General features: G+C 27.4%; 4 protein-coding genes across 9 annotated transcripts in view; 2 read left to right on the top strand and 2 right to left on the bottom strand.

Annotated features, from left to right (window-relative positions):
* LOC100168913 (rho guanine nucleotide exchange factor 18) overlaps window positions 1–36,191 on the top strand; it is a 44,619-nt gene extending 8,428 nt beyond the window's left edge. For 2 of the 5 annotated variants that reach the window (XM_029491537.1, XM_029491539.1), the window contains 18 exons: window positions 2,059–2,109; window positions 3,961–4,007; window positions 4,479–4,570; window positions 4,630–4,734; window positions 4,801–5,118; window positions 5,187–5,345; window positions 5,410–5,564; window positions 7,841–7,997; window positions 8,085–8,370; window positions 9,931–10,115; window positions 10,180–10,342; window positions 10,471–10,580; window positions 10,680–10,873; window positions 33,658–33,901; window positions 34,096–34,368; window positions 34,439–34,678; window positions 35,208–35,495; window positions 35,692–36,191. In XM_029491537.1, the coding sequence (XP_029347397.1) occupies window positions 2,059–2,109; window positions 3,961–4,007; window positions 4,479–4,570; window positions 4,630–4,734; window positions 4,801–5,118; window positions 5,187–5,345; window positions 5,410–5,564; window positions 7,841–7,997; window positions 8,085–8,370; window positions 9,931–10,115; window positions 10,180–10,342; window positions 10,471–10,580; window positions 10,680–10,873; window positions 33,658–33,901; window positions 34,096–34,368; window positions 34,439–34,678; window positions 35,208–35,495; window positions 35,692–36,078 (3,454 nt within the window). In that variant the 3' untranslated portion in view covers window positions 36,079–36,191. Of the gene's footprint in view, window positions 1–2,058; window positions 2,110–3,960; window positions 4,008–4,478; window positions 4,571–4,629; window positions 4,735–4,800; window positions 5,119–5,186; window positions 5,346–5,409; window positions 5,565–7,840; window positions 7,998–8,084; window positions 8,371–9,930; window positions 10,116–10,179; window positions 10,343–10,470; window positions 10,581–10,679; window positions 10,874–11,468; window positions 11,716–11,909; window positions 12,213–12,282; window positions 12,574–13,331; window positions 14,962–33,657; window positions 33,902–34,095; window positions 34,369–34,438; window positions 34,679–35,207; window positions 35,496–35,691 lie in introns of those variants that run through there. The other 3 variants (XM_016804186.2, XM_029491536.1, XM_029491538.1) reach the window with 3 other exon arrangements.
* On the top strand, window positions 24,632–30,414 carry LOC115034465 (rho guanine nucleotide exchange factor 28-like). The gene is made up of 13 exons (XM_029491540.1): window positions 24,632–24,768; window positions 24,827–25,004; window positions 25,068–25,228; window positions 25,919–26,074; window positions 26,179–26,357; window positions 26,420–26,493; window positions 26,602–26,690; window positions 28,373–28,419; window positions 29,209–29,300; window positions 29,360–29,464; window positions 29,531–29,848; window positions 29,917–30,075; window positions 30,140–30,414. Exons 1-13 carry the CDS (start codon window positions 24,647–24,649, stop codon window positions 30,296–30,298), a joined length of 1,839 nt encoding a protein of 612 aa, XP_029347400.1. The 5' UTR covers window positions 24,632–24,646; the 3' UTR covers window positions 30,299–30,414.
* Window positions 36,192–39,314: 3,123 nt separating the features above from the next.
* On the bottom strand, window positions 39,315–51,583 carry LOC100164131 (acetyl-coenzyme A transporter 1). 2 transcript variants are annotated; one of them, XM_008184620.3, is made up of 10 exons: window positions 51,186–51,583; window positions 46,495–46,802; window positions 45,973–46,099; window positions 45,717–45,873; window positions 45,236–45,390; window positions 44,087–44,274; window positions 43,725–43,912; window positions 42,298–42,421; window positions 42,017–42,235; window positions 39,315–39,855 (listed from the first exon to the last, which is right to left on the bottom strand). In XM_008184620.3, exons 1-10 carry the CDS (start codon window positions 51,241–51,243, stop codon window positions 39,661–39,663), a joined length of 1,719 nt encoding a protein of 572 aa, XP_008182842.1. In that variant the 5' UTR covers window positions 51,244–51,583; the 3' UTR covers window positions 39,315–39,660. The 2 variants fall into 2 exon arrangements, with proteins under 2 accessions (XP_008182842.1, XP_001943560.2); XM_001943525.5 differs by having other exon boundaries at window positions 46,495–46,894; window positions 51,186–51,581.
* Window positions 51,584–55,408: 3,825 nt separating this feature from the next.
* On the bottom strand, window positions 55,409–141,231 carry LOC100572013. The gene is made up of 4 exons (XM_003244299.4): window positions 140,426–141,231; window positions 117,476–117,629; window positions 85,173–85,312; window positions 55,409–61,726 (listed from the first exon to the last, which is right to left on the bottom strand). The coding sequence occupies exons 1-4, from the start codon at window positions 140,656–140,658 to the stop codon at window positions 61,327–61,329; spliced, it is 927 nt and encodes a 308-aa protein (XP_003244347.1). The 5' UTR covers window positions 140,659–141,231; the 3' UTR covers window positions 55,409–61,326.
* Window positions 141,232–144,179: the final 2,948 nt, after the last annotated feature.

Below are 144,179 nucleotides of genomic sequence, written 5' to 3'. Positions count from 1 at the left end.
TGTATAAAATGTTGTATACTTTATAGTATATTTAGATGTGTGTTTTGTATTCTTAAAATCTAAATGCTTTGAAGTGCATCCAAGAAAATTTTTTATTTGTTTTTTAGAATTAATCATTTTATTTTTCTCAAACATATTGATTTGATGCTAATTGTTTATATAATTTCTAATCTGTAATTTGTTATTAATTAATTATATTACTTTTAATTTATAATTAGCACAATAATCATACAACTAGTTAATTATTAATATCAATGAATTGTACAGACAAATGATAAATTAAATTAAAGTTTTCTTTAACTTATAAAATTAATTAATAATAATTATGTACCTATGTGTTAAAACTTTCAACATCTGACAATTTTACAGTGATTAAAAAAACACAATAATTACAACATATTTCAATTCATCATCCTACCATAGTTATTGTATTTTATTTATAGTATTTAAAAAAAAAAGTAATCATAAGAAAAAACCTTTTATGCATGTTATTTTAGCAACTGCTTTGTGTTGATCATATGTCTGGAATTTGTACATACAAACTTAAAATAAATAACAATTAAATTCTGAAAAAGATTTTGAGCTATGTAAATATAAGTCAAAGCACCAGTAAATAATTTTATGCTATTATAATTAACCGCCATTTTCTCTAAAAATAATTCTAAAACTTATTTTTAATTGATGGATTTGAGTAATGTAATCATATTTATTTGTAAATAATAATTATGATTAATTATTAATTTTAATTTATCATAAATCAATCAGAAAATTCTATCTATTTACAGAAATTGGATATTCGTTCTGCTTTTTTTGTGGTTACATGGTAGCATATAGGGTGTCTCGTGGGGATATACAGTGTGTAACGCAAAGAACTGACCAAAAGAAAAAAAATTTATGCTACTTAAACTTATGACAAAAATTGATAAAATTATAGGATTAGTAAATAGTTTTAGAAATATTCTCATGTTAGCAAATTTCCAAAAATAATATTTTTAAAAAAGTTATTGTGTTCCAAATTAATTTAATTAAAAGAATACTGATATTTAAAAAAATTCTAAAAAATAAACTACTTGATTTAGATAAATGTTTTTACCATCCAAATAGTTCTTATAATCAGATTCGCAAATTGGCTATTTTGAATTTATTCAAAAAAATTTTTCATTTTTGGTATTAAAAAATAAAAATTATTTTTTTTTTTATTACACGTGTAGCGCAAGTGGCTATAAATTATGTATCAAAAAAAAAATTTAAAAATATTGATTAAAACAAAAGTTATTCCAAAAGTCAGTTCTATCTGTTACACCCTGTATACATTAGTCGTAATGTGGGACTAGCCGCCCAGACAAAACCAGTATTTTGCTGTTTCACCTATAAACAAAAAAAATCATGAGATTGATTACAATAAAATGTCGTAAGGTTAAAATTTTCAAAAAATTAAACTATAAAACGGCTATCTCAATTTGTTTCAAAAAAAAAATATATATATATTTTAACTTTTTTTACCAAAAAATGTAATTAAATTAAAAAGTAAAATATATGTAGTCCTTGTCTTTGTGAGTCTAATAAAAAATACAGATTTATGATAGTTGTATTATCTCAGGAGGTATCTTATATGGGTAAATCCTCATGGGACACCGTATTATAAAGTATATTTGTAAAAATGATTCATTTAATAAGGTTAATGAAATATAATGCAGATCATATTATATGATATGATAATTATTTAACATAGTATAGAGAAATCCATTTAAGATTTTCTTAATTAAAATCCATTACCCTTTTAAATTTGTCTAATGTACTTAATACTTATTAATTGTTAGAAATAATAACTATTATATTTCATTTGTTTGTGCACTAACTTGCATATAATTTTTGCGTTTTTACATAATATGGTAAATAATTAAGTTTTATACATATTAACATTTATTTTAGTAGTATTTATCGTAACCTGTATAATCTGTGTGTATGTTACTCATCCTTTTCATATGGAATTTTAAATTTTCTATAAAATAAAATTTGTGTATATTTTTAACTAATTTGAATTGTATTTAATTTTAGCCATCCAGAAGATAAAGATGATGCTCATAGTCATTCACAAGATGGTGTAGTGTAAGTAAATAAAATAATTTATCTCATAGATGTTAAATATAGACCTACATTTTGAATATAAAATAATTTATAGGTATCAAATATCCTATGTTGAAAGTTATTTACCAACAAAACGTATACTCATCAATGTTAGGGATACTATGCTAGTGCAGCAAGAGAACACGCCGCGACCCAACAAAAATTTTTTCCACTGCGTATCCCCACACGACATTCCACCATAGAAGAACTTGTCTTAATGGCAGGATGTCTCGTGGGGATGTGCAGAGTGGTGTATTCTCTTACTGGACCGAGTATAGATAATGTATAATTAATTATATTTTACATGATAATCAATTACATTATATTAAAAAAATATATGAACAAAAGATACTTAACATTCAATAATGTAATAACTAGAGCTGGGATTTTAATGTCCGATTTTAATTGTGAAAAATGAACTTAAAAAAATGAAAAAAAGACTTAAAAAACTCAAAAAATAAATTTAAAAAATGTCTTTAAAATTTAAAAAAATTACTTTACATGTACTTAAATGTTTTATTTTACTTTAAGTCAGCGTGTTCAGATTTTCAAATAGAAATGCTCTTCTGTTGTCCGCTAATAAGTTTTTGTAGATAGGAAAGCTTTCTACATCTACTGAAGTTATAGGTGAGTATTTAAAGTACGTCAGATCACTCGCTGTAAGATTACCCAGAAATTAATTTTGTGTACCTTCTTGTCTGTTTAAAATATCAGATATATTGGAAATAATTTTGAATCCTTCATTTTTATTTAAAACCGTAGTAAGCTTTTGATAAACAATTTTTCCAATTGAACTGTAGATAAGAAATAGGTCATTTGGGTTTTCATATAATGTTAGCATATAAATATTTTATATTATAAATCTATAATCTATAATCTTTAATTTTAAATTCAAAAACATCAAAAATGACCTAAAAACTAAAAAAATCCAAAAAATGTAAAAAAATGCAAAATAAACTTTCTTATTCTCATTCAAAAGTACATAAAACAAATTTGTGACAAGACGAGCAGCGCACAGTAAGCATTGGAAAACAATGCAAAGTGCATCGAAATCCCAGCCCTAGAAATAACTTATGAAACTTTCATGTACTTAATTTTATATATTATAATATAATTATATATATAACATAAATTGTATTATATAGATTTACAGTTCTGCTGCTTTGACCTGTTGTTGGTTTCAATGTTAGTTAGTGTTTCGCTAACATTAAACATATTAGGAACCAGTTTTAAACATAATAATAAACAATAGGTATTAAATTTTGAAACTATATGAAACCTTTTATCCAAATAATATTATAACCAAATAACTAAAAAAAAAAGTTAAACATTTATTTCTAGGTATGATAGCTGATCACAGTCCACTATATACTTATTATGTTGGCGCTTCACAATACTAATTGTCTAACCATATTATAACTTGTAATTACCTGTTATAATTTTTATAAATTTAACAGATTTTGTTTTATTATATTATAACACTTAAAAGAAGTATTGTATAATCATTTTTTGTTTTTTTATCATCAAGAATTTGTTTTAATTTCTTAAATAGAAAATTTGAATGATATTGACCTCAAGTCATCTAATTTGTATGGCATATAACTAGAAAAACACTTAGCTTTGTTGCATTATACTAAAGTTCATCTAATAAAATACAGGGACATGAAACATCTATGAAATGTGCAACATTAGCACAAGATTATGTAGCACATTATAGCGATACCTACAACGTACTAATGAATACTCCTATATAATATTATATATTTAATATTTTTGTAATAATGTGAATTCCTTATATATTTCTATTACTAAACAATTTTTGTTTTTTATCAGGTATTCGGATGAAGTTTCCTTGGTCCAATTTGAATTTTTAAATGAAAGTAAGCACTTATTAAAATGTACAATAACTTAATAATAATATTTATACGCTATGCCAATAACATACAAATTAAAACAAAATACCAGCAATAATAGGGATTAAAATGTTCAATTATACATACTGGATACCAGTAATCAACTTCAGTAAATATACATATACTTAAACTGAATACACTTATTTTTTTTTTCTCAGAACTTAGTAATATCATCAAAAAAATATTGATGAAAACCTAAATTCTGAATTTGGTAGTCAGCACCCAGTATTTGTTAGGGTATTGACTTACACATTAGGCAATTAATCTGGCTCTATCTTCAGAAATGTGGCGATTAACTGCCTGGTGTGTAGGCGACTTAAATACCAATTTTAAATACCAAAATAAAAGTTAAGAACTCAAAATCCAAATTCAATTATTCTGGAACCCTACTTAATAATTTGTAATTTTTGATATTTTTATTTGTTTTTTGTTGGAAAGATCATATAACAGCTCACGATTTAGAAACTGATCCTGCATTGGGACTACACGAAGAACAACCTGATTCATGGACACCAACTGTTACCAAAGATGTAATTAAACATTTAATAGAATTTTTTTCAATAGTAATATTTATGAATTTGCCTTATAGATTTTGAAAAGATTGAAAGATAAAGAAATAAAACGTCAGGAACATATTTATGAATTTGTGTTAACTGAAAAACATCATTGCCTTACTTTGAGAGTCATGCAGAAAGTAATTTTATATATAGATTAATCCATTGTAATATGTGTCAATATTAAATCAATCAATATGTTATAGGTATTTGTTGATGGTTTACAAAAACATTTTCAACTCGGCGATAAAGTTTATCGCATGTTCCCTAGATTAGCTGAACTTACCGAAATTCACATTGGATTTTTGAAAAGTCTGAAAGAAAAACAATGTTCAGCCGCTATCAATAATAATGGAATTGTAGATTCCATCGCAGATTTACTATTAGATCAATTTTCAAACATAAATGCTCAACGTTTAAAAAGCTCTTATGGAGAATTCTGCTCAAGACATAGGGATGCATTGGATGTTTATAAAGTTTTAGAAAAAGATCCAGCATTTTTTAATTTTATCAAGCACTGTCAGGTTAGTGAATATAAAAATTGCATGATTATGATAACTGACAGTCTACAGATTGATTATATTTGTTATAGGCCAATCCTTTGTTGAAAAAAAAAGGTATTCCTGAGTGTGTATTGTTTGTAACTCAAAGACTAACTAAGTATCCATTACTCATTGAACCTCTTATAAAAACTTCAAAAGAAAACAAAATCGAATGTGAAAAACTTACTAGGGCATTAAAAATGGTTAAAGTAAGTTAAATGTTTATATAGATATTAGTTAAATTAATTGATTTCATAAACGGTATAAATCTAGGATATATTGGTGGAAGTAGACTCTCAGGTAGCTGAAAAAGAAAAAGAAGATAGAAAACTTGAAATATATAATCGGATGGAAGCCAAGTCTTTTACTAATTTTAGAGGACGTAAATTTAAGAAATCCGATTTACTGTCTGAGAATAGAAGACTGAGGTGAGTCATGTTGCAAAATATTTTTATTACGTTATGATAAACTAGGGAAACATTTTCATGAAAATTCTTAATTTTACTGAATGATTAAACCACATTATTTTTATAATATTTTAAATATCATGAATCCAATTTTATTTATCAATAAATACATTTCTAATCGAATACGTAAGATATTATATTTTCATTGTCATTTTTATAAAGAAAATATTTTCTATTAAATTAAATTTTATGTTGTGTTACTAACACAGAATGGAATGAACAATATACTAGTTATACCATGGTGGGTAATTAACTCATAAAATGATTTTCAAATAGTTTCTTACATAACCTAGATAGATCATAATTTAATTACAGAGCAATTAAAGAGACAATATTCTCCTATTTTTACACAAAAAAAAAGATGGTGATCACGCATAATATCCAATTTTGTATAAATTTGAACTTGAAATGCACATAAAAAAAAATTGTGAATAGCTATAGAAAAAAAACCTAAAAAAATTAGAAACTGAAAATGTCGTTAACAGTTCAAAACAAATCAAAATATTTTGAAAACACTAAAATTTTCTATACAGGATGAGTGTATAGAAAATGTGAATATAAACAACCACTAACAATGTCATGTATATACAGTCATTTGTTACACTAAAAATCAAAATTGATTTTGTCAAAATTAAAAATTTTAGGTAAAAATTTCCATTTTTCCTCAGTTTTTGTTGTTTTTCCCGGCACTTTTGGAAACTATTGGGAATTTTAAATGTTGACCTCCCAAATGCACCAACTACATTTACTTTTCCATCAAACAAGATACTGTTGAAGAAAATCGAATCAGTTTTACTGTTCCAAATGGTGGTGACACACACAACAATAAAAAAAAAAATTACATAATTGTAAAATCAATACATTCATCGCTCTGATCAGAATCTAAAATTAAGCAGGCATCATAATGTTTATAAAATTGGTCTTCAGTTAATTGTTTTAGATTAGTGCAATAGAAATATTAATAATTATAACCTATTCACAATAAGGACCTGCACAGTTATACTATTTATCAATGGTTGTGCGTACTTGTTGCCTTCCAAAATATACGAATTGCCTCCCATATAGAATTAAGTAGTGGTACATAATTATCACTAAGAAATTCCACATAAATTGATGAATTTTTAAAATTAACATAATAATATTATATTATGTATTAAATCAAACATTTTGTTGTATAATTAAAATTAAAAATTATATTTTAACATTTCTATTATAATATTGTACTTAGAACGTTTTTGAATGTAAAAAGGTCTGATTTGCATTATATAATATTATCATGACACAAAAGAATATATAATATAATATCTTAATGTTTAGTCATATAGATATAATCGTACCAAATATAAAATATAACAAAAGTCATAAATTATGACTTTGAAATAACAAGCTTATTTTGATATGTCATGATGTTTAAAAATTTTTCGAACAACCTATATATTAAGCTATTGTATAGCTTTTATCGCGGGCCTGGCGTGGTGACTGAAAAAACATTTTTCGTAACGAAAAAGCGTGACCGTAAGATGTTATTATTATTTTCGTTATTTACAGTCTAACCAGTTGCTAAGCAAAAAAGTCTCAAATAAAATATTTCCGTACGGTGTTTATCTACCATTATCAACAAAAAAAACTTGAATTAATATCATAAAAAATAAATAAAGTCATAATTACATGATACATAGCTACAAAATTGCTATTCAATAGCTTTACTGCGGCAGTCCCCGAGTGCCTCAGACTTTTTTTATTAACTAACTATTAGGAGGCAACTAGTACTAGACCCTTTTAGCTTACGATAAAATTTAGGGTACGTCAGTTTGACTTCAGGAGGCAGCTAGGGTACGCCCCTGAGTACAAGTCATCTGCTATTTTTTTTAACATGGATCGAGTATTATTATTATATATACATGGGTTAATAAAAAACTAAGTTCTTTGTTAGTTTTTTCAAGTGTAATAGTATTTTCACATTTTATTGAATAAATATTATCATGTACCTACCTACTATAAATACATATTATTATAATTTTAGATATTAAATCTTTTAAATCATTGTATTGAAATGGAGAGCATTTGTTAAGTAATTAATATTAACAAAATTGTGTATAAATTCAAATACCTATATAGGAAAAAATAAACTTAAATAATAAACCCCGAAAATGTTTGTTCATTATAATGTTTTTGTTATATAAGTGTTAAGTAAATATATATAGTATACATGTTATTAAATGAATATATTTTCTTAGATTTGAAGGGACAGCGTGGCTTATGCAACGTCATGCAAAAACACAAATGGTGATGGTTAATGTTATTGTTATGACTGATGTGTTGTTTTTTATACTTGAAAATAATCACAAGTATACTTTTTTTATGCCTGAAAGCAATAAAGAAAAAGAAAATAAAGTAATTTTTTTAATTAATAAGTAAAAAATAAATATAATACGTCATGTTGTTATTTTTAGTTAAATAATTTTTTATTTTTTTTAATAGGTTTTAAAACCAGTTGCTGGTGTAGTATCGTTGCAAAAACTCTTAGTAAGAGAAAAAGCTGGTACTGATACTAAAGGTATTTATTTAATATCTTCTAATCCAGCAGAACCAGAAATGTTTGAACTCAAAGTGCATAAACCTAAAGACAAACAAGTATGGATACAATCTATTCGTTCAGCTGTGAATGAATGTCCTGAAGAAGAAGACAATGGATATGTAACCTTCAGTTTTGAAGAAAGACAAAGGCAATTAGAAACTAAGAAAAATAATATAAGAGAAATTGTTGGTACGTATCATCTTATTATTGAATATAGTAATGTCTCCTCTCAACCTGTCGTTTTGTATTATGCTTGGGGGTACCAATTTTTTTTAAACTAGCTAATATTTCCAAATTAATATTTTGGTATACTTTTTTAGATTCATGTTTTAAATTATCTGTTTGCTTAGTATTTTTAATTGATGAAAGTGATTTTTCTAAGTTTATTAAGAGATTTTTTTTGTTACTGGGCCACGTCTCCAGTTTCAACAGTATTGGTTGAATTTATTTTCTAATCCTAACTGTGAGTCTGGTTCACCAATATTCTTTTCATAGATTTCTGGTTTTTATTTAAATCTAATAATAACTTGTAAAGAAAAAATTAAGATATTATATTATATATTCTTTTGTGTAATGATAATATATAATGCAAATTTATCTTCAGTATGAAGAAGTCCACCTCTAAAAGTTTTTTAGTCGATCCCTTAATTGTACAAGTGTAGATGATTTTTCACAATGTATGTTACAACATTTAAAAAAACCTATTACTGATTTATTATTAATTCAAATTTTTTTTTCTACTGGTGTTAGCGTATTAAATTTTTCTTTACTTAATCATTTGACTACATATAATGTGCAATGCATACATTGTTTAACTTCCTTAGCCGATAAAGGTATCTTTCTAAATTTTGAATTTTCAAAAAAATCTCCCAAATTATTCTCCTTGAATTGTCATAAAATGCTTATTAAATCTATTGCATTTATTTCTGAATTAAAGTATTAATCTATTTGATTTTGTTACTTTAGCAGTCTGATATTTGATTAGCATATTGCTTAATATAAAATTTAACATACATTAAGAATTATTAGGCCAATAGTTTCACATAAGATTTGCATGACACCTAACAATAACATCACGACACAAGAGTTGTACCTTAGAATCAAAATTTTTTATTGAAGAGACAATATTATTTCCAAAAAAAAAAACAGAACTCCAGGGATGGGCGCCTCCACCTGTCGCTTCGTATGTTCCTTGGGTGTCGATCTTTTTATATTTACGAGGTCTCAGGGACTTGACCTCAGAGTGTGATATTATTACTAATGATCAGGGTTACCTTATGTGAAGCAAAATATTCAACATAATTATATATATATATATATATATATATATATGTATCTGTTATTATTAATACAACAACATATTATTTCAATCTTATAATATAAACGAGAGGTACCGATCAGACCATAGTGTGTTGTGGGTGCTTATATCTGATGTCAGTTAAGCTGGTCGTCCGTGGGTCCTCTTCAGGTCTCTGTCACCCATCAACTTCCACTATCAACCCTTGACTCTCAACTATTGACTGCCAGGAGTCCCAGACTGTTATTAACACAATGCATGTTAAACCCTAGTCAGCTTAATATATATTGCGCGACCACATTTGCCATTATTAACACTCAGCATATTAGCTTGAAATGTAGGGAGTAATGTATGATGTTGATGACGACAATTGTTACAATATTTATATTACATTTTAGAGTTATATAGTGTTTTATTCATTTTTTATTAATTTCTGTGTATAATTTGCATAGGAGTTTTGAGACAAAAAGATGTGGAACAAGCTCTGATTTTAGAAGAAAAAATGGGCTTACAGCTAAAGCTATTAGCATCCGCTGGAGTAGAAAGCTTACCAATTGAAACTCCATCATATTGTCATTTGGTTACAGAGCATCAAGATTCGGAAAAGATACGAAAAGAAGTTATGAATGCTATACAGGTAAATTAAATATTATTTGTATTGTTATCTACGTTTTCTTAAAATGTTTTATTTATGTTTTCAGAAAGTCAATGAACTTGCTTGTTCATTGTATGCTTCCGGTACAAATTTGTCTCGTAGTGCAAGTTCTGTAGGTGAACATCAAAGTGTAACATATGTTTCACCTACATTACCTAAAAGAGCTGAAACATTTGGTGGATTTGATAATTCATTATCATCACCAAAAAGTAATTACAGGCATAACGTACTCACTCATAAATAAATTATTTAATAAATTATTATTTATTAGGTTTAGAATATAAAGTTTATTTTCTTAATTAACTTACATTTATTTATTATATACATTTATATTTAGATGCTTTAAGAAAATTACCAAAAGTTGTGGACGGTAATGAAAATAGTGTGGAATCTGGCAATTCTAGTCCAATAGGTACTCCAAGTTCCACTCGTAAAGATTCCAAATTGGTAAATATAGATCTAAAATCAGAATATTGATTGTCTTAATTCAAATTTATTTTAAAAATATTATCAATAATATGTATTTATTTCTTTATATTAATATAGAGGGATGGAAATCTTACTTGGAAAGAAAATTGTAGTACAAGCTCATCTCAAAGTGCTACTACAATACAATCATCCAGCGAGTTCCCAACATTATTAGCACTAGGAAAAGAACAACAAGCTACGGCAATGGAATTAACACATCATATTTATACTTTATCTTCCATTATTTCACAACAAATGACTAATATTGATAGGTAAATATAATGTTGTTTATAATTATTTCGGCCATATATCCAAAACCAGATTACCTGTTTTATGCCTGAGCTGAATTTATGTAATGCATTTTTATTTGTGGTATTTGAAGCTTAGCCCAACTAATTCATAAAAATTACTTTTAATTATAAATAATTAAATAATGATTAAATTAAATTAGATTACAATTATACATAATAATGTATGACAAAAATAAAAAACTACAATAGGTTATAAAAATAACCTATATAAAAACAAACCATGTTTTTTTACGAGATTATTCACAATATCCTTTGAAAATGAAACTTCTCCAATTAGTATACATTTAGACAATAGCCCATAGTAATGTTAAAATCAGTATAGTATACTAGTATATAATATATATTTTTCAATGTTGAAATTCCTCTAAATTTGATTTTATATCAATGGGTACCTCAATTATTATTATTTTTATTGTTTATTGTTTATTAACCCTTCTCCAGTGGTTATAATGACTTAAATGTTAAATTAAATGTATTGATGTTATGTGATATAAAAGGTGATAGTAGAATGTAGTAGGTTTATCAAAAATAATTGGTGGAATAAAATTTTTTATAGTCTTCAAGCTGAATTAGCTGCTTACAAGTCTCAGAATCTTATGGAAGACCCAGCTGTAAACAGTTCAAATATGAATTCTAGTGCCTTGTTAAAAGATAAAAGACCAGTTTATAGACATAATCATCAATTAGAGGAACTACGCAATCTACAAGACAAGTTTACACATGAGAAAGAGTCTTGGATAAGAGAACGTGACTCTGAAATTAAGGATTGGGAAGAAAAAAGAGAACAGTTGCTCAGATTACAGGTTAGTTTTACAATTTAAAATGGCAATTATTAGAATGTGTGTACACAGTTTAATTAACAATGATCTGTAACATTACTTTTTAAAATTGAAGGTATTTAATTATTAAATCTAAAATGCAATATTATACATTAGGTAGTTGATTTCCTGAAATTTGAATAGTATTAATATTCAATTATAATTTCAATTGTTTTTAGGAACAAGTACGATTAGAACAAATTGATGTAACTCAGCAACGAGAGCAGCTTTACCTTAAATTGCAAATGTTAACCAATCAAGGTATTATTGTGTCACCTAATATGCAGCCGCCACCTGTGTCACCAAATCAACAAACACAAAATCAATCTCCCTCTGAAGGAGTAGCTCAACCGTTGGCTCATTCAGAATCTGTGCGTAGCAAAAGAACCGATTCTATGAAATGGAAACAGCATACTCCACCTTCAGCCGCTTCCACATCTACATTACCCATTAATCTGATTAGTGCTACAAACCAACAAAAGGTAGGAATATATTTACAATGAAAAATTAGTTAAAATTCTCATATGATTTATTTTTTATAAATTTGTTTAGGTAGCTTCCAAAGTTCAAATAAAACAGAAATTACCGTTTAAATTAGCTAATAAATTGGGTAACAATAATGCAAGTTCTACATCTGACACCTTACCCAATACCATAACTTCACCTACTTCCCAATCAGCATATGCTTTTCAACAGCTTTTACCATTAAAGTTGCGTGAGAGTGCCAAAAACCCAATAAACCCTGTTCAAGGGAGTTCTGTTGAATTATTATCACCATCAAATCAACAAGGTCCTAGTCATTCACGTACAGGATCTAGTCCGGCAATGATGCAAAGTGCTCAGGTATTTAGAATATATTTGCAGAAGAATATGATACATATTATATAAATTATGATTAAAAGGCTCTACTTTATATAATGTCAATTTGTCATTGGCATTAGTAAATTTAACATTTATTTTTACACAAATATCATAAAATCATAAATGTTGACAAAAGTATTAAGTTAAGATGGAGGATGTCATACTCATCTGTGTTGGCTCCGTCATTTAAACTACATACCAAATTTACATTTAGCAGATCCCATTTTATGTTGTTAGTTTTACTATTAGAGTGAATTGACCTATTATCAAACTTCAAGATAAGAAAATTATCCATATTTGTACATTGGTTTTTACATATATTTAAATTTTTTAAGCGAGAAATGTGTGTGTAAATTATTGCAATTTAAATATGCTCATAATGTGTTTGAATATTAATATTTTAAATATCAAAGGTAACTGATTCTGCTCGAAGACTAAAGCTAAAGCTCTAACACAAATTTGTTATGTTTAACTTTTGTAAGCCAGATAAACACAAGCGAGTATGACATTATCTTAAAGTACAAAAAGAAATCTGTAGTCGCGTAGATAATTCAAATAAATAATAAAAATGTTAAATTAAGCAATGATTTTTATTTAATTATACAATAGTAGATTAAGTGTTGAAATGTTGTTTTTTAATTTTAAATTTGAATACTAGAGTTTCTTAATGGAGTTACTTAATAATATTATTGTAGTAACCTTGTGTCTATTACATTTATTTTTTCATTTTAAATGTTTAGATAATAGAAGGAAAACAATCGGGCAACAAAGCTGGCAGAACAAATACCTATCCGAAATTGCCTGAAAAATTTCGTATTCGTAGCCCAGAGTCAAAACAATCCAAAACACAGAATACCGAAAACAGTGGCAGCATCAATAACACCAATGCTACCTCCACCACCGAAGAAGAAGTGATATTCTTCTAATTGTAATATTTTTCTACATCTTAAACATTTTCATTACTAGTGGATCTCTTTGTTTATATTGAATAGGACAAACTACTATGGACATTCTTAGACAATAATTTTATTAATACTATATAACATTCTCCAGATATTATATATTTCCCATTCCACTATTTAACTTATAAGTTTTTTAGAATCATAAAACGTCTTTCAAATTAACATAATGGTATTAAATATTAGTAGAATTCAAATTCCCAATGGTTTTTTTATATTATATACATAGCATATATATTTTTGTCATTGGTGTTCAGTTGTTAAATTATGTCTTTCCTATTACATTTGTTTTTTTTTCCAAAATGTTTATCCATTTCTTTCATTGTGATTTTTTTTTCTAAAATTATTTATTTCATTTATTGTAGTTATCTATTTTAAATCCTTAAATTTAAGGCTAGTGGTAATGTTCGAGCTTTAACATGTGTTATTTTTTTTATACATTTTGTTTTATATTTCTACTTCTATTTATATACTATTATTATTATTATTATTATTATTTTTATTATTACTATTATAATATTTTTTTTTTTGGGGGGAAAGTCCTTTGAGGTGGCCTAAGCAATAATTGATGACTAAGACTTTCAAATTTCGCCTATATGTTGCCTAACATAACTAGGGCTGTGATGCACCTTTATTTTGTGGTTAAATTTATATAGTATTTTTTTATTAAAAATATTTCATTAGCAATAATCAGTGATAACAGTTACTTGAGTGATGACAAACAACTACAATGTAACAGACAAATACTATCTTAACTTGTAGGTTTTTTTAATTTTGCTAAGTTTTGCATGTTTTATCATCACTTAAGATACTGTTTTGTACTAACCATGTGTCTTATATGCAATACTTATTTTTAAATGTGATTAATTATAAAAATATTGTTTTGATAACTTTTATATAATAATTATTTTAATATTATATCACATATTATGGTTCAAAAAGATATGTAGGAACTTAAATTTATATGACTTGTTTTGTAAATATCGCCAAATCTTCAGGCTTATTTGAACCATTCTTAGTAAAAAAATATTTTTTATTTTTATCCTTTTTTTAACCATAATTTTGTGGATGACACCAGTGCACGGTTAATATTATTATTTTTAACCGGTTTTATTTACCTTTTACTGTGTTTAAATCATGTTAAGCTAGTTTCACAGTATTATATAACTTGTATGACCAAAACTACGTTTTTTTTTTTGTTACTCCTAGATTTTTGAATCTTTTTATTGTTATTATTATTACAAATATTTTTTATTTTTGTAATAATACCTATATCAATCTTCTTGGTTTATTAATAGTTATTTTTAATAAGGTTTGACAAGCTCATTGTATTTTGTATGATGATACCTACCTTATATATTTATAATAATATATTGTTATCATCATTATTATTATTATTATTATTATTATTGTATTGTATTACAGGTTATAATTTATTATATATTTGTATAATACATTATACACTCATATTTATAAATGAATATAAAATAAACATATATTGAACTTTTAATTTTGTTGTTGATATTTTGATATTGTGTCATTGAGTTTTGTTTTTATGTTCATTAAAATCAAATATGATTCATAAAAAAGCTCTTGGTGTAAGTAATAAGTTGATTATAAGTGTTAATATAATATAAGCTAACAATAATACAAAACTTTGGTAAATCCTGCGAAACTATATTTTAGGTTACGTATAATACAATATAGGTATATTACGTGAATTAAATACAATCAGGATTATGTGGTACACGCATCCTTCAATGCACTTAAATATTTGGTATATTTCTGATCTACCCGGCATCCCCTTTTTTGTAAATTTTTTTTTGTTTTAAAGTAGATAAACATGCTGAAAACGATGGTGAGTCAGAATAAGGCGGTGAGACTTTGTTTTAAAATTATGGCTACTTAAAGTCCGAGATTCACCCAAGGTGGTCTTACATAAAAAGTCGAGCGATGTTTTTGATTTTTATTGTCCGAGAGAGTGACCGCGCCACGCCGCGGCCGGGTACACCTACCAATATGAAAATTTAATTAGTTATAAGTTATAACTTTAAAACTAAGTCCCACCACCAAATTCTGACTTCACCATCGTTTTCACCATGCTTAACTGCATAGATAGATACGTTAAAACAATAAATATTGCGAAAAGAGTGGTGTCTAGACGTCCGGTAAAACAAAAAAGTTCCGGATATTCACTATTAGGTACTGGTTTTTACCGACTTGCGCCGGTTACACTCCCTAAACCGTTTTTGAAGTAAAACTTATTTACAGAATTTACACAAAATCTGCATCATCCCGGTCGACATCACATTTCTTCCTAAAATAACTGGTTTCGACTACAACCCTAAAAATGTTTGCATAATTCATTCGTCGCGTATGATCGGTACCGACGCCACATGCTTTGGGTTGATATCGTTTACGTTTTTTGGTCGGGTAATTGAACATTTGAAATATCATGTGCTTCTGAGCTACTCGGGGTTTCTACTATGTACTGCAAGACTTTCCCCTCCCACTGACATCACTGTAAAGCGTCTTGAGTACCTACGTGACTGACGCCAAAATTTTAGATTGACCTCGCCGAGAGTGAAGTTTTCCTTCATCCGCACGTACACTGCCACTCTGGCCACCAGGGGCGTGCTCACGGTGGGGAGGAGGTGAACCCCATGACCCCCCCCCACCCCATTGACCGTATTATTTTATTTTTTTATTATAAAACAAATAATGCATCTTTATAATGTACTTGTCGAATTATATTATCATAAAATTTCCCAATTCGTATTTTATCGTTAAATGCTTCCAACTTCGAATAGGTATGTACATTGCCCCGCAGTTGCCGATACTTTTAATATACTTTTAATAGGTACTCGAAATATAAATTTGTTTTTTAGGCTTTCAGTGTTTATTTTCTGGAACTTATTCAGAAAACTGATGAACTTGTTGAATTTTACCTCGATACTGATAAGCTAACAGTTAAAAGCTTAAAGCTGAACTACATAATATATGGTATACCAAACTTAATAAGCATGTAAAATATCCAAAAAATTGTTTAGAAGCGTTGAGACAGTGTGATAAAGAAATATTTCCCAATAAACATTTTCTATTAAAAATACTATGCTGCACTTAACCTGTTTCAACATCCACCCCCGAGAGAACTTTTTCTTGTCTCAAAAGATTGAAATCTTATCTACGAAACACAATGACTGAGATATTTGCTGGATATTAAAATAAAAATTTATATCAATTTTTTTAACATTTTTTTGGTTTTAGACTCGACTTAATGGCTTAGCTAGTTAGCTATGTTAGCTGTTCATAAAGAAATTCCACTAACAGCCTAAGAAGTTTTAAATGAATTGGGCAAAAAATCAAGAAAACTAAATTTTGTTCTTTAATTTTTGAATGTATATTGTATATTAGTATAATAGTTTCTATATTAGCAATATAATATTTAAATCTATAAATAATTGAATTTGTTGTTGATTAAACAAAAAAAAAATGGTCGTTAGGTAAAAGACTAGCTCCTTCAATTTTACTTGGAACCCCCCATACTACCTACCTTGGTAGTTTAATTTAATTAAAACAATTAGGTAGGTACCCACCGCTAATTACATTTTTACTTTTCCAATTTATAAAAGTTTCAAATGATCCTTATTCCTTGTTTGTTATCACTTATCGAGGATAGGTATATCATCGTATCGCGGTTATTATAGTATCGCCGGTTCGTATCGCCAACACACGGACCTTACAATTAAAACAATATATTTTATCGCCAGTCCACCAGTCGACCGCCCACCGTAGTCACTAGTCACTAATCAGAAATTTTTATATTTTGTAACATAACTATCATATACAATTAATAATGAACCCATATTATATTGTTTACAGACGATTGTACCATAATCATAATTATGTAGTAGGTAACTATAGTATAGGTACACGTAAATAATTAATAAATAAGACCATAGTTGATTCCCTAAACTTTATAAAGATAAAAATATGATTTTTTGAATATAGTCACAATTTACTAATGTCTTTTATTTTAATGATGTGATGTTGTTGTATACCTACAAGTAAATTTAATGCCAGTTTAAAATGTTATTATGTAGAATTACTTACGATTACTCGTTAAAATACATTTTTAATGATATTTTTTGTGAAAAATATGCATAGGGAAAAACAAAAAAATATAAAAAAAATGGTAATTTTACGCGAAACCAATTTTTGAAAAAACTAATAACTGTTATTAGACACTTGAAATTTTCTATAAATTCGTGAATTCGTCTAACACAGTAATACCTATATAATTATATAACTATTAATATAAGCATTATATTATACATTGCATATACAATATAACCATTATAATTTATAATTTTATTTTTAATGAAAATATAGAACAATTAATATATTATGAATGTAATGATAATACAAACCAATAATTGTGGCTCGACATGGTGGTACGCAAGTACGCGATGTGATTGAGAGCAAGCACCATCCGCTGTCACTAGATCCCAGATGGGTGACCTACCAGGTTCTTACTCTTAGTGGACAAAACCTTAACAAACATATTATCTACACCAGTCACCAACCATATACTTTATATTTTATGATATTTATGGATATTTTACAGAATATAAAATAATCAATGAATAAATCATAGGTTTTTTTTTAAATTTTTTTATTGGTAAAAATTGGTTTTTATTCCGGCAACTATGAATATTATAGCTGTATATAATTTGCTAAAAAAATGATTACCTACAATATTTTCTAAAAATTTAGAAAAACGTCTTTAAAAATAGAAAAAAAATATATATATATATATATGACAAAAATAATTAAAAACTTAACGCAGGAGAAGATATATAATTATATAGAAACCGGATTCGTTTCTAGATCCTTTTTTATTTATATTATTTTAGTCGTTTTGTCAAAACTCAAAATGCTCGAAAGTTATTTTAAATTTTAACTATACATACTAATGTTTGTGCATAAATGCAGTATACGTATACTTTGTGATATTTGAACTAATTTTATTAGAAAGTGAAGTGTAATTTACTAATTTTCGTATTTAACGGATACATTTGGATATTTTGACCGATTACCAGGTACCTAGTCCATATGGTTACGACACTTTCAACTGAGCTCACATGAAAAATAATTATTCACGGTTCTCTACAGAGGGTAATGGTAAATTTCCAAAGGTATATCATACAAAAATTCATAGGCGGAACTACGGCCTGGGCCAACTGGGCCATGGCCCAGGCTAATTGGTTCCGTGTTAATGTATACATTTGCTAAGAATCTATTGTTTTAAATGTAATAAAAAAATTAGATATAAATGTAAAAGAAAATTGAGAAATTAACTGTACGTAATAAATAGAATAGTTCAAATGTTAAAAATATATTTAGTAGTATTACAGCTGGTCATCAAATCATTTTCAAAAGTTTTTAAATTATTGATATTTATTTTTAGAAAATGTCACTGCGAGTCTCGCCGTATTATTTTCATTGTTCATACGTTCAGTACCTACGGGTTTTATCTTTTTTTTTTTATTATCGTTTATCGAATAATCCAAATATAGACATTATAAGGTTATTAGTTTAAATAGTTTAATATTTTTTGTTTATTTGACGACCATACCTACTGGTGAACGGACTGAGGATACAGATGCATGGTTAGCAAAATGGACAAGTAAGTTATTAATTTTATATTTATTTTAAGTGTTAAATTTAATTAATTGTATACTAAAGCATTACTAGATGTAAGATCTAGGTATTTATTATCTAGCAGGCCCTATTTTTATGTGCACCAACTCGCTTATTGCATACAGACTAACAGCAGTTAAGCCTTTTAAGAACTACAATCATTTTATAGTAAAAACCATTTTAATTATTTTATTTTTAGTGTTATTGATAATAAAACAGTACAATATATGTAACATAAATGTAAAATGTAACATTATTATTCATTATTTATTACTTATTAATTTTGCACAGTTGTTCACAATTAAATTACTAGTTCTATTATATGTATTATATTACTAACAAAAAAAAAAAAAATATTTCAAGTTTTTTAATACATATTTTGCTAAAAAAAAAAAATCATAAATATTAACATATTTTGACTTTTATTACATAAAAATCCGCGCCTTAGTTATAAAATTGTATAAACTAATATTGATTCTAATCTTGTCCATATTACAATATAAAACGATTTTATAAATTGTTTAATAATATACAGAATTGTCTAGGACAGGCATAAAATATTCTAAAATCTATATATTGGTTGGTTTTTAGAAATATTATCCGAAAAAGTCCAAACAAGGAATCAGTAAATTCCAATTTAAAAACTGTTGAAGTTCAAAATACCACAGCAATTGCATTGCCTTCTGATCATTTGAAATCCGAAAATTTGAAGTTGCAAACATCTTTCATTGAACATAATGACCCAGCTTTACCATTACCATCTGTTCGTTTAGAAAGACACTCAAAATTACTCAAAGGGCCCTGCCAAGTCCACTTATCTCTTTATCCAAGAGTAAAATTCGAGGATCGATTTCGTTATTTTCAAAAATCATGGTACGAAACTTTTAAATGGTTAGAATACAGTGAAAGTATAAACGAAGCATTTTGTTTTTGTTGTCGAGCATTCTCTTCGAATAATATAATTAAAAAAGGTCATATCGATCAATCGTTTATAAAGAAAGGTTTTACTAATTGGAAAGGTGCCACTGAAGCTTTTAGACTACACGAGAAGTCACAATGTCATATTGATAGTGTGATGTCGTGGGAACATTTAAAAAAAGGAATTCCCATTGATGTTAAGTTGGATAAACAAAAAGAAATCACATTAGCAGCTCGTGAAAAAATACGTTTAGAAAACCGGGATATCATCAAACGTTTAATTGATGTTATAATTATATTAACCAAAAGCGGAAGTTCATTCAGAGGACATCTTGAGCATGAAGATAGTGTGAATAAAGGACTATTTTTAGAAATCGTAGATCTACTCAAACGATACGATCCTATTATAAAAAATCATTTAGAACATGGGCCTAAGAACGCACAATATTTGAGTGGAAAGATTCAAAATGAATTAATAGCCTCAGTTCATAATGTGATGTTTCAAGAAATATGCAAGAGGTTAAATGGTCAACAGATTGCAGTTATGGCTGATGAGACCAGTGACTGTGGTCACATTGAGCAAATGGCAATCGTAGTAAGATATTTTGATGATGTAGAAAATAAACCTATCGAATTATTCATCTCTCTGGAGCGTCTAGAAACTACTGATGCACAATCCATTTTTAATGTTTTAAACACAATAGTCCATAAGTTAAAACTCGATTGGCTCTCTGTTTCTTCCGTTTGTTTCGACGGCGCAGCCGCAATGGCAGGTCATATTTCTGGAGTTCAGTCCCGATGTAAAGAAAAAAACTCTAAAATATTATACGTACACTGTTTTGCTCATTGCTTAAACCTTGTACTTGTAGATTCTTGCATTTCGCGTAAAGAGAATAGTATGATTTTTTATTTTTTTTGGAACAGTTCAAATAATATACAATTTTATTGAAGGCAGTCCATCTCGACACGCGGTTTTTGAAAAAATTCAAAAAAGTGTTTGTGTAAAATTAAAGACTTTAAAATTCCTTTCAACAACTAGATGGGCTTGTAGGGCAGAAGCTGTAACAGCAGTTCGAGACAACTTCTCGGTTATAATTCAGACAATTAATGAAATAAATTATTCAACTAAGCAACCAGAAATAAAAGCTAAAGGAAAGGGTATTATTTCCCAATGCTTAAATTTTAATTTTATCATCTGTCTCGAACTGATGCATCCTATTCTACAGTTGATTGTAAAAGTTAGTAGAGTACTTCAAGATCCCGGATTAAGTATTTTGACAGCTTTGGAAGAGATTAAGTGTCTTCGTTTGGCAATAGAAAATATGCGTTCCGATAGTTTATTTTATGATGATATTTATGATCAAAGTCAGCACATTTGTGAAGAACATGGCGTAAACATACCATCAGTCAGACCTAGAAAACTGCCTACACGTAGAGATGAAAATTGGAAAAATCAGTTTGTATTTGAGACCAAGAAAGAGGAAATCCGAGTTTCTACAATGTATCCATTGATTGATTCGTTAGTACAAGGAATTGACGAACGTTTTAATCAAGAAAGCACTTCAATCATTACTGGTGTGGGGAAAATGTTAAAATTTGAATTGAGCAAAGATGACATTAATTTATTGACAAATCATTTTGATTTATCAAAGGACGAATTTGTAAGTGAAATACATCTTTTGAAGGCACGAAACAAAGATGATATTCTTACTAATAAAGACTGTGCATTTTGGTTAAAATGGTTACGAGAAAATGGTATTGAGACCATTTTTTTTCAGCATAGAAAAGTATTAAAAGGTTTCTCTGTCATACCAGTCACAAGTGCTTCGTGTGAAAGAGCTTTTTCGAAGCTAACACATATTAAAACTAAGCTACGGACGACAATGGCTCAAGGGCGATTGGAAAATTTAATGCTTCCATATATTGAACAAACCATGGCAAAAAATGTCGACATTAATGATGTGATCGAAGAATTTAAAAGAATGGTCCCATATGAACGTCGTTTAGCTTTATAAGTCTTAACTTTAAGATACAATTTTAAATATTATTAGTATCTGTATTTCACATGTAACATTTTAGTTTATATTATAACTTATAAGTGATACAATTTTAGATTTATAACATCAATAATTACCTATGTTATACAGTTGTATTGTAATAAAAAAAAACATTAATGTTCCATATATCACTCTCCACCTTTATTTCTTTTGAGTATGATAGGTGAAAAATGACTCTCATGAGTGGCCCAGTCTAATTAAAATGTCTAGTTCCGCCTATGCAAAAATTGCTGGACGGTAGACCCATTGAGATCCGTTTATATTCATGAGATCCGTTCGGTCGGGAGTTCGCCGTCCGGCAAAATCGTGTAGTCTGTTCAGAGTCAGACCCTTACAATTCCATAATTCATACGTATGTCACGCCCCCTCTGGAGACCGTGTTCAAGGCCACGATCGGCCGATTTCCACCTAAGTCATACCCAAGTCATGAGTCATACCCCTGTCATGGTGTCATGGGTAGGTACCTATACAAGAACTCGATCAGCTGACCGAGTGTCGCTTCCATATTGTACTAGGGCTTGTTCTGTGGAAATACTATGTCCATTTTGTTCGTTATCGTTTAAATTTTTTCCTCTTTTTTTCTTTTTCATACGCCTCGAAAGACTAGCCTTTTATTCCGGGCAACATTTGTTGTTGCTGTTGCAGTGCCTTTTTTTTTTTTTTGTAAGAATACTACGATTGCAAGTATTGAGAATTTTTGTATGCTGCGATCTACGCTGGTTTTTCTCATTCTATTGTCTGGTAACTATGGTTCGGCAACTCTAACTTGTATAATATTGTCTTTATATTTGTACTATTAGTTTAGAATTGTCATTTTACCAGCATTGTGATTGAACTTGGTTTCCCTGTTGACTGCCTAGCTGTAACGGCTCTGTGATTTGTTTGTATTGTGTGTGCTCACATGTCTATGTAATTGTTTGAACTGCAGTTCATACAATTAAATTTATTATATTATATTATTATTATTGAGGCCGAGTGAGGCAATGACCATTTATTATATTTGCCTTATTATATTGTATTATCTATTATTTATAAATTATATGCCAACCAGGCAGTTGACATTATTATTATTGTTCAAAGTACCGTTATTAAATAGGTACATTTATTTAAAATTTGTCACGTAAAAATTGATTTAGTAGGTATATACATTATTTAATTAATATCATGGATATTACAATACAAAATTCTGAAATTTTATATTGAGCTGATAATATGTTACAGAATATGATTGCAGAAAATTATATGACATAATAATATTATTAATGGTATAGGCACTAAATAGAAAGAGTATAATCTACCTTTTTTAAAAAAAAAAATAAAAAAATAATTGTGAACTGTTTTTAAATAACAAATATATTTAATATATAACTATAAATAATGAAGGATACAGTAATAATTGTCACAGTTAGTTATAACGAAAATTGTTTTTCGTCCATACTTCATTGATATTTGGTAAAATTCTATTCAAATAGGTAATAACTCAGATATACTTTGATAGGTATAGTAGGTACATATATCTAACTTAGTCGTAGAATGGACAAGTTAATTTATGAATTAGATTTTAATTATATATTCCATATATTTATGTATTCCGACACTGTTTTGTTTATTAAGATCTTTATGTACTGCTTATTTGATTTTAAAATTGCTCTCATTCTACACTTAAACTTACGTTATACTGACATTAATATATTTTGTTTATATAATTAAGTTAATACAAAGACCTGAAATGGAACATTTTGAAAGGGGTGAACTGGACGATAGTGAAGAAGACACAGTAATAGATTATTCTCAGATGAATACAGCAACAATCGATGTAAATAGTATTGATTCAACCGATTTTCTGTTGAGAACAATGCCAAGCACTACTCTAGTTCCTGCAATCAGCGTAACACCTCATTTAGCTGCTGGAAAAAATTATCCAGTCCTTGGTTATTATTTTTAAATTATATGATCATTCAAAATTAAACTTATTTTATTCAAATTTATTGATTTTTACAGAGGAAAATATACAACAACTACATGAAATACACGAGGCCATACAACAAATGCGTGATTCTGCCACGTTAGGATTGACACATGTAATTTAAATTAAAACATTTTGACTTTTACGTTCAAATGTATTAGTATTATAGTAATATTATCTTTTTTAATGTTATAGATGATACAGTTTTGTGGAATAAACAACTCATTAAGTTCTTCATGCCCTTCTTTAAGTAAACCTCTTTGTCAGTCTGAATTAGATTCTTCCAATCTCAACTCTTCTCCTACACATACCGATTTATCATCGACATTTGGCTCAATTAGAAGACACAAAACTGGATATATTAAATGTAGAATGTTTATAAATTATTATTTTATTAATGTCCTTTAATTTAATATATTTTTGTTTAAAAAAACTCTTTCAACTGGTTTAATATGGCTAAACATTCTGCAGATTCTAAAGAAAATGAAATTATTCGGAGAAGAAGTTGGGCAGCCATAGATGATTTAACAAAGAACCATATGCATAGCTTAAGAATTGAAAAACGACAACAAAGGTATTAATGAAGTAATAATCTAATTATTTTTTCACTACCATTAATATATCTTTTTTAGTGCAAGCTTAAGTAGTATGGAATCTGAGACAGAAGATCCATTTTCAAATAGCACAGCAAATTTATTAACTACTGACAGTACGTCATTTCGTTGCCACAAGTCAAATAAAAATGTTGGTCTAATAAGTCGCAGGTTTAGTGAAACTTCTACACACTCACTTAATGAGACTGACTATCAGGTATGAAATAAAAATGTAATAATGTGTTTTGTTATAAACTAATTGTATCATTACGTATAACAGAATGGTTTAAACAAAATAATCACCAAACGAGCTGTGGAAACTAGTTTATTACAAGCCAGACTTCCTTTACAAAAATCCGTTTCCAAACCATCAATTATGGGTACAGGTGACATTTTAAACAAAGAGGATGATTCAAATAATGGTGTCAATAGTATTCCAATGTAAGTTTTTTAAATTATTTGTGTTTATTTATTAATTTTTTTATTTCATGTTTTTATTTTATTTTAAATGTCCATATTAGATAATTTCCATACCTTGAAACCCCATTATTTCCTACAAGAATGCCATTTAAAAGAAGGTTGGTAGGTACTCAAATTTTCAGGTATACGAGAATCTCAAATGTAATTAGACTATTTTGAGTATTCAATTTTAAAACTCGAGTAGACTTAAAAAAATTAATGCTAGAATTGACTCGTTAAAAAAAATTAAGACTCAATGAAACTATTTTTTTAGGTAATTTCAGTCATTTTTATTTTATTATACAATTTGATAAGATAAAAAATATGAATGTAAAAATTTAAAGTTTATAAACAGCGATACTTGACTTAACAGTTCACCAAGTTATCTTCATTTTTTTTTTTATTTTTAATCTAGTCAAAATCAATAATTTATTCTATTGTATTTAATACTTTGTTCATGCATTGTAAATATTAAAAACAAATCTAACATCTTGGTTTGAAATACTTATGAATAATGATTATCGAGTATTATTTAAAAAGTTATAACTTGTAAGAGTTAACACTATTGGTTTAAATTATTAATAATATATTAATAATTGTGTTATAATTATTTTATCACAGATTGCACATAGATCGCTTTATTTGATTATTACTGTTTTATTTTAATTTAAGTAAATTCAAACATCCTACTCAACACGGAGGCTTTCATATTGGTACAGAAGACAGTGAGACTGAAGAAGAATCATTGGATGTAGATAGTACAATGAAACGTTGTTATACTACTCCTTCATCTAATAACACAAATATACCTTACAATTTGTTTTCTGAGTGAGCTTAAAAATAACAAAATTATTTGCACTGCACATTTATTCATTTATCTTAGTTAATTACATAAAAAAATATTTATAATGATGCTTAATTGTTTTTTTTAGTATGTCTGAAGATCAAAATGCAAAAAGAAGAAAAAGAGGAAGTTTATTTTTTAGAAAGAAAAAAGATAAATCAAAGAAAATTCTTCATTCCTGGATGTCTCCACCATACAGCAACTTTGAACAGTCATGTGATTGGTGTGCAAAACCTTTAGAAAATAAACCAGCTTTATCATGTAAAAGTATGAATGTGTTATAATTATTTAAAACCTAAGTTTAATTCTAATTTTTAATTAATTTCTAGGTTGTTTGGTTACGGTTCACCAAAATTCATGTAAAGATCAAGTTTCTGAATGTGTTAAACAAAAATATGGAGAGGTCGGTATTTTCTTAAGAATAATATTGATTTTAATGGACAGGAGCATAATTTAAATTTATATTTATTTTTACTATACTTACATTTTAATAACTTAATAATTTTGTTAGTGTAATTTGAGACATTCATCATCCTCATTCCACCAAAGATTTTATGGGAAACGCCAAAATAATGCTAATCAGTCTTCGTTGCCAAACAGGTAAATGCATTATGAATTAATTTAATTTTAAAGATAACATTATAATTATCAACATTAAAATGCTGTTTCTCTCTAAAAATAATATAATATAATTTTAATAATAAAATAAAAAATGAATAGCATAGTGATAGAATACCATTAAGCATGTTATATATTTAAATAATAAATGTTGAATTATTTCAATTACCTATTGAAAGCGTTATTATTAATTTTTTTATTATTGAGTTACTATTGTTTTAAAATTCTTTCACTACTTTTGACGTACTATTATGTCACGTGTAAACATAACATTCCCTTGTAATGGACATATTATCTTAGAATAGATTATACATTTTCAACACTTAGGGCCGACCGTACAATGTCCGGTAAATTTTCTGTTAACTTTAAACGGACATTGTAAGAACGGCCCTTCTAGTAATTAACTGTTAATTTTTCTAAAAATAATTCTAAAACTTATTTTCGATTGATGGATTGGAGTGATTCCATGGTCATCATTCATCAATTATGATACTTACATGTTCTTCATCATATACCTATATTATAATATACATAAACATATCAATTAAATTATATAGATTCATTTCAAGTCAGTTGTGAGCAGCGCTCGAATTGGGATAAATTAAGTTGTGGAGCTTAATCTAATGATTTAAAAACTGTGTTCCAAGGTCGCAATTATTCAATACAGACCATACAAAAAATAGTAGGGGTATGCAAAAAAAAAATAAAAATGGTAGGGGAGCTCTGTTCCCCATGCACCCCCCCCCCCCAATTCGAGCACTGGTTGTGAGTTGATCTACCCCACACAGGGCATTCATATTCAGCCACGGTGAAACATAGAGCTAGTGCAGAGATTCTCACTGTTTCGGGATGAGCTCTCCACTTAGAGCTAATCAATTTTCACAATATAGTGTTTCTAGCGCATATTTTCTGTAGATGAAATGTCCGGCACCTGGAGAGATCGGATGATTGTTCGTAAAGATGTTAAAAAGGATTGGGGCTAGAATACTGCCTTGTGGAAGCCCATTTTTTTGCCTTCTCCATCTACTTTTCTTGCTTTCTAGTGTCACATAAAATCTTCTCTGTATTGGAGTAGCACTTTTATTTTTTGCATAAACCCTTTGTCTTTAGTAAGGTTGTAGATTTTATCTATTAAAATCCTATGGCTGACCGTATCATAGTCTGCTGTCAGGTTAGGTAGGGATATTATTCTTTTCAGAACATTTTTCAATAAACTGGGTCATGACTCATATTTAGTATCTGTCCTGTGCACGATTTACCTTTCCTGAAGCCTGCTTGCTCTTGTATCAATTTTTTGTCAATGTCTCCTATGCCATTGTGAATCATTCATTCAAAGGCTTTATATAAGTGACATAGATGTGATACCAACTGGAAGTTTTCGGGACTTGTTGGATCTTTATCTGGTTTTAATAGGGCCATTATGTTGACTTTTCTCCACATTTTGGGTAGTTTGTAGGTAGATCTGATTTCATTAAATATCTCTAGTATCCAATGTTTGGTCTTAGGATGTGCCGCTGGCAGCATTAACACAATATTCTGTGGTAAATTATAGAGATACCTACGACATACTAATAAATACTCTTATATATCATATATTTAATAATTTGGTAATAATGTAAATTCCTTATATACTTTTATTTTTAAAAAATTTTTGTTTTTATTAGGTACACGGATGAAGTTTCCTTGGTCCAATTTGAATTTTTGAAAGAAAGTAAGCACCTATAATAATAGTGGTTAAGCCCAATATCCTAAACCTGTATTTTAAAAAAATCCGAATTAAAATATTCACATATAATTTCTGGATTCCAAAAATCAATTTCAATAGCAAATAAAAAATACGCTTATTTTTTTTCTGAGAACTTATTAATATTTTTTGATCATTAAATTATTCTGATGATAAGGCAAAATAGAAATTGTACCTAATCTATATTTCATTCGCTAATCATTTATATTATAAATTATTTATTGACACTGAATATGTTAGAAAAAATTTTGATTTCCAAGGAAAATAAAAATTGAATAAATTTTATGCACCAACCATTTGTATAATAAATTATTTTATGTGAGATGGAGATGAATGAATTAACCAATTCAATCTACCATTTGCTTTATAAACACTCAATACCTAAATTACAAATCTGGTTAGTTAGCACCTGAAGTATTTGTAAGTAATAAATTACTTACACGTTAGGCGATTAACTGGACGCGTCCCCATATTCTAAAATGTGACTATTAATTGGGTGTGAGCTACTTAAATACTTTAATTTATTTATTTATATTATTTATTTTGTATTGCATGGATGTCAAACACACTAATAAACTATTCAATTTCTAACTGTAACAAATAATAGAATAATAAAAAAAACAAAACAAAAACAGAACATATCGTTCTGTAATACTCTAATAAAAATTGAGAATTTAAAATCCAAATTTAGTTATTCTGGAACCCTACTTAATAATTTGTAATTTTTGATATTTTTATTTGTTTTTTGTTGAAAAGATCATATAACAGCTCACGACTTAGAAACTGATCCTGCATTGGGACTACACGAAGAACAACCTGATTCATGGACACCTACTGTTACCAATGAAGTAATTAAACATTTAGTAGAATTTTTTTCAATAGTAATATTTATGAATTTGCATTATAGATTTTGAAAAAAATGAAAGATAAAGAAATAAAACGCCAAGAACATATTTATGAATTTGTGTTAACTGAAAAACATCATTGCCTTACTTTGAGACTCATGCAGAAAGTAATTTTATATATAGATTAAGCCATTGTAATTTGTGTGAATATTTAATCAATCAATATGTTATAGGTATTTGTTGATGGTTTACAAAAACATTTTCAACTTGGCGATAAAGTTTATCGCATGTTCCCTAGATTAGCTGAACTCACTGAAATTCACATTGGATTTTTAAAAAGTCTGAAAGAAAAACAATGTTCAGCCGCTATCAATAATAATGGTATTATAGATTCCATCGCAGATTTACTATTAGATCAATTTTCAAACATAAATGCTCAACGTTTAAAGAGCTCTTATGGAGAATTCTGTTCAAGACATAGGGATGCATTGGATGTTTATAAAGTTTTAGAAAAAGATCCAGCATTTTTTAATTTTATCAAGCACTGTCAGGTTAGTGGATATAAAAATTGCATGATTTTGATAACTGCCAGTGTACAGATTGCTTATATTTGCTATAGGCCAATCCTTTGTTGAAAAAAAAAGGTATTCCTGAGTGTGTATTATTTGTCACTCAGAGACTAACTAAGTATCCATTACTCATTGAACCTCTTATAAAAACTTCAAAAGAAAACAAAATCGAATGCGAAAAACTTACTAGGGCATTAAAAATGATTAAAGTAAGTTGAATATTTATATAGATATTAGTTAAATTAATTGATTTCATTAACGGTATAAATTTAGGATATATTGGTGGAAGTAGACTCTCAGGTAGCTGAAAAAGAAAAAGAAGATAGAAAACTTGAAATATATAATCGGATGGAAGCCAAGACTTTTACTAATTTTAGAGGACGTATATTTAATAAATCTAATTTGTTGTCTGAGAATAGAAGACTAAGGTGAGTCTTGTTACAAAATATTTTTATTAAGTTATGATAACACAAGGAAATACATTTTCATGAAAAATTCTTAGTTTTACTCAATGATTAACCCACAAAAAAAGATGGTTATCACTAAGGCTAGGATTTTAAAGTATATGCTTCTTTTTTATGTATGAGATAGAAATCAAAATTTTTTTTGAAAATTTGGTTTAATAAGAATAAATTAAGACTGTCACATAATTTTCATAAAATTGACCTTCTGTTAAGTGTTTTATATTAGTATACTAAAAATATTAATAACTATATAATCTATTCACGTTAAGGACCTGCACTAAACTACAATTTATCAATTGTGGCTAAGTAACACTTGTCTGTTGCATCCATGGAGTATGTGCACGAGACTGCTGTGATTTTTTTAAACTTGAATACTGAATAGAGTATTATATATAGTATATTAGGGTTAATATAGAACTAAATTCATTGTTAGTTTTCTCAAGTGTCACAGTATTTGCAAATTTTATTGAATAAATATTGTCATGCACTAAATACATACCAACATTTTAGATATTTAATCCTTTAAATCATTGTATTGGAATGAGAATATTTGTTAAGCAATTAATATGTTTTTGATATATTATCATTTAACAAATTTGTGTACAACTTCAAGTACCTACATAAGAAACAATAAATTTAAATAATAAACAAATCCCAACAATATTTGTTCATTATGATGTTTTTTGTTATAAAGATAAGTAAATATATATATATTGTATACATGTTATTAAATTAAATATTTTCTTAGATTTGAAGGGACAGCTTGGCTTATGCAACGTCATGCAAAAACACAAATGGTGATGGTTAATGTTATTGTTATGACCGATGTGTTGTTTTTTATACTTGAAAATAATCACAAGTATACCTTTTTTATGCCTGAAAGCAATAAAGAAAAAGAAAATAAAGTAATTTTTTAGTTAATAAGTTAAAAATCTATATTATAATATGTGATGTTGTTATTTTTAAGAAAACTAAACTTTTTTTTATAGGTTTTAAGACCTGGTGTATTATCATTGCAAAAACTCTTAATCAGGAGAAATGCAATTGATACTAAATGTATTTATTTAATATCTTCTCATGAAGACGAGCCAGACATATTTGAACTTGAAGTGTGTAAACCTAAAGAAAGACAATCATGGATAAAATCTATTCATTCAGCTGTGAAAGAATGTCCCGAAGAAGAAGATGATGGTACCTTTAGTATTGAAGAAAGGCAAAGGCAAATAGAAAGAAAGAAACACAGTATAAAAGAAATTCTTGGTACGCGTAACATCTACTTATTATTGAATATTTATATTACATTTATGAGTTATATTGTGATTTTTTTTATATATTTCTGTGTATAATTGTATAGGAGTTTTGAGGCAAAAAGATAAGGAACAAGCCCTAATTTTGGAAGAAAAAATGATGGATTTACAGCTAAAGCTTTTAGCATCTACTGGAGTAGGAAGTTTACCAACTGAAACTCCATCATATTGTCATTTGGTTACAAAGCATCAAGATTCGGAAAAGATACAAAAAGAAGTTATGAATGCTATACAGGTAAATTAAATATTATTTGTATTGTTATCTTTGTTTTCTTAAAATGTTTTATTTATGTTTTCAGAAAGTCAATGAACTTGTTTGTTCGTTGTATGTTTCTGGGACAAATTTGTCTCGTAGTGCAAGTTCTGTAGGTGAACATCAAAGTGTAAAATATGTTTCACCAACATTACCTAAAAGAGCTGAAACATTTGGTGGATTTGATAATTCATTACCGTCACCAAAAAGTAATTACAGGCATAACGCACTCACTCATAAACTAGTTAGGTTTAGAATATAAAATGAATGTTCTCAGTCAACTTTAAGTTAACTCAGTTAATTTTGATTTATTTATTTTATACATTTATATTTAGATGCTTTAAGAAAATTACCAAAAGTTGTGGACGGTAATGAAAATAGTGTGGAATCTGGTAATTCTAATCCAATAGAAAATTGTAGTACAATCTCACCAGAATGTGCTACTACAGTACAATCATCCGAGTTCCCAACATTATTAACACTAGGAAAAGAACAACAAGCTACGGCAATGGAATTAACTCATCATATTTATACTTTATCTTCCACTATTTCACAACAAGTGACTAATATCGATAGGTAAATATAATGTTATTTATTAATATTTCGGTTACATATCCAAAACAAGATTTGTTTGATGCATGAGCTGAATTTATGTATTGCATTTTTATTTGCTGTATTAGAAACTCATCTCAATAAATAACTTTTAATTTTAAGAAGTAAGTGAAATAATGATTAAATCAAATCAGATAGCAATATTATACATTACTAGCTGATCCCATGCACTTTGTTGCTCGTTAAATGTACCAACTCTATATTATTCAAACTTTGTTCAATTCGTTATTTATAATTCGATGTATAGTGTCCAAAATTTATCTCAACTTTTCTGTTGCCCGGAATAAAAATTCTGATTCGCAGCAGTATATCATCAGGTAGAAGCAATCTACCAGTGGTAGATCGCAGACCCTGTGCTGTTTGCACGTAAGTGTATGATTTAACTCTAAAGTATCAAAGTTATACCAAGTTTGTCGTATTTCACCTACCTATGGTGGATTGATATAATCAATTAATACAAAATCCTAACCTAACCTAACCGTACTAATATCAGATGAATAAAAAAAAAAATTAACCATTTTTAAATAATCCTTCTTACCAGAGGTGAAACATTCATTTATATATATATATATTGACAAAAAAAAAATGATACAAATCAACAAACATGCCTGATTAACCAATAGTTACCAATACGATGTTGCGCCACTGTTGTATTTTTTACATCTAGATTTCCTACTTTTCTGGTGGATTTTCCTAAAATTTTCTTTTGTAAAAACCTTCTTCTGGCAATTACGAACATCTTAAAAAAAAAATTGAGCTAAATCAGATGAGCCGTTCTCAATTGATGAGGTAACGACTTTTTTCATGCTCCATTTTTATATATATAGATTATGAGAAAAATGAAAAAACATATAGGGTTATACAAATAAACATTATAAAAAAAAAAAACTATATTTTTTTAGTGTTCATTCCCAATATCCTTCGATAGTCTAACGTTTTAAATTAATATACAATATCCCATAGAAATGTTAACAGTTCAAAAAATATTGTCAATTAAAGTACATTTTGATGATGAGTATGTGGTCAGGGGTGTTAAATGTTTGAAAAATGAGAAAGTCTAGTATATTGATGATAATTGATATGGGATATAAAAGTGGCGGTTGTAAAATGTAGTTGGCACATAAAAAATAATTGGTTGAATAAAATGTTTTATAGTCTTCAAGCTGAGTTAGCTGCTTACAAGTCTCAGAATCTTATGGGAGATCCAGCAGTAAGTTCAAAAATTAGTTCTAGTGCCTGCTTAAAATATAAAAGGCCAGTTTATAGTCATAACCATCAATTGGAGGAACTACGCAATCTACAAGATAAGTTCACCCATGGGAAAGAGTCTTGGATAAAGGAACAGGATTCTAAGATTAAGGATTTGGAAGAAAAAAGAGAAGAGCTATTGAGATTGCAGGTGAGTTTTACAATATAAAATAGCAGTTGTTATAATGCGTGTATACAGTTTAATTAACAATGATCTGTAACATTACTTTTTAAAATTTAAGGTATTTAATTATTAAATCTAAAATGCAATATTATACATTAAGTAGTTGATTTCCTGAAATTTGAATAGTATTAATATTCAATTATAATTTCAATTGTTTTTAGGAACAAGTACGATTAGAACAAATTGATGTAACTCAGCAACGAGAACAGCTTTACCTTAAATTACAAATATTAACCAATCAAGGTATTGTTGTGTCACCTAATATGCAGCCGCCACCTGTGTCGCCAAATCAACAGACACTAAATCAATCTCCCTCTGATGGAATGCATAGTAAAATAACTGATTTTATGAAATGGGAACAGGATTCTCCATCTTCAGCTGTTTCCTCGTCTTTATTACTTATTGACCTGATTAGTGCTACTAACCAACAAAAGGTAAGAATATATTTATAATCAAAAATTAGGTAAGATTCTCATGTGATATACTTTTTCTAACTTTGTCTAGGTAGCATCCAAAGTTCAAATAAAACAAAAATTATCTTATAAATTGGGTCACAATAATTCAAATTCTACATCTGACACCATACCCAATATCATAACTTCACCTTCTTCGTTGTGTGAGAGTTCCAAAAACCCAATGAACCTTGTTCAAGGCAGTTCTGTTGAAATTCTATCGCCATCAGGTCAACAAGGTCCAAGTCATTCACGTACAGGATCTAGTCTGGCAATGATGCAAAGTGCTCAGGTATTTAGAATATGATACATATTATATAAATTATGATTAAAAGGTTCTACCTTATATAATGTCAATGTCCATCATTGCCATTATTAAATTTAACATTTATTTTTTTTACGAATATCATCAAAATCATAAATGTTGACAACAATTTAAAGTTAAAATGGATGATGTCATACTCGTTTGTGTTGGCTTCATCATAATATAAAATACATTCCAAATGTACATTCAGTAGAACCGATTTTGTGTTGTTAGGTCTTACTATTAGAATGAATTGACCTATTATCAATTTTAAATGTAAGAAAATTATCCATATTTGTACACTAGTTTTTACATATATTTCAATTTTTTAAGCGAGTAATGTGTATGTAAAATATTGCAATTTAAAAATGCTAATAACTCGCTTGAATATTAAAACTTAAAATATCAAAGCTAACAACACAAAATTGGTTCTGATATGCAATGTCGTACATGAGAGAGTTGATTTCCTGAAATTTGAATATTGTTAATAATTAATTATAGTTACAATTGTTTTTAGGAACATGTACAATTAGAACAAAATAATCTCATTCAGCACCAAGAGCAGCCTAATCTTAAATTACAATTGTTACCCAACCAAGGTATTAATTTTCTGAAAAACCCAGCAGTAAACAGTTCTAGTACCTGCTTAAAATATAAAAGACCAGTTTATAGTCTTAATCATCAATTGGAGGAAATACGCAATCTACAAGAAATATTTACATATGATAAAGAGTCCTGGATAAAAGAATGGGATTCTGAGATTAAGAATTTGAAAGAAAATAGAGAACAGTTACTCAGATTAAAGGTAATTTTTACAATTTAAAAAAACAGTTATTAGAATGTGTGTACACTAGCTGTTTAATTAATTAGTAATGATTTATAACATTACTTTTTAGCAATGATTTTTTAATTCTAAAATGCAATATTATACATTATAATATACTTGGTTTCCTGAAATTTGAATAATATTAATAATTAATAATAATTTCGATGGTTTTTAGGAACAAGTACATTTAGAACAAATTGATGTAACTCAACAACGAGAGCAGCTTTACCCTAAATTACAAATGTTAACCAACCATGGTATTATTGTGTCACCTAATATGAAGCCGTTACCTGTGTCAGCTTCCAAAGTTCAAATAAAACAAAAATTACCATTAAAATTAGCTAATAAATTGGGTAATAATAATCCTAGTTCTACATCTGACACCTTACCCAATACTACAACTTCGCCTTCTTCCCAATCTCCATCTACTTTTCAACAGCTTTTTCCATTAATGTTTTGTGAGAGTGCCAAATACCCAATGAACCCTGTCCAAGGTAGTTCGGTTGAAATACTATCGCCATCAAGTCAACAACGTCCTAAGTCATTCACATACAGGATCTAAACCAGCAATGATGCAATGTATTCAGGTATTTAGAATATATTTGCAGAAGAATATGATATACTTATATAAATTAAGATTAAAAGTTCTACCGTACATAATGTCGATCCATCATTGCCATTAAAGAGATTGCAAGTAAACATATTAACAAATTTTTAATTCAGTTTTCAGAAGTCAAACAGGTATCAGGTCAATCTGTAAGATTGACAAAAATTACATATAATTAATAATCATATAATATAGTTTATCATGCACGCGCGCAGCGCTGTGACAGTGACAAGTCCATACACGTGTGGGAGCGCTCAGCTATTTTATTCACACACGACAGAAACCTAACACACAGAAAGTCCTTCTTACAGGTGGTTTAACTAATAGGTAATTGATTACTAAGACTTTCAGGCTTTGCCTATTCGTTACCGCAATAATCGGTGGTAACAGTTACTTAAGGGATGACAAAAAAAAAAAACTACAATATAATAGACAGTTATTATCTTATCTTGTACTTTTTTATTTAATTTTGCTATGATTGACATTTGACATGTTTAATCATCACTTAAGAAACTGATTTGTATACTAATGATGTGTCTTATATGCAATACTTATTTTTCAATGTGATTAATTATAATTTTATTACATATTTATGGTTCAGAAAGATATGTAAGAACTTAAATTTATATAACTTTTTGTTTAGAAAATATCAACAAATCTTCTAGATTATTTGAACCATTCTAAGTAAAAAAATTTTTTTTTTATTTTAATATTTTGTTTAAGCATAATTATTTATAGTCAATGACACTAACTGCACAGTTATTATTATTTTATTTTAAACGGTTTCATTAATTTCTTTTTACTTTAGTTAAATCATGTTGAGCCTAGTCTCACAGTATTATATAGCAAAAATGTCCAAAACTTTGTATTTTTTTTGTTACTTCTAGATTTTTGAATCTTTTATATTTACTATTATTACAAATATATTTTTTAATTTTTATAATTTGACTTTTATCTATATTTTTGGATTATTAAACGTTTTTGCAAGTTCAATGTATTTTGAATGATGACACCTACCTTATATATTTGTATTATTATTATTGTATTGTAGTACAGGTTATAATTTATTATGCAGTATTTATATAATGTATACAGTATACACTTATTTCTCATATTTATAAATTAATATAAAAAGCAAATATATTATATTGAACTTTTAAGTTTTGTTGTTATTTTTATATTCTGAGCGGAGAGATATTTAAAATAAAATTACCAGTAGTTTTCTAAAGCACCGGGAAAAACAACAAAAAAAAAAAAAATTAAGGAACAACTGGAATTTTTATGCAAAATCGATCTTCGACATAATTGATTTTGGTTTTTTGCGTACCTAAAATACCTAGGTTTTTTTCCATAGATGTCAATAAAATTGTATTCGTTGGGTCCAAAAGCTTCAAAATGTAATACAATATACTTCTAATATATTGTTACAATGGCAGTTGAAAAATATTAAAAATACATTTTCACAATTTTTTTTTATAAGCATTTAAAGTTCGGATTTGGACAAAATACGTAAAAATCACAAAAATGTGCAAACTATTTTGAGTTAGAAATTCATAAAAATTTATAAATATAATATTTTAAAATTTAATACAAGGTTCATCATAAGTTTTTCTACTTTTAGTTAACAATGAAAGTCTACCGGAATGTCAAATTAAATTTTTAAGAACGTTCGAAGTTCAAATTTTTACAATATTGGATATTGTCTTGATTTCTCATTTAGCGATTTTCTTATTTTGTTGTAATTCAAAAACGAATAAGCGTAGATACTTGAAATTTACCTCATGTGTTTATTTTATCAATTCCTATACTTGATAAAATTTTTGAAAATATTTTGACTTGTTTTGAGCTGTTTACTAACATTTTCAATTTTTAATTTGTTTAGTTTTTTTTTCTATGAATGTCAATAAAATATACCTATATGTTGGGTCAAAAAGTGTTAAAATGTAATACAAGGCTCCTGATATATTGTTACAATAGCAGTTTAATAATATTAAAAGTACATGTGCACAATTATTTTTTATAAGCATTTAAAGTTTCAAATGATGATAAAATGTATCAAATTTAAAATTGATTTTATAGTTAAACATGTATAATAATTACCCGTACTTTGTACATTTTTGCTTTTAAATCTACTTCTGCAACAATCCAACAATCGTAAATAAGTAGATACAATGATTGTATTGTAATCATTATCTTGTCAGTTACCTACGTCTTACTTTTAGAATTTACCTACGAAGTTGTTCGTTACATTATTTCTCTTGCTAAAACTTATTACTTATAAGTTATAAGCTATAGAGTTAAAATAATTTAAAATTTTGGTTTTTAAATTAAATATAACAATCAATAATACATTAAAATTACCAACTTAATTATTCAAAAAATGTTTTTCTAACTATAGGTAAGTGGATTTTTATAACGAAGTTGACAACGTTTTAATTGGAATTTAACATTTTGAGTTTAATTGATTAAACATGTATACAGTCTTGTAAAAGATACTTTTAAAATTGTATTCTAAATACAGATATAAATACATCCATTTAGAAAGTATTTAAAATACATTTCGAATACTTTTTTTTTATTTTACTTTTCTACTAGTTAGTTTGCTAAATTAATGTTGTAATTACTAATTTAAAATGTTCATGATACCTAGGTATAATTAGAACTTTTTGTACCACTTTCAATTGTATACTCAAAAATGAAAATAAATAAAACTTGTTATATTGTAGAAATTCTTTAATAATAGGTACCTAATTAAACAGTTGTTAATAAAATATAAATAATGTGGATATACAGAGCAATTAAAATAAATCATTCTCAAAAAAAATTTGTTTTTAATTATTTTATAATGATTATAACACCTATTCGGTTTCAAAAGTCGGTATATTATTATATATTTATATTTTGTAATAATCACATTCACAAACGAATGAGACATCGGTAATAGAGGACAGGGGTTCTCAACAATAAATTATGAAACAAAAATTATTATAAATAAAATAGCACCTATAATAATTTTCAAAAAAAAAAAAAGTGACAACTGACGAATAATTTGTTTGAATTTTCAAAAGTATTTGATTTTCAAATACAAATACGTCCAAGACAGTAGGTATTTAAATACATTTACTCAAATACTTTACAAGACTGCATGTATAGGTAATAGGTATGATCTGAAAAGTCTACAAAATTTTTTATTTCATTTTTCATTTAGAATAACTAATTTATAGCCGGTACTCGGAAGTTTGTATAATTAAAATAATATAAAATACGCGGTACACACATGTAGGATTGTTATTGGTAGGTACGTATTTCAACATTATACTATTTAGTTTTCGTTTTGTACATAAATTAGTACCTGTCTTCCAATTAATATACCGGTCGAAATCACAGGTTAAGACCGGTGAGTAGTTTGAGATAAGTTTTTTTTGGGGGAAAAAAGGTTTAAAAACAATTTAAAATGATTTAGCGTTTCATGGAACTACGACTCCACAAACAGACAGGCTGGTCTGGCGGGTAGTCGCGGTGGCCGGCAAGTGGAAGTCATTCCTGTGACATGCTGTGGATCAGCCCAACGTCGTTCACTTGCCAATCGCTCTGTTCCCTGGACTGTAAGTTCTCGATGATTTTTCTCAAGGCCAGGTACCACATCACGCCAGACACCGTGCAGAATACCACTTCGACAAAGTAACCGTCCAGGACGGTGACGCATTCGTCTCCGACAAACTTCTCGCAATCCTGCGAAAATATAAAATTTCAGGTTACGTATATATTGCAATTATATGTATATTATGTGAATCAAATACAATTAGGTTTATGTTGCACAAGCAACAACAATCAAGTCCATCAATGCACTCGAATATTTGGTATATTTCTGTCTTACCGGACACCTACTTTTTTGTTGTTGTTTTAAAGTATGTAGTTAAACGTGCTGAAAACGACGGCGAAGTAAGAATATGATGGCGGTCAGACTTTGTTTTGAAGTTCTAGGCTAATTTAAGTACGAGACCCACCCAAGATGGTTTTACATAACAAGTGTAATGGAGGGATGTTTTAGATTTTTATTGTCCGAGCGAGTAACATGTCGCGGGTGTATAATATGACAAAACTATAAATTTCAATTTGCCATGACTTTTAAAGTAAGTCTGACCGCCAAATTCTGACTTCATCTTCGATTTCAACATGCTTAACTATACATACGTTAAAACAAAAAAAAAAATGGTGTCCGATTAAACAGAGAAGTTTCATTCTTTTTGGAGGCTAGAAAAAAAAAATTGATAACCGTGAGTGACAGTCTGCAGCATGACATTTGTGTCGCGCCACGGTGTTTCGGAAAAATCTTGTTTCGACCCCAACACTTAAAATGTTTGCACTCACTCGTCGCGTAGAGCGACGGGATCGGTCCCGATTCCAAATGTTTTCGTTTGATATAGCGGACGTTTTTTTCGTCGGGTAGTCGAATATTTTGAGTTTGAAATATCTTGGGACTTCAGCGATTCGGGGTTTCGGCTACTGACAACTTCTCCCCATCGTAGAGCGACGTGAGTACGTGATCGATGCCAAAGTTTTGGTTTGACCTCTCAGAGAGAAAGAAACGCATCCGCACGACCACACGTACCTACCTACTATATCAACACGCACTCTTTTTATTTGTATTTACCTATAAACTTCGCTAGACCACAGTATTATTGAAAGTGCCACAGTAGGTGGTTATATTTTGCCTACTCACTAACTCTTGAGTTAAGCCTACATACTGCAGCTGAAATTCATAAATTATTAATTAATATCGTTTAACATTATTAGCGCGTTAATGTTTAACAATCCAATATCGTCATTCTCCGGGTAAAATTTCAAGTGCATTTTCTGTTTTATTAAGAAAACAAAACCATTAGTTGTTAGTTATTATAGTTTATTACGTTTACGTATATGTATTAATACCAGATATAGGTTTTCTTTTTACATCCCATTATATTGAATATACCTAATTCCGAGTCGTCGTTCTTGCATTTAGATCTGAAAATGTTGACTTCGGATCATCATTATTATTATTTTTTTTTAATAATAATTTCTATAACTTCAATTCCGATTTATAGCAGAGTTAGGTATATATAGTTATATATATTATTTATAGTTTTATATATACGTATATTATTATGTCATGATGATAAATGAAAAACTTTAAAAATTGAATTTCATAATGCATAATTTTGCATATTTTGCCAAGTTTGGAAAAAGTGTATGTTTATTAAATTAAAAACTGTGATGCACGTAATTTAATATGGATTCTCAGAAAAACTGAAAAAATATAATATTTAAGGATTTTATTTGAAAAAAACGAAGTAAAAATATTTTACATTACCTAGCTTTGTCGTTGTCGACTAGGTTACCTATTTGCTTATCTAGTACCTATAGAGCACATACCTACTTATCATTTGTTTTATACATAAATACATTATTTGTATCAGTAATTTTTATTTACGAATCGTTATTGTGATAATCTAAAATATGATTAAAATACTTGATGGGGGCCGTGGATGAAAGTATAAAACTGAGAGACTAAGCCCCCCTTAGCCCCCCTTATAATTGTGTCTATGACTATATAAAAAAAATATATATGATCTAAGACCGAAGTGATGACTACTGACATGATAAAACCAGTAGGTTAGTGTTGCCGATCATATAAGAAGTCATAATTCGATGTGTCTCGGATTTATAATTATGCACAGCAAAATAAATGAAATATGTTCTTTAAAATAAATACTCCAAAAAAGTTTGGCAAATTATATGATCGTAAAATTCATGTTATTTTAGAAAAATAGGTAGTATGATTTTTTTTTGTTGATATATATACCTATATAAAAATGGGGTGGTAGAGAATGAGCATTAGTTTTTTATTTACTTCATCATTCACCGTTTTGAAACGACACTCGGTCGTTCGGTCTGTCGAACACTGTTTGACCGTCAGCAAGTTGAGCATTCCCAGAGCTGCAATCCGGGATACAGCTATCCCTAAATACCATATAGTATTTAACAGTGACATGTACGTACCACCGATCTGACGGTCGCTGATTCGCAAGAAGAACGACCTCACGCTCAAGTAAACGACGACCAACAACACCTGTGGACGCAAACGAAATTAACAGATTACATAACCTATTAATAATATTTATTATTATTTACCAGTCTCAAAATACGATGGAGTTCGTAAAACAAGAAAAAGTAAGCTGACCAATTATGGTATTCGCCACCTATGAAATACGGAGTATAGTATACAAGGACTCCGGAAGAAATTCCCAACATCAGCCTACAAAAAATAAAAACTAACAATAATAGGTAGGTGTACAGAGATATTATACTTAGTATGATAATACCTACTAATAATATGATAAAACGGAGGTACAGAATTACTAGAGATTCATAGATACTTATATACAGGACGACTAAGGTCGCTTATAGAAAACTTTAATATTGTATGTATGAAGGTTTTACTGTTAAATTTTTCACATAGATAGATGATAGGTACACTGATAGACCTATATATTATTTATACAATATAATTTTGACGATTATTCGTAAGGTTTCGGTGTTTTTTTTAGCACATTGTAAACAAAATTATAATGTGCTCGCCGTTTGGTATGAATAGGAGAATAGTTACATAAGGTACATTTTATTTTTTGAATTTTTAGTTAAATGCATTTTATCTGTTCTTTAACAAATCATTTTTTAATTTGTTTACAAATTTGAGTATCTATACTATATAATATGAGTATTTTAAAACAGTATGTTTTTTTTTGCAAAAGACGAAGTTATTTAACACTTGCTACTATAACACTTGCTAGTATAATTTTTCCATGAATTTTTTTTAGATTTTTTTCATTCATAATCATAAACATCCTATAAGTCTAATAGAAATATTTTTCTTGTAAGCGGCAAATTTATAATAACTCATTTAAAATATTAAATAGGTAAGTATATCTTTATTTAATGGGTGATTCATCAAGCATACTCAGTATTACTCATCCCGATTTTTTCATTTAATAATCAATATTTTTATTCAATTTAATACTTTGATTCAAAAATAACTCGTTTGATTTTGATTTTGGTACGACAACCTTTTGTATCCCCTAAATGATTTACTATCTAAAATGGGGTAGTAAATTTAAAAACAGTAGTTGGTTATTCCACAGGACACTCCATAAGTAGTACAAAAAATCCCGAGAATTTGAAAATATAGTCTTTGAAATTTGAATATATATGAAAATTCCAGAAATCAGATTTTGAATATCTGCATTATTATTTACTGAAGATGAAAATATCAGGTACCTACCTAAGCATGTTTGCCATTTGGTGAATCATCCTGAAAGCCTGGTCAGTCGAAAGTATTTCAAATTGCATTAATTTAGAACACGAGTATTTAAAATACATTTACTAAAATTTAAATATTTAACTTAAAAGTTTAGATAAGGTAAAAAGAATAATATTAACTAGCATTTTAAAATGTTACAATTCAAAATATATTTTTTTTATTCACACGTAAATAAAATAAACCTTAAAACCTTACAGTATAAAGATTACCTATTATCTAAGAACTATTATTTAAAAATTACCGGTATGGCACCGTCTTGTAAAGTATTTTTAACGGTCTCGGCCCAGATGTAAATTTAGATATAAGAATAGGAATAAAAATCTTTATCGGAATCAACGATAGGTCAACTAGAGCCATGTCTTCTTTAGCCACGCCATATTCCATAAATTTTGGGTTAGCAACGAATGATCCCGTGGACGAAAATGACATCTAAAATTAAAACATTTTAACCATAAAAAACGAATTGGTCTACAACAAAGCAGTGGTCTTAAATATACGAAAATATAAATTAACAGTAACCGAATTATACTGTAGAATGTCATTATAATATATTTTCATTCTATTAAATAAGTAATAATAATAATAATAATAATAATATATTACTTCATACGCTAGCATTATTAGAGTAAATATTCTCATCGTCCGAAGGTTTATGATCTTCCATAGCACCTTATAAATTTGCTTAATATTGATTTTGCTGCTTTTATCGGCTTGATTGAATTTGTCTTTAACGAAAAACGCGATAGACGTGGAGGCCACGGTGAATATTATTCCCCAGAAGTATAAATATCCTGTAAGCAATTAATTGTGCAGTGGCTTTATTGACATTTGGCCGTAACACTTTTGGGTGCATATGCTACATCACAATATTTTTCACCTGGGAATTGGGAGAACGATCGGTTTCTGGTTAGTGGGTTCACACGCCTAGGTTTACATTTTTTTTAGAAAAAAATGTATACAACGTTTGGGTACATTATATTTTTTTTAAAACATCACGCTGGGTAAAAGTTTTTTAACTTTTTTTTTACCATTTTAATTTATATAGAACCTATATTAGCGTTACCCAGGGGCCAGGAGACACCCTGAAGGTGTTGGCTCTTAACAGTCTTAACAGTTAATTATTTCCCAAAAACTTTTTTGCTACTCAACATAATTTAAAAATATGTTGGTCATTACCTATGTATTATATTAATATAAAAAATCAAAAATCTTTACTTTAGTCTAGCTATTTTATGAAAGTTAGCCAGTACGTGTGAACGTATAATATAAAATTATAATGTTATCGTTCATTTTATTGAACCCAAACGTTCTCTGATTTTCTATAGGTAAAATTATGGTTATGTAATATAAGTAGAAAAATACATTTTATTATACGTGTCCACTGACGAAACGTTGTGTCTATTTGAACCCAAACGACGGCAAACGTGTTGGATTTTGGGTAAAATGCGTCCAAACTTTTACTGCCTGCTTTATTAATAAGTAGCGAAAATGCAAGTAATTTCTAAATATGCAGCGCGGTGGCTATAGCCTATACAATAAGCTCAAAATCAGTGGACGAGATCTTGAGTATAGAATGAATAAGTGTTCCTTTCTAAAAACCATGAATTATATTGTTTGCAACCGATAAGATCGGCATATACGTGCCATAAATGATAAATCGTATAATATATTACGATCGACAATATGATTTTAATACAATATAATTGAATTTAACTTATAGGGCAATAAACGTATCACGTAAGAACGGGTTACCTTCCATCGAAATTATGCCTCCTTTTTTGGCTGTAAAACGTAGCCACTTGTTGCAAAATTCCTCGGACTCAAACAATATGAACATTACGTACCCGAACGCTATTCCCAATGCTTGGCCGGACGTATTGCACGTTGATGCGTATCCTACGTTCTCCCTGCAAGCTCAGAAAAATTAATAAACAACACAATATTCAAACCAAAAGCGGTGTAATATTATTCGGTTCAAATTACTCATAGTCAGCGGGGAGGTTTATATGACGTATAGTTTATCAATAAAAAAATGTCTATACGATATTACAACGGTGAAGGGTAAAGCTAGCTGGTGGTGATCTCCGTAGGTGTCTATATCCACGTACTCATCAATTGATACAAACAGGGCATACAAACGGGTAAGCGTGTTTGGCGTGTTTGGTGTGTATTTCAGTCGTTATAAAAACACATTATTGTCTATAATAATATATCATAAGCTTATAATATATACCTTCTCAGTAGAGTGAGCGTCCATCCATCGATGGCGATTTCGTTAGTTGCGGCCAAAGCGTTTACGCAAAAGAACACGCACGTCAACGTGGTCATATGTGTATCCTTTTCCATCAACCAGTAGTTTATGTTCGATCCTATGAATATCAGCGACAGTCCTGCGCACAAGATTCGCATCTGTTAGACAATATTATTCAGAAACTTCAACTCTCGAGGTACTGTATTGTAGCTGTGTAAGGTAATTTCAACGTAGGTACCTATGCAAAACTGCACCGGGACCAGCCACGACTTCCGTTTGCCCATCCGTCGAGAGTACACGACGTCCACCAACGGAGCCCACAATAGCTTCAAACTGTACGGTAAGTCGACCACACTGAACTTAGCCTGTATCGGAGATAAAAATTTGGATTTCTATATAGTGATATTGAATGATGGTTATTTTTAGCGACTATATTATTATTGAATTTGTAATAGTTCTGCTGGTATAGATAACTACAGTCGGCTGTTGTAGTCGCCGTGTAAGACTTAAAACGTTTTACGTAATCACAAACAGCAATATTTTCAGCAGTTCGAAAAGTAGGTAAAAGTCCGAAATTCTAACTCTATAGGTCTTACCGGTTATACTTGGGTTTTCCCGGTCTTCGTACTTTTACCATGATAATATAATAGTAAAATATAATCGGTATGTTATTTTATATGATATTCTGTCCAAAAAGCTATATTATGGCGTTTAATGCTCGTGTAAATAAAATTAAAATAAAATTAAATTAAATGTATACCTGTTGACCGTATGAGACCTTCTTGTTCTGCATGTACGTCCTAATTGCCAAGGAAATTCCTATAGGTATACCTTGCAACGTGTATAGCAGTACAAGCAAAGCCACATTGAGCCTGTCACCCTTTAGGTTGGGTTTGACGTCTTTTTGTACGTCGGACGATGTCTTATCGTCACCGTTCTGCCGGTCAAGGCTGTCAACAGGTTCTACCACGTCTTCTCTCCCGTTTTCCGCAGTCGGTTTTGCGATGATGGCGTTCGCGCCACGGTAGGCAGACTCTAAGTCGACCAGTCCCATGTCCATCGATAGTTCTCAAATTGGTATTAATAATGCACACATTATAAATATGATATCACAATATTTTTATGGTTGAAACAAAACCATACATAGATAGATAGGTAACCTGTTTCAATATATATTAGTTAGGAATAATATATAAATATTTTTTAATTAAATAAAGGCTATAGGTAGTAATAACCATGGCTCGTAAATGCATGTACTAAAAAATGCTTGAATATGACGTATGCGACTATGCTCCTAAAACTCAAATATGCACTAAAATATATATGCGGTAAAACCCTTTTAATCATACAATAAAAACTACTCATAAAATATAATATAGAAATTAATTTCTTTAATTTATAAACAACGTTTAACCGCATCCTAATATTTTGCATTTCAAACTTACATTTTATTGTTCATTTATTCGCTTATAATCGTTTTAGCAATTACAATGCTATATGAAAAATGAAATTTCATATATTGAATTCTGTCACCTTGAAGAAAATGTCTATATTACCTGATAGCATTTAATATAACTTGACAAGATTGATATGCAAATGCATAGACTTACGAACCCCGATAATAATACTTTGACGTGTATCTGTTTCAGCATAATATATTATATTGTATAGATAGGTACGTCATAATATTTTTTTACGGGTTTATATTATCGTCACGTGACTTATAATATTATAATATTATGGATTTTTATTTTTATTTATATTCATGTTAATCAACGTACAGCTATGTACTTATCCGTCGAGAATCGATTCACCACTCAGTGACTGCTCTAAGCTCTTCGTCAAACTCTATAGTGCACACGAAACGCTCCTTATTACATACGATATTATATGCACAATGTAATATTATATAAAAATATAGTTAATTATTTATGTAGATTGTTCAAACAGAACATGAGCCGATCATATATTATATTATACAGTGCCACTAACAGAAGTCCGTACGTTATCATTAACTATTGAAATTCTACACACAGACCAATCACCTCCCTATACGCCCGATCGTCCTTTTTACGAATTTTAATATTGGTCGATCGATATCGCATATTTTTTGTTTTATTATTAACTCTAAGGGGAACGGAGAAGATTTGATTTGAAATTTTATTATGAAGTTTATTTTCCATAGTATGGATTTTTAATATGGCTAAATGTATGCTCAGTAAATTTGTGAAAATCACTGAAAATGATAAATTTGTCGATAAAGTAATATGTTAGCATTCAATGTTATTATTCTTATAAGCGTTTGATTTGTTTAAACTCTACGAAAAAAAAACCATTCAAATACATTAATTGAAAATATTGTATTTTATAAATTAAATTTATCAAAATTGAAATATAATGACAACTCAAAGTTGAATATCATCCACTAAAAAAATAATTTTTATATCCAATGGCATACAGGCATGACCTACCTAACGTATTATCGTTAGTGACACGGTTAAAGACAGAATCTGTTTATCTGTATCATTATAATACCTATTCAGATATTTTATATCTTTAACAATCAGCGATGTACTATAGTCGCTTTTGTTTTATATTTTAATCATCCATATTAATTATTTTTCATTGTGAATAAACAATTTTCAATATATAAACAATTATGTGAATAGTCCTCAAATTTAACATTGCGATTGAATTCCTTTTGTTTTTAGTTTATACAATACACACAAAGACAAAGTGGTACAATCTAAGAACAATGAACGTATATTTTAATATTATATATTTTAATAACATTTTAAAAATTTCAAGAAAAAAGCAACTCGCTAAATAACGTCGATGAAACTTTGTTTTTAATTAGTTGTTTACTTATTGTTATACGGAAAAAAATTATACTTTTAATGATAAGTAATTATTATTAAGAATGGATTAGTGTAAAATACCTTTATTTCAATTTTGTTTTAGACGTTGCTTAGGATTTATCATTATTGAAAGGTATAATAAAATAGGTACCTATTTTTATAGTTGTAGGTATGTGAAAATAATTGTTGAATAGTAAAGTTTTTTTGTCAAATGTACAATAAATTATATTTTATTTGTCAAATCACTCGAATACATTTTGTAAGCAAAGACAAAGATCCGCATGAAGTATGAAGAAAAATCTCAATATAAATCATAGTAAGAGCCTTAGAGGTGCATAATATGGCGAGTGATAAACTAAATTGTTTAATACTTAATATATTATAATATTATCAAACAGTTAAAAGTTTATTTTTAACGAAAATATGCAACATAGGTACCTATATATTATGAACGTAATGACAGAATACAAAAAGCAATAATTTATTCATTGATTAGTTTATATTCTGTTAAATATTCATAATAATATATATTATTATAAAATAATATAGGTATAGGTAAGTTTTTATAATTTCAATTTGTAGGCCTTGTAAATAAAAATATAATTATAGAATTATGTACGAAAATAGTTTCAAGTACTTATATAGTCAATGAAGTATCTTGTAGATTTTTTCCTAACAAATGATTATAAATTAATCGCTCAAAAAGTAGTATTTTAATGAAATAAATTTAAGCTGTTTGATTCTGCATTGCATTTTCATACATTTTATTCGTGATGTATAAAACTTTTTCGGAGCTGACACTTCACGTATTTGAATATCCAGAAATTCTACTTCGAAGAATGATTTATTCATTCAACGTAGTATTAATATTTAGTGCGTGAAACTTTTTGTCTATGAGAACCCCGCAGTGTGTACGCTGAATGTCTTGACGATTTATTATGGGCTTACCGAAAAAAAACCAAAACTTATTTTATGTATTCATATCCATTCTTTTGCCCGATATCTAAAAATGTATTTTGTTAATTTAATTATAATCGAAAAATCATTTGATTGTAAATATAATTATGCAAGCACCGTGTAACACCTATTATTTACCATTTTTTTAAAATTTTTTTTTTTATGCCTTATAGTTTGAATAAGAAAATAGACGAGACAAATAAGAAAAATATTAACAATACCTAGTCATTATGGGACAGTAATAATAATACTACAAAATAATGGAAATATAATATAAAACTAACGATTGCTTAGGAAACTTGCAAAGATATAATCACCATTATTGATTTACAATTTAATACGTCATAATAAGGAGAAAATATTCATTGATAATTCATACGATGTTTAATGTTTACACACCATGAGTTGGATATCATAAAATTAATGTCGAATCACTTTAGAAGTGTTTGGATTAGCTATTATTGTGAAATATACAATTGAAATGATTAGTATTTAATTACTTAACTGTTGGATACTAAAAGCAAATAACTATAAATAACTAATTACTTTAGATAATTTAAATAATTAAATATTCATGGAAAGTAATTGGGGAATATAATCTTAAAGCGAGTACATGATATTGTTATTATTTTTTTTCCTAGGTTTACGTCCGTAAATGTGAACAATAAACTAGCTAATTATTTAATTAATTTTTGATTAAGGTTAACAAAACTTCCTATATACAATATACCTACTTAATAGGAAGTTCTCAAGTTTAGTGTTTGATAGCATTTTTCTTAGAATAGAGTCATTATTATATTTTTGGAGAATTAAAATTCACTTGTTTATTCTCTTTGGCAGTTGAAAGTTTAAAGATTGACCTTACCACAATACGCAATTGATGTATATGAACAAACGCCATTCAAAATATAACGGACGTGTTAAACGGTCTTGAGTTTCGTTTTGGACAGAAAAGTGATTTGCGGACGATACGCATGAATACGTTTTTGGCCGGTTACTATGCAAGTGAAGTACGTAAACAATTCGTTTGCCAAGTCCACCCCGATCTTGGTAATGATTTATAAGTTATAACAAAACACAAAATGTCTTGGCAAGTTGAAAACAACAAGAGCGCTTATTTTGTGTCAATATGGGCATGGAGCTACGAGAAACTCTAAACATATATTATATTATATTGTATTAAGTATTAACCGCATAGAAAACGTTGTGTAAAAAATAACACGTTTTATCGTTTATATTTACAAAATATTTACGAAGATAATTTTATGTGAAAGGTAGGTATGTCTTATATGATTTTTTACTAGGTACCAATTGTACAGAGTAGTAATAATTAACATTTTTTAATAATTTATTTAATTTAATAATAATAATTTATTCTATTTACCAATAAAATTGATATTTCATTCGTAGTAATTTAGAGTAAAAATTCACAATTTAATTTATAAGTACCTATTATAAATGTTTCTTAATAGGTAATATTTGACAAAGTGCATACGAAAATCTTTCTATACCCATGCATTATTCAATTAAATGTAGTTATTTACAATTATCTGCACTTGAACGTTGTTTGTTTAACCACACTGTTATTGTTTAATACAATATATATGTTTATAGTATAATGATGTCAAACATTTACCTGGAAGAAGTGGTAGAAGCTGTAATGCTGTATAACTTTTAATTTTTTTTTCCAGCATTTAATGCATATCCAAATTTTATTGTCTAATCTTGTGGTTCATGAATATTATACGATTTTGTAAACCGAAAAAATTTGCCGGGAGCGTTAGGACAATATTTATTTTGTCATTTGCAGTTATGAAATTGGTATATAATTTTATATTAAGCAACATAAAAGAAAACTGAAATAGATTAAAAAATGTTTAAAACTTAAAGTACCTAATATCTTATTGGCTATTTCGCGACGAACATTAAAGATATTTCGTTATTTGATGCAAACTGGGAAGCAACGAAAATTAAAATAATATTTCTATTTGATGCAGCAAGTTATAATTAAAATTTAAAATGTTATCAGCTATGACAGTGTATAAATGGTACATAATAAAAATTAACTTTTGTTTCGTATTTTAGAATATGTAGTAACTAGTTAGGTTATGGAGTAGGGTTATTAAATTATTGAATAAGTCATTATTATTATCTGTAATTATTCTGACTAATCTATTATCAAAACTCTATATTTGTATATTCCTAATAATTATGATTTGTGTAATTATTAAAGTAGGAAAAATAGAATAACAATTATTTCGATTAAGAGTAATATTGTAATAAATAGGTTGGTATCTTACGATATATTATAATAGTGTTATAATTAAGTCATAAATTATGACAGGATTTAAACCGATGATGAGTAATAACTCAGAACATTCGAAAATTTGTATGCATCTGATACAATATTATTATGATTAAGATGACCAGTAAACTATAAATAATATAATGAATAGTGTAGTTTGGCTGGCGTATAAACTTTTGTATGACACGGAACACTCTTCATAAAATATGTTAATAGAATAATGAAAAAAAAATCATTTTTTTTTATACGATATATTATCCTGTAAAAATGCAGTGACGGATCCAGGGATTAAATTTTTTTTTGAGTTGTACAAAAAGTACCTACAACATGTTCTAAACACAGTGTAAAGCACAGGGAAACTACGGCGTTTGGGGGGCAGATGCCCCTCACCCCTTTGATACCTTCTTGATCCGCCACTGCATAAATTATTAGTATTGATGAGTGATTACATATTATAGCAAACGTTGATAATGGATGACTTACCAATGTTGATAGGATTTCGGAAATTTAAATATTAACTTATGACTTATAATTTTATCAGTCATCACTAATAAATGGAGTCTCTTTTATTATTATTGATTATTAAAAAATATCAAGAAACAAATAATAAATAATAGGTAAATATAAAACATAAAACATTTTTCATTTTGGATTTAAAATGTGTTATGAGTTATGACTTTATGAGGTTATGTATTTATGTTAATATTATTTTATATAGACGTACCTATAAAGCAACTTCTGCATTGTACCCATACAATATCTTCTACATTATATTCCCTCGCTCGCCCAAGTACCTACCTATAATAAACTAGAATAAAAATTATTTTATTTCACATGGAAGAAATATAAAAAAAATCTTAAACGAAGACTTATTTTTTTTCGAAATCATCCTTGTAAGTAGATTGTATTATTTAAGATATAACAATTTTACACTCGTTATTAATCTTGTAATTTTCAGAAATTCCCGTGTTGTATTTCGATCAATGTAGGTTTCTGTTTTTTTTTTTTATTATAACAACAACATAGGTAAGTGTAAATTAGTTAGGTAGCAATAATATTTTCTTCAGCTGTGAACATCATACTATTTTTTAGTAGTATTATAATTCGTAGTTTTACGAATTTCTGACAAGATGAGCTGGTTAGATTAGGTTCATTATACGCATCATATTATTTAAAAAGCGGAAGTCGCTCTGCTGTACAGTAGGTTACAAGTGGGTCACTGTATAACGGATGATATTAAATTTAAATTCAATGATATATTATCATTGTGACATTGTATAATATGAAAAACGATTCTGAGCGGATACGGTTTGTCAGTGTGAATATTTTATATTATAATTATATATATTGTTATTGCCTATATACTTATTATTAATATAGTAGCCGGTAAGTTGAATTAATATTATAAAATTACAACAAAATAGGTAACTAAAGTCGTTATTCTTGGTTATTTAATATATGTAATTTAGTAGCAATTTGAACATAAAATAACTATGATTTTATATTTTCATATTTTTTGGTTATTGAATAACTTACTTAAGCTTTCAGTGAAAATCGCACGTATCAACGGTCATTTGTTTTAGAGTTCACTAAAAACCAAAATCTATTTTACGTAAAAATTCCCATTTTTCTTAATTTTTATTTTGTTTACGCTGCGCTTTTGAAAACTATAAGAAATTTTGAATTTTAAACCTCTACCAATATACAAACTACACTTTCCTAACGAATAAAATACTGTTGAAGAAAATTAAAGCAGTTTTACTACCCCTAACGGCAATGACACACAAAAAAAAAACACACATTGTAAAATCAACATCGCTCCGCTCAGAATCTAAAAATTATTCTGAGTGGGTTTCTACATTTCATTAAATATTTTGACGGTGTTGTAGTGTTTATTTCTCTACATATAGTAATTTATTGTATTCACAGAAAAATATGATAGACAATTATTTAGAAACCAAAAAACTGAAAAATAAATATTTACTAGTCATTTCGCTCAGAATGTACAAACAATTGCATGGCTATTCACAATGTATGACTCGAGAAATTTGTCGTTTTGTTTATTTTAGCGTTTTATGAACATGAAAAATAATGAAATTTTGGACACAAATTTTAACCGTAAATACTGACTATAATAAGTGTCAGCATATCCAATATTTGTGTCATATACAAAAGAAATACAAACTATAATTTTACTCGCACCATTCAGAATATTATTAATGTATTTATGTATTGTAATAAATTATTCTTTTCCCCATTTTTGTTTTCTTAAATATGTATCCCTAGATTTAATATTTGTGAGTGTTTGTAAACGAAAAATATATGAATACAAATATAGAAAAAATGGAATGAAATAAAAACGAAAATATAATTTGCTTTTACCACAGCGTATATATATTATATAGGTACCGTAAGTCATAAGCATAACGTTTCACATTGCTACAAGGAAAACTATTTATGTGAGTAAAAATTGTAAATGGAATATGTTATTTACTTCTGGATCTTTAGGTACGTATAAAATATGACTTAACTTACCTTTGTCGGTTTCATTCAAATACACATCATGACGTTCGCAAATCGAGCGTGTATTCTGCGCTTAAGTCGTGCGTATAAAATATCATTAGAAATGCCTTATACCAATTCAGTATGTTAAGTTGTTTTTAGCGACTTGCCCAAGACAAAGGCCATTTGAATAGAATATACAATAGTAAACAGACTATTGTTGGTTTATTTTAGATAATAATAATAATAATAATACATTATTTTCGTATAATTAAAATGTTTAACGATAATGATAAAAATTAGAACAATTTAAGTTTTGTGTTAAGAATATTGATCAATCAGTAAAGTGTATCGTATAATTTAAACATAATATTATTATTAACATCGTAATAATATCAAAATGCAATCAACACGTAACACCGGAAGTAGTCCCCGATGAAGGGAATTACAAAAAGATTGTCAATGTCGACACCGGTCGTCGTCGGGTCAGATGAACTTGAGCCCCACATAGCAATCACCGACATAAAATAACATAATCATTGTTAGGCCACGTGCATTATGTATCGTACCTACATTATGCATCTGTACAGTTGGGTGGTCAATAATCTCAAAGCGATATTTACTCGGCCAAAACGATATTGGTGGGTATATGAGGAAGTATACCTATGCATTTCCTGCATGGACGATGGGTTGGTAGAAACGACTAACGATCACGGTCCTGTAAAGTTGTCGGTATAGCAGTCAAATCGAGAAACTACCTACTGAATAATACACGTCTATTATATAAAACATTATATTATTAAGTAGACACTATAACGAAACGGCCGTGTCAGACGCGAACGGTTGTAAAACGATAATCCGCTGGTCCCGGGGACTAAATCGGTGTGGACGTGTTGATTTCAATGTGTAATTTATTTTTTTTAGAGCCGTCGTATATAATATTAAATTGGCCGTCACAAAATATTCTTATATGACGTGTAATAATAATAATAATAATAATAATATTCATAAATGCGCACACCTACAGTGTACGTTACATAATATTATGATTATAAAATATAAATAGAAACAAATCGATATCACAATAAGTACTTATAAGTAAGAATCATTATTTAAAAAAATCGTTTTAATTGACAGATAAATAGTGGTCAAAATGCTGATGGTAATATACATATTATATACGTATACATGCATAATACACATTGTTATATATTATATTACATATACATACAAATATATATATTATTGTATAATCGAATGGTGCAGCTTTTAAGGATCACTTAACGTTTATAGCTTAGATTTACACACATATACGTCTACTGTAGAAAGTACAAGAGTAGCATTATAAAAAAATAAGTTCATTTTCATATTAATATTCTATATAAATTCATGCCAGGCGTAGCATTGAGAAATTCGCCGTAAATGTGAAATATATGGGATATTGTAAGGAACAGAGAGAACGTTCACGAAAAGTTTTTCTTCCCATTGATTTTTTCCGCGATACCACCCGCATATGTCTGCTCGACCGGAATTATATCCTAAAAAACTTCCTCGGATAAACCAAACAGAGTTTTAAGGATATTCGATTGTAGGACCCGTCAACAAATGCGTGACACACAAAATATATTATATTGGCGGGAGAAAATGGTTTTCGTATTAGGTATAGGTTGTGTGTTTGAAACAAGTACGCAGTACGCGCGTTCCGTGTTAAATTTAAAAATGTACCTACAATATTATTATCAAACTATTTTTAAGAATATAATAATATAATGTTAAAAAAAAAAAAAAATCAGTTTGAAACAAAATCAGTTAGGTATTACTATATAATAATAATATAAAATAATAGTACATTGTCGGTCGCCTGTGGTTTTTAACAGCGTATAGCAAACGGTTCACGCAGCTACTCATGTCCGTTATCACAAGCAGCAAATACTATAAAATATGCTAAAAGTACCTATACCGCAGGACGTTTAGCTCAATAATATTTAAAAATGTAAATGGCATCTATCGAAAATGTCACTGAACAGCTCTAAAGTATAGGTGCCTTCTACAGTTATCTTACCCACCCATACACACACACACACACACACACACACAAGGTGCTTATATGGTGTTTTTAGTTTTTGTAATTTCGTATTTGCGTACACATACCAAAAATATATCTCATACACTGAATATATATTAGATAAAATAATGCATGTTATATTAATATGTACCTACATAAAATATGACATTGTATAGAGGCAGGTAGAAATATATGTCTGTATAGCATTCCAGAATAAACAATTCGTATACCTACCTTCTCTAATCGTCTAATGCGTAGCCGCTTAGGTAAGTACATTCTATATAATATATGAACATGACATATTATACTATATTATTTTGTAGGTATATACATATACCGTCTAAATACGGTTAAAAATAAATAATTCGTCTAATTAAAAAAACCAATCTTTGCAGTTTCAAATAGTAAATATAGTAAATTTTTTTTTACAAGCGTTAGAAAAAATAAATTTAATCTATACGTCGTTATAATATGTAACTATAATATTATGCGTTTTCGTATAATATGAATCGATTTTCTATAACGCGTACTTGCGGTATATACCGTATATCCATGTACCAGCATATAAGGTACATATAGGTGTTAAATTTCTAATAATGCACCGACTTTACAATAATACCGAGTACGCATGTCCGCGACGAGATCGCGAGAAGACGAAAATATATAAGTAAAAAGAAAATCTAAAAAAAACGGTGAAAAATATATTCGCGGGCTTGTCGCGTGTGTAATAATGGAATCGTTGTACAGTCAGACGGTGACGACACGTGTCTTAACTCTGTTGGTACTAGATCAAAAATGGAGAAAAAAAAACATAGAAAATTCAAGTCAAAACCCTAGCATTGCAGTTTTGGGCGTTTGAATGCATGATACGTGTCCCGAATACGTAAAAAAAAAAACTTTTCGAGTCGGTTTGTGATTACCGTAGGTACGTATACCTATTATGTAATATTATAATATATACGTATGGGGAAACCTTTAAAATATTTTCCGACAAACGTGTACTAAATATTTTTTTAGAATTTTCGCTTAAATTTTTCGTGCTCATTTTGGTGAACACGAGGGCCCGTGTACCGACCGTCACGAAATACAGAGATACAGCGAGACCCCTGCGTGTGCTAAACATCATTAAGTTTAATTGTAATCTATAAAAATCCAATAATAATATTAGGTCCTATTGTGACGTAACAAAATTAAGTTCAGAAAAAAATATAATTAAATCCAAATAATGGCAATACATTACCTGATTATATTATAATACTTTAAGAAGTACCTATATAGGTATTTTGTTGTTTTGTTGACTATATCTAAAGTTTCTAAATCATCACCATAACAATTTAATTTCGAAAACTTCCATACGGTTTTATGGGGTTAACCCCATTAATCCCATGTGAAATTCAGCCTCGTGTTTTAAAAGTATTCGTAAAACTAGAACCACAAAAGGTTCGATGCAAAACACAATAATATAATCGAACATTCCGAAAATACCGGACGTAAAATTAATAAACACACATACGTACGATAGAAGGTATTGTTGTCAGCTTCTAAATTTTAAAATTAATGTTTTCTACTGATCGGATAAACCGCTTATGGTTTACCTAGATACCTACACACGAATCGGGAAAATACGCTTTTAGGTAGATAGTACGTATAATTTTTAATTTTTATATTAAAATAATATTTAATAATATTTATATATTATTTTTTTTAATGCTGAGAAGTATGTATTGTATAATTTTTAATAGCAACAATTGCTTATACCTATACCAACACTGCCAGAAAACGTTTGAAAAGTAGTGATAACTAAATTATATTAAAAATAGCGTGTAGAATATTCAAAACGAACTGTGACTTATTGGAATTTTAGAATATGAATAATAAAATGAAATAAATTTTAAAGTTGCAATTTTTGAGAAAAATGTTGTCGTATTGTACATATTTTACACTTCTCGTTCATTATAAATATCAATGATTTACAGAAGTATTCGTCCCGTTTGGTTTGTAAATTTAGTATACAATTGTGTGAAGAATATATTATATTTTATGGAAAACCCCGTATTCAATATTGGTTTATATATACCTACATTATTATTTATATTTTTTTTTATTAATATTAGATGAAATTTTAGAACGAAATTTTTATATTATTTTCGTGGAATATGATTACTTATCGATTAAAACTAATAGCATGAATTATTTTAATTTCCAATCAATAGAAAATGATTTTCCAAAAGGTTTTTAAAAAAGGTGGAAATAAATGGGCATTATATGGATGGATTTGTTTCACTGCCTGTGTAATGAATGGACATTGTGATAAGTTGTATGATCCATCATATATATTTTCTTTTATCTTCTCCTGAATCGATATGAGGATGTAGAATTTTATTGTAATAAATCAAATAATTTCTCTATGCGCACGTTATTTTAAAATATAAATATCACGTGTTTCACAGCAAATTAATTAAATACAGATGTTCCGAAGAAACATGAATATAAATTATAAATTATGAATAAAAAGCTAAAAAAATTAAAAACCCACACAAACTGCAAATGAAAGGATATATAAAAACTGACCGGAACTTTTCAACACATAATACATTCAAATCAGAATTTAGGACGAGCACTTATAGATATTAAAAAAAAAAAAAAAAACAATAGACGAATTGTTGAACGCGGCATATACAATATTATAATTATTCAATTGTTTGTTATTTTGGAAAATAATTGAAAACGTAATGATCTAAAATTTATCGTAGATGTAGGTAATTAAGTTACCAATGTAAATGTATTTCTACAGTGTTGTCAAGTTGACGATAATGTAATCTAGATGGGAGATCGAACATCATTTTTTGGAAGTAGTCAAAAGGTAAATTTTACTCTTTAAACAATAGTGTAAATTTAAAATTATGTAGTATAGGCACTTAGCTGTGAAAATAGCCTCATATTCTTAATATTTTAGACTTTATCATTCCAGAAACGAGGTCTATTTTTAATCTGAAAATTTACAAATAATAATATTAAAAGTCAATTTAAAACAAAATGGTCGATGATTTTCAAATCAAACTCCACCAAATAATTTATTTATTTTTAAGTAGATATAATGCAATGTCAAGTTATTCAAGTCATATTATATTATTCGGTCTATTGATTAATATATTGAACAAAATTTCATTGATATGAAAATGAGAGAAGAATAACTATAATGTAGAAATATAAATATTATTGGTGAATGAGTAAATTATAAAATCCAAAATTCATGAAATAAATCTTTTATTCGGTGGGAAAAAAGTCATTTTGGCCTTTGGTTTTTTATTTTTCCCTTGTGAAAAAGGATTAAGATAAAATATTGATATAGATGCCAACTGTCATTTCGACCCCAGACCCTAACATTATTACTATTGGTCCTAATATTTATACATTTCATTCATTTAATATTATTTCATAATCAGATTGCGTATACAAATGTATAATTTTTGAGAGATGATTATAGAAAATACGTTAGAATTTATAACATTAAATGTATTGCTTACACAACGCTAACATAATATAATTGTGTTTTAAATAAAAAATAACTCCGTGTGAACAACGGAAATTTTCTCTGACATGAAATAGTATATTATGTTGTAGAACGATATTAGATTGTCTTTCGAGTCAAATGAAAATAAAATTGGGAGTATTAAACAATTTGAAGGCTTAACGTGTTAAAAAGCCTAAATATAAATTTAAACATTTAAAGCATAATGATAAATATATACAACAAATATAACAGTGTTTTAATGATGTATGATATAATATTATATTGAAGTTTTAAAAATAATTTGTGTTTTGATAGAAGTAGTTTTGATTGTATTTAGTATATTTACCTTATTATTCAGTAGGAGCTCCCAGCTCTCTACATTTTTTGGTGTATTCAGGAATGGTATAAAAAGAATAAAATTATAGGCAACGATCCCAGGAATCATCAGTGTAAAATGCGTAAGTAGGTACGTAAACTAGTCTGCTAAAAATTGGGACAATTTCGAAAAAAAATTATATGCAAGGGATTTTCAGTTTGGATATTGTACATAAAGTGCAAAAATGTGTATTACATATTTTTTTGATTTTTTTTTTTCAATATTTAAAAGCTATTTGACTAGTTACGCCGGTATATACTATATATTATATATTGTTAATTATTATTATACCTTAGGGGCATATTTTGACCTGCGTAATATGCATAATATACCTAATATATGTGAATATATTACAATATTATGCGTGACGAAAGTCGTCGGGATTTTGCGATAAGTATTATTATAATAATTACATATATACAACAAACGTAGTGTCAAAAAAAAAAAAAATATTCGTTAAACTATTTTTTGTAGTAGTTCGAAATGCGCAGTAATTATAGGTATATTTTGTCGGCTGAAGGTTGACGGGCAAGAAAGTTTTAGAAGACCTTCTTCTGCTGTCACCCTCTTTCTCTCACACACTCCTTCTCACTCTCTTTCTACGTTTCTCTACTACTCACTCGTTCTATACACATAACAATATATTATATGCATAATGAAATTGAATGCGCCTACTCGACAAACACCTAAAAAACTAAATAAAAAATAAACGCAATAGTATCGCATGCAGTGGTATTAAACCTACCTAACAATATTATTATTAAAACGATTGAGTTGAAATCTTACGAGCCGGTATTATATATATTATTATTATAATACGTCTTTGGCACGTTCACATGGGATTGTTGTTGTTGTAGAGGATGACGCTGAAACGTCTCTGGGCCTTTTTGAACACTGTAGTGACCGCGTTGCTGGCCACCGACGTCCACGTGGCCGGGCCACTGCCGCCGTCCGAGTGCCGATAGTGCGGCACGTGACGGTGGCCGTCGTCGGTCTCGTGGAACGGCAGCCGACCTCATGGGTGGTGGTGGTGGTGCTGCTGCGGCGGCTGCGGCAGTGGGTGATGATGGTGGAGTTGATGGTGCGGTGGGTGCTGCTGTTGATGGTGGTGTGGGTGGTGTTGGGGCAGCGGGTAGCTGTCGGGGCCGACGACGACCGCGGACTGCAGCTGTAGGGGCGCGCCGTCGTCGTAGAACGCACTGCCGCCACCTCCGCCCCCTTGGTGCTGATGCTGATGATGTGGCTGATCTTCACGATCGTCCACCGGGACGCCGCCGCCGTCTCCGACGTCCGTCGGGTCCAGCTCGTCCGAGTACGTGGTGCCCCGGCTCTGAACAAGCGACATGCTCTTCTGGTAGCTGAACAACTGTCGTTCCAAGCTGTAGTTTTCGGCCTGCAGAGCTGTGATCTCGCGTCTGTCGTAAAAAAAAAAATAAACGATTTTTATATTATGTGACATTTACGCTTTTCAATATAAAATTGTATTATTAACATCACGTGTTTTGTGTTTACACAAACTAAAGACAACAAAACAGAATCAAAAATTACCATGGTCAAAAACTATATTATTATCAATTTTAAAAGCCCAGATGTTCATGACGACCAGTGGTGTTCTACGAATAGGAGACATGGACTCTCAGAAAAGTAGAGGAGTTTAGTAAGAAGTTTTCGAAAGGAAAATTCTAAAATGCTGAGAATGCCTTCTGGCCCATACAAGGATAATTGAACTAGAGATAGGAGAAAAATAAATAGGTAATCAAGAGCAGGACCTTCTTTAATACGTATATTTAAAATGTTTTGAAGATAATACCATGTATAAAAATTAAAAAATGTTTATAAAAATAATTGGTTGAAATTTACTTGAATCATACAACAAAATAAGAAAATTGTTTGACGAGAATTCGATATATTTTATGCGTAAATATCCGATTTCGTCAAAATTCAAATTTCAAACGTTCATAAAAATATTTGTGAAATAAATTATCCTCAATTTTTAATTCCAAATTACCCTCAATTTTTAATTCTAGTTATAACAGCTTTGGAGGAACCCTGTATTGAATTTTCAAATCTTAGCTATGTATACAAACATTTTTAGACACTTTTAACTTCAAAATAATTTCCAACTATTATGGATTTGCGCTCATTTATTATTTTTAAATTTCGGTAATAACAACTTATGTCTTATGAATAAGCTTGAATACATTTTTAAGTTCTTTGATAATGAAAAAATTGTTTATGATCATTTAAAGAAAAAAAAAAATATAAACGTCTATAAATAGCTTAAAAAGGAGTACAAATTATAGTTAGCATTTCGGGAAAACATCTACTATTATTTGTTTTAGATTTACAGCAAAATAAGAAAACCGTTATTTTTTGCTTGAATATTAAATTTCATCAAAATATAAGCTACTCAATAATCTAATCATTTTTACAGCTCCTAACAGACACAAATAAAATAATCGTAAAAACAACATATTTATCGCTCCGTTTAGAATCTTAAATAATATTATGAGCTGTAACACAAATGTTTGTAAAATAATACACATTACAAAGTTTAGAACATTAATGTGTCTGTCGACTGTCTTGTCATCGTCGTGTCTAAGCACTGCACGTGATTCCCATTTCCTATCCATCACCTGTCGTGATTTTAAATACCTTTGTAATTAATAACAATTATAATATGTTATACAATACTACGCAAGCGCAATTACTAGAAGAAACTTTAAATACACATCTATATTGATATACCTATATTATGTTGCTTTATTATTATTAATTTTTTTATATTCGTCACAGATAATGTACTTAAAATGTACTAATAGTAAACAATTACCGAGTCAGATAACACCATAGAGTCATTACTCTATGGATAACACCCCGGGTCTGATGTTTACACAACCGTCCCGATAAATGTTCAATGATATAATATAAATGTAGAAATATCGGAAGAGGCGGGGATGGCTGTACTCAACTGTAACCGACATGAGTTTACTAGACGGCAAACGTAATAAATATTTTTATTACATTCGATTTTACACAATACAAACGCGTCTTCGTGATCGTTGTAAACTTGACTTTTCACCCAATATAGTTGCGTAACTGTATACTATACTTAAAACTGTGATTAGGTATACGCAGGCGGAGATCGGTTGATATAAAATTAAGGGCGAGGGATGATACATGATAAATAATTTTGGGAAATTGTAAATTGGAGTAATGCGATGGGATAAAATATATTACAATGATTTTCTTTATGACCTTCTGTTTTTGGGCGAATTGATATAGAACGTTTTTCATAGACTTGAATCGTAATAAAATACTGGGCACACGTCATCGTACCTATTTCAGACAATCATGAAAAACTGTAAAAATAAAAACAATACATAAAACGGGTGTTAGGCACGTCATACCATCACTCACTTTCACTCAGGATATAATGTAGCGTATAATTACTATTATTATAAATTTGTGTCCGATTAAATTATTGAGTTGGAAAATAAAAATCTTGGGTGTTAAATATATTATTATGATTTATGATTACCTAACAAAGTTTAGTATAATAATGTATATTGTGTATATAGGACTAAACTTAAGAGTTTATGATTTTATGTGCAAAAAAAACTTTTTTTTAAATTTATTGTTAGTTATTTGTACTTTAAAATACTTTATCAATAGCCACAAACACTTGGATAATTTTTAAGCAAAATAAGCGCTTATTTAAATTTTAAGCACCCAAAAACTGATTTAAGTTTCCAAAGAAAAAAAAATGTTAAGCTACTGTAAAGTTATATAATTTATTCAGTTTAGTTATTACTTAAAAAAAAAAAAGTAGTGTGTTAATGTTGTTCTGAACGATTATGTGGTAAATGTTATATAATTTTTGGTTTAATGGTTTAAGTAAAATTTTTTTGATTTATGGATTATAATAATGCTTATATTTTATTGATAAATAGGTAAGTACTAATTAGAAATAAATACATTGTTATTATTCATTGAACAAATAATTTTGACTGGATATTTAAAACTTATAATTTAGTTTAAAATAACTGAAATTATATATTTGTATAGGTATTGAATAGTTAATGTACCTAAATTAATATCTTTACATTCGAGATCGATACATTTTTCATTATTAAATATCTTCGTTTATATAAACTTGTCATTGCAAAAAAGAAAGAATAACGAAGAAAATTTAATAAACACGTATTTCATTAATTAATTTTAGCTAATGTAACTGTGTATATTACAATTATTAATAATTAAAATAATTAAATAATGTTATGTTCTCGAAATATGAAAAAAAATATAATTTATTAAAAATAATTTGATTGAACACAAAATTGTTTTAATTTTACAATGTTGCTTATTTAAAAAAACTATCATATAATGATAGCGACTGATAATAAACTATATACAATTTGATAAACTAAAAATTATTTAAATTTGTTGAGTATTATATAATTATTTTAAATTGAAAAAATAATTAGTTTCAACAAATATGCAAATTTGTTATGTGTTTAATAATAAATACGCATCGTCATTTTCCGTACACTAAAATACATACCTAGTTAAAACGAAGGTATCAAGTTAATACATCGCAAATTCACACGTCAGCGTATTGCCGCCAGTTCACGTGTGGCGTAAATTCATCGTGTTGTTAATATTATATGATGAAATGTTAGGCGAAAAAAAAAACAAACTAATTTTAGTTTACCTAAACATTATATTATAAGTTTGAGGCTATTAATCTTTGGAAATAATGGAACTGCTGACGAAGTTGAAAACTGATTAATCGAAGAACTCTATAATAATTGAACGAATATTATTTGATTCGATTTTGCTTGCCACTCGTTTCACGCAGTTTAATAAACTTTTGCTTTGATTTTGATGCGTTTTAACTTAGCTGTGCTCAAAAATGTTGAGCGAATTTATGTATTCGTCGTTGTTATTTTTTTCGCACAAACCTGTATTTTACGTTTGAATTTACAAACAACGTTTGTTTTAATTTTGTACCCGTAGTCATATTAAATTGGATTTAAAAATAAAATATTGATTTTTAAAATACCGAGTGTATATAAATGTAATTTCATTAGTTATTTGTTATTCACGCATTTGTATTTGATTTTGTTAATTGTAAAACGTTTTAAATAATTTTGTTACGAAAATTCTTACCACATCGTTATTATTTAATATCTTGTGAGCATTCTATGTATATAATATTGATTTAGCTTTCATCTTTTAATAATTTACTTTTTTTCAATTTCGTAAAATATACTACAATATTTATGTAATTTTTTTATACCAAATACGTCATTATTTATTTTTATTATTTGAATATTTGTTGATGCATAAAACTGCAAAATATTGACGTGCATTGAATTGACGGGATATTAAACGACTCGATTTGTATTAAGATGTCAGCAAAATGTAAGTTTTGTATCTATCTGGCCCACGCGCTACATGGACTAGATAAATTCACGCAAAATCATTTTATTTTTTTTTTTGTTTTTTTCGTGATTTTAGAGTAAAATCACCCTTTGCAAAATCATAGATAATAATATTTTTGAACGATTAACATATTATCAATTTGTCTAAGCATTGTCTCTCACATTCTCTTAACATAGATTAATATCTTATGAAATAATGCATTAAATGTTGTACTTATTTTTTAATACATAAAATATTAATAGTTTAACCGTATATACATTTTTTTAAATATTGGTCATAACATTATGGTAACGACTTTCATTCTAAGTGTAATGTATACATTTCAATAACTATATTGAACTGCAATACGTTTTATACACCTATTTGTTTCGTACTGGTATATATATAAATATATTCGTGTAAATACAATGAGTTAATTTACAAGGTTAAATACTCGTTTCTAAATGCTTATTAAACAGTAGTAATAACAAATTAATATTAATTAGTATTTATTACTAAAATCAATAACCATTTACAATGATTAGTTTAAGTTACCTATGCGTTTGGACAACTACAAAAACATAATACACAAGTATAGGTAACTTAAATATAAGCTTGATTTGAAAAATAAAAAAATAAATTCAATATTCAGATTTAAAATACCGAAAGTGTAAAATATATTATTATCAGCTGCATGAAATATGTATTTATGTTTAGTGTATAATTTACATGAAATATAAGTATCGTTATAGATAAAATGAATACAATTATATATACCCATAAATTATAATAATTATATCAAATATTGTTTGAAATTTATATGTATACTTCAGTTTTATTATTTTTCTCCGGAAATTATAGAAATATATGAAGTAATTATGGTTAAAAAATGTCGTGTGTACTGGATATTAGCGAACAAAAATGAACATTGTGCGAGTAAAATTCAGTATATTCAAAAACAATACTACTGATTAAGTAACAGTGTTGATTACCATTCTAATAAAAGTTGCACTGAGTTATTGAAAACACGAATAGAATCTAAAAATATATAAGAAATATCAAACAGATACCATATTACAGTCAACAAAATTTCATAAAACATGTTTTTTCAAGTCGACGAGAATATATTATCAACAATGGCGACCGGCCTTTATACACTGTTCAGCAATCTTAACAAACACAGTTCATAAATAATTTATGTGATATATTGTGGGAAATTACACGAATGATCGTTCTGCTTTCTTTCCCGTATTTTAATTTAAAAATAGTTGAAATGAAAAGAAAATTAATTCATTCATTTCAGTGCCCTACTTATATAACTACCTTATCTTAAATTCAAGAAAGTAACAAACAAATAAAATAACACCCACTGAGTAACACTAATATGCACTTATCTGGCCTTTAAGCTCATATGCGTTTTCTGTATAGTTTAAAAAATTGATTGTATCAAGACATTGCAAGACTATTGTTTATGACTATATAAAAATAAAAATATATTAAAATGTTTTATCCGATTGAGTAATTCAAAAATATTTTTTAATCATTTTAACAATCAGAACCAAAAAAATAAGCAAGTAACTACGAAGGCACTTATACTTTAAAATTTTAAAGAATAAAATGTAGATCTAAATTTCATACATTATATTCAGTGGCGTAACTGGATAAAAATCTAGGGGGGGAATATAATTTAGTCACCATGACCCCCATTCTGATTTAGTCTTAGAAATCGTGTTATGGTTTAAAAACAAATTGTAGGTAACAGGTACCCATATTGTTAAATATTATTGAGTACCTAGAGAGGTCATTAATAAAAGGTGCTATAAGTAGTTTAAAAAGTAATTAGTGTAAATATTATATAAGTACACATATTTTATGTTTGGGAAAAAAATATTTTAATATTATAATATTATGTTAACAGTTTTGTTAAGAATACTTTTTAAATGTGAATTATTTGGGGGGGGGGGCACTGATAATATTACTACAATTTATGTGAAATTATTGTATTCTTGACAAGCAATCGGAAAAATAAACAATTAAAATTGAGAAATATTATGATGATAAGCTAGGAAAAACTTAAAACTTTAAAGGATATTATAGTTTCATAGTATTTTTGAAATCACAATATTACACATAATATTATGATATAGACGTTTAATACGTTTATGTATCAATATTAGGTATGTTACTTTTATAGTTATATAGTTTCATCCTTTATAAAGTTATATATCTAATACAGCCATTATCGTAGCTTGTAGACATCAATTACGTATTATAAATGTTCAAGTCTTAGATATAAAAATTGAACATTCAATACATTTTTTACTATAAAATAATTTTAAAATTTTGTCAAAATTTGAACTTAAATGCTTTCTAAAAAAATAACACTTTATTTTCTTGAATTTTTTTTTGATTTGTGAAGAAAACAACTTATATGGAATCTCCTATTAAATTTTCAAGCTTGTTAATCAAGCCTAAAACATTTTAAAATGCTTATTTATACTTTAAAATTAACCTAATTTTTTAAAAATTGTAATAGGTGAATAAAATTATAATTGAAGTATCGGTGAAATTCAGCATCTACAGTTAAACATTTTTTAATTACATTGAAAAACTTAAACCCTGTGATGAAAAACCGAAATTTTAAGCTGGAATATCCAAGTTCTTTAAAATTTAAATTTCATACTTTTTAAAAAATATTTTTGGAATTACACTCAATTTTTTTTTCATAATTCACAATATGAATAATGAGAAATAAGATATTATATGGAACCTTGTTTCGAATTTTCAAACTTTAGTTATGAACATTAAACATTTTATGAATTTTTCGTTATAAAATAATGCAGTTTTCGTGATTTTGATAAATTTCGTGAAAATGTTTACTTCAAACGCTGTTAAAAAAATATGGATACCTACGTTAAAATTTGTTTTTAATAACTTTATTCTAATTTGGTTTTAGATTATTATGAATTTAATTATAAATTCAGCGAGTGTGAATATATATATATATATTCAACGAATACCGACAGTTTTATGCTAAATAAACGCTGTGTTATATTATAACCAATTACCGACGGTTTTGTTGTGGGTAACAATTTTGATTAGAATTTCTGGTCTAATTTTGATCTTCTAAGCTGAATATTGAATAAGCTTGTCGTTCACGTTTAAATTGGAATGTATATCTACACCGGTTAATGTATTTTGCACGTATGCGGTGATAAATAATACTACATACGTACTACATCGGACTTGATTAGAGCTAACAATTAAAATTATAATTTTTATTAATAATTCACGTCAGATAATTTAGTTCATGTGGTTTTGACATGTTATAATGTATTTATGTTCGTTACACAAATATTACAGGATTTACACAGCATATAGGTTAGGTATATGGTAATTTATTATTTTGACAACGTTGCAGAGTGGAATATATTTCCACCTTTTTTAATAATATATGCATAACCATCCACATTATGTGTATCTATCCCAAATAATATTACATTTGTTTACTCTTCTTAATTAATCCAGAAGTAAGGTATTAATAGTTAGGTACCAATATATTGATAAAATATATTATATTATACTTTACGTGATAATTATTCCGACAATACGCCAATACTACGAAATTATATTTTGACAGTAATTTTATTATTTATTATTTATAAAAAATACAATTTTTTTAAAGTTCTGAGTAGAATATTAATATTTACTATAAATGATAAATTTATCAATATATGTTAATTATATATTAAAGCTATTAAATTAATAATAGTATGGTTAAATTATAAAGATAAGAATACATATTTAGATTGATATTTGGATAATTAACATTTACTATTATATAGTACCTATTATACGTGATACGTTTCTAAGATATATGCATATAAAACCTATAAAAAAATTTCTACTAAACTTTATGATAATTTTTCTAAGTCTTTATCAAACTGTATTGATTTGAAATGGTTTTAAAATTCAAATATGGATGAAATTCTTAAAAATTACATAATTTAATAATTATTAGTGATCACTTTTTCAGTGCCTATACAGTATACATACATAAGGGTGGAATAAAATACTTGACATTTTTTTAATTCTATTTTATTATAATAGTGTTAACAGTTTTTTCACTTATACAAACAGGGAAATAATGATTATTATTATAATGATTATTGATTTTATTAGACAAACAAAATAGTTTTTTTTTTCTTTCGTTATGACATGCGCACTGCAGTTAAGTTGCGTATAAAATATAATAAATTATCAACGTGCACAACATTAACTATACTTTGTAGGCTGTTTCGAGAAAAACGGTAAAAATAGCTCAGATATGGTTCGTAGGTTATAAAATATTTTATACCATTGCGTGTATTAAGGGACTTAGGTGGACGTTATACAGGTAGTTTTACACTGTAACCCATAAGTATAATAACTTGTATCATACAGATGTGTCCAAGACAGTTGTTTTTTTCCCATTTCCTACTAACACTCTCACAAATTAGCCGGTTTTCAAAACCGAGTTAATACTTTTTAACAAAGTGGCCGTGGGCAAGCAGATGGCCGATGGGTTATCTGACTTGATTAATTATGCTGTCAAAGGATATTCGTATTTTCAAGGAGGAAGGAAAAATAAGAGACCATTTTTTTTTTGTTGTTGTTGCTATCTATCCCCATGTAACCAACTGCGGTTGAATAATTTCGATTAAATTACGTCCAAAAAAGGTGGTGTCTATACTCAATAGGTAGTTTAGCTAGTTGATTAATAAAAAAAACACAATTAACCCTTTTACCGTGAAGCATTCATACTAGTAAGCGGTGGTCGTCGTTTAAAGACGTCAAAATGGGAATTGTTTTTTACGCCTTTATGGATACCTATCGTAAATAAATAATGAAGGCCAAGTGATTAACTGTATGCAAAATCCATTAAATACAACCGACGTTTATTAATGTATTAAACAATCCGGCTTTATTCGTTAACTAATTTTAAATGTTATGGTTTAAAAAAAAATGGAATAATATGAAAATCTTTTTCATGAATTAAAAATAATTTGGGTAAAATTACATTTTGCACAATATACATTTTTAGAAACAAAAAAATTAAAAAAATTATTTTAATAATTATGGGTTATCGTTGTCATAAACATTAGTCAAAAGCATTCTTTACATAATTTGTTGCGAACAATATAATTCTTGTATAGATAATTTTATTTTATTTTTATAATAGTTTTGATGGATGGAGTGTTTTTAGAACTAATATTTATAAATATATGCATTTAAGAACTTTTTACTTTTTAGTATAAAAAATATTTGAAACTACAACAATAAAGTTTTTTAAATTTAAATCTAAATATGGTTTTTATTATAACTCTTGAATATTATTATAGTTGTTTAAAATTAAAATTAATATTAATCACTTATAAATATTTAAATAGTTTAAAAAAATCAGTCAAGATATAAATACTAAGGTATATTGTACTCTTTTAGCTCCACTCTCACATCGCCAAGATAGTAATGTGATAATTATAATAACCAATTGCATTAGAAAAAAATAATGAGATGAAGAGATCTTAATTTTTTTTTTTGGGCAATGTTTTAAATAAGTAAATAGCTTATTAGTTAGCAACTAATAATAAAAATAAATGTATTAATTACATTTTATATTTCGAATGTATTAGTTATCTTGTATTCATAAATTTGAAGTCTTGATACCTTTAAAGTCTACGGTGATACAAACCATAAATCCAATTAAAGGATATCACAAAAAAATATCGAATTTTTAACGGAAACTCGTCTATCTGACGTCAATAATTCCTAATCTATTATAAATTTAGTTTAAATATCTCGTCACAGTCTCCAATATACGGTGTACAGTAAGTTTTTACTCAATATGATTTCTTCCGTTATTTGCATTACACATTGTAATACCTAATTCCTATGTTTGACGATTATTTGCACTACTCAATATTAGCACATAGAAGAAAAGTTTGAATAGTATATCGGTATAAATCATTGGTAATTTCAAATTAATTAATTCAAATTTCCTTTTGAAGTGGTAATAACATCAAGTTGTCTAAGTTTCGATATTAAGCATACATATCATACAATCTGTCCAATTATTGTAAGTTTGTGTGCTATGTATATTTTAATGGTTCGCAATACTTTATTATTATCAGATTAATATAAAATAAACTTTCGAACAAGTACAAAGTCAAATACTATAATATATTATAATTTATAATATAAATAAAAAATAGTTAGTAAATTTGAAAACATTTACGATACATTAATAAAACATGCTTTAATATAGCTTATGGCTAAATGGCTTTATAGTCTTTATTCCATAGTGACCTGTAGCTTATATTATATACTATATATAAGTATACTTAACGGTCACCACACAATTTTGACAATACCTTTCCTTTTTTCGTACCTACGTTTTTACAATCACTGTGACTATAATATCTAAATATACAAAATCATCATGTATAATATGATATTTATCACATATTTTAGATTCACTGAAAAGTGATGGTCTTCTTGTGATTTGTCCTTTTGGAGCTGTAATATTGCTTTAATCGTTAACCCTGAGAGTGGTTTGCTTCTAGTGGCAAAGGGGTCAAAAGTAAAGTTTATCGTATCCATTTTGCTTTATATACAACAAAATAACTAAAATTATTATTATTCGTTAAAATATCTAATTTTACCTAAAATTAACAGGAGGTATATAATTTTAACCTAAAATCTATAAAAAAAAAAATGTTCAATCTTTGGCTAAAAACACACATCATTGCTAAAACAATAAACATTCATCACTCCCTTCAGAATCTAATATATTTAGATTAAATTAAATTTAATTATTTCATGAACCTATTCAAACCGTTCTTTGGTATTGACTAATACGTTTTTTAAAAACATCTAGTAATATTATATGAAATAAAATTATAATGAGTTATATTTAATATAATATGCGATATGTTTCAGTCAAAAATTAGTTCGACCTACAGTAAAACTAATAGAAAAATAAATTACTAATGTCAATATACATATGATAATTATATAATAAAATGTACTTTGAAATATAGGATGTATAAATAGACCATATTCGCTCAAAATCGTTTTTTGTGTGCAATTATTTACCATTGAATTCAAATTTAACACATCGAAAACAGAAACCAACAAAATGACGAGGTACACTTGGAATCAACCATAGCAGAGTATACTGACTTCTTTGGTTATTTTTTAAAATTTTTTTTCAATAATACAATTCCGAAGGTCCATCGCTCTGATAACCCAAAAATGTTTTGTGCATACCTACCAAAAATATTCATGTACACCTTCGAAATGTATTGTTTAAACTTTAAGATCATTGATTGTTATATAAAAAGCCTTCAGGTGGTTTAACATAAAAATAAGTAATAACAAAACTAGGTAACACGGCGTCCTGGATAGTCAATTTCACTACACTGATGTCGAGAGTTGACATCTTTTTCTGTAGTGGATAATACAATTACGATAAAAAAAATGAGTAATAACTAAAAGCAAGATTAAATTATCAGTTCCCGTATAACATAATTTATCTATGGTGACTGAATGCAATTTTAGCTTTCAGTTAACTGAAAATGATTTTTTTTTTAGAAATAATTTATTTTAATAGAAAATTGCACTGAATTTATAATATTAAGGTGTAATTAACTATTATTATAATGTTATAATAAGCATAATAAATTATATTATATCATCTGGTATTTGGTAACATAATATGTTTAAAAGTATGTACAGCAGAATTGTACACACAAATTAAGTTCTACATTTACATTTGTTACTAATTATAATTATTTATTAATTAGAAAAATGCATTGATTAAACCATTTTTTTCATGGTTTTTTAGTATAATTTAATAATGTGGATAATAGGTATGCACTGTAAAAAATAAACTTAACCCTTATAATGCTCACCTTTTTTTTTTATAGTTATAAGTATGGACTGGTGACACGCAACTTTTACCAGATTTCATGCAAAAATGCAATTACAACGGAACCTACGTTATATTAAATAATTTATGTCTAAATAATAATCAGCAATTACCTAATCACTAACACCTATATGATTTTTTTTTTTAATACCTTGAAGTTATTTATTTCAGTGAAATATTTATGAAAATTAAGAAGTGTTTTAATACAGGACATCTGAGAAGCTGCACTGAAATACCTTAATATTATTAAGCTTTCAAGTTATGTTCAGTCTATTTTTACTATCTTTGATTAAAATATGCTGAATAGTATATAATTCATTAAAATGATTGATTAATTAATTCAACTTTATTATTAGAAAGCAGAGTAACCATAGTTTTTGTAGTATTTTAGTAAGAACTAGTAAAATTTCAAATTTTCAGAATTCATTTATGAATATAATATGAATGGCTTCAAATTTATTCCTCGTAATGTGTACACTGTACAGCTTCAAATATTTTCGTGAGATTAAACTAAATTTATGTAGGATTTTAAAAAACGAATTGTACTTAAAAATATAACATGCATTTAAGCACAGACACACATTTATTTTCGATCAAACAAACATTATTTTAAATTATTATATTTTAAATATAAATCCTATTTTAACCATTTTATAAAATGTCTATTAAAATATAATTGTTTACACAATTTAACGTAAATATAATATATAAATAATGTATAGTGGAACACCGGTTTTAACTATATTTCTTTACTATTTAGTTAATTTATCAGTAGGTACATATAATTTAGCAATGGCCATAGATTATCATTGAAGAACTTATACCTAAATATAAAATATTTTGAAGGTCACTATCATAAATCATGGTTCATACAACCTAAATCCCTTTACGTTTGTAAGTTTATCTTATTAATGCATTATAATTTATATTTATAAAATAAATCTTATATAGAGTAAAACCTAAGTTTCTTTAATTTATGTCACAAGATAACTGAGTAAACACTGATAACGACTTACCACGTTGTACTAACGTGTTTTTGAAATTAAGAAGAAACATTTATAAATATTTATGATACCGATTAGCACGAGCTAAAGAGTCATAATATTCAGATAAATACTTTATCTATTAAATTCCTCTACACAAAACGATTGATGTTCAACCATTATTTAACCTTATATTTAGCATACGATCAAATATCAAATAACCATAAAATTAACTGCCTTTGAAACAACGTTATATATACTAATAGTCAAATAAGTTCAGTACCTAGCAGTAGTAAACTTAATGTAAATTACTGATATTATTTTTTGAAAATATTTTTATAAATTGTAATATTATATTAATATATAAAAACCTATCTATATCAGACTATATCAAAAATCTAAGGTTCAATATTTTTGATACAAAAATTTGCTATTTTTGGTAAAATGTATTATACCAACTGTTTTAAAGTTATGCGATTAAAATATATTGTATTATATATTTTATAAGTTTTCTCACATAAAATACTTCACATCAGATGGAAATTTAATTTGCTAATGTAATAATTTTAGCCGTGTGTTTGATCTTTGATGTATACATATTAAATATTTATATTGCACATGTACATAACATATACATATATAATAACATTGATCTTACCTTTTTTATGAATATCATAATTTTTAAAACTAAATTTAATACTTAGATGTAGGTACCAAGTTATATTAGTTAACAACTAAAGGTCATATTTCGTAAATATTTGGTAGTAGGTATACATGTTTTGTCCCGTTGCACACTTGTTAAACATAAAAAAGACAAACTAAAACCTCGTCCCTTCACGAATTTAAGTTCAAAACAGAATTCCTAAGAACAATGTATTGTTTAACTTATCAAAACTCCTTTTAACATCATTAATATTAAATTTCGTTTAAATATTCGTTAAATTTAACTAGTTAAATGTGTAAATTTGGTGCATTATATTTAAGTGTATATCAAATATTTATTTATTATTCGATTTATATTGAACAAACTGACAAAATACAAAAAAATTAACATTCATATTTAAACATTAGAAAATAATTTCAAAAAAATATTATTTATTAATCATATTTTTAATATTTGTTAATAACTGCGAATATAATTAATGTTGTAGGAAATAATTTCATGTTTGATGAACAGAGATAGAAATTTAATAGTTTTTCAGTACATTCTTTTTGTGATACTTTTTACAATAAGCTACTGAATTAATTTCAGTATTACTGTTAAATGTATTTATACAATTATTTTAGGTTCTGAACAGATGTGATTGTATTTAACTTAAAACTTATTAGTTCACAATAGAAAATAATAAACTTTTTTTATATTATAATATTATGTATTGCAACAGAACTTAATGATTTTATTAAAAATAAATTCTTGGTGCTTATATGTAATACATTATATCCAATTTACTTATTTACTTATATTCTCCAATACATTTAATATAAATACATAACTATCAATATTATGCCAATATTGTACATATTTATAATATATATATTATGCAAATGCTATATGTCTATGTATATGTACAATATACGTTGTGTATAAGTACTTATAATTTAACTGTGGATGAGTTTTTTTTTGTGTAGTTATAATATTCCATTTTATAAATTTAATTATTACACACTTCATAATATATGTTATATAAATATATTATTAGTGAGCACAAAAAAGTATCTGATTATAATTCTATATAAATTGTTCAACCGTTATGTAAGAATAAATTAGTAGTACCTAAAGCTTAGGTATTTCATCCGTGGAAATAATATTTCCGGAGTAAAAGGAAAGCAAAATATACGTTATTATTAACGTTTATTCAGTGGTAAAATGTAATACAAGTTTCAAACTGATTGGTTGTATATTGAAGAGAAACATTTTAAATTGATAACATTTATCAGATTTGTATTCAACCATTAAATAAATAATATAATGGTTAGAGAAGGGAAAATGTATTTTCTAATTTAATGTTGACATTTAGAGAACAGAAAATGGACGGTTAAATTTAATAGATATTCTTACTATTAAAAACCACTTCCGTAGAAGTTTTTATAATCAATTATTATATAGTTCATATTATTTTGGAAGCAATAAACGAAGATATTTTATTTTTTAATAGACCATGCAGCTATAAACTATTATATAATGCATTTAATTATAAAATAAGAATGTATAGTATAATATACAATTTATGGGGGACGGAGTGGCCGAGTGGACTAAGGCGTCGGTTGTGACGCACACCGGTGCTGGTTCAAACCTCGGTTCATGGGTGGCATTTTTCTTCGGGCAAGTCACGGTGTCCGAAGAGAAGTGCCGCCATCCTCCACCCGGGCATGGCAGATACCCACGGGTGCCCACTAAAAATCTGCCAAAACTACACACACGTGTTTACAAACCAAAAGTACCCTCCCCTATACAAACAAACAAAAAAACAAAACACAACTAATGGCCATAGTTGCCGGGCCTAGTGATCAATGAAAAAAATAAATAAATTATGGTATTAATGATTAAACAAACTTACCTCCATTTAAATGAAAACACAATTTATTAAATTTTTGTCGATACAAATATTAATGGGTGTTTATAATTTATTCATATCAAAAAACTAAATGCTAGACTACTTGAAGTGCATTTTTTTGGAGGTTTTAGGTCACAAATGCATTTGTTAAGGACATTTTTTTTTTATCTTGAAGGGCAAAACAATTAATTCCTAACACTAACATTCAAACGTTACATGGTAAATTTTACGAACTATATCATTATACTAGAATCTAAATCAGTAGGTTCGGGTTTTAGCTAATAAATAATACTAGAATGATATAATAATAATAATAATAATAATAATAATAATACAAAGACAAAAGAAGTTTCCTGTTTTTATTTCACATTTTTCCACACTATAATATGTCCACTAGGCGCTAGGTATACGATTGGATTTATTTATTATCCTCTAATCTATTTAAAATTCTCCTTTTATAACCTAAAATACCATAAGTTCTACTTAATAGGATATTGCCAGCGAAATTGTTCCCACTGTAGCCCTCATGACCTCATTTAGAATATCGTCTTACGCCTTCAACTTTCAATTTATATTTCTTTTTACTACATAATATGTTTGTAAGATAAAACTACAAAACAAGTGTTATAAGAATTTCAAAATTATATTTTTCAGTGAATAAAATATTGTCTTCGATAAATGTTCACTTTCAGTTGTTCAATGTAATAAATAGAAAAAAATATTATGTTTCAAATAATAAATAATTAAACATGTTTATGCGGTGAATAAACAATTTTTTGTAGGTACGATAAACAAAGTAATATTTTTATATCTGTCATATTAAACACTACGTATTTATTTATTTAATAATATATTATAATAATGTTGTGTATGAAGTTTCTAGATTTTGTTAGGACTTGATTACATTTCTGTTTTATATTTCTGTTAAAAATGAGATTTTTGATTGAAAAATATTATTAATAAACGTCTGATATACTTTACTAAATCTGTGTTTTTCATTTTATTAAATAAAAATTACAAATTTTATTATTTATTCTAAACAATATTATAGATGATACTGGGTGTGTCTCTAAGAAATTGAAATTAGGCCAAAATGGAATGTGGCCAATTTATCTTCAACATCTTCAAAACAGTAAAATTGTCATTTACTTAAGTTTTATTTTATTGAAATTAGATTAAAATAATATTATACTTCTGCTTTGTATGCATAAAAAATATTTCACGGAAAACAAATTTCTTACCACGTTTTTATTAAAAATATTTTCATTTTTTAATTATGTACATTTAATTAGATGGTAGGATTATATTTAATCTTAATTAAATAAATTACTCATAACAATTAGGTAATATATTTCTACATGAGAGATATGTTTGTAAAGTACTCTTTTCTTAACATTTTAAAATATAAAATGTTTAAAAATTTTGTCACGTTTACTTAATTTAAGATACAGTTCAAGTTGATGAACATTTTAAAATAAAACTTTTGTAATTACAAGAATCCTAGAACAGGTAAAAACAACACTTGTTTAATATCTTCAACCATTTGAGAAGCCCGCCGTTAATTTTTACCGATGGTAAAAAAAAACTAAATCGTTCAAAGTACCATTTATTATCGATTTTCGATATTTAAAGGTAAATACTACACAAAACTTTCTAGCCCTGCATCTAACTTAAAAAGTGTTAAAGAAAAAGTGGTAGACAAAATATGTTTATATAATTGTAAACTGCAAAACTTCTTAACTCCTCACTCCACTCAGAATTTTTAATTATCTATATACGTTTAAAATGTTAATATACATTTAATTTAAAACGATCTAAAATATTTTAAGTTTTTTTCAAACACAGTTCACAAATTGTAGGTACTTTTAATTATATGACAAAATTATATAATAAATAATATCTTACATGAATGTGTCAGTATTATTCTGTAGATACATTGTTAAAAATATCTAAAATATAAGAAATTATGTTTAAGGGGATTGGAAACAGTGATTTTATGTCTTTGTCTAACACACGTAGAACATAGAAATTTAGACATATTTTCATTCCAACGTAGGTAGCGACTGATCTAATGAAGTGATAGGAATTCTAAAAACAGATTTTAACTTTGCTGTCATGTCTACTTGAAATCTATTTTATCCCCCTAAACCCTAAAAAAAATTGTACTGAAAAGGAAATGGAATATTTATATTTTTGGAGAAGAAAAAATAAAAATATTAAAAATCTGGGAAAGTGATCTGAAATAGACTTGACGAAAAATTAAAATCGGTAAACCATAAATTTATTAAAATCAAATAATATACCGGTAAGCCACATAAATGTGTGCAATGTAATAAATTAGTCGATATTTTATTTTATTAAATTTTGAAGTAATAAGTATATCCCTTTTAAGATTGATCACCTAACCGAAGTTTGTTTCGTACCTATGTACACTGTGGATTATGCTTCAGTTAGTGCTTCTGTTAATTTGTTTGTGCCCGTGTAATTTATAGGTATTTTATAGTAATGTGAAACGTGTCGACACCGTCCTACATTATATTGTAAAAGTCATATATTATTTATTCGACCACAGTGATCAGTGATCAGTTTACATAATTATTATTATTAATTATAATCAATATTATCGTGTGTCAAGCCAAGGACGTTGGTAACTATTTGATCGTATTATTACACTTTGATAAGTTATAGTCTTAAACACTTGTGAGTTATAATAGATAGTAAATTAAATAATTGACGTTTTATTAAGATTTTAAACAATATATAAATTTCACTAATCGCAATTTCGTACAAATTATAATTTATAGTTTAGGTACATAGGTACAATATAAATTCTCATTAGTATAGAATTAATTGATTTTACTTTTATAATCGGTAATTATTGTTGATGAAGATATTATCTATTTATTTTTCTTAAACATAATACAACGATGTTAATCCTCGTGGTTTTTTTTTTTTTTTTGTTCAAATTGAAGAAGAAAATTCAGTTCAAAATTAAAAATGTCTTATCTTTGTTTTTGATGAACTAAATTTTATGATCCAAAGAAACTATACTTATTATACATTTAATGTTCTCATATAATAAAAATGTTAGGAAAATACGCCTAGGACAACTACAATCAACACTTAACTGGTATAAACAATTTTAAAAAGTAATAGGTATTTATAATTTTTTTCCTTGTTAGGTAATATCTATATAATTTTATTTAAAATACAACACTGAATTGTACTTTTTTATATTATACTAGTTGTATTATATTACTACTTTACAGATTTTCTTAACTTAATGTATTTTACCAAGCACTGTTCTATTGTTACATATTATGTCAAGATAAATAAAGGATTTTCTCTTAAGTTGTTATTGTATTTAAAGTGTTTCTTTGTTATTTATACTTAACAGTTGTAATGATAAAATATATTATGAAATGTTTATAATTAGTTTAATTAGTTTAGTGAATGTTTTGTTTAAAATTTAGGTTTTTCTTATGAATTATACTTCTATGACTTATATATTTTATTTTAAGTTACAACATATTAAGAAACATTGTTTTCAGGTCATAGAAAAATTGTATTTATTTAATTTTTAATTTTCAATTATTTAATAATAAAAAGTTAGATAACGGGACATAATAATTTGAATTTAAATAGGCTATATGTTTATATTTTATAAGACGTGTAAAGTATAATCTCTACATTTGGTTAGGTGATTTGATTTATTATACTGCATACATTTCGATTAATTAAAATAATCGAAGAGTATAGTTCATAATTAGTAAGTCATAATTTACATAATGGAAGTATAGGTATTCCTATATTATATCTTACTTTTTTTTTATTAGGCTTAAGGCTTTGACGACTGAGGTCATTAGCCTGTAGGTTGGTAGGGTTGGTACAGTAGGGTTAGAAGTTTGGAATGGTTGGTACGGTTGGTTAGGAACACGTGTATGTGTGGCAAGGTTTTTATGCACTACGAACCCGGGTGGTCACCCATCCGAGATCTAGTGGCAGCGGCCATTGCTTACTCTCATTCACGCGGCGTGATTTATTTCAGCTTCGCCGAGCCACCCTATATATATCTTATAATACAAAAAGATTTGCATAAAAGATTTGAAAATCTGGTAGGTATTGTCATTAATTATTTAATATTACAAAAATAAATTCAATAATTGCCATCATTCACATTGCAACCATCAGCAAATCATCAGCTTATTGAAGTAATTGGTATTTTAATACAAATATTATTACTTATTATAAACCAATCAAATTTTTGAATACGGTCTTGTAAAATTATAGTAGTAGGTAGGTAAGTAACCAATTTTTCATTATTTTTTTCAAATTATCATTATGTGTTGTATTTAAAAAATCATAAATCGTAACATTAAAGGCTAAAAAATCCATCAATGAAGTAACTCATCTGTCTCATCTACAAAATCATACACGCATTAAATGTGTAAAAGCCGTTTTGGTCGTATGAAACTGTTTTAAAGTGGAGGTTGAAGAAAAAGGGAATCTAGTGATTTTATTGAGCAAAAAAAGCTGTTATTGGTTTAGTTAAGTGGAATAAAAGTATAATATTAGATTAGATTAACCTCGAATATAAACCTAAAAAAAGTCGGACAAAATACCTATAAAAAATATAATTTAAGAGAATAATGTTTTGCAGTAAGTACTGAGTATAAGTACTTTTTCCACGTGACAGGTACCTACACGTATCGTATATTTATATAATATAGGCCCATAGTCATTGCAATTTTTATTCAGTTTTGAGTGGAGTAAAGACTATAACGGACGAACAGTGGATCAACTCTTAGACTTAACTCTGTTAAGTTTTAATAAAGTGTGCTAGAACGTACTTTGTTTCTGTGTGTGTCTTAAGATGTCTTCTTATGGAAAGGATATGCTTGAAAGATAAACTATTCCGTGCTCGATCATACTCGTCACTAACTTAGTTGTTTAGTTTACCTACACCATCATAAGCATATGAAATTTGGTTTATGTGCGTACATTTTGTATTCATTATATAGCGAATATTGGTTTATTTTCGTACCGAATAGCTTAAGTATACAATAACTTAAGAAGCGAAATAGTCGATGTATTACAATTGTGTATAACATAATTCAATAATTTTACTAGTGATGGATAACAACGAGAGGTGGGAGGTTATGCAACCTTTTTTTTAGACATTGTGATGACTGATGAGTATAATTTAGTGTAATCTTCTAAGATAAACTTATTTCTGATGCATTATAGGTACTGGACATACTGCTAATGATAATAATAATAGTGCAAAAATACGTTTGGAGAACTACATAGTTATGAGATATACCTACAACGAATCAAAAACATTTGCAAGGTACCTACAATGTTAAAATAAATGTTTGGGTTATGAAATAATTTATATATAATTAGATTATATCTTATATTTTATATACATATATACACATCATATTCAAGAATTCCCAGTTGATAAATTAAAAGATTTATATTATACAGTATATTTTTATAATTTCTGATTTATAACAATCATAAAAGTGCTAAAATGTGTATTGACAAATCAAAATCTACTATGGAAGACAATAATGCAACCACCTTATTAATAGTGAAATTAAATATTGTTATACCTAAATGTTCATATTTAAGAAAATTCAAATAATTTATTTAGTCAAGTTTTTTATTATTTTTATCTCGGCATAACACACAATCACGTGTTGCATACGTTTTTATTATTCCAGACCTCACCCGTAAAAAAATACTCAACACTTTTTTTACTTCTGCTCTAATGATATCGACGTTTAAATTATTTTTTTATTACTGGCAAAAGTTCTTTGTGCATAGTTTTCGGTATCTCGTTTGAAAATATAATGTATTAAACCGATAGTGTGCGTCACTTGGGGTATGATGGATATTAATCTGTTTCGCGTGAAGAATCCCTCGGTCGTATTATTGACAAACACGCACATATAAACGTCAACTACAGTTGGTGTACGTCTTGACAACAATACTATTTGTAAAGAGATATAAGGACATTTTTAATATTGGATTTTGAGTAGGTAATACCTCCCCACGCAATCAAAATATTGTTGGAGCAGTTTCAATTCTTCAAATAAAGCCGCCCGTATGTACCTATACTATCTTTGTAAACGTTATTGTTCAAAACGTATTGAATTCGACGTGTTTCTTGTGTGCATGTTTATTCATAATCAGATTATACGACTCGGTTAACTTGAATCCGATATTGTAACGCGTAAAATACATTGACTGACGTATATTTAAATAGGTGTCGACAAAGTAACACTGTATGTAACTAAATATTTTGCTCGTAAAATAAGTTATTTTAACGTACACAATATTTTTATTTTAAAATCCACTAGCATTCATACAACTAAGATAACGTATTAACAGTCGCAATAAGATAAAATACAAATATTGAATCAACAGTACATCAATACATTGACTATATTATAATAAAGTCGGCCTCCAGCATAAAAGTCATTACCATTTTTATAGCCGGGTACATAATATTATTAAGTGTTAGGTAACGATAAAGACGTAATAGGTTGGGCAAAAATATTAGTGGCTAATGACTATTTTCCCCGACAACGTTGAAAATACTAAACGCACAACAATCAACAGACTTACAGTACCATTATATTATAATATAATAGTCTACGATGATAAATAATAAATGTTTAAAGTCGATTGGTTTATGGCTCTGACCAAGAAATTAAGTTAGAATTTACATCCCTTTAGCCGATTATAATTTTACCTTAGGACAATTTAAATAGACAGGTACGTTACTTTAAAGATGAATTTAAACTAGGTTTACTTTTTGTTTTAGTTAAATAATTTATTTATTAAATATGATGTTTAAATTAAATGGGTATTATTATTTATTTCGTGGGTTTAGATTTTGCACTTTAAATTGCCATGATTTTTTTTTTATTATTTATATAATATATAAATTCCAGTATGCGACGTTACCGCATATTATCCTTTTACATAATAGAAATAAATTTATGAAATTTAATTTTAAAAATGTAAAAAAAACTTACATTATTTGAATATTTTTTATTTCTATAAAAACCTAGAAAAAAAAAAATAAAAATAAAAATCTAAAAAAAATTCCAATCATTATTGCGATTACTGAACTTGACATGACGATGATTACGTGTTTCATATGCTGTTTTAAAATGTACAAATATCAAATAATATAAAGATTATATTTTGGAGCAATATTTACACCATACGTACATTTCATCTCTAATTAGTGTCTTGTATCTTACGATCTTCTTTTTAATTCGGAGACCCTTACGAATATGGACATGTTATAATGTACTGTTTAGCTGTATATATATTATTATGTACATTGTATATACTACATGCAATTCTTTTATTTTTAAAATATTTAGCACTTAAGCCTTTAGAGACTAAGAAATATTATATATTTGTTTTTTTTTTAAATTTAGTAAACTATATAATATAAACGTGTGTAGTATAATAAGCATAATGGATAATAGGGCTTGTTGGCGGTTTGGATGAACCATTCGGTGACAGCACTTCCGCGTGATTTTAATGAAAGGTCGTGTCTCATGATATATGTTTAGTTAATTAAATAATAACGACTCGGGGCCATTGCCACTTGAGCATTTTGAGAGGATTTTCAGGGATAGAGATAGACTTTGATCGCACGGTGGTTGGTTTAATTTTTCAGTGCGGTTTCTGTGCTTCGGAAGATCAAAGATGAATAACCATACGGGCTCAAGCAAAAGATTACAAATGGGAATTTTCGTTTCGAGGATGGTTTAGTATTTTCCAGGTTTGGATCTATAAGTAGATAAAGTCGTCTATCTAATTTTAAATCAAACTTTTTTCTCTGACTGTTACACATTCTATTTAAAACGAAATATTATAAACACTTTAGTAAAATTACCTCATCTGGTAGTTGTGAGTTCTACTGACGTCGTCATATTTATGGTATGTAGCTTGGAACAGTAAATAGCTTTCTTCCCATTCGACTTGGACCCTCAATTGTCCTTTGTCTGTCAAAAAAGGACAACCCGAATCACGGAGCTAGAAAATAAAATATAACACACGGTCAAGGTATTTCTTTAGTGGTTGTGAAAAGGATAACCCCATAATAGTGGTTTTAAAAAGCGGCTCGGATAGTGATTACAATGAATTGAACTCGCCTTTCTACGTTATGTAATTTTTTAAAATTGTTTTTATACAAAATTGATAATATTATGTAGCGAATAACATCGTTTATTTCACTCTCGCATAATTTATAAATACTTGACGTATCAAGACAGTTTCACGTATAAGTGTTTGGCATTATTCATCACATATTATATTATTATAATATAGCACAGGTGCGCTAAGTTTTTTTTTTATTAACCTATTAGTTTTTGGTATCACGTCAAAACCACAAGATAAAAATAGCGGACGTAAAACAGCTTAGCACATAATAGTTAAAATACAGAAAAGTGGGTGTTCAAAATGGATAAAATATATTATTATACAAAATACTTATATACTAGTTAATAATTCCAACTATGGAAATATTAATTAGTTAGTAAATATTTTGAGAAGAGTTGGCTTCACAAAGGAAAATGTAATAATTAATATTATGTTGTAGAATAAATTGAAAACTGAGTTGTAAAGAGTTAAAAAAAAATAGATATTTATATAAGCATTGGTACTCATAATAATTGATACCTATTTAAAGATTATTATTTTTCCGATTTATTTTTTGATTCACACTGGAAAGTGTAGATACCTACCTATTGAAAATAGTATATTATTTAAGTTTTATTATTTTTTTTTAATGTCATAAAAAAATATTGACCACTTTATTACTAAAAAAAAAAATAAGCTACTAGAAAAATATTATACCAAGTATATTTGACTTTCGTACAAATCAATAAATATTTTATCGTTGGATTTTTAACTACCTACCTATAGTGTGTTGTATAATATTCATTTTTAACCCTTTTTAACGTTCATTATTATGTGTTTTAGCTATTGTACACTTAGCTGTCTTGTCATCACTGTTTTGACATTTGCTATTTTCGTTTCGTGGTTATGTCGCCATTTCGGTGACTCTTATTTTTTATCGCATAACACGAGGTATACAGTATTCTTCGTACTACCGTTTTTCGTCCATCGATGTGTATACTTAATATTCAAAATTAAATAAGCGCTGCATTCAGTTTTTTTTGGTTATGGTCAATAATTAAAACCATCTACATTACAAAGACATAATATTTACTATACCGTGTTTATACAGTTTACGCTACCTACACAACACACAATTAACAGTTAGTTTGCTCGAATAACTTGTATTGCTGTTAGTATTTGAAAAATATTTGATTAATGTGTAGCAAATACAACGCTAAGTAACAAAATACAAAATATGCGTTATGGCGTTATTATTGAAATAATTTATAATACCTATTCGAAATTGGGTTGTTAAGCCCAATCGATAATGTCGGCAGCACAATATTATTGTACCGCATTTGTGTTAAAATATCACGAAAATTAAGACTCGTGTGGTAAATTTCTGTCCAAGCATATTGCTTTTTTTTAATATTGATATTTTCTACGTAGAAAAAAAAACAATAAATCAAATAATGGAAGGTTAAATGTAATATTGACACAGGTCTGTATATATATATAATATGGTGTTAGGTTATTGACAACCGTTATATTTTCGACAGACGGTGAAATAGGGTTCGCATGTCAAAAATTGGTTGGCACTGATCCTCGTTGATACTTTGACTACATAATACGACCGTCTAAAAGGTGAAGGTTTATCCCGATCACGTTTTGTAGTGTTTCCTCTTATTCGGCGTACCGTGATATTGCCTTTTAATTCGGCAGTCCACGTCATTCTGGATTATTATACAAACATCATTATAATACAGTAACTATATAAACTGCTTTGTCACCGAACGCACCCGGGTATATCAAACTTCGTCAAGTATAAATATCTTATTTTTCGCAACAAAGAATGAATGGTAAAATAGGCGAACATACAATTTTGGGGGGGAAAAAAAACTATCCATGGAATAAAAAAACGATCTAATAAATATTTTAGCCGTTAGGTACATAAATATGGTTTGGAATTTTAACAAGTAAACACATAAAATATGCATCGCATGAAGTAGATTGGCGTGTTGATAGTGCAACTAACAACATACTTAATTATTAATAAGTAATAACAATATAATAGTGTAAACTACTGAATTGACGTATACAATGGATTTTTCACCACCCCAACTATTGTATTATTCATTACAATAAATAGGTCGTAGATTGTGAATTATCTGGTTAGTATGAATAAAATAATTAAAGCACTTTCAAGTTTTCGTGTAAGTAGTTATACTGGCTACTGAAAATGTCTATTTTATAATATGTTGAACACATTTTTAGCTTTATGGTTTGATCAAACTCAACAAGTGCAAACATTTGATGTCATGTATATCATATTATATTATATGATAATATAGTTAATCATTTTATAGATAATATTTACTTTATCCTATTCAGCAAAATATATAACTTATTGGTTAATGTCACCAATATACGTATAATGAAATATGTTATTAATATTACAATAGATACTATCTATCCTGATATCAATTGATATTTTGTCATACATCATTATAGGCCAATGAAAGTTTTTGGGTAATGTCAATGTTATTATTAACTTTGTATAACTTAATTCAGTAAAATATTATATAATTTATGTAAAGCCTTAATAGTGGTGTCTTGTCGAAAATTGGTTTATTGTTAATATAGAGTGACTATAATAGTATTTCTGAAGTAAAAACAATATCACAAGACGTTAGAAATGAACAGTGCTGTGGAAAAGCAAAACCGAGACTAAAATGTAGTGTTCGACTTTAGTTTGAAGTACCCATCGTCATCATAAAGTAATAATATTATTTATTTTTTCATAACAACATTTCCGATTGATAAACTCTTCAACTCTTAAATATATACCGACTATATAATTCATCGCAGTAATGCCTAATTGTTCAGAAACGTCTATAAAATGTTTAAGTCCCATGATTTATTTTGTGCGGAACTTCAGTTAACCGGGATGTCATCAGTTGCTCGCCAGCGCTATTTGGCCTGGAGTGGTCGACAGACGCGGCGGAAACCTCCCGCGTTCCCACTCAGTGTTTCCTCACCCGTAAAATGTCAACGCTGCCACTGCTACTTAACATATTTTCTTTCTCTAGAATATAATTCTCTCCCCGAAAACTCTACAGGTCAAGCTGTTAGTCAATAAACTTAATTTTTATACACATCAAATACGAAAATCATAATAATTATCATAACAAATTATTTGTAGCTGATGGTGCTTTTGAGATTTTAAAATTATGAAGAATCATCGGTAAAGTCGTACATATTTTGTTTATATTCATTATTATCCAATTTTAATTGAGGAAAATGAGAATAGAATACTTTTTTTTTGTCTAAAACAAAAAAAATATTTAGGAATTAGGCGTACCTATAACTACTACAAACATAGTGTGTTATTACCATGTGTATTATTTATTCAAATAATGTTTTATTCATCTAGTTGTTGGAATCAAAAACTTTGTTTAGGATATCACTGTGAATTGTATTATTTTTGTATTTAATATTTTTTTGTATCATTTATCAATTGTTTTGTGAATATCTAAAACTTTTATTTTATAATTAAATTGTATTTATTAGATAAAATCAATAACAAACTATTTCTTTGATCGTGTGATCAATATGACAATATGTATTGAACTTTTACTGATTGTTCATTAAAAAAGTGTAGGTAATTGTCCATTATAATTTAATAAAATAACTAATAAGTGATATAATTAAGTTATTTTCATAATTGATATGAAATATTAGTATTTCCTCATACCTTATTGTAGCAGTCCAAATATGCTGTACACAAATATTTTAATTGTATGTATTATTTTTTAAAATACAACGCACCTAATTTCGTAAATGATTATTAATTAATTGCCATATTAAATACAAAATATAATATAATATTGTCATGTATTACAATATTATAATATGATCAATTTACATTTAATAAATCATAACCAAACTATTTATTATTATTTATATGAATAAAACAAATTAAATTTGGTATACTAATTAGTAATTACCATATTAGTCTAAAGAAATAAGAAATGAAATGTTTATTTACAGAATAATACCTTATCTTTATATAATATTTATTTACATTATTTAAATGTTATATTCAAGGTTCAAACATTTTCATTTCGCGAAACGCACAATTGTTTTGCATTAGAAAGTGGGTTTATTCAGACTTTATACAAATATTATCGCTCGACGCTCAATGTACAATGTATACACAGTAGTTAAGAAAATATCCTTTTTAAATAAATTCGTATAAAGACAGAAATTACACAGAGTCCAATTTTCCTATAGAACAGGGTCTATAAGTTATATTATTAAGCAAAATCAAAAACCTCATTATGAAATAAATTGAAACAAAAACTTAAAGTAGGTAATCAACTGAAATATAAAAATATAAATATTTTGTTTATTGTTTAATGAATGTAATAATTAGTATAAATGGTATTTGTATAACAATAAAAAGAAAATTAAAAATTAATACCAAGAAAATAAATTATTGTAAAAAAATCTTTTACCGACAAGGGTTGCTCTAAGATCACGTTATTGTTTCAGAAACCTTAACAGGTAACATCAACACAGTAAATTTACAACATATAATTTTTATACGTGAAACATAAATTATTTTAGAAGTTAACATACATATTTTGATGAATTACTATTATCTAGCCATTTTTCTATAAACATAAAATGTATAACTAAATTAGATTCAGAATCGAATGATTGACAGTACTATCAACAAATTTAAAAATGTGATACAATTGTAAGGTTCCTTATAAGTCATCTGTAATTCTTACAGCAGTTAAAAATAGTAAAAATAAGTAAGTTAAATTTTTATTTATTGCAATTTTCAGTTAAATTGTTGAAAAAATAGATCATTAAGACGAAAAAACGTTTTTTCTTCTTATAATAATTGTAATTATTTTGTTGTTATTCAAAATAATATGTTAATCGATGTCTTATTTAAAACTTTTGGCTTATGAATATTATCTATACATCTGCAATACAATTTTTAAAATATCATATAGACTAATTGTAAGCTATTTATATCACACCATTATACTATGGTATGTTGAGGGCATTTACTTATACGTTAATAGAAATAGTATATTTTATATATAATACGAGTATTATAATGATTAGTAATATAATATTTTACACTATACATTATATATATATTTATTTATTTATTATGTGACATTTTTGAAAATAATATGTCCAACTTACCGTATTACTAAAGTCTAAGGTCTAAGGACTAAGAGTCATATAAATAAATTTTGAAATATCCTTATCAATAGAGGATGATACACCTTCACCGATCACAATCGTTTTTCGAATCCAACGATTTAACATTGAATTCAAATATAACACATCCACTATAGGGACTTACTCAATGATGATATATATTCTAGACATTAGATACTATATTATATAGACTACTACCAACTAGGGCAGACTTTTTTCTTTTAATGTCTTAGCTATTTTAATAATTTCTTTCAACATAAGTGACATATGGTTTATTAAGCTTAAGTATAGGCAGTTGTGACTAATGGCGTAGGTATAGACTATACGCCGCTGCAACGTAGCACTTATAATAATAACAGTAATAATATAGCCATTGCCTGTTTTTACATTTTTATATTAAATTTACGAAAAAATGTAAATGTAATGAATTACATACATCACTGCATAAAGTTAATGTATTGGTACGTAGTTTCTTCCTCATCACTTGAGATAATTATGTTTTCAATTTATATTTATATGCATATATTATATTATGTATTTTAATATTTATACTGTAACTTCATATTACCTATACTTATTGATTTACTCAACGGTATTAATTTCTAATATTGTGTGAAAAAGCAGTTAAAAATATTGCAATTTCATCGCAAACCTGGAGTGGGTTATGGACAAATTTCCCTCTAGAAATGCACCTGCGATTATTGATAAACGAAATTCACGCATATTGTTTTATACTAAGCTTGTTATAATTATGTGATTATTAATCACGGACAACTAACACATAACATTAATTTATCAATGGATATAATTTATATAGAATTATTCCACACGATTTTAAAATTGTATATTATTCAATGTTCATTATAAATTACAATATTAAATGTCATTTATTTATATTTTAATAATGATAATATGCTCGTTTGTTTTATCATATTGCGATAACCATGTTTGTTCTAAATGTTATTATACTTTTTATAATGTTTGTACAAAGTAATAATTACTACGTAAATACGTTTTACTTTGTACAATATGGAACATGTAATAATATTATAATACAATTCAATGTGCAAACATGCGTTGCACACTTACAGTGGAATTGTAAATAACTTACTAAATATGAAATGTAAAAACTGTTATATTACAAATTTACCGGAGAAGTGAATTGCCGTTGTAAATCGATTCATTTTTGTGTACCTACTTGTGATACTACCTACTTTAAGAAGTGCAATCTAGTATTTACTACCTACAGGACCTATAGGTATTTGGTTTTATTCCCAAAGGGCCAATATTCGACTAATTCCACTCCACACTAATCGATTTTGTTGTAATATCTTTAGACCACTATTATTTATACAGTCAACTCTAAGTTAAGTCTGAGAAACTATAAAACAGCCCGTTTATTAACACACATTATATATACAGTCTAGTTACTATAGTAACAATAAAAGGTTGTTCGATGACTCTGTCGATGAAATAATGTTTTGATTTTATAATTAATACAGTAGGTAATGGTTCTTTTGAAAGGCAGATTAAATTATAATTTAAATTCAAGTCAAGGGCTATGCGGGTCGTGTGTCTAACGCAGGTAGGTACAAAACAGCCTTTTTTTTTTTAGATTTACATAATCACTATGGAACTTGAGTCTGGATAGAAAAACTGGACTAATTATAGTCATATTATATTAGTTATTTTTCAACTATTAACGATCATTTTAAATTTTGGTTTTTTTTTTAGTTTTTTCTATTCATATTTATTTGTAAGTCAAAAAGCTTGAAAATGTAATAAAAGGTTCTTCATAATACATTATTTATTTATAAGTATCTAAACTTCAATTTCGGAAAAAAATCGTCATAACCACAACAGTTTACAAATTATTTAGTAGTTAATAACTCATAACACTTGTTATCTTAATTTAGGCATTTTCTCATACGTGTTCATAGTAGAATCTAATAAAAAAAAAATTTAACGTAAAGGCACATATTATAAACATAAAGATTTTCATGGGGTATAACTTGAAATTTTATCGAAATTTGACATTCATAAATAAATTAACGATTCCATCTCCTCACATGGTGTTTGTTGTTTAATCGTAATTCAAAAGCTATTAATTGTAGAAACATTTCAATATTAACAAAATACCATATAGGTACTACAAACAATGCAAGTTATAAAAATATTATGCTATTTTTAAGCTATTTATAGGTACTTTACATATTTATGAATTTAATCTATAAATCAGATGAAAAATAATAATTTCTGATTTTGTCATGTAATTAGAGAACATGAATAATAATAAATTGGTAATTACTACGCGTTGAATTAAAATAATTTTTAAAAACGTCATAGGTAAAACGAATTTCGTTTATTGTTTAAATTTTGTTAGGTTTAACTGTAAAATACATTTAAATTTTAGAATTAATTAACTACTATGATAGTAATCACTATAATAATTATTGAACAGTGTTAATGGAAAATGAAGTGCAGAATAATATTTAGTTATAAATTATTCATTAAATTAATTGTTTCGACAAATTTTTGTTCTTACAACGATTTTCAATTAATTAAAAGTTACAACAGAATAATGTTGTATGATATAGTTAATTTTCAAATTAATATTGCAACAAATTGGAGCTGCTGTAGTGTGTTTTTGATCTTCAATAATAGCGATTAAATAATACGCAGAACATGGAGTCTCGGGAGATTTCAAGAGATAATTGATACTCGTACCGGCCATGTTATAATTTAAAACATGACTATACAAATAAATAGGTATTAGCATAAGAAAAAAAATGTCGATGATGATACAGAAACCAGATACTGAAAAACATTCGTCTCGCTCTACTCACTTCGGTCAAACGAATGGTGTATATTTAATATTTAATGTTAGACATTTGTATGATACGCGATGAAAAAATTTCAAAAATATATATACCTAGTCACAATTTTTCATTTGACGGTTTTAGTTATTTTGTTGTAATTCAAAATAATTTCAACCGTAGGGAATTTTAAATGTTCACAATGATGTAGGTAAATTATTATTTTTTATATACGTATACAAGGGAGTTTTTTAATTTAATTATGAACATTTAATATATTTTAATAAATTAATATTTATAATAGTAAACAATAAATATCAATAATTATTATAAAATAAATGAAAAGATATAACAATAGAAATTAAGTGGTTAGAATATTAGAAGTATAAAGTGTAAAGGCATTTTAGCCTATAGGTAGGTACGGTAATACAATATAAAATTTACTATTTTGTTTTATTGTTATAAGTATAGTAGGTATACAATTATTGTATGTAAATTAAAATTAGGTTCTTAAATAAAAATTACCAAGTGATCTCTGTTGATAAATAAAATATTTGAAGAGATTTTAATTTTTTAATAAAACTATTCTAAATACAACTTATAAATTATAATATGAAACTAACCATCATCCACAAAACCACCAATTTGTGTGACAAAAAAAAACCCTAATGAAATAAACTAATAAAACCTTACAATATTGACAATTTATACAATATTTTCACAAATATTTAATTTTAAAATCAATTTTATTTTTAAAAAAATTTTTGAGTTTCCTGAATTATTGGGTTTTAGCTTATTGGAGGTTTTTTTATAAAAAAAATAAAACGATATACTCTGGAATAGGCAGGTTCTAATATATTTTTATTCCAATGTTTTGTGATAGCAGACAACTATAATAATAGCCTGCAGTAGGTAGTTAACATATTGATTTATAACTTTTATATAAAGTTCGTCAAATTTTTTCTATATGAAGCTCTTATAATGGAGTACAGAACCCTAACAAATAATCTATTGTTCACTAAACTAATGACGTCCCTTCATATAAGGTAGGTATTAATTGATCCATATATGATATGGAATGGGTCTCAGTATGATCCATTTTTCTATATTAGTTGTGAAAACACGATGGCTCACTATAGTCACCTTATATAATATTATTAGTAGGTATCTTGTTGGTTTTTTCCAAGGCTGGGCATTAACGAGTTAAAAAGTTAAAGTTAAGTTAATAAGTTAATTTTATATTAACTTTTTAACTTAACTAGTTTATTTTGCTTTTCATTAACTTAATTGTTAACTTACTAAATTTCTTTTTTAATTAACGTGAAATTAACGAGTTAATTTTTCATTTCAAGAAGTAAGTTAAATTATTTTATTTTGTTTTTAATTTTATCATATTTCACTTCTTCAGTACCTATATTTCGTTTTCATGTCAAAAAATATTTACCGTGAATTGTTTAAAGTAAAAAATGTATATAATTCGAATTTAACTAATATGGAAACACTGTATAAAATATAAACAATATAGTCTATAATTTAGTTTTGGGTTGGAAAAAATTAAGTATGTTAGCGTTGTATAAACAAATTAACTTTTTTTAACTTAATAAAAAGTTAACAAAAATTGTGTATTAACTTTTAACTTAACTGAGTTAAAAAAAATCATTAACTTGCCCAGCCTTGGTTTTTTCTATTAGACGAAATCATACACTTTATAAAATTTGTCATAAAAAATGTATGTATCATATTATTATCTACAATACATAAATACATAATAATATGATAGTAAATAATATTTAAAATTTAAATATGCATGATGCATGATGTGAATTTTCGTATCGTTTTCATATGTCTTATATTTGATTATGTGAATTTATTATGTTTATCTTCAATTCGTTTTAATTTTGGAATTATCGATAGTGAATTTTAATTTACCGGCCTTAATACGTTTGGAAACATAACGCTATTTTTAACTGAGCATTTGGAGAATAAATGGGTGCACACGTTTAGGTAAAAATGTATTTGAGACACCAAATGGGCAATGTGTCAAAACGTTAATCACCTAATTCACTGGTTTAATATTTGGCTAATTATATTACTAATGATTCTCAGTACAGCAATAGTATCATATCACGATGATAGATGTTTATAATATTATAAAATATATAACTATATAAGTTATATGTGCACTATTATTGTACTTACAAGTTGCAAATGTACAGTATTATAGTAATACACATTTTTATTGTTTTTTTTTTTAAAATTTAGCTACCTATCTATAACACGATTTTTTTTACTCATAAAGTACAGAACTATTTTTTTACTTCTACGATTGTCTTATACTGCAGTGCTACAATATTTTAAGTTAATCAAGGGTTGTTTTGTAAAGAAGGTAGATACCATAACATACTTGTAGGTACTCATAATAATTCCTTTCCCTGTTTGAAAAACCTTACTCGAAGCTGATTTGAATATTAAATGTGGTTTTTATTTGCTTTAATAGAAAGTAATTAAAAGTGTTGCTACAATATATCACTATAAAAATAACTTGTATTCGTAATTCTGATATAATCCATATTAAAATGACTTGCATGCTAAAAAAATATTAATAATAGACGTTTAACCGTATACCTGTTTAACATTACAACCTGAAAAAGATATTATACATTGCTTAACAATAAAAATAAATCGTATAAATAATATTATAATGTATTGCCTATTAATAGGAAATAAATGTTTCCTTCACTTTGTTTATTTTAATACATCTTTAAAATGTGTATAGTAAAACTGTCTAGTGGCTCCATAAATGTATTAAGGTTAGAACATAATATTTATATATTATATAGTTATTTATATTTTACAATTATTAACAGATGCACACAGGCTGCTTGGTATTTTATAGAATATAAAATATAATAAACTAATAAATGTTTTAAGTGATAATTATAAATAACACTTTATCTATCACACGATTCTATCTTAAATTTAAATTTTTATGTAAAACAGAACGAGATAATGTAAAATGTAAATGCATTGCATTTCATCAGCTTGTAAATATTTTTATAGCCAGATCAATTAAATGTAATCTAGGTCAGTTTAAAATATTATATTTAAAGTAGTGAAAATATATTTTCATACATGTATATTATAAAAAGTTCTATTCAAATTAAAATTACATTTTTTGAAATTCACTATTGATATTATACCTAATTATTATTATACTCAATAGTATTTTTTGATTTCTCTATTTTTTTTTGTGTTTCTTAATAATAGGTATATGTCAATTTTTAGAGGTAATAAGTAGATATTTTTTCAATATATTGAATTATTGATTTCATCAAATATTCAAATAGTAATTTAATTTTTAACTTTTCGATGATATTCGGGTGGAAGGCGAATATGCACGAGGAATAACACGGTGAACGGTCTTTAAAACGTATACATTTTTATTTATTTATTAATCATGAACAAGTAGGTACACGTTATCATAAAAAAAAATGAATACCTATAAAAATAACTGTATCTAAAAAAATAATTTTTCATCTATCTTAGTGACGTAAACTATAACATATAGCTTTTAACCCTTATCCATCACAAGAATAATAATTTATTTCCGGCCTTATGGCTATTCATGGGAAAAAATTCATACGAAAAATACTCCAGATATCATAAATACATGATACACCAAAACAGTAACTAGGCATAATGACTCTCAAAAAAAATGTTATCTTGCATAGCATTTTAAGATTTTTACATGTAAATAATAATAAAAATGTTTAAATAAAAATTAAAAATTATCTATCTTCATAAATAAAGTTTTAATATAGATCACATAATATTATAGCAAGTAATCAACAATAGTGTTTAAATAGCCAATTTGTAGAATTTTTAAGATCATGATTTTAGGATATATTCCCTATAATAGTATTCTAGTAATGTAATGTAAATTTAAAATTGTTATTAATAATGACTCATTATAATCATTAGGTACTAATTAGTTATGACTATATAATATAAGTATTAATTTTTTTGTACAGGTTTATTTTTTTTATGGAATTCTAAAGTCTTATATACCTTGTAGTAAAGTAGTATTCGTTCGTTGATGAAATCATTATGAGATTATAAATTTATTGAAATCCTATATTAGATTATCACCAGATAATTTAGTTTACGAATAAAATATATAAAATGTTAAGTGAATATTTTTTTGTCCAACATTTGTAGCATACCACTTCCTTGATCTTAATTCTAATTGCTTATTCATAAAGATAAAAAGTATTTGATAAATATTCATTTTTAAAAGTTTTCCGATTTAAATATAAAACTAAAACTGTTAGTTTTCCATTCAAAAATCTACTCACAATATCACAGACACAAATGTGAAAAAATAATGGAAGTATAAAATATTAGGTATTATTGTTTAAATCCTTAAATCATCTTGAATTTTTCCAAAAGTTCTTTTTAAAAAAAAAAGTCACCCCGTATAGCCGTTTAATATTGTATGAATTTTATTATTATTTGCACGTACTCAACAATTAACGTATATTTATGTTTTTTATTTCGATTAGCCATGATTGTCACGTATTAATATTAGTTTTTACTTATATTAGCCATACAATGAATCGCATTATATTCAGTGCTCTGTTGCACTGTGTTGTTAACATAATTGTTTACTGTAATATTTTCTAGAATATAATTTATTTCTAAGAAAAGAAAAATTCTATGTATATAAAATTATACCTACTAGAAAACGCTGATATTTTTACTACGGGTGATATTTTGATATAGACCTCTCAGTTATATTAAAAAAAAAAAAAACTGTTCTTAAATTATGCAAATGTTAACATAAATCGATATTTATAAATATTATAATAAATGTAAAAAGGTAAAATTTTAATCGAAATCAGATTGGATTTACTGAATATTTATATTTATTATTGTAATTCCAAGCACGGGTGTCCTACCATGATTGTTCTTGTACATACTCATTGCCCACCCACCCACCTTATAATAGGTTAGGTTAGGTGGTTAGGTTAGGTGGTTCACCCATTTTTCCTTTATTAATTAATTATTAATACAACTTCTGATTTTTGAAACTATTAAGGTATACGTACCTACTGAAGGACTATATTTTTAAATACTTAGAGTGTTTATATATTTATATTGAAGAATAGCATAATGTGGCAATAAAAACTTATTTTTTAAAAAATAAAATCCGAAATTTTTTTTAGTTTATTGTTAGAGAAATTCTTTTTTGAAAATACATATAAATTATAGTTCAAATAAGTAGTATATGAGTTACTTAACTGTCATCAAAAAATACTCCATAAATGGTTTGAATGTAAAAGTATTTGAAAATATAATTTAAAAGTTTACTTACAAATTCCAAAAACCAAAATTTTAATAAATGCATTATTACAGAATAAAAGTAGTTGAGCATATTCAGTGAATCAACCTGTATTCTTTTCTACCCACCTCCTGTTATTACTTCAAAAATTACATTACTATTTTAATACTTAATGGAGATTAATTATTCAATTTTTAAAATATTTACATAAAAATATTTACATAAATTATCCCTATAAATTAGGAATCTCAGATTTTTAAGCTACACGAATATAAACATTTCCATTTTTTTTTTTAGTTTAAGCAAACTATAAAATAGTTAAATTTATAATAAATGTGGCTCTTTAATCAGTTAGAATTAAAAAATATAATTTTTTTTGTAGATTTTCATTACCTATGTACAATGTATACTACAATATTAAATAAGTTATTGTTGTTCTGGAAACAAAAATTGATGATTTAATTTTAAAATAATATCGAATTGGTGTCGCTTACGCCTTTTTAAGACCCAGCCTATAAGGAAGGTAGGTATCGATATTATTAAGTATCTAAATTCTGCATTTTACATTTTTAATTTTTTACTTTGTATGAAAAAAATTATCATAATGTCACGGAAATGTAAAAATCGAAATGCAAGGCGAAAAAAACCTAGGTAGTTATGTCATACGTTTATAAGTTTAAAAAATGTATTTACATTTTTCTATGTAATGAATACTAATATCTTTGCATTTACACTTACTTTGAGTAAAAATGAATACATTAAATTACAAGCCAAAATAAAAATCTATATAGTCAACAATTTTCGATATGCTGTACTAGATAGTATTTATGCAGTACTGTATAGCTAAAGATAATATAGGTACTTACAAGATTCAATCTTAGGTACAATAACGCGGTGGAGTACGATTGCGCGCGTTTTACCTTTTTGGGCATACGATTGCGCGCAATGCCGGAATAACAAAGAACATGATTTTGACTATTCAAAAGCGTACGATTGCGCGTGAAATTGGATGCAACGTTGCCAATTTGTTTGTAAAAAATTTCAGTTATTTCGTAATTAATTTTTATATTTAAATACAGATACAAATTCATCCATTCAGGAAGTTTTTAAATACTTATTATTAAAAAAAAATATTGTTAAATATACGTAAATAACACAAAATAAAACAAACACTTTACATACAAACGCAGTCTACGTCGTAAGAGAAAATAATTATCGTTATAAAAAAAAAATATTCATAAAAAATGGTTAAATATTCGAATAGATAAATAAATTAAAAAGTAAATAATTGAAAAATTTGACAAATTACATTTAATACTTTTAAGTTAAATTTTAAAGCCCCGATATCAATTTCCAACTGTGGCTAAAAACTTATGCTCTTGTATACTCTTCGTATTGCTTACATATAAATTAAATTTTCTTAAGTTCTTTCTCCGATATTTACCGTGTCCCTGTATATTTGGCAACGTTGCTTAAAAGTTAAAATAATTTAGCGCGCGCAATCGTACGCCTAAAAAGGTACCGCTGATAAGGACCAAGTGCAATCGTATTGCACCTCAATAACGAAATTTAATAATATACGCTAGTCTTTCATAATATTTGTATTCCTCATTGTCACAAAAACAAATGAATACGGTGATTATTATTAATTTAATTAATAAAAATATGGAAGTTCCCTGATTCAAACAATGACTTTTTGTATCAAGTTATTAAGACTATTTGTTTGTTTAGTATGACAATAAAACACTGATGAATAAACAAACAAGTTGGTAAGAACTGAATACATTTAAGTTTTAACTGAAAAACAGAACATCCAAGGCTTTGCTTATAGATTAAAAATTAATATGAAAAATAAGCATTTTAAAATTTAAACCAAATATTGTGTCTTTTAAGTAAACTGTAAACATTATATTATGAATATCAAATAAATGCAAGAAGTAATTGTATGAAATTATTTTCTGTAAAAATTATACACAAATATTTCATAGTTTTAATTTATATAACTCATCACCAAACATGCAATTTACATTCGATAATAATTAATAATACAAAAACTAAAAAATATAAAAGTATTAAATTGTATGTAAAAATATCCTCTGTAATCATAAATGAAAAAAAATATCGAATATTAAACATTTTTTAAGTAGAAATAAACTGGATCTTTTAATGTTTAAAGAACAAAATTAACAAGAAAATTAAATTTCTTAGATTAAGATAAATATTGATCAAACAATAAACATGATTTATTCAGAATCCGATTCAGGTTTTATTTTCGATTTTCAGTCTGTATAATTTTTAAACATTTAATTTAAATGGTCTTAAGCATTTACAGATGAATACAATGAAGATAAACTGTTCAAGAAGAGTGCTGGATATTAAAATGTAGATGTATTTCCTTATGATGAGATTGAAGTAAGGCACCTATTTAAGAAATGAAGATTTATGTATTTTTTTTAAATCGTTTCAAATAAAATAAAATAAAGAAGTTTATTTTCTTGAAAAAAAAAATATAATATATCAACAGTTAAAAATATAACATTTTAATATATTATGTTCAATATAATTTGGTACCTATAACATTAATAGGGATGATAATATTATCCATAAATTTATTATTTTTCATACAAAATACAATATATTTTATTCTTAGATAATTTAGGTATATTAATTAAAACTAAAATAAAATATTCTTTTTCAGATGTGATAATATTATAGAATTAATGTCTTATGAGGAAATTTACTTCTGTTTAATATTTCATTTTAACGATTATTTGGGTTTCATTAAGGTTTTCAACAAAAAATATGTTCAATATATTTTGGATTAAAGTACCTACCTACCTACTTATTTTAACAACTAAATAAAACACATAATTTTAACTACTCACGCATTTTAGTTTTACAAGTGGTAGACCCAGGTCCTATCTTTGATGATCACAGTGTTATTTTTAAATATTTTGGTGGCCCTATTCTGACATAATTTCATAAAAATATTTTATTTGAATACAACAATAATTATTTAAATATTGTACGAATCATCATAACTTTCAAATCTTTATTATATAGTATTTAAAAGTATCTTCTGCCGTGGGAAAAGTGGTTCTCTCATCGTCCTGTGTACATTGAAATAGTCTCATGTTAACCTTTGTTTTTTGGTATAGTCGGAATCTTCAGGTAATGAGAATTAAGCAAATCAAAATATCTACATTTCTCAAGTGAAATATTTTTCAAAAAAATATAATAACAAGGTCCACATTTACTTATAGGTGTTAGGCAAGAAAAACGATATTATAAGCTCAACAGAATAAAAACTTGGTATTTTTGAAAATTGTGACAGTGGCCAAAAATTTTACAATAATACTGGAATGTATAGAATGCAGTTCAATAAATACAGAAAGGAATAGAAATGACATGAGTCACAAAATGTATAAATGTTCGAAGGTAACAGTGCCTTGGACATGTTATACGCAGAAACGATGAAAACACCATTTAAAGTGGTCATGAATTGGAATCCAGGAGAGAGAAAACCCCTAGGGAGTCCCAGAAAAAGGTGACTGGATAGGATTTGGAAAGACTTACAGAACACGAATGGATGGTGGTGAAAACCCTTGTAGGGTTATAAAAGCCAGAGGAAAAAATAAATGTAGCATGCTACTAGATATTTATCCTCTGAAAGGTAAATTGAAGAATCATAGATATATTTTTACTTTTTAGGTATAGTGTAGTGCAAAAATATCAAGTACCTAGCATGCAACATTTCGTTGGAAATTTAATGATTTAAGAATATTATAGATTGCTTTTTAGTATGTATTTAATTAATTTTTTTATTGATTTATGTATATAATGTATATAGTTTATAATTAATAAACATATAATTTATGCGAAAAGATTGATTAGGAAAAAGTTGTTTCCAAAAACATATACCTATCTATATTATTATCAAAGTTTATTTACTGTCTCTATTCTCTATAGAAATATAATTATGATTATTACAAGACATACACTAATAATGGCAATAATATATCTGTATATAATATAGTAGTTTATTTTAAACATAGATATTAAATGTTCATTGGATTGCAAAAAACTATTTTTATTTACCCATTTTTAAGTTTTAACCATAAGCCATAAGGGTAATTTAAAAACTATATTATTACCTATATTTTATAAATTATTATGTATCATTGGTTTATAAAGGCTTGATGCTTAGGTAAAATAAATGTACCTACCTATAATCTATATAGAAATAAGGCACATTTTATAATATATTATAATGGGCCCTTTAATATATTATATACTATTATACTCTGTTGACGCGTTGTACAGCAAGTATTTATTATCTTCTACAATAATATATCTACGATAAGATCACAATTTATTGTGAGTAGGTATATTAATTTAAATAAACAGTATATTATCCAAGTATCCAACTAAATATTATTGGAATAACACTTTCAAGTGAATATAAAATCATTATAAATTGGATTTCTAATAATTAATTTCAATATATTAAGACGTGTAGCCGCGTAGGCTGTACTTAAAAAGTTTTTATGACAATTTTTTGAAATGGAGTTACCTAATGGAAATTACAATTAAATTCAAATCATAAATTATGTTAAATTTAGATTAAATAAGTCTTAATCGTCTTTCTAACACACATCATCGTTGTCGGTCGATGTTATACGAGTGGCCTTGCGTGAGCTAGGCTTACCTATAGCACTAAATTCCCGACACGTCACTGAGTTGCGCCTATACATACGATATAGAACACTTGACGGGCTAGCAATGACGTTTAACTGATGGATTTCATATGGAGATGACCATAAAAAATACTTAGGAAATGAATTACTATTAAAATCTTATTTTTAACTAATAGACGGGTAACTGCCTGCAATAGTGTCAACTATAGTAAAACTATATCACTTACGGCGGAATCGTAAGCTTCCAAGGTCTGATGAGGTTCAGAGGAGGTTAACTCCGAGAATATTCGTAGCCCCACGTCTCTAGAACGCCCCGGTAAGATACCCAGACAATATATCACGACTTGCCTGATACGATGCCTGTTAATCACACTGTGCTCATGTGGTACACGATATTACACCGTTATGGTTGACTACCTACCCTCAACACGCATCATTCGTTACGATTATATACATGTCTTAGAATTGTGATGGTTATGCATTTCCATAACGTATCAAATACAATGGATACAAAATCTGCTTCTATTATTATTTAAATAAGCGTTTTATACAAAAATACACACTATCTTAAACATATACGCACATTTCTCAAGACGGCACAAAGAAAATCCGGAAAAATCTGTACTTTTGACACTGATTAAATGATATGAAACTACGTGAAATATATGTTAGTTATTTTTTAAATACCAAATTCAGAAAATTTTAACGTTTTGCATATTTTTACGTTATTTGTTAAATATTTGTTATGACGAGAAAATGTCACCACATTATTAACGTACAGCGTAGTTTTTATTAATATCCAAAACTAGAGGGCGAAAGTATTATTTTTATATAGGTATAGGTACAATAAATATTATATAATATTTTTACTACAGTAAACTAACTATTGGAAAATACATTGAAACAAAAATAATCATAATACTTAAATCTTAAATGAATATAATGAAAAAATTACTAATAATTTAAAATTATGTCTTATCAACTCTTATAAATTAGACAGATAAAAATATATATATAATACAAATAATTTGTATATTCAAAATATAATATGTATAATATATTTACCGAGATTAAAATGTTTAAAATATTTTAACAAACCTTAAACCTTTAACAATATATTCATCTAAATATGATATATAGGCATTTTTTTGTATAAAAAAACCTTGGACATATTTAGATAATCCTATCGTAATATTTGCTTAAGAATTGGTTTTCAATTGGAACAATTAACTATCAATATTCATCATATTCCAACAAAAAATAAGGTGAAAGGAGTAGAAATCGTTTTTATTGCAAATACAATTCAGGAATCATATTAGATATATATTATAATACTGGGACACTAAACAAAAATACTGTTGACAAACCTCGGTCATGCCAATTACGGTACTTATTAACAAATAGGTAAAATAATTTATAATTTATCGGTGTCCCATGGTTTAATCGTCTCTTAATATTTTACACGGAATAAGTAACTCATAATATCACAGGAGTTCTAAAGATGTATTCATTTTTGATAATATAAGTAGCTATTTCATTAATGGTTGGTTCACTACTAATGACAGGAGACAAATATAACAAAAGGATTCCTCCAAGGATTTCACACCGTTCATTAATATCGCTAATTGCAAGTGCTTAAAATTAAAGGTGTGTGTAACGAAGTAGCTCAGAGTACACCAGAGAGAAGGAACTGGTGCAAAATATAATTTATAACATACATTTTACATATACATATACCTACTAAACTAATATTTTAATTATTGTTGTTTTTTTTTAATTTTAAGTTCTGATCGCAGTAAGAAATAATGTGTACCTATATAAATATTATTGTTGCGAAAATATAGTTTTGTTATTTTTTCATTTTTTTTTTTTTTTTTATAGAAATGCTCAAAATATCACATAAAACACACTTTTGCGGAACGTAAATTATTGAATCTTTATGGTACTTTCATGTGGTAAATTTTCAATTTTCTGTACTTTGCTATGCTCTAATCACAATAATCAAGAATAAAAATAAAAATTGTTGTGCATAATAGAATATAGTTACAATTTTTTTAATTATTTATTGGTATATATTTAGAAAACATGGAAACTGATCGAGTAACTACACATATCTAACCTGTTTATATTTGGTTCAATAAATTGTACACGTTACAAGAAAACGGAAACCATAACATTAAAACAAATTGAAATATTATGTAGACCTTATTAACCAGTGACATTAATTGTTCCGATATTCTTTGAGTTATTTATGTTAATCGTTAATTCATATAAATTCAATTAGTTGATTATCACATTACAGTGACTACACTATGGTACCTTTGTTTGGAAATATTTTAAACAGTGTTTGTTCGTTTGATTGACAAGCTGGTTGAAAGATAAGGTTGCTGTCAGTTACAATGTCCTAAGGAATTAATTTAATGTTATGAGAGAATACAAGTTAGTGACACATTTAACCAGTATACATTTTCGTCGTTTGATATTTATTTGAATGACAACTAATGCCATTTTGTTTTCATACTTGTTTATATAATAATGCAGTCATAATTAGTTTTATTTTTAAATGATTTTTTGACCAAAACTTGGAAATTGAAACAATTATTATATATTTTTAAATGTTTTAAATATCTTCACATACCTACAAACTATTTAATTGTTTGAACAATATTTTTATTCACACTTTATACATAATAATACAATTATTATATTAATTACATAATGCAATATTGTTAATTATTTTGACCAAATTTGAAATTAATGGTACTATTACAAATTGTTTATGTGTTATATCGTGTAAATAATAAAATGTTTAATAAAAGTCTATGGTGTGATGGAAATAATGCATTGAAAACATTTACGATAGCTCGTATCATAGGCATTTGAAACGTACACTTGATTCAGGACAACTCATTCAGTTCTATAAAGGTTGTTCTATGTATAAATATTTTATAAGCAAAAAAAAAATCGAACGTTTTGGAATCCTGTATAAGGTCTGTTAATAACTCAATTCAAAATCCAAATAAAATAAAGTCTTTTCTTTCACTTTTTATTTTTAAATCATTACTACCATCATTACCATTACTCGGGAAATTCTTTACAACCATCTACTATAAGTATTCTATTACCCCTTCAAATTCTATTTTATTAAAAAATACATTTATATATTATAGGATTATACCTACATCTTATGATTTATCCACTTATCTATTTACTTATTTCTATTAACTTCTGTCAATAATAGGTACAATTCACTGGAAAAAAAAATTACATTAGCTATACCTACTATCTATCATCAGATTTCCATTATCTTTATAATTGCATTATACAGTAGGTACATGGTTACCGTTTATTGGACTTTCACCAAACAATTGATTCATTTACCCATTGGATTTAAACAGACTTGTCTCGATTTGTCCGTATGCTAACACATTGAAAAATATTTCTATTGGGCTCACTAGACTGGGTAATAAGAGCAACGAAATTGGATAATAAATTGAATAAATAATAAAAATGCAAAAACGTATTCAAAATTCCAAACAAAATGAAGACTACCAAGGTGATCGATGAAAGGAAAACTCAATTCTTGATGAGTTTGAATCGAAAAATAATCCTGTATCTATTTGAAGATTTTTCATTGATTTGTCTGTTTGTAAAATATACATAATAATACAATTAATGTACAGTAATAAAGTGAATATAATAAAACACATAATAAATAAATAAATAATAATAATGGATATTTAAAAGTGCAACGTAATACCTATAGCCTAATATATTTTATATATTTTACTTTAAATTGTTTTTATTGTTACATATTATATATATATTTATTTATTTTATTCTTGGGCCTTTCACATAATCAATACTCATTTTGTCAATGGACTGAAATTCTCTGGTATCATAATTAGTCCAATAAGCAGTGATTACTGTAATATAATATTTAAAATTGTAATGTATTCTTATACCACTATATACGGAAATTGGTCATATTAATATAAATCTATTTTATTCAACAAAGGTGATGACATTTATTTAAAATAAATGTGTTTGTGGATATTGTGTGGTGGTTTTGTGAAAGAGTTATCCCTATTTAGTTATTGTTTTTAGTTTATACTATTTGAAACATAATATTATTTTATACTAAACTATAATCTTTTTGACCTTAGTTGACCCAAACATATGCTCAACATGGTTAAACAAGTATACTATATAGAAATAATTACATACCTTGTTATCCACCTTCCTAATGGCTATTTTCCGAGAAATCAAAACTGAATAAGTTCATAAGGTGTAACACATAAATTATACTTAATGAAAAATTAAAACAAATTGGATTTTATTTTTGTGTTTATATAAACGAAAAATAATGAATATAATATTATGTTTATTAAAACTAACTTAGTGTTACTATTTATCTAATTACCTTAAATTATACAATATATATTTTTATTTTATACTATTTTTATATAAGTACCTAACTTTATGTGCTATGGCCCATAGTTTGTACATGATAATTGTTTTTATACAACACCAAATTATATTAAATTTCATTGCAACTTCGATTATAATAAATTACTAGTACACAGTAGTCATCCTCAGACAAATTAGCCAGTGAGCTTACGTGACATGAATATGCATCAAACTACCTATCAAAATATTTTATCTTTATTATTTTCCAAAACAAAGAAATTATATTTGAATTAAAAAAATTCTAGTAATGCGAGTCTCGTAAATCTACAGTGTGAATTTTATAGTCAGATCATAATACAAATCAAAATTTGTATACAACGATAATGACCGATAAATGAAATGAATCATTGTGATTATTGAATACCACATTTCATTAACCGCTGCGTCACTGTAATATTTGGATCATAATAATATAATCATGTCGCTTAATATATTATAATAATTAATATTGTCTAAATTTGAATAAAACACACAATATACACATACTACTCCATAAACATCATCGCACAAAGGTAAATAAGAAACATTTATTGGGTTAGGACAAGTATAACAAGTATAATAATATAGAAGTGAATATATTTTAGATTTACAACAATACATGAAACACAATACTACAATAGGTACGTATAGACATTTATTTTAAAATTCATGAGATAAAAATATTAAAATATTTCTTTATGCTTGGAAATATTAAAAAAATATATATTTTTAAGTACCTAATAATCCACTTCCAGTATGATAAATAAAAAATACACACAACGAGCACAATATCCATGCATGGAGATTATATTATTATGTTATTGTATTTGGATTTACAATGTTATATTACAGAATAAGCAATACAGTTATCGTAGGTAGTCGACATACGTCTATTGGTAAATATAAAACTTTTCTAGTCTTAATATGGAATACTATATAATAGTTCAAATTTAGTATGAGCAAGAAAGATCTTTTCAAAAACTTAGTTAAACTTAAAAGAATATGAAAAACAATTTTTAATTTATGATTTTGATTTGATATTGTTAAGTTCTAGGTCACGCGTATTCAGTGAAGATATTTCTTTTTCAAAATGATTTAAAATATCATTTCTCTACACAGTTCATCCGCTTATTATGTGAAGCATAAATAAATATACTTGTTATTAAATATTGTGAAATTGAATACTTTCAGGTTTATAACTATATATATAATAATTTAATCTATACCATATTTTATAATATACGAACCATATAGCCGTATCTATATTTATATATATTAATATCCAATACATAATATATGTATTGTATTTTCATATTTTATAGAATTTAAATATTTATCAGGTTCTTCTGTTATCTAATGCGGTTTAAAAAAATTTTTGTATCTACCTAGTCCATTAATTTATGTAATTTTAGTTATAATCAACCAGGACACTATGGTCTGACCAATTAACTTTTAAAATAAAATTAAACGACTGCAACGAATAAATAAACACCTACCCACATGTAGTTTTTATTTTTTGTTATGTAAATTAATATCAAAAAGATGACTTTTATGCACATATACTATAAATATTTTTTCTTTTGCAATTGTTTATGTATTTTATAGCGAATGTTATATTGAGGTATAATAATATTATAATAACAATATTTATGTATAGGTATGTATATTATAACCATTAAGTTTTCTATTAAAATATTCTCATTTAATCCAAAACTACTAACTGTTGACATTACTAACAATTTACAAAATGTATCACTTATAAACCAATAGTGTTCTAAGTCTACACATAATATTTATTAATTATTATTTTAGATCCGGAGCGGCGCGATGAGTGTATTGATTTTACAATGATGTGTGTGTGTGTGTGTATTTTTTTATGTCTGTGTACACGATAACTAGTCAAAATAATGCTTTGATTTTCAACTTCAGTAACTTTTATGTTTATAAAGTGAATTTATGTTGGTGCATTGCAGAGATCAAAATTGAAAATTCCCAATAGTTTTAAAAAGACTCAGGATAAACAAAGAAAAAAAAATTTAAGAAAAACGCACATTTTTACGCATAATCAGTTTTTTACAAAATCGATTGTGTTTTTTGGTGCAACTCAAATACGAATACAAAACAACAAATAACCATAGACACTTTGAATTTTCTCCCAATTTTTATATTAGCACATTCTTAGGCTTTACATTTTTAAGCTATTTATAATAGGTAATCGAAAGAAAATTTCAAATTTTTTCATTAATAATTGTCAATAAAAAAAATTATGTTTGGTCTAGAAACTTGAAAATTCAATAAAAGATTCCTCCTTAAGTTTTTATTAGTGGAAATTAAAAAAAAAAAAATAGAGTACATTTACAATCATTTTTTATGATCGTTGAAGTAAGTTTTGAAAAAATTCGTCAAAGTCACAAACATTTGCAATCTATTTTGAGTTAGAAATTTGTAAAATTATTTCTATTTATAACAAAAATTTTTGAATTTAAAACAAGTTTCCTCATAACTCATAAGTCATAAGTTTATCTACCTTGGACAAAAAAAAAGTTCACTTCAGGAAACTTTAATTATTTTTTTATGAGCATTTAAAGTTTAAATTTAGATATTGGATATTCACCCAAAAATACATTATACCTCATTATCACAGTTTTATGTACTAAATTTAAAAATATTTTGACGGAGTTATTTATAGACATTTTAAATTAAAAATTTTTTTCTATAAATGTAAAAAGAAGTTTGCGTCAAGTCTAATAGCTTGAAAAATTAATATATGGTTTCATAAGTTGTTTTTATATCGGTTTAAAAGTATTTATGAAACATGTCGTCAGGTTTTTTGTTGATAACAATTTTAAGATCATATTTTAACAAAATTCATCAAAATCTCAAATATTTGCAAATTATTTTGTAATTAATAATATTATATACAACGTAAATTATATAGTTTAGAATTAAACAAAAAAATCTAAAAATTATATAAACATCGTCTTTTATAATAGATAATATTTTAAGTTCAAATTTGGACAAAATTAGATTATTATTTAAACGGAGAATAACGATTTTAGTTATATTTTGTAAGTTAAAAAATTATTATTATATATGCTGACAGACATAGTTCTTCGTTCATAATCGTTTTTTGTATACATAATGATAATATTAAATCAATGAATTCAAATTTAACACATCCATTACAGTGATCCACACAAAACCTTCGGTACAGCAAAATGGTACCCACGTATCCACCTTTATTACTTTTTCACTTCTTGTATTTATTCTTACAAGCTACTATCACGTGCTTCCGCCATTGGCGCAAATAGGGAGGGGGACTTGGGGAGACTTATTCCCCCAAATGTCGGTCAGGTCCCCCCAGTTCAAAATCTAGTAATTAGTACTAATTTTTATATTGTGTGGTAAGTACTAAGGGCCCGTTTTACAATCATATTTTAAACCTCGGTTACACTTGAACCACTGATTTAACCGGCCGAATTCGGTGGTTTAACCGGAGTTCAATTATTGTAATACGGGCCCTAAGCAACATGGCCTATGAGGAGGGGGGCTTGAGTTCCCCCAAAAAATTAAGTAAATTTGCGCTCCGATTATATTTGTGACATTGATTTTAAATTATAGTACTGTTTTCCAATACACGGCATAATCATTTACTATAAATTTCACATCATAATGTTGTTATTATTATTATTATTATTATAATTTGGCTATATTCATAAACAATTCATAACGTCACCAAGTAATGCGCATTGTTTATTAAAGTGTTTCACTCAACTTCATTCAACCTAACTTTTTGGAACCTTACCTCAAAAACCTATAAGCAATATTGTCAGACGTTTAAATAAACTTGCAAGTGAAACACTTTCAAAGGCATTAATTCCACTAACTACGATATGAACATTCCTGCAATTAACCTTTCGAAATCAGGTAGTTATACTATACATCGTTACTGTATTATATTTTACTCTAGAAAATAATTAACACATTGCAATAATGTGACATGAAATCGACGACTGGACGACTGGACAAGTGGTGTAGGAAGCCTATTCAGTGGGACTCGTAAAAATTTGTTTATCAAAAGTAATCAAAAGAAAAATACCTACCGACTATAGGACAGATCATGTTTAGTTTCATTAAATTATAGCATTATACACTTATACGCACTCGAGTTTTTTTTCCCTCTGAAGAGTTTATCGTCATTATAATACAATCTTGAATCTACATTTATTATTTATTTACCTACTTTTTGAATTAACTTCGCTACCCGAGCAACCAATCTGGACATAAACCGCGTTAAACAGAATACCTATATGAATTTATTATGAGTACTTTGAGTAGGCATACAAAATAATATGTTTCAATGTCTAATTTGCAACTTATGTTCTATAATATTAATATAGTCTATATAAATATAATATAATATTACTGCAATGTAAGTGTTTAAACTAAATTAAAGCAGCAAAAACATAATATTACAGTATTATTAGTTTTTGTCATGCCTTGTGCACTGCCACGTGTGTATAGAATATAAAGACAATAATCTAAAACCAAATGTCGATAATGTCATTACTTTTATCATACATTTTAAATAACTAATCACAACAATAAGTATTAAAAGCTTTCTCCAGGGACCTAATGAATCCTATCTGTTATTATTATTTCTTTGGATATTATTGTTTGTAATTTTAAGCTAAAAATTATAGAAAACAAAAAACTAATAATATGCATTCGACATGTTTTGGTACATATCAACTTTAGTATACTAGTAGATATACTAGTGCACTGTTTGTTTCCTCTCTCTGGTCCATGCACAATATATACACAAAATCATGTTTTTGAGAAATCGTAGATTGAAATCATCCATTACAAAAGTTGAGAAAACAATATTTTTAAAGGTATGGCAAATCGATTTGTCTAAATATTGCACAAAACAATTTAACAACCATTTAAATTTACGAAATTGTATTTTTAAGTCAAATATAAAGTGAGTTAGAGTGAACACTCGCTAAAAAATTGAAATATCATAAGAAACCCACATACAAAAAAAAAAAATGAAATAATGTTTTGTCATTAAATTTTATAATAGGTCGATTCAGTCTAAATTTTTAAATTACTGAAGTCTGTATGTGATCTGCTGAGATAAAATTTGCTAAGTTACGCATTTGTAAGATGGTGAAAACAAATATGTGTAGCGTCCTCTTTAGTTATATTTTATATAATATACAATAATTTAAGTCTATGTTATAGTTAAAAACCTATACGTCCAGTTCGACTCATACGTTGTATTGTTTTGACGTATATTAATATACTATAACAGATACATAAGATACGTAATATTATAATCGTAATTTATAATTATTAGGTTATTATAACCATGGTCATGGTATAGAACACCGTACGATAAACAACCAGACTCAGCTTATCCACGAATTGGAACTGCTGAGGAACGAAAACGTTCAGCTCCTGTTGGCCGTTTACAACGCGCAACAGCGGGTGGACAGGCTGCTGTCAGCGGCCGTACTGGGGCGGGACCGAAAGACAAATAACGGTATCGATACTGACAGCGAAAGTACCGAAACTGACAGCGAAAATACTGATACTGACAGCGACAGTGCCGATAGTGATAGCGCGGACGCCGAAGCTAGTAGTGGCCATGCCGAGAGCGGTACCGGCCAGAATAATGCAGCGGCGAAGGCGACCGCTGAAGTGGCCGTGCGTACCATCCACGACCTTAACCGGCGATTGATGGCATTAATGGCTGCCACAGTGTCAGCCAAATTGGTGACACCGCTCGAAACCGTGATTGAGGAAGACGAGGATTTCGGATCCGAGGTGACCTGTCTGCGGCGGCAGTGCAGACCGGAGCGGCCAGCGCAGCAGCAGCTTATAAAAACGGAACCGTTGGTCCGGAACCGGAAGTTTGGAAAGCTCGAACAGCAACGCTGCATGACGAAGGTGACCGCCGAAGCGGCCGTGCGCACCATTCACGACTTGTTGACCCTTAACCGACGATTGCTGGCATTAATGGCGGCGACTGTGTCGGACGAATCGGTGTCCGTCTCCGCCGTCAACAAACGACGCTGGCGGGAACTTCAAAATCACATTGAAGAATACGCCGTCGATGGCCCGGTAAAAACAATAATATTATTAAGATTCCGTATGTTTATTAGAGTTTTGTCGTATTATAATTTTTAAAGCAGTTAAACATTTATTTTTTTTTTGTTCATATAGAACAAAGAAAAGACAAACGAAGAGGAAGACCATGACGATGACAATGACGATGAATTTTATGACGCATCCTCAATGGAGTCCGAGACGTTATCGCCACCACAACCATCACCGTCCACACCACTCCAAACCGCGAGCAAGAAAGACGAGGGTATCGCATCCGACGTAACACTTCTGCGGGGACAGTTTAGACCAATCCGGTCAGTACGGCAGTTGATGAAAACGGAACTGTGGGCCCAGATTCAAAAGTATTTTGACAATCTCGAACAGAAACTGTTCATGACGCAGGTGGCCTACGCAGCCGACCCGAGAGACAGGAGACCGACCGAGCAGGTTTTGGGTGCTGCAATCGCAGTTCCGCCTCAGCGACATCATCTGCAGGAGTTTCACTTGGAAGCTGCGACGTCGACCAAAATAATCCTGTTGATACAGTCAGCCGCAAAAGCATCGGAAGCCACCTGCACAGAATTGCAGACTGCAGCAGCGTCATCGCCGCCAGTGTTGCCGGACTACTCGGAAGTGGACTTTTTCTTTAGCTGCTCCGAAGAAGATAACGACGATGATGACTATGACCGCCCAGAAGACTTTGCAGAGATCAACTGTACTTCGTCGTCAGAAAAGGTGACAGCGGATTGGACCGACTGCTGGAGTGACGAAGAGCCAGTGCGGTTAGCTGCCATTGGCGCTCCGTTGGCGTCTTCGATGAGATCACGGAGGTACTGTCGACCGCATCACCGACTACCACATGCTTCAATCAAAGGCGACAGCGATTCGGCTACCGTCACTATGACGACGTCCTCATCAACAGAGTCTGCCACCGCGGAGGATAAGGCGGATGAATCTAACGTCGATGGCGTTATTACGACGAAGACGATCGTTACCGCACGACGTAAGGGGACCGCAAGTGTTGGAAGCAGTTCGATTAAAAGGCGGCGGGGCTTGCTACCCCGTCGGCGTTTCTGTGGTGGCATGGATACGGCAACGGAGTCGACAAATCGTCCAAGGCCACCGTTCGTGGCCGACGCGCAAGTGCAGTTTGGCGAAAGAAACGTAGTCGTGGTCGACCCCAATGGTGGTCGTGGGGATGATGAACTGCAGCTGTTACAGTTGCGCCGCGAACTGGACGCGCAAAGGCGTGAGAACGGTCGACTGAACGACATGTTACTAAGATTGCAACGCGGAATGCGACTGAGCGACCAGTGGAAAGGCGACGGTGGCCCTAGTGTTCCATTTCCGGACTCAGATCCAAGTGATACACCAGAACCGTCCCGGCTTGCTTTCGGTAATGGAGACCGTCAACAGAATCGGCCAGATGATGTGGAACAACAGATGCAGCTCCTGGTGTACAAATGGCAAGAACTTGACGGCGTCGATGACGGCTGCGCAGCCGCAGTCTTACAGGAATCGTGGCCGGAGGACCCGTTAAACGACGTCATCCGCCGAATGGATCACACCGATTTGGTAAACGTGGGGCTCCCACTGATCGTAGAACGCGCCCGCCGGGCATTTGCGCTGTTGCAGCGTCGGTCAGAAAATGTCACCCCAAAATGAATTTTTTTTTTGTTTTATAGTGCACCCGACGAAAATGATAGTTTTTTTCAAATTAGTATATAAATATAGGATCCATAATGTGTGTAATAACTTTACATTGAAACACTTTTTATAATATTATTTACCTATACTGCCTGTAATTTTTTCTGTCTATGTTTGGTTTTGTTTATATACCATATATATATTACATTATTATGACACTTATTAATTTTTATTTGCCAAATACCTAACTACTATTATTATTGTAAATTGTTACATCTTGTCATCTTACGATATTGGTACTAATATTATATTAGTTTTCCAATAGACTTATTTCCGTTGTGTGTGAACATCGAATTACTACTACTCTACCTATATAATATATTAAATTACTATCTAATAATAAAATTAATAAATAAAAATAATTGTTTAATATAAATACAATCTAAGTCAATGGCGCCCATTGACGTTTCTATAGTGATATCCTATGGTGCTAAGGCGGTTCCTGCAATATTCGAAAGGCGACGGTCAGCCGAGTCTTAAGTCAGATGCGATATAACTTTTATTTAAAAAAAAAAACAAATTTCTTTTGTGCATTGTTATAAATATATGTTTGTAAAAATTAGGTAGTACCCGAGTAACTATATTCTGTTAATAACAAGTATTGTCGAGTTGATTGGAGCCGTCTATCTATAATTCTTAACGCAAATCGCAATATAATATTATGTATGTGGTAGAATTTAAATGAATTATTTTCAAAACTATTAATGGAGACATAAAAGACATTTTAATTTCGAATTAGGACTATATTTTAACAGAGAATAACAATTTTAATTATTTTGTTATTATTTAAAAATATTATTCGTAGGCATTTGAAACATTTAAAATATATTATTGTATTTTACATACACAATGACATTTTCAAATTCAATATTTTCGGTAATTACTATAATTAAGCCCATTGCATGAATTATAAATAATTAATAGCAAGAGAAATTACTTTCATAGAAACAATATTATCCCAACATAGGTATATTAACATATGTTGACGGACCATATTCGCCCTGAATCCTTTTTTTTGGTAAATATACAAAGATCTAAAATTTTATATCATTGAATTCAAATTTAATATAAACATTACATACAGTGACCCATTCGACGTCTACAGTATGTACGGCAGATCAGTAGATCGGTAGCCACTCACTCACGTTTTTTATAATTGATTACCTAACCAGGTATGATAAAAATAATATTTTGAAATCTAATAGCAAACATACATCTTTCTTCTAAATAAATATAATTTATTCTGTATTATCATTAAAGATTTATTTTTTTGTCACAAAAGAAAACTCATTTTTAATTATACAATATTATGGTTCTTGTCTTGGGATAAGAAAATTTTTCAAAATGACGTGATTTGTTTTCATTAGTTAAGTTAAGACAAACTATCATATTTCACGGTGTTACAAGGTATAACGAAGCGCGGCTTTTGCGTGTTTACAAAACGTATTTTTGTTTTATATTGTTTTACAAATCTTATTATTATTTTTTAACGGTATACAAACACCGTTGTTCGTAATGAGTAAAAAGGAAAAAAAACCCAAACCCAAAATGATAAATCATACTTGTGGGACCAACTCGTATAGTATTATAATGTAGTTGTTATTGATTTACGATCACTTCCGTACCTACACATATTGTAACGGGTGTAATGCCGCCGGGGCCCGGGAGACGTTTAATTTCACTGGGGAAAACATTGGCACGTACTTACCTCTTTGACGCTTATGTCGGTTTCCATTATAATCCCTTCGTCAGTGGCGTCAGTGGCGTAATAGTGACTAAATGGTGCACCTGGTAATGGCACCGGTTCCACGTGGCCCGTTTTACCGTGGTAACGCAGCAGGTACGCCGTCCAACAAACATACCTGTCACATAATAATATAATAATAATGATAATTTCGATTTAATAACTTCGCGATATTTATTATAATATTACGTGTGAGATAATCGAAATCCGTAATAATATGTAAATTTAATATCACTCAGTTTATTGCATGCGTATTGTGTATACGATTTTAATAATCCGTGACAGTGCATACGGAATAAATTATAATATCAATAATATTATTATTATGTCAAATATTGTGTTTTGTACCTGCTGCATAACAGAATAAATTCCAATCGGATATATTTGGCCACGTGACCTAGTAACGGCTTTTAAAAATTATGTAAAATAATTAAGGTTTTCCTTGTTGAAACATTTGAAAGGTACCCAATATTACTAACGAACAGCTTATGAAAAAAAAAATAAATTATTGATTTTGGAGAAAAATTTTAATGTTTGGTACATTAAAATACTTGACGGATATTTTATTTAAAAACATAAACATTATACATTATAGGTACCTAATATTTAGTAATATTTTCTGTTTCATAAACATTCATAACGAGCTCTACATAATATATTATGTTTCTATGTATCATATTTTAAAATATATTAACTAGTGCGATAACTACTGTATCGTTGTTAAATTTAATTAACTTCAAATGTATGAGTAGGTACTAGGTAGGTATCTAAGTAATTAGGTATATTTTTTTATTTTATTACAATATTATAAATTATAATCAAAATATGAGCTAGGTGGTCACAAAAAAAGTGGCTATTTGTATATTTTAACATGATTTTAAGATATATTGGTTCTGCAAGTATTTCAGTACTTTTAGTTCTATGCTACCTATCAATGTTATCTGATTATCAAATACCTAAATCAGCTTTATATCTTATTTACTAGATATTTATAGTTTAATTATTTTTATGCATATTATATTATTTTTTAATTTTTATTTTTTTTACTATCAGTATTTATAGTAATACAATAATCTAATTTTATAAAATAAAAATAAATAAATAGAAGGCTAAGACAGGGGAAAAAGCCCGATGCGGCACGTTGAGTATAATATTATTTAAATTATTTTATTTTACAACTAATTCAGTTCTTTTATTGGAAATATTCTTCAATCTGTTTGCTGTTTTTATGTAATCATATTCTAATACTATACCTGCTATTATTGTTTGAGTTATAACAGATTGAAAAGGTATACAATTACAAATCACAATGTGTTAAAAAAAAATTGACTATAGTGGTTCACTTGTACCTATTGGTATTATTACAATTACGAACCACAGTAAGTAAACAGCTGAATTTTTAACGTTTAATTGTTTAATAAATTAACATACAAAATCCGTTTATCCGAAACGGTTTAACATTATTGAAATGGATGTAGAAAATCAATTATTAATTCAATAATTAGTAAAGCTATAAATATCAATTTTAATCGTAATGTTGCAACGTCCAAATGGTTTAATGATTATATCTCGTTTGTTCTATAACTACCTTTACCCTCATAAAATAATTATAGTTTCTGAATTTATAAAATTAATTCTATTTGTTCCAGTTAGTTGAAATAATGGCTTGAAAATATTTGGTGATAGGTTCCTATAAGGGAAATATTTAATTTTACATAGAATTATAATATAAAACATATTATAGACAAACTTGGACCTGCTGTGGCTTGGTGGTTGGCCTCATTATTGGTTGGTTACTAACATTTTCTGACGTCAACTTGAGAAAACTTAAGTACCTATCAACTATAAATTGTATTTATTTACAGTTTATAAAGAAGTATTCATATTCTTCAGGTAAAAGGTCCGATTTTCCTACAAATGTGCATATAAACTTAGTTACACTTTCAGTGCTAGACGTTTTAATCATGATTTAGAAAAGCTACTAGAAATTCAAAAAATAAATTATTTAAAAGACCAGTATAGTGATGCAACTTTTAAAGCGTATACCTTCTACTCGTATAAGTGATAAATTACTAATAAATATTATACGGTTTTAAAAGCAACAAATTCTCTACTTTGCTCAGGATTTACATAATATACTCCTAATGGTTTCTAAATTAAAGTAGTCAATATTATTATTTTTGGTTTTGCATAAGTAAACTAAATAATTAGATTTAGATAAATTATGTGTTTATAAAATATATATCATAAATTATATAATTATGCAGTTATTTTTAAAAATTTTCTAATCTGATGTACAATGAAAACTTCACCTAAACAAATTAAAATCATTTTTGTATTGGAGTATTTAACCTACCTACGTTATATTTACTTTTAAGCATTCATAATAGTTTAATCTACCTATTTGCTAATAAATAAATTAAGATTATTAATTTGTTTTATAATAAAGGTATTTCGTATTGTGTTAATATTATATGATTATTGAAGTACATTAAGAGTAATTTGAAAACTTCATACTATTAATATAATTTTTACTACACCGTATTCACATGTTTTTTCTAACATAGAATTCATAAGTGTGATAAGTATTCTTTTTATAGAAATGTAAACATTGATGTACCTATTATGAATTTTAATTAAAATAGGGACACATTCAAAATTCTAACATTCTATTAATTAATTTTTGTTTCCATATGAATAATTATTTATTTATTTTATTTATTTACTGATATGAACTTTTCATGAATATGTTTATAGTTACGAGAAAATGAAACAATAATTAATAATACTAACAGGTAAATATTAATTTTTATTGTTTAATGAAATATGAAGTAATTTGAATGAAAAAAGTAATAATTCGCGAGCGCTATTGAAACTACATTAGGAGACAAAAAACTTTTTTGAAACTGAATATTGTAAAGATAATTGTTTTCAATTTTCATTGTATATACGTAGGTTGTAGGTATAATATATTAAATAGTTTAATCGTCGAAAAAATAATAACAACTTAGTTTTAGACTTTTAGTATACAAATATTAACTTATGTTCTAGACCCTATACGTAATTCACACGCTGCAGAACAATAATGTATATATAAATAAAATGGCTTATTTTAAATATCCTCATCAACATTGTGAAAGTAAATTTTGTAAAAAAAAAAAATAGTACCTATCTAAAAAAAATTGTTAGATAATATACCACACACTATTTTTGGAATCTTAATATGCTTTCTGGGTTGAATGGAAAAGGTTATGACAGTCTATATATTCTTGCTATTGTGTTTCTTTTTTTAACCAAAATTGGGGACACTATCTGCTGAATCTCTTAAGAGATTTCCGTCATTCTGTACCAGGTAAACTGTAGGATAGAGAATAAGGTGGAAAGTGTAATATGTCGTCGTGTAAGATGTTTAGTTTCATAAAAAATAAAATATAATAATAATATTTTCGACCCCTTTAACTACGGCATTATTTTACCGACCCTTTTGAACTATACGTAGTCCGTTGCATTATGAATCTATAGCATTCCCTAGGTACAAAAACTAATATTATTACAATATATTCAGTTTGTTCAACTGTACATTTTACCTCACCATTCAATAATAAATTTACGATGCATTAATTATTTATCAATATTTTATAAACTTAAAGTTGAATATTTCATCATGATCTTTATATTTATCGAATATTATAGCAGGATACTATTGTCTATTTAAATACCTACTTATTAGCTTATTTTTCTACGATTCTATATACAAACATAACTTATTAACTAGTACTATATTATAATATAATATTATATATTCATATAGTACATTATATTATATAAGTCAGCTGCTAGCATGCAAAATATACGAATAATAACTACTCAATCAAAGGTCAGGTATAATTAAAGACCGATACATGACATCATTCAATTAATTTAAAAAAAAAAAATTGTTTCACTATTATTGAATAATACTATAATTGTGCGTTTCTTTTTTAATTTTATTGCCGGTTACGAGTGAGCTAATAATAATAATATTATAACAAAAATAAATAAGGACGTACGATTTCAAAAATCAATACAGTACATTGTTATATGATATTATTATTATTATTATTTTATTGTTTAAGATAGAATTAAGCTAAAATATTTTATTATCGTATATTAAATCATTATAAAATATATTTATACATATTACTTTGTCGGTAGGTTCATAGACAGATTGAATAATACGCGATAATATTTAAGTGTCCATCAAATTGGTAGTTATAATACAATTACACCTACCTAGATAATATTAATATACTAGTTTCCTGTTATATTGACTTTTATAGTTTTATGTGTTAAAATAATATAAAATTATAGCAATCTGAATTAACAATCATATTTCTTGACACTCAATATTAATCTAAAAACGATAATCGTACATATTATACTAATCACAAACATATAAATTATATGTTATAAATTGATATGTCCATTTATTACGAATTATTGTATAAATAACTAGCTGCCCGATCTTCCTTCGGAAGAAAGTGTTTTTTTATATTTAATTTAAAAACTTATGACTGTTTTTTGGCTTTACAAATAATATAATATAATTACATATTACAGTTATTGTCATTATTTATTTCTGAAATTTATAATATATCCTACATTTTAAATTCAGTCACTGGAGTGGTAAATTTTATTCTTTTTACTATAGAATAGAGATAAGGTAGAAAAAATGTAGTAACAATATATTGTTTGTTCAATGAATAATATATATTTCAAATGGAAAAATGCAAGCGCAAACAAATAAATAAATAATTAATAATAATAATAATAATAATAACAATAATAAATTAAAATTAACAAACAAACTGGTTTCCTTCGTCTCCAAAATCAAGTTAGATTCTTATATATATATAGATAATATATTAGTAGTATAGTAAGGATTATAAAAATAATAAACCTTTATTGGTGCAACCTAACCTATTATGGTGCATTTCAGAAAATATGATAATATTGTAGTCGTTACTCATTACACATTAAAAAGAGATACTTATCTGGGTTTTATTTGTACTGCAGACTACAGTTGAAATTATCAAAAAGTGTTTTCTTAACAAATATTAGTTTTTCACATACAATGAATACCAGCAATGATTAAGTTGTGTGTATTTTTTTTTTTATTAAGATACCCCTAGTTTATTATATGGGTGGATATAAAGTTTTTTTCTATCGTGGATTTAATACAAAGTACTATTGTTGGTTTCAATCTCAAATTTAATATTTAAAACGTATATAACTTGAGTCAACAAGACAATTTTTATGTTCATTCTTGAAGTCCTTCACTTACTCAATTTCAAGTAATCATTATTAAAATAAAATAAAAAAATGTTTTAAATTATTTTGATACCAAAAATTCTATCTGATTAATCATTCATTATTGTATTTTTTTAATTTAAATATAAATGTATATGTAAAAATCGTTAAATTATAATAAAATTGTTAGTTAAAATAACAGTGGCCATCAAGTTTTAAAATTAATTAAACTGTACGTGATTAAATAGGAAATAGATGACATAATATATATTATATATTAAAAGGAGAAGTATTTGATTTTAAATACAGATACTTTAAGAAAGTATTTAAAATACTCGTCCAAGTATTTTTTTTCAAATGTATTTAAAATACGTGTTGGAGTATTTCAATAGTATTTTAATACTTTTACTGAAGTACTTTATAAGGCTGCCGTGTGGTAAATGTGATAATACACCGTATACCATCGATAAATTTAATTGGAATACCATATTAATTATTATTATCATTACTATTAATAATAATGACTGAATAGCTTAACGCAGAGTATAACAAATACAATGAAGTTATAATAAGTCTCAAATACCATTAGAATAAACAGAGTAAAAAGGTCTAGAAATATAGAAATAATTAAGATTGAATCAAAGGATTGTAAATGGAAAAAGAATTAAGTTAATGTCGACATTATGGGGAGAAACGTACAATACATTAGACTATCTCTGATAAAATAGGATGTCAAGGACCTTCAAAAGACAGATTGTTGAGTTAGAGCCAAGAAGTATATTATAGTACCTTCACAACACTATAGTTTTAATTATAATTTGGATTTAGTCTTATTTCCTATAATTTTAAACTGTATTATATTTATGTTGATCTAATCGGTGCTTTTAATTATTATTAAATTAAAAAGTTTTTAATTAATAAAAGTATTGTATTACGACGAAAAAGTATTTACAGTTTTGAAATTAATTCTACTTGTCTACCTGAGATATTTCGAGAATATTTTGATCTCAAACACAGGAAAAAGTGACAGACCGGCATGCGACTTGCACAATTACGTGTGTTTTGTATATCTCGAAGATAATAACTGTTAATACTTTTCATACAATCTATGAACTAAATTCATCTTAATTCTTTATAAATGTAAGTACCTATATACAGTATCGTTATATTACAGTCTATAGATAATTTGTCTCCTTTAATAAGATGTTAAGAATTAAACCAAATTAAATATTTAAAGAAATAATATACCATACAAATTTTTATAAAATTTAATTTAAATTAAGTAGAAATTGTTCATACTACGATCCGTTCTTTTTTTATTTAAGAAATTGAAAATAATGTATGATATATTAGTATATCAAATTGTATTATCTTATTATGCTACAACATATATATATATTTTAAAACCATTATTACAATTATTCAAGTATATAATATTTTATCCAAAAACTTTTTTTAGTTTTGGCCTAAAAAATATAACTGAATGCTTGAATAATACATGGATTTTTTTTAATAATACAATAATAGTAAAATTATTGGAATTATACAAACTATAGAGATTTGAATGCAGATAAAGATAAATAGATGAATTCGTCTCAAATATTACACGTTTCGTTAAATTAATAAATCCACATAGTAATATTGTAAAAGTATTGATTACATCACAAGTGGTTGGTAATAATACACAATTCAATTTGACGATATAATTGAGTAATCCATTGACCCCTCGAGTTACATTATACAACTATACTGTTATACCAGCTATTAGCTAGAAAATCGACGTATAAGTGAACAAAAATACCATGTACAAGGTAGTAATGGAATACTGAACTGAGAGACGGTATCGGGTATACATTGATTTAAAATGCCACAGTGGTTGTGAAATATTTAGGGCAATGTTAATTATTTAGCCTCAACGATTAAGCGTATCTGGATTTTACCAATTACAAACTCTAACAAATACCGGGGATTAACACCGTATCTGCTAGCCAGGATCAGTGGCAGTTTAAGCCTACGATTATATAGGTACCTATGAAACCATGTGCAGAATCTAATGAATGATGTACGTGTAGAATTTATTTGAAATAAATTTACTTAGACGATGGATAATTGCTGAGTATTAAACTTAATAAACCATCAACTATACGGTGGAAAAATACGGCAATTGTCATAAAAATAAATAGTTTCAAAAAAAAATCTAGGAAAGTGTATTGAAATCTAAAATGTAATAAAACGAGTGAAAATATATATTGTTACTGAACTGATGAATGTTAGTGTTAGGTAGTGAAACTTTACTCTTGAAACAATATTGATCTGTATTATTAAGTTAAAACTTAAAACAGTGACATTTTTCTAATACAAAAATAATAGGAGTATTGTCAAATTCTATCCACGGTCATAATGTAAACTTACTATCTTGGAGTTTACTATCGTAATATAAATCAATGTTGCCGAAACTCTGTTAATAAAATAAATTAAATATATGTGGCATTAATTATTACCACGTGGAAAACTGTAACTAGCCATGATACAAATTTAAAAAAAAAAGTAAGTATATTTTCTATATTTTTTATATTTCAGTAAACACATTCCTCTTATCAAAGTTAAGACAATACTATAATGATGAATGCATTTTAAAATATTTTAATTAATCACAAATTGTTTAGTTTTATTTCTACTGTATAATTTAAAAATGTAGGTATAAATGCAAAACAGTTCGATTAAAAATGCAATGTTTGCTTGAAAGTATTTTTTATTTATTTTATATTTATATTTATTTTGTTTATTTAGTATGACAGTATAACTGAATGTCACATTGAATTCCTCATCCTAAGTCTATACTTCCATTTCATATCTTCCAAACAATTGAATGAAACTTTTATGAAAAAATATGTATAAATATATTTTATTTATACATCAATAATTAAAAGCGAACAAAAACATATCAATATTATTTAATACTCATGTGAAATAAAAAAATTTAAAAAGAAAACATGAAAAATAAACAGATTTTATTGTAAAAAAAAATTATTACCTGCGATACATTTTTCATTTATTCACCGTCTGAATATATTTTATTTTAATCCCCTTATATTATTACGTGCCAAACGAAATTGACGCTGTTTTAAAAAGGTCGTTTTATTATTATTATCGATACCGCGTGAATTTAACGCGCATGTTGTGTAGTAGTACCTATTATAGTATTGTTTGCTTTTCTCTTATTCTCTCCGATTATTCCGTTCACTCGTCACGTCATTATATTATGCTGTTGCAGAGGAAAATCGTTAAACGGTTCTTTCATTATAATAACCGATGTATCGTATAACAAAAACGGGTGCACAAAAAAATATAAAAAAAAAATAAACAATAACGAAGCTCAAACATACAGCGATGAGACGTGTGCGTATTGTCTGTGTAAAAAAAAGTAAAAAACTCACTCTCGTACACGTGGGTATCAGTGTTATTATATGCCACCGGAAAAGCGTTAATGATATGAACACAAGTACGCGGTGTGGTACAAGGAGAGCTGACGATTGGTTTGACAAAGAAAAGAACACAGCTCATTACTTGGTACGTATCAACGCATCTATTATTATTGTATTGTTTCAGTTTGAATGTACATTTTTAGTCTGTGTGGAGTATCATAATAATGCACACACGAGAAATCGTTAGGTACGGTACGACAGTTCAAATTCCTCGCAACATATTAATATTTAAACGCAACTCAACTTGTGCTTTAAAAATGAAAACGTGAAATCGGATTTTTTTCGCTTTTAGATTATATACCTATCTACAAGGTTAATAAAATCCACGAGAATTTCCGCTATTCACGCATAATCAGAGGCAGTTAAAAAGAAAAATGTACGATAAATCAGGCTGGCCTCCGCTTCGAGGAGAACTGGTCAAAGGACTGGCAAGTCTGATCAAAGACTGTGTTCGGTGTTAGTATACTAGACAAAAACAATGTTATTTTATGTTCGCTTGTCGCCATTAGCACGAGCTTGTCATGATTGCTTAGGACGCAAACGAACGATGATTGTCGTAAAACCCATAACGGACTATAACGAACCCCTTGGAAGTGGATAAACATGACGAAATGTTGAACAGGCATAAAAATGATTATTCTGCGAATTTAATTTGGCTGCGCATTTATAGTAATAATAATGATAACAATAATATTAGCTGACAGTTGTTATTAAAACTAACACTGTGTGACCGGAATAAACTGAAATTGTGCAACAAGGCTAAAGAAATCGTTTTTAAATGTAAGTATACAGCCATAATGACAAAGATTTTTGTTTTAAGTGTATATTATGCAATGTACGTAAGAACTTGTGTCGTATCGTTGATGTATATAAAAATAAAATAACTGAATTTGAAGTTTAGAATTTTGTCCATGTAATGTAAAGAAATGGGGATAAAAATTATTTTAATACTAAGAAATACTGAGTTAAATTTATGTTAAATGTAATGTATTAAATAAACGTAATTACTATTTGCTTGCATGACTCTATTATATAATATTAATTTATTATAGGCAGGTGTGTACGTACCTATTAAGTATAGTAAATTGTTATAAAGTGACTATATTATTACATATTTTGTACGTTACGCGTTTGTGCGAAACGTAAAATAGTGTACCAGAAAATTATATTCACGTTCTACAAAATATTGATGAAAATACAAAAAAAAAATTGGTAATAATGTAAGTGTTTTTAAATTAATTCTGTTCAAAGAATTAATGTACGTGTTGTACAATCGTTGGTGCGCTGCTTAAAAAATAATCCTTCCATGGGATTTGAAATGTCTATCATTTTATGACTAGAAACAATTTTATTACACCCGAATGAGTAATTTGTATTAAATAAAAAACATGTTCAAACATTGTACATGGTGTATAGAATAAAATTACGTCTAATAGTACACCGATATTTCTAACGGTTATAGTATTTAATGGCCTGCAAACTCTTTATATGTACTTTAAAATTTAAAAATATTGTCTGTAAAAGTTTACAAAAACATTTAATGTTATAATAAATCACAATAACATAAATTGTATGTAAATTAATTTAAGAATAAAACCTCTTTATATTTGTAATATGAGTGCGATAAATAAAGTGATGGTATAAATTACAACTGGCCACTGGTCGCCATCGATACTGTCCTACACGAAATTAATTTAATCATGGTTATAGTATTAGCTTCCAGTATTAATTTATTACTTGGTAAATTATTATTGACAACGTTTTTCTACTAAACGTATTGTTGTTTTCCATACCACACATCGTGAATGTGAATATTGTTACAATACCGTCATAACTTTTATTGTGTATTTTGTGTTATATAATGTTAGGTAAATCCCCAGTAGATTTAGTTCTACTAATCAGTACAAAGCCATGGAGATTTACTTTGAAAATAATCACAAGTATAAATGAAAAACAAACGTATTATAAGGTGTAAAAATTGTGAAGATAACGTTAAAGATGTTTGCTTGGATTTTTTTACCATGGAATATAGTGGAAAACAAAAAGTAGATTTTCGTTTATGAGAACATCTATCACGAAAGTATAATGTAAATGATTAAATAAAAAATTCCAAAATAAAAAAATTTAAGAGGTACTCTGTGAAGATAGTAAATACCTACTGATCTCAAAAAGAACATAAACCTAAACATAAACTATAATCTAAAATATAATTGTAAACAGAGATTTAAGACTATATTTTAATTAAAAATATAAAGTATTCCATTATAATGTTATATACATCATAATATAAAAATATTCTATCACGTAAACAATTAATATATTTTGATACTTTAAACTAACGTGTTGCTAAGCGTATATTATATGGTAAAAAATTACAAATAATGTACGTATGGGTAAATATTAAAATCATTCAAAAAGCAATTAATACTAACTATAAATTATAATCGTTTATTGATTTGGATTAATTGTTCGAAATCGAAATAATAGAATTATGACCTGTCACAATTGGACATTTACTTGCATTTGGCTTTTATAACAATAGTTTGGAACACACCTTTATTATAATTATTATGATGTAGTGAACATCGATAATTGCCGGTTAATGTCAACATTTCAATTAACGTTATTTATCGTAATACATACCATAGGTCGATATATTATTATATTGAAACTGTTTAGAGGTGTTGTGATACTATCTATAATTATTATAGCAATTTAAAGTTTCAACGATTGATCTATATAGGCGAGAAAGTAAAGATAGTAAACTAACACTATCTTTGCACATATTATATTAAACTTCCTTCTTCTAAACTTTAAATAACTATAATATTGTTAGCCATCTTTGCATTAATTATATAAATTTTAAACTTTAGAATAATATTTTATTATAATATAATAAGTTTTACTTTTATGTTAATCATTTCAAATGTATTTCATACTTTAGGATCGATAAATGTATTGATTTTCCAATAGTGAAGTGTATTTTGTTTGCGTTGGTACACTCTGAAGATAATTTTTATATCAGAAAAAAATGACTATCTTCATTCTTGCAGGTCATTTCTGGTAGAAAACTAGATCTAGTTTGTTCTTTTGGAGGAGATAAAAGTAAAAAATTCCCTGCACTTTTAAAAATAGTATAGAAAAAACAAAAACAAAAATTATGGAAAAACGGGAACACATTGATATTATTTATTTTGTTGTAATTGAAAAATGAATAACTGTAGATATTTTAAATTTTTACCTGACATATTTTATTTTAACATATTATTCTAGAAAATGTGATATCTTATAAGTGCTATATGCAGATGCGCCATGTATTGCTTGTTGTTTGATTTTTCGTCTTTTTTAGATTTTTTTTTAATTTTTTTTAATTTTATGTTGATAAATTGTTTTTTACCTTATTCGAAAATATTGAAAATTTAAAAAAAGCTTTGTAACAGCTATTCTCATAAATAAAAGTATCACTTTCAATCATGAAGTACACTCAAAACCTGTCTATACTTCAGACCAAATGCCCCAGTTTTTATTTTATACTGTATAATAAGATAAATATAATAAAATTAATAATATATATTTTTAGTTACAATAGTGATTTTCTACATAACTTAATTTAACTTGATTATTCAATACGTATACTCGTAGATATTATGTTAATAGTTTTTTTATATCATTGAACATGGACCATTTTTTAATACTTTTTGTTGAGATGCATATTTACCTAACAAGTTAAAATAATAAAATTAATGTAACTAAATTATAACTTTGATATTATAAGTAGGTACATAATTGATTTTGTTACACACAGACCTGTGTCATTTGTATGACCGATTTATATAAGATATTTCTACATTACCGTAATAATATTATTTTTGTTTAATATATATATATAAAGAAACTACTGTAATTAGGGCCAATTGCTTAACATAAAAGATATGTAATTTATAAAATTAGTTTCTTTGAATTAGAAGCATAAAAAGATATGCCCAGTCCAAAGAATATAAACAGTAAAAAGAATCATATAAATCAAGAAAATGTATTTGGAATGAGTTTTAATATAACTCCTTTTGTAAAATAAAAAAGAAACGGAAGTATTGTTAGTGAATGCCATATGAATTTACATTTCACTATATATTATATATTATAATATATATTTTTATTTTTGTATTTTCTTCGAAAGTTCATTTTTCATTTAATTTCCTTTTGAAAAAAATTCTGTGGTTGACTCCGCAATAATATTGTCATAGATTTATTTAAATTGGTTTGTGGAACTAAAAAATCAAAAATCATTTGCACAAAGTATATATTTTTTTTATTATTTAAACCGATAATAATAGATATACGTACGTATTCGTGATATACAAAATGACGTAGATAAAAACTACATTATGGAAAAAATCGACAGGCGATAAGTTTAAATGATGTGTCAAACATTTGTTATAAAAGAATAACAACGTATAGGTACATATTATTATATACTGCATAAACGCTAAAACGCCACGTTTGAGTGAAAATACTGTTTAATCGACAAGTTACACAATTGTGACAGAATGGTGGTGATTACTGAACCGAATTTAAAACGATTGGTGATCGGTCACTATACTCTGATTACACATTATCAGCTTGACCATTTAATAACTAATAATTATCTATATTATACACGTTTAGAAAATAATATGAATGCAGTTATTTGTATTTTGATGAAATTTGAGTGAAAACAATTTAAAAAGTAATAAACCGAATACAGCTGATACTAAAGATATTTGCACTCAACATGTATTAAAAATATACATTTGAAGACGCTGATACATTACGGTAAATAGCATTCCTAAGGTTTACTATATCCCTTTATGCTGGTTTTAAAATTTTAACTACCTATACCTTTATGTATACCTTACCGATATAAAATATCAAAAAAATGATAAAACAATAATCAGCCATCATAAACTAAGAATTTTATCTTATAATTTACAGAAATTAATAATTAGATATACTATAATAATTAGACTAAAGTTTATTCGGTCTAAACGAGATAATAAATAAAATATAGATAAATTTTTCAATTTTATCTGTCGGTTGTGGTGTTGATATTTTGAATTTTTATCGAAAGCTCGAAGAAAGAAAGCTTAAACTTTGATACCACGCTACCACACTGCGTGTTATACTCCTAACCAATTGATAGATACAGCAATATTATAAAACATTCTTTTTACCCGATCACGTGTTTACAAACATATTGAATAAACACTACGGTGCCAAACCAATATAGCTTTTTGGTTCCACTAAGAATCTAAAATAATAATATCGTGTGTGGTGTCATGCGTGTGTCTTTGAAAACGTCAGATGAATTCGTAACACAACCGGGGTTTAATGGAAACGCAATGAGACTGGATTTAGAGTATCGAATGACGAACGCCATATAGACAACTAAATCTCGTCGTTGTCCCTTTTTCAAAGTGTAACTATGAATAATATGTACAATTGAAACGAGCATTTTCCAAAGCGCTTTCATGTGACATTCAGCGCCCAAATGATTATGTAAAGAATAACAGACACAATATAAAAAAAAGAAGCTTTATAAGGTTAGGTTATGTGAAAATGTTCATACGATTGTTATCATACTATTACAATAGAGAATGAGGTTAATGATATAGTCGTTTTTCTATATTATGTCATCTGTAATACGATACTCGGGGTTTTTTTTTTATATATGTCCTTACTTCATTTTCGTTTTTATAAAACGTTCTCCATTTAGTTGTTTCATAACATTGAAATTACTTGTTGGTCATCGAAATAACAGTTTGTTTTTAGATCCTATAATAAATCTTGTTCGAGATATTTTACGACATTCGATGATTTTACGGTAATAAATACGTATTTACAAAAAGAGGTAAGTAGTTGAATTTTTCAAGATGATAATAAAATGTTTGTTTTTATAATAGCTTTGACTAAAGTTTTATCAAAATAAAAATAAATATATTGTTTGTCTTAGGATTATACCCTAGCAGTCTAGCGCATTTACCTTCCCAGGCAAGTACAATGAAATCTCGACAGGCATCGTCGATCTCAATAGGATGTCCTACTGTGTTCTTGCGAAGGCCCAAGACCCCCTATAGACTTTCCAATGGACATGTCGTAGACTCAAAACCAAAAGGTATCATCCAAAAATATTGTTCAAAAGAGAAATTTTAAAATTCAAACTGTGCTATCTTTTTTTGTGGATAATGAATGATTTTTAATGACTGTTAAATCTATAAATTAACAAAGTAAATCAGCATTAAGTATGTCTTGAAATTTGCTTTTTGATCTTAACAATATTGTACGTCATAAATCTTAGAACTTTTTTATTCTGAATTAAATATGTGTTTTTCCGGAAAATAAAGCTGGTTTAATAAAATAGAATATGGCGTGATATTAACCCAGAATAATTGTATGCTACTATTTTAATATATAAAGTTATTATAGTATTTAGGTAGAATACAACTATTTAATATTATTAAATAATAACAAATTTTTAAATTGTATCAACACTTTTAAATAACTCTTAATAAAACACTTAAATAATGGGCATGCACGGTTGCTTATGAACGTGAATTGTATGGAATTGTTGATTAAACCTATATATGGATAATGGATATGAAAAAGCATCATTTGAATCTGAGTCCACAATATTCCAACCAAATATAAGAAATATCTATTGGAGTCCATAACGTCGCAGTATACTGTAAAGAGTAAATAATACTCAGAGAAAGTATGCGATAAAAAAATCAAACTTTTTTGTTTGAACAAATAATGTGTACTACTTAGGTGATTATAAATTATTTAACTTGTAAACTGTATGAGGAAGTATGAAACTAACACTTGGCTTTTTTTATTTAGATAAACAGTATGATGTATATTATGTGTATTTACTGATGGAAATAACATTTAATTTTGATACAACTCTACAATATAAAATAAAATGAAATAAATAGGTACCTAACTTATTCCTTATAATTTATAGGGAAATTTTTCTTATAAATACGTATTTTAATGATAGTTATGTAAAAATATTCGTGTGTACTGTAAAATATGCATTATTTTACTTCAGAGATTGCTGATTAAAATTGTACAACATTTAAATGCAGACATCACGATCGTTAAGGTTTATTGATATTGATATTTTTGTATCGTCATTTGGACATTAAGGCATTAAAAAACGTGAGTACTCATATTTTACAACTAATTTATTTGAAATGTTCTATTTATGAATGTTCCATAAAGTTTTGATGTTGGTTTTTTATCATTCAGATTAATGCAAGCGCTTGCACAGTATAATATCATAAACGTAAACTGTTAGTACTTGAAAAACGTATGTCTAACGACCAATAATGACGAAAGTTCGCTGAGAGAGATTATATACTGCCTTTCAGTTGAGTTTACTGGAACCAATGTAAGTTTAGTTTATGACTGTCGTACTACGTTTAATTTGCCAATTACATCGTGTGCAAGCACTCTATTTCTAGTGGCGTCAAACCTGGCATATTATACAATCGATCAGACTATCACACACAGGCATAATAATATATGAGTATACTATATTATTCATCTACCTAATGAATTTTCTACTGCTGATATATTGTTTGATAACAAGAAAACATGTTTAATTCGACCATTAATTATTTGCAATATTCAGCTTCTGATAAATCTTATACTTATGTTATTAACTATATTATATTATACTATTATATTCTACAGCAAGTGACTATCATAAAAACATATCAGTGCAAAGTTCAAACTTTCTTTACGCGTGCCAACTTAGTTGAACTATAAGTTACATATAACATCTTCTTACGAATAACGTAATATTTTGAGATGTTTAGTGGACTTCTAAGGTACAAACTTCAGAAAGAGCGATTGTTTAGATATTTTGTAGCTTAAAATGCTTAATTACAACCTTAAGGTTCTATAGTACAAATTTCAAAAGGTATGTCGTATGTAGTATGAACTATGAAAATGCATGCGACATACAATATTATGCTGGGTGTATAAAAATAAAATTCACCCTATAAAAAAACCTGATGGCATTTTATAATATGAAGCAACAGAATAAAAGATGCCTTGAATTGTAGAGTGAAACATAACTAGATATAGTTGGCTTTAATAAAAGTTTTGTCAATCAAACCATAATGGTTGAAATATATTTCCTTTGAGTTATTTTTACAAAACTATTTAGTTGTTATGATTATTTTTAAATCATTATTAAAAGGTAAAGGTATTATGGTATTTTACAGAAATATAGTATAAAGTATTACTTTTTTAGTTTTATTAATCCGTTACTTACGGTGAAACTGGCTCAGCAAGTTAGTTAAAAGAGTAGGTCGAATGAAGAATTCATGAGTTTAATATAGTATACAGTTTAAATAGGTACAGTGAACCACCCTTTTAAGTAATAACTTAATGTTGGAATCAAAAATATCTTAGTATAAGGTTTATAAGCTTTATCAGCTTTATAACAATATTTAAGTTTATAACTCAACATAAATGCAAAATCACTACTAAATACTTAAATATATTTTTCCATTAAAAATTTTTGGGATAATTTAATATTCACGCAATCAATATTTAAAGCTACCTGATGAATAAGCTTTTTTAACATTTCAATTGAAATTATAAGCTCTTATCAAAACATATTATTTAAGAACTGAATGAAAAAATTACTATTCTTAATATAAATATATATTAAAATATGAAATTACCAACTATTTACTTAAACCAAATTTGATTCATAGCATCACAATTCAATGGCTGTGTTCTTTAATATTTTTCTAAAAAACATCCAGACCATTTAAAATACATTATTTTAGAGATATTTGTTTTTAAGTTTTTAACAAATATATTATATTATATTTTGCGTCTTTTCCGTCACCGGCCAAAGGGAAATTTTACACCGGGACCTACGTGAATCCGGCGAAAAACTAAACGGCTTGTATTTCACCACATCCAACGTGCTGCACTGCGGCGGAACAGCATGGTCAGAATAGATTTCGAACGTACTCACCGCATTCACGTAGGGCACGGCGTTAGGTTTACACATAAACTATATAACCTACTTACAGCAGTACCAGGGGTTACATCCTACACGGATAGGTGTCAAGTTCGCTATGCCTATATAATCCTTTAGAGCGTAGCCCTATCTTCATCAAAAGTTTCACTAAGCGAGTGCTGAACGAATTCGGCAGGTGTAGCGATTGCGAGTTGACCCCTTCCCCTATGATGAGTGACAGATAACGGAAAATAACCTTATAAGTATTTTAAATAAGACCAATGTAGTAGGTAGTTTTTTTCGGAATAATTTTATAGTAATGTTTACAGAATTTTACTACTCTGCGCTGAGATGAGTGAAGCAATAATGCATGATAGTCCTATATCGTATCTTGAGTTTCGTGAAAAAAAACTGAATGGTATTTATGTGTAAAATATTTCCAGTAAAAAATGAAATGTAAGGCTGTTTTTATAGTAAATCCCAAATTTCTTAGTATTCAAATATGTAGTATGTTATTATTTATTATGTTATATTTGTTACAATGTAATAGTATGGTTCTTTAAGAATTCACAAAAAGAAACAAACTACAAATATTAATAATATTTTTAGAATTCTAAGAAAATATTGATGAGACCTACTTCATGTCAACGCCGAACGGTATATGGGCCTAAATTGTTTAGAAAGATATTATAATAATAATAAAAATATTATAATATTTTAGAACACCAATAAATCGATGCATAATTTTAATTGTGACTAATAGGTACTAACAAAATAACGCATTGCTTACATATTTTTAACTCGTATTACCACTTGCGTATGAATTACTTAGTACAGTTTTTTTATATATTAAAAATCAAATTTTTTTATTGTCTTAGCAATTTAATGTTTGAACCATGGCCAACATGGATGTATCTAAAAATCTATGATGTACCCTGTAGGTACAAAGATAAAAGATCAATCATCAATAAATAACTACAAAAATTAAAATAAACGTTATAATAAAATGAGAAGATAAATTTAAAAAACGAAAATAAATATAGTCTATAATAACTAAAGATTTTAGATCAAATACTCAAATTAAAAAATTCCAAAAATTTCAAATTAAAGATGAAATATACAAGCATCACTGTTTATTTATATAATATACATATAAAATGTATACTGAATATAATTTAGAAAAAATATTACAAAGTTATACTTGAATAATGTTATCGTACTAATTACTATACAAATCTGTTTTTTGAAATTTATTTGAAATTTTAATTTATTATTATCGACTATTCTACTTGATTTTGTAGACCAAATGCGTAAAATAATTTTAAAAACGTGGTACATTTTTAGTAATAACGTCATATAATATCTTTAAAATGCGCCAGGTTTTGAGAATAAAGAAGATTTTTCTACACCGGTCTTAATAATATTATCTTCCCCGTATTTTTTTTTATCTTAGTGTTAACACGGCGTATCGTACAGGCAAAAGTGGTACATTAATGTATTAGGAACGATTTTATTACATCCATAGCTAACACATTTTTAAGCTTAAGCTACTGGTTTAAAATAATCCTTAAGAATAAATTGTAAGTGATGTCAAATTTTAATGGCTGACTATTCATATAAGCAATTCAATAAGCACAATCTACTTGCATCAAAACTACTAGTGATATGGAATATGGATAATCAGTAAATGACTTACTAAACCAATTTATGTTTTTTTAGGAATACCTAATATAATTTTTTTTGTCATAATAAACTACGTCACATAACGTCATATACCACTACGCACAATTTTTATTTTTACTTTATACAGAATGATGACTAGTAGTTTATTAATATTTGTTTATGAATTCTAAAAATAATTAGTTTTTTATGAAAATCTGGTAACCTACCAATATGAGTGCAGGATTGATAACACTATTTTAATATTCAAAACCATTTTTATCCTTAAACGTATAGTGCATAAGTTAAAATTATCCAAGAGACGGGTCATGATCTGACGAATAGAGTAAGAGTAGAAAATTAACAAAATTATTTAAATGTTTTTAAACTATAATTTAATTTATTTTTATGGTTGTAATCGATTTTTCGGGTTGATGAAGTAAAAATATGCATAAAATCGTCGTGTTTATGGTTTCAAATAGAGAAATTATATTTAAAAACAAATAAGATAATTGAATGTATGTTTGTAGCTTATAAAAGTATTCAACAACTACTTAACCGATTTTGAGAAAATCTCAAGTTGTTCTTGGAAATATCATGAAAGTTTAGAAATTAGTTTGAACCACGTTTGATTTATACCAAGTGCTATGTTCAATCTGCCACAGGCGAATTTTCCATGTTGGATAATCACAAAGCGAGGTACACTGACGCATATTTATCCGTGAACTGAGGTATACCAAAACCAAGATACACCTATTGTATAGCGCTATATTTAAATGTTTTCATTTTTACATAGGTGAAGATGGGTTATACAGGTAAAATTGAATGTTGGTTTGAATATAATAGACTCAAAAACTACTAGACCGTATTAATAAAAGTTATTTCAATAGAATCCTAGAGACTTGGAGGGTGTTAATAGAATATATTTTTAATCTTCTGTTAGTAGGTAGCTAAAGGTTAGCTCACACATGATTTATTTCAGTTTACGAAAAAAGAAAATATATTTGTATTTATTAAAATGGTTGCCATTGCCCACTGGTTACGTATTATATTAAAAAAAAAATGATACATATATACCTATATACATTTTTTTATAAATATATCTATTATAAAAATACAAATCCTTAGCCCGAGCAACGTCTGGGCGGCTACACACAATACATTTGTTTAAAAAAATGTAAATAGAAATTACCTATAGATAACAATAACTGTATTTGAAGCTTATAAGAGCAGACAATAAAACAATCAAACAAATTATCTTTTAATAAACTGCATTTGCAAATCCTTGGTAAAAACATTGATAATATGGATTTGGTAATTAGATAAGATAATAATTATATAAAAGTTTTACTATCAATTAAATACATTTCTCATCTATTAGGTGGTGTAAATGGTTGTCTTTTATAAGGAAATAAGTTAGAACTTATAATAATATAACCAATTATTTGGACTTATTGATTTTTAGGTCAAAATATAACAAAGGTTTTTTGTAAAGCTACTTCTAAATTGTCATTTTATTTCCTTTGGTATTCTTTATTTAAATTCAATCAAGTCATAAACAGAAACATATTATTTTGTGACATTTTACTTATTACTTTAAAATCATTACAACAAACATGGACTTATAAGATAAATGTATGAATACTGAATTATACATGTATAAATCAAATATTGAAATTAAAAACATAATGTAAAACAAATGTTTTAGTATAGTTAAATTTAATTTGAAAAACAAAAATTATTTATTAGATATTATTTATAACATTGATGTAATTGTTATTTATTAGCATAATATTAATTTTGAATTATTCACATTAGGGAATTGGAAAAATCAATAACATGACTATTTTTGAAATATAAAAAAATTACATGTTTATTTCTTAAAAAGGTGTGTATTGATTTAAAATACACCGCAAATAGATTTTACACATTGTATTTCATGTGGGTTAAAAAAAAACAACTGTCAAATTTATATAATGAAACCAATATAATACATTTTTAACAACAGATTTTTTAATTTTCCTATTCCTACTACCTATATGTATATATTTTGTACGTTTTTATGATTTTTTTAAATAAATTATAAACAATAGGAAAAATAATTTTAATTTTAGTTAAATGCTGATATGGATGTATTAAAATGTACAGTTGTATAACAGCAAGTTGAACCTTAAAACGAAATAATCATATTATTTTGAATTGTGATATTGTAATAAATACATAAATTATGATAACAACCAAAGCATGCTCACGTTTCAGACTAGTATAAACAACGGCAGGTACATACGTATAAATACGTTAAATATTGAACAGTCGATTTATACTATAATAATATTATGGATATGTATCATATTTTTATTTCCATACAATTAATAATTATGGAATTCAGTGAAATATAAATGCAATTATATTATTACCTTTCATTTCAATACCTAACTTAATCGTTTCATGAAAATTTAAAAAAAAATATATACGATGCCTTATTAATTTTTTGTTATTATTATTACATATTGTTACATGTATTACAGATCATTTTGATCGTCATATTAAATCTAAAATTAATGTTTGGAATAAATAAATGTCAACAAGCATTACAATCAAAAACTTCGAAACAGTGTTGTTGTTTGCGTATTGTACCTACTTATTAATGATATTTATGATAAAATGTAAATTGTATTAATGTTAAATTAATATCATCATACTATTTGACATATTTCACAACATAAAAATAGAAGTGTTAAGTCATAATACCTACAATATGCATAATTTTATAGTTACTAGATGTCAAACTATAAAAACTATTATAATACTAATTTTGATTACGTTCCTTTCGGTTGCATGCGCAGTTTAATATAGATATTATGGTATACCTATTTTAAAACATTTACTAAAGGCTGTAAAGTATGATATAAGATATGACATTAATTACCTAATATTGGTCAGTTATTGAATTGTTGAGTTACAATTTTTTTTAATTTTTTATTTGTTACTGTGTTGGAAGTTTGTTTGTATATACGGTATACCTAGTGAAATTGGATACATAAAACCACTCAATATATAAACCTGTCACGAACTCGACATGCTACTTTTTTTGATACCTACTGATTTATTCCACGAAACGAGATGTTTTTATTTAGTTTACAACATTGTAAAAAATAATTGTTTAGTTTGGTTTTCTAAACTATACCTACCTCCGTCATACGATGTATATATTTATTTATAAACTTATTTGTCCTCGTCGTGTTCTATGCTCACATTTTTAATTTAATGTTTTCAAAGTCTCCAGAACACTGGTGCTATCGAGTCACTTTTATTTTTTTTAGTGATACTGGTGGAAGAGAGTAAATGTTACACGGGTAGCTCTAGATTCACATATTATACAAATTTTTCATGGATACACGCATTTAACTAGGGTTCACATGACGCACATTTCAATATTTTATTATGCCGTTTGATTACCTGAGGTGATTTCTGGGCACGTTCTGAATATCTTTGTAGACCATATGAAGTCGGACCGTTTCCGATTGGCAATCGCTCCTTATGGACCACGCGTGCTTGTCCCGGTCGTAACATTGCGTTTTCGTGGGCGACGCCACAACGCCACTGGACGCTGCTGACGACACCCCGTGCTGGTTGATACCCGTTATCACTATGCTGGATATAACTTCACTCAAGGTATTCGCCAACAACATCTCGAGATGTACCCGAATCGTGCCCTGAAACCACACGAATACACCATACACGTAAATATTATAACAAAAGGTTTTACTGTTAAAAAAATAAAAATAAATACTCAAATAATATTATAATGATTTCAATTGTTGGCAGTCGCAAAAATACATATTATGGATTATAAGTAGGGATAGGGAATACATAATTTAGGGTCAGTTGTACCATCTCCGATTAAAGTTAACCGAAGTTTAATTGGCCGAATTTGTCCGCTTATAAAATCTGTTATCAGCTGATTAAGCGTAATCGAAGTGTAACCGTAGGCGGTACAACTGGCCCTTGGTGTACAATAATTTTAAATCCAAATTTACCAATATTGTATTAGATATTCCAGCAGTATTATTCTAACATTCCGTCTGGGACCATACTTCAATGTACAACTATGTACAGTTAAATTCCCATAAGTATACACATCATTATTAAGGAGTACGATTGTATAGGAGTACCGTGTCATTAATATGTGCATAAACATGAAACGTAGTATAATAATACTTTTCTAACTGTTATAGCTGAGCACTGCGCAAGAAACGAACTAAATCAACTTTAATTTAGTTTATACATAGACACATAGTATCATAAAGATTTGATTATGGTATGTATAATATAATACATACACGGTTATCCTAGAATATTTTTATTTTCAGTAAACCTATTTATGTTATTTTTCCCTTAATCAGATATTGTTACAGATAAATCCATTAATTACAAGTAAAATTGTATCCTCGTTGATTTTTTGATATACCTAATCTAAGGCATGATAAATAATATATACAATAATACATTTTTATAAATTGGTTCATAATTATTAATTACGATATATAGTACGCTTCAAAGGTTGTTTAATGTCGAAAACTATATATTTCAATAATAATTCAGACGTATTGGCAACAGATAAAATTAAAAATAATTCAACACAGTTATAAAATTATTTCTTGAATTTGCCAATTAAACGAAAAATAAAAATTAGGGTCTTCATATGACGTCAAGCCTACGAATTTTTTCGCGTCAAGCGTCAATTTCCAGGTCTTTAAGTGCAAACTAAAAACATTTGAATAGTTATTACTTCAATTTATACTGTGATTTGTTTACTGTAGTCTAATTTACAAGATTTTTTTTTATTTGATTAAATACGATAATATAACTAAAATTAACCTGTCAATGAAAATACTTTCAGAAGAAATTGAGGAAATAAATCCATGTTCAGGGTAGTGTGTTTCAAAATATCAACTTATATAAAAGAAACACTTTTAGATTTCTAGAATAAAACTTATTTGTAGATATAATATATAGAGAGAATAAACTTAAACGCTACGAAGGCAATTGCAATTTATCTAATTCGATTTAGACATAAAAGCCACTTCTGTCACGTACTAAAATCGACAATTGTTGATCAACGATTTATTCCTGTTAACGTTTTGGGCTGGATTTTTTCTGGTTTACAACAATGCCTTTCTATTACAACGAAACACTGTCAGTACAGTTTAATAGTAATTTATTTCTTTATATAAAAATAGCCTTGGCGGAAAATTAATATTTAAAAATAAATGTAATAACCTATTTAGAAAATAAAGAAATTATTACTGTACCTACTCTGTCCAGGGAAAAAACACGCCGATTCTTTATCAATACTCGACACCCTGTCATCGATACCGATTCCACTATGATAGGGTGTCACATAGTGGGGATGCGCAGAAGAACCGATTTTCGTCGGGTCTCGGTGTGTTCTCTCGTTAGACGGATTCGTACGATAATGTAACATAAAATATTATTACTATAAAAAAAATAGTGTTATGCAGTTGCTAAAATCTGTAGTGAAATATACACATAATCGTACGTCACGTCGCGGTCAAAAGACGTTTGTGAGTATAAGTAACCATCACATGACAAGCTCAAAAGATGTGGGCGGGATCGCCGTGTAAAACCAATGTGTGTTAATGTGTGGTATCATATGTCAGTGAGTGTATTATGTAATTGTTTGTACTTAGTGAGTGATGGATCGAAACAGCTGAACTGTACAGGTCTAAGATGGTTTGGCACTGTCCCAGATTCTGAAGATCTTAGCAACTAAAATATAAAGTATGTCCAATTTGTTAGAGGAGACGTTGGTCCTGACAGAAAAAATACTACAATTTTTACAGTGTAACGTATTACTTCAGTTGTTATTTAGATGACAACTGCAGTAATGTTATAAGTAAGTAAGTAAGTAACAACAGTAGGTAATACAAATGTAAGACACGACTGTTCAAAATAATGTTGATAAATTATAATATTATAAGTATGAAATTTGCATACAATGACAATTGGAAATTATATTGTTATAAATAAAACGCCAAGAGCCCTTGATATGTGTTATCTGTAATATTATCTCTGTCTTACGAATGTACAATATTACATAATATCAACGTATAAAAAAATTAAAAACCAATTTTTGCAGTTATCTTTAATATTATGGGAATTGATCTATTATAAAACTTAAAGGTAAGAACATTATCTATGTTCATAGGTACGTTAGATTTGTACAATATTTAAATTGTTAAGCGATTTATGAGAGTTTTTAAATTATAAAATTGTACATATCCATAACTTGCTCAATAATGACTATACAGTGAAAAATTAACGTAGGTAGGTAGGTACAAACAAATTATATTCTTCTTTGAAGTTTTAGGTAGGTCAATTAACTTAGATAATAAAGCTGACTATAGGTACTAAAAATAGGTTCTTCTGAACAAAAATGTGCTATGTTGTACGTTTGTAAAATGGTGATAAGTGATATCACACGTCATACGGGTGTAAAATTCAAGGGCGCCCGCAGGGGGGGGCAAAGGGGCCATTGCCCCTACTGGGAATTTTTTTAAACTATTGTTTATTTAATGCCACGGCGCCACGCATATTAATTATAATATAATTTTATTGACTCAATTGAGATTCATTTATGAAGTTATGTAAAAATTATTGTATTTTTAGATAATCTAAAAAATAATCTTTAATTTATTCATTAGTTTACAATGTTTATAATAATCAGGCCTACGAAACTCCGTGTATTGGCCGAATGTGGTGATTCTAGCCATCTTGGCTTTAACATCATGTTGGTGTGGCAAACGTTTCCGTGATAATAATGCATTTCTATGGTACTTGATTTTGTTTTCATCTATTTTTAGATACACGTTATTTTTCCCCAGAAACGTAGATGGCAGCGATAAATGATAATGACCACAACAATATTTATATGGTTTCATTATGATAGGAACTCATATTTTTCATTTTCGTATCATTTACGTGTCGTATTTTAGATTCTGAGTGGAACGATGAATGTATTGATTTTACAATGATGTGTGTTTTTTTATTTTTTTATTTTTTTATTTTTTTTTATTTTTTTATTTTTTTTATTTTTTTTGTGTCTGTGTACACGATAAGTAGTCGAAATAATAATACGATTTTCAACTTCAGTATCTTGTTCGATCAGAAAGTGAATATCGTTGGTGCA

The sequence above is a fragment of the Acyrthosiphon pisum genome, chromosome A3, assembly GCF_005508785.2.
Source record: "Acyrthosiphon pisum isolate AL4f chromosome A3, pea_aphid_22Mar2018_4r6ur, whole genome shotgun sequence".
NCBI lineage: Eukaryota > Metazoa > Arthropoda > Insecta > Hemiptera > Aphididae > Acyrthosiphon > Acyrthosiphon pisum.
The sequence above is the reverse complement of the archived record's forward strand: the minus strand, read 5'-3'. Positions and strand labels throughout refer to the sequence as shown.

Excerpts from the sequence above, each read along its gene's own strand:
- LOC115034465 (XM_029491540.1), top strand. The coding sequence starts at position 24,647 with ATGGCTAAACATTCTGCAGATTCTAAAGAAAATGAAATTATTCGGAGA. Across the intron at positions 26,494-26,601 it reads TTAAACAAAAATATGGAGAG|TGTAATTTGAGACATTCATC; the intron begins GTCGGTATTTTC and ends TAATTTTGTTAG. Across the intron at positions 26,691-28,372 it reads CAGTCTTCGTTGCCAAACAG|GTACACGGATGAAGTTTCCT; the intron begins GTAAATGCATTA and ends TGTTTTTATTAG.
- LOC100164131 (XM_008184620.3), bottom strand. The coding sequence starts at position 51,243 with ATGCTGGAAAAAAAAATTAAAAGTTATACAGCATTACAGCTTCTACCA. Across the intron at positions 45,391-45,716 it reads ACGCTCACTCTACTGAGAAG|GGAGAACGTAGGATACGCAT; the intron begins GTATATATTATA and ends CTGAGCTTGCAG. Across the intron at positions 42,422-43,724 it reads TACAAGACGGTGCCATACCG|GCTGATGTTGGGAATTTCTT; the intron begins GTAATTTTTAAA and ends TATTTTTTGTAG.
- LOC100572013 (XM_003244299.4), bottom strand. The coding sequence starts at position 140,658 with ATGTTGTTGGCGAATACCTTGAGTGAAGTTATATCCAGCATAGTGATA. Across the intron at positions 117,630-140,425 it reads GTGCCCAGAAATCACCTCAG|GTATGTTTGTTGGACGGCGT; the intron begins GTAATCAAACGG and ends ATTATGTGACAG. Across the intron at positions 61,727-85,172 it reads ACTCACAACTACCAGATGAG|ACGCGAGATCACAGCTCTGC; the intron begins GTAATTTTACTA and ends TTTTTACGACAG.